At 32.2% G+C, this 144,179-nt stretch overlaps 13 protein-coding genes and 1 pseudogene across 21 annotated transcripts; 5 read left to right on the plus strand and 9 right to left on the minus strand.

Moving 5' to 3' along the window:
• Window positions 1–15,642: 15,642 nt before the first annotated feature.
• LOC100790049 (phosphatidylinositol 4-phosphate 5-kinase 1) lies at window positions 15,643–20,124 on the plus strand. Its single transcript, XM_003522540.5, has 8 exons — window positions 15,643–16,748; window positions 16,844–17,008; window positions 17,489–17,654; window positions 17,967–18,077; window positions 18,221–18,411; window positions 18,529–18,659; window positions 18,752–18,845; window positions 19,380–20,124. The coding sequence occupies exons 1-8, from the start codon at window positions 15,784–15,786 to the stop codon at window positions 19,663–19,665; spliced, it is 2,109 nt and encodes a 702-aa protein (XP_003522588.1). The 5' UTR covers window positions 15,643–15,783; the 3' UTR covers window positions 19,666–20,124.
• Window positions 20,125–31,894: 11,770 nt separating this feature from the next.
• LOC100500355 (30S ribosomal protein S13) lies at window positions 31,895–32,935 on the minus strand. The gene is made up of 3 exons (NM_001249858.2): window positions 32,803–32,935; window positions 32,495–32,719; window positions 31,895–32,398 (listed from the first exon to the last, which is right to left on the minus strand). Exons 1-3 carry the CDS (start codon window positions 32,902–32,904, stop codon window positions 32,237–32,239), a joined length of 489 nt encoding a protein of 162 aa, NP_001236787.1. The 5' UTR covers window positions 32,905–32,935; the 3' UTR covers window positions 31,895–32,236.
• A 3,315-nt stretch (window positions 32,936–36,250) lies between these two features.
• LOC100819473 (uncharacterized) lies at window positions 36,251–43,217 on the minus strand. Of its 5 annotated transcripts, none has more exons than XM_006578921.4 (3): window positions 43,028–43,217; window positions 41,014–41,198; window positions 36,251–37,630 (listed from the first exon to the last, which is right to left on the minus strand). In XM_006578921.4, the coding sequence occupies exons 2-3, from the start codon at window positions 41,145–41,147 to the stop codon at window positions 36,646–36,648; spliced, it is 1,119 nt and encodes a 372-aa protein (XP_006578984.1). In that variant the 5' UTR covers window positions 41,148–41,198; window positions 43,028–43,217; the 3' UTR covers window positions 36,251–36,645. The 5 variants fall into 5 exon arrangements, with proteins under 5 accessions (XP_006578984.1, XP_006578983.1, XP_040871012.1 ...); XM_006578920.4 differs by having other exon boundaries at window positions 36,251–37,636; XM_041015078.1 differs by having other exon boundaries at window positions 36,251–37,636; window positions 39,220–41,198.
• Window positions 43,218–45,494: 2,277 nt separating this feature from the next.
• LOC100819999 (mitogen-activated protein kinase kinase kinase 1) lies at window positions 45,495–53,011 on the minus strand. 2 transcript variants are annotated; one of them, XM_003523419.5, is made up of 9 exons: window positions 51,678–53,011; window positions 49,716–49,800; window positions 49,469–49,531; window positions 48,821–48,978; window positions 48,013–48,085; window positions 47,810–47,869; window positions 47,111–47,221; window positions 46,435–46,666; window positions 45,495–45,988 (listed from the first exon to the last, which is right to left on the minus strand). In XM_003523419.5, exons 1-8 carry the CDS (start codon window positions 52,613–52,615, stop codon window positions 46,454–46,456), a joined length of 1,701 nt encoding a protein of 566 aa, XP_003523467.1. In that variant the 5' UTR covers window positions 52,616–53,011; the 3' UTR covers window positions 45,495–45,988; window positions 46,435–46,453. The 2 variants fall into 2 exon arrangements, with proteins under 2 accessions (XP_003523467.1, XP_040871013.1); XM_041015079.1 differs by having other exon boundaries at window positions 45,495–45,942; window positions 51,678–52,851.
• Window positions 53,012–57,218: 4,207 nt separating this feature from the next.
• On the plus strand, window positions 57,219–62,691 carry LOC100791100 (uncharacterized). Of its 3 annotated transcripts, XM_006578925.4 has the most exons (6): window positions 57,219–57,636; window positions 57,749–58,631; window positions 58,817–59,556; window positions 59,655–59,744; window positions 60,823–61,572; window positions 61,904–62,691. In XM_006578925.4, the coding sequence occupies exons 2-6, from the start codon at window positions 58,502–58,504 to the stop codon at window positions 62,042–62,044; spliced, it is 1,851 nt and encodes a 616-aa protein (XP_006578988.1). In that variant the 5' UTR covers window positions 57,219–57,636; window positions 57,749–58,501; the 3' UTR covers window positions 62,045–62,691. The 3 variants fall into 3 exon arrangements, with proteins under 3 accessions (XP_006578988.1, XP_006578987.1, XP_003522590.1); XM_006578924.4 differs by having other exon boundaries at window positions 57,219–58,631; XM_003522542.5 differs by having other exon boundaries at window positions 57,221–58,610.
• Window positions 62,692–65,698: 3,007 nt separating this feature from the next.
• Window positions 65,699–67,525, minus strand: LOC106798606 (glucan endo-1,3-beta-glucosidase-like; annotated as a pseudogene).
• A 3,668-nt stretch (window positions 67,526–71,193) lies between these two features.
• Window positions 71,194–73,909, minus strand: LOC100820532 (transmembrane protein 50 homolog). Its single transcript, XM_003523420.5, has 4 exons — window positions 73,652–73,909; window positions 73,474–73,561; window positions 72,176–72,328; window positions 71,194–71,610 (listed from the first exon to the last, which is right to left on the minus strand). Exons 1-4 carry the CDS (start codon window positions 73,782–73,784, stop codon window positions 71,577–71,579), a joined length of 408 nt encoding a protein of 135 aa, XP_003523468.1. The 5' UTR covers window positions 73,785–73,909; the 3' UTR covers window positions 71,194–71,576.
• Window positions 73,910–79,408: 5,499 nt separating this feature from the next.
• On the plus strand, window positions 79,409–90,769 carry LOC100775631 (uncharacterized). Its single transcript, XM_014774996.3, has 19 exons — window positions 79,409–80,974; window positions 82,040–82,125; window positions 82,326–82,697; window positions 82,813–82,896; window positions 82,995–83,378; window positions 85,352–85,391; window positions 85,668–85,785; window positions 85,931–86,022; window positions 86,292–86,537; window positions 86,675–86,916; window positions 86,993–87,223; window positions 87,305–87,517; window positions 87,618–87,671; window positions 87,785–87,850; window positions 87,958–88,098; window positions 88,181–88,234; window positions 89,436–89,495; window positions 89,733–90,134; window positions 90,273–90,769. The coding sequence occupies exons 1-19, from the start codon at window positions 79,675–79,677 to the stop codon at window positions 90,438–90,440; spliced, it is 4,353 nt and encodes a 1,450-aa protein (XP_014630482.1). The 5' UTR covers window positions 79,409–79,674; the 3' UTR covers window positions 90,441–90,769.
• A 6,311-nt stretch (window positions 90,770–97,080) lies between these two features.
• LOC100776177 (uncharacterized) lies at window positions 97,081–98,590 on the minus strand. Its single transcript, XM_014774997.3, has one exon. It carries the CDS (start codon window positions 97,992–97,994, stop codon window positions 97,371–97,373), a length of 624 nt encoding a protein of 207 aa, XP_014630483.1. The 5' UTR covers window positions 97,995–98,590; the 3' UTR covers window positions 97,081–97,370.
• Window positions 98,591–103,284: 4,694 nt separating this feature from the next.
• LOC100792686 (vacuolar protein sorting-associated protein 9A) lies at window positions 103,285–107,748 on the minus strand. Its single transcript, XM_003522545.5, has 5 exons — window positions 107,528–107,748; window positions 107,278–107,425; window positions 106,001–106,171; window positions 105,297–105,476; window positions 103,285–104,285 (listed from the first exon to the last, which is right to left on the minus strand). Exons 1-5 carry the CDS (start codon window positions 107,617–107,619, stop codon window positions 103,479–103,481), a joined length of 1,398 nt encoding a protein of 465 aa, XP_003522593.1. The 5' UTR covers window positions 107,620–107,748; the 3' UTR covers window positions 103,285–103,478.
• A 2,566-nt stretch (window positions 107,749–110,314) lies between these two features.
• On the minus strand, window positions 110,315–115,729 carry LOC100776715 (beta-1,3-galactosyltransferase 7). 2 transcript variants are annotated; one of them, XM_003523421.5, is made up of 11 exons: window positions 115,320–115,729; window positions 115,069–115,168; window positions 114,908–114,960; window positions 114,587–114,795; window positions 114,377–114,440; window positions 112,280–112,352; window positions 112,063–112,183; window positions 111,850–111,937; window positions 111,633–111,758; window positions 111,160–111,269; window positions 110,315–110,860 (listed from the first exon to the last, which is right to left on the minus strand). In XM_003523421.5, exons 1-11 carry the CDS (start codon window positions 115,409–115,411, stop codon window positions 110,712–110,714), a joined length of 1,185 nt encoding a protein of 394 aa, XP_003523469.1. In that variant the 5' UTR covers window positions 115,412–115,729; the 3' UTR covers window positions 110,315–110,711. The 2 variants fall into 2 exon arrangements, with proteins under 2 accessions (XP_003523469.1, XP_006578989.1); XM_006578926.4 differs by having other exon boundaries at window positions 114,587–114,804; window positions 115,320–115,657.
• A 4,002-nt stretch (window positions 115,730–119,731) lies between these two features.
• Window positions 119,732–124,008, plus strand: LOC102662128 (auxin response factor 17). Its single transcript, XM_006578927.4, has 3 exons — window positions 119,732–120,951; window positions 121,835–122,497; window positions 123,561–124,008. The coding sequence occupies exons 1-2, from the start codon at window positions 119,869–119,871 to the stop codon at window positions 122,438–122,440; spliced, it is 1,689 nt and encodes a 562-aa protein (XP_006578990.1). The 5' UTR covers window positions 119,732–119,868; the 3' UTR covers window positions 122,441–122,497; window positions 123,561–124,008.
• A 2,452-nt stretch (window positions 124,009–126,460) lies between these two features.
• Window positions 126,461–131,601, plus strand: LOC100793208 (serine hydroxymethyltransferase 7). Its single transcript, XM_006578928.4, is given in 5 exon segments — window positions 126,461–127,116; window positions 127,119–127,519; window positions 128,324–128,726; window positions 130,467–130,559; window positions 131,065–131,601. Coding segments are annotated over 5 exon segments (1,629 nt in total). The 5' UTR covers window positions 126,461–126,608; the 3' UTR covers window positions 131,289–131,601.
• A 1,110-nt stretch (window positions 131,602–132,711) lies between these two features.
• On the minus strand, window positions 132,712–134,622 carry LOC121174813 (uncharacterized). Its single transcript, XM_041015080.1, has 2 exons — window positions 133,538–134,622; window positions 132,712–133,466 (listed from the first exon to the last, which is right to left on the minus strand). The coding sequence occupies exons 1-2, from the start codon at window positions 133,883–133,885 to the stop codon at window positions 132,846–132,848; spliced, it is 969 nt and encodes a 322-aa protein (XP_040871014.1). The 5' UTR covers window positions 133,886–134,622; the 3' UTR covers window positions 132,712–132,845.
• Between the last annotated feature and the right edge of the window lie 9,557 nt (window positions 134,623–144,179).

A 144,179-nucleotide genomic window follows, 5' to 3' on the forward strand; every position in this document is an offset into this window, starting at 1 on the left:
AGGATTACTGTCACATTAATGTAAAAGTAATAATAAATAATAAGCAACAAATAACATGAGAAAAAGAGACAAATATAATATATGATTATCAAAAAAGTATTTATACTTCAAGAGTGAGATAACTAACACTAAATAAATACTAATTAATAAGATGGAAAATTTCCTATAAATATCAATAAGATACAAGTTTTCTGATAATTAAATCCCAACTAAATTAAAGTCAAGTAATATCCTATAAACATTAAATATGTGTGTGTGTGGATGGTTCAGGTGGGAACTAAAATTTAAGCATTGCAGTAAGTCCTAGAAACCTTTACCGATAGTATATATGATAGTATCACATTACTGATCGTTAAGGCAAGGACCCTTTGTTGATCTATTTCGTGTGCATCGGTGAGTGGGTGTCAAGTTGGCCCCAAATCATAAATTGTCCAAGCAATTGTAATAATTTGATGTACGTACCTAAATTTTGGCAGAATGTGGTAAGTACAACACTTCATGGGCTCACATTATTGATGTTATTTTTGGTAAATGTCATGAGAATAACAGTTCAACTTCTTTGGTCCAAAGTTATAGCCTGATTTTTTCCCCCGGTCATTAACTTGTTTTTTAGGCCATAAGTCCTTAGCTTGAACTTGTAATTACGTACACAACACGAGTGTAATAATGGGGCCATGAATATGCGCATGTAGGCCCAATTACAAGACCTTATGGTTACTGGTTTGATGAGTTTTCGCCACCCAAACCTTCCTTCCAAATGAAAGCAAGGAACAAACAAGTTAAAATTTCCCTTCTAGCAACAATCTACATTCCTATTTATATTTAACTTTGTTTTGGGGAGTGCTTTTTACTCTTAACATTTGATTAGGACAATTTACTCCAAGATATATTTAATATCCAATTTTTCTTTTGGGCTCTCTAAAATTAGGAAGATGTTGTTGACTAGTTGGGTAGAGAAGGTTTGGTTCCTGCATGTTATTTTTTCGGTTTCTTCTTTGACATGCTTATTGAAATTAATCAATCAAATTACCCCAAAAAAATTGGTGTTATTTTGGTTGCCGGTTCATTCACAATGTTGCAAGGATGCATTGCTTCATTAATTGAACCTTTAAGGAATAAATCACACATAAACTAGAATTAATGTCTTATTTTCTATCTTAAACAACAAAACTTACGAAAGGAGTGCAAAAAAATAGTAAAAGAAGAACACTGTAAGAAACGAACAATATATGAATTTAATTGTACTAGTCTACGGTCAATACACACACACACACACACATATATATATATATATATCATATATACGCGGACAAGGACGCAATAATAAATAAATGTTTCTTCACACAGAACACGATGTTGAATATGAAGAGATTTCTCCGAGTTTACGCGTCAGACAAGGAACTGTAGGAAGCTGGTGAATTTTGTTGCGCTAGCGCGTGTCCTGTGTTTCTTCTTGTTTTATGAGTTGACACCCTTTTTGGTAGGGAACATGGGTCTTGTCGGGTTGTGAGAAAAGCTCTATGATAGGTGCTGTTGTTTTCAGTTCAGCCTCTTCAATGCTGATGGTGATTGCAGCAGCATGGAACGAACTGGACCTTTGAATACGAAAATTCAAAACCTCTTTCACACATATCCCCTCCTCCACCATTCGCGGACTTCACGCCTTAAAATAACAAGTCGGTGTTTCTACAAAGCAAAGCATTATATATTTAGAGCATGATCACCACGAGCGTGGATCAATTTGTGTGATGTTACAACTTCATTAGTGTTCTCAAAGTTGAGTCTTGTATAAGTACTGAACCCTCCAACCGACTCAGTCCTACTACATTCACCTATTATTTATACCATGTTTGGTAAGTTGTAAACAGTCCAACCAACTCACACACGCCCACTTAAGATCATTTGACCAAATAAATCAGTCGACTCAGAATATAAAATTGGTCATAATCAAACAGTTAAACCTTTGATATTAAGTTTGAAATTAATTAACCTTTAGTCCAATGACACACTATAAATAAATAAGGGTAACTTCTTTTTTGTCATTCTAGGTTTCCACACAATCTATCATTTTGTTGACAGCTTTAGAATTTTGTTCACACATATTCTTGAGTAGAAAGTTTTGTTACTATACTAATTTTACATAACTTGAATACGCATGCATGAAAGCTAGATATAGTTTAAAACAAAAAATGAAGACCCAAAAACAGTTAAATGCTACACATGCAGCCTTTTTAATCGTAACTGTATTTCTATAAATAGGAATACTGTTAAATTATACGCAAGCAAATATAGACCACGGGAGATATTATTCATGCATGTGCGACGTTCTTCTAGTCAACACAAAACCACCTATGACCAATGACCAAGTATCAAAAGATTCAAAACTATAGAGTGATTTTACGAAACACTTGAGGTAGATAATTAACTTTTAATTAATTAATTAATTAAAAGACAGCTGCAATTCACAAGGTTAACAAAAGTTAACTAACCTAATTAACTTTTTGCGTATGACTTGAGTTTGAATGTGTATTTATCGTCCATTCAGCATACAAGTCGACAAAAACAAATGTTAAATTCTATATCATCTAAAATTTTCAAGTGTGAAATGTCTGTCAACCACATTACTTACTTCAAAGTCTTCAACTAATTATTAATTAATCGACGAAAATTCAAAGAAGCGGCGAGTAAGATATGACATTATTTTAAAATCTACTCTTGACTGACTTGAGTGAAGCTTTTTAATGTTCATTTTCAGATACGCCACGATAGCACCGATAAACAAATCCTAATCGATGAATTAATAATAAAGAATTAATTTTGTTGTCATAACTTTGAATATGAGGAGCTGATAAAAAAAAACTTAATATGAGGAAACTCATAACTCATAAGTCCAATCAAAGAAATGGAAACTCGTCAATCGACCCCGCCATCTTTTATTCGGAGTTTTCTTTTTGCTTACATATCTTCAATCCCAGTATAAAAAATTCTTTAGATATATAAATCACAGTAATTTCAATTAAAAATCTAAATATAAGCTTCTTTTGAACGGTAAAACAAATTAATACTTTGTTTGGATTGCTATATACCAGATTCAGAATTGTTTTTCAAAACGATTAAAAAAAACATTTTAACTGAAAACTATATATTACAAAATAAGGTTAATAACTGACTCAAACAATTTTCTGTTATATATTTCATTGGTGAATTAATGGAAAAATTATCTAACGATATCTTATCCAGTATATATACATGTTTTTCTTCAAAATATTACAGCAACTACGTTTTAAGTAAAACGAATTTGATTTTTTTTTGTTAAATTAGAATAATCGTCCGCCAACTAATAATAATGATTTTTTTTTCATTTTAAAAATAAAATCAACAAATTCTTAATATCATTTGTGGGGTGTAGGTAACTCAATGATAACGAAGGAAATATTATAAAATGTTTAGTAGTATTCTACAGGATTCAGGATTCAGTATCCAGAACACGTGCATTGAAGCTTAGGCGTATCCAAGTGTAAACGCACTGTGATATAGGATTACCCGATAACCTTATTGGTTTGTACCATGGATTACATCAAATTGCCATTGTTTTTACTTTTTATACATATCATTTATTTACTTTCTGTGTTTCGTTATAATTAATCAAATTGATTGACATGTGAGTGAAGGTGACGGGGCTAAAAAGTGAAGTGAAGTGTGGTGATGGACTGGTGATTAAACATGTTGATCATCAGAAACAGAACAATTTTGCAGCCTCTGCATCCTTTATCATAATTTCTCTTGAGTTTTGAACATCACTGATCCCTTCAGTCTTCATAGTTTATAAGCATGCGCCTGCATGCTGTGATTGCTTTTTTGACCATACAGATCATGCCATGCCTTCACGCCATCGGGGATCCAATTTCAGATGCCTCTTGCATCAGCATCTTTTCATATTAATTAATTTTTATCATAAGATTTTAACAGGAAAACTGGAAATTAAAGGTCCAGCTTAAGCTTTGGTTTGATTGAAATCAAATAAAATAAAATTGTGAGTCTCACGTTTTTCTCTTTCTAATTTAATTTAAATATATTTTTTATTATTTTTCTTCTTTCCAACCGAACAATCCCCACTATGTATTATTTTTGTAAGTTTTGCTAATTTTACTTTTTGTATGTGATGTCATCCGAACCCTAGTAGTTGAATTACGTAAAGCAGTATTTTCTATTTAGTTATTACGTCAGCAGTAATCAGTATGCTCTATGCGCCGTCTCCCTGCTATGATGGGTCTATCAGAGGCACGTAGGCGCAGCTATTAGCAGTTTTTTACTGCATTATTCCTGAATTTCTATGCTACCTTGTATAAGTTGAGAAAGTATGTCACTTTCGCGTAAGCAATTTGTGTCAATAATGCCTCTCCTACATTTCAATCTGAATCATTTTTTTGTATTAGGGTTTTCTTAATATATACGTACTTATCTTCTTTTTCAAGTTCAAGTGCGTTATTAAATTATAATTAAAAATATCTTAAAATATATTAAAAATATAGTTTTTTTTATCATATTTATATTAAAAAAATAACAGTGTATATATTAATATATGTTTGTGAGATTTATTAAAGTATATATTTTTATATTTTAGTATGATTGTTTTAACAAATTATAACTAAATTATATCTTCAAAAACATCAATAATTTTACTTACTAATACATTTATATTAAAAAAATAAGAGTATGTATGTTAACAATTTTTTTTGCATTATAGCAAGATGTGTTTTTTTTAATTATATGTATTAAGAATAGATTTGTTTTAAAATATATCCTAAGTTTAGTGTTGCATTTTTAATATCTTAAAATTAAGTATTTTTTTAGTCATTTAAATTTTAAGTTATTTTGCTTTAGTTTCTGACATTCATAAAATATTCTTTTGTATAGAGTGAATCAAACATAAAATATAAGATTCATAATTTATGATAAGTTTTTACAGTAAAAATTTAATTTTCTATTTCTATTTTAAAACAATTTTTTGAATTAAAATAATTTTGAAAGTGGTTAATGAGTTTTTAATATTTTTACTGATTTTATTTTGACAATTATTAACTACAAGAAATTCATACTTTAAAATATAAAATATAAAATCAAATTTTAGTGATTCAAAGTTGTCTAAAATTGTGAATCTTTTATTTTCTATTTGACTCACATGGTGCAGAAGACCTAAAAAGAAAATTTGGTAAATTTTCAAGGACTAAAAAATAACTCAAATTTAAAGGATTAAAAACATATTTAAATTTATTTTTAATTATATGATTTAACTGTACATATATAACACTAAAGACCTGCAGGGAAAAAAAACATCAAAATTAAGAGTGTAAGTTGAGACACTATTAATATTATAAAAATTTAGAAATTTTTATAAAGATGATTTTGAAATAATTATTATAAATTAAATCCAAAAATTATATCAAACATGATAAATTATTATTAGATGAACTTATAAGAATCCTTTAAATAATATTGTGTTAGTGTGTTTTAATTAAATTAACTAAATTCTTAAAATTAATATTGGGAAGGATTTTGACCCATTTTGTGGATGTTTTAGGTAATAAAGACGATCCCAATAAACAACAATAATTTTTTGAGAAGTTAAATCTGCAAGCAACTGCACAAATATTTTGACCATCATGTAAGTGAGTATAAAAGGTGAATAATGTGACTTAGACGTGTATCTATATGCATAAAATGCCTTATTTCTTTTATTTAATGGAAGTAAAAAAAAATATTATAAAAATCTTCTCTTTGTTTTCACTTTCCTTCTTCTCATCTATTAGAAGCTAAAGATGCGTGTTTCATTTCTATAAAATCTTGTAATCGTACGTTGGGATTGGAATTGGAATTGCCAAGCTTTAGCAGTGACAGAGAATATTCACCTCGTGCCTTCTTGCTGCAACACTTATTAACGCATGTTAATATATTGTATTAAACTTTACAGGTTTCATTGCATATACATATATAAACTTGTGAGAGGCATGACTTTCCAGAGAGTTTTGAGTTGTCAAACCAGATATGGTCCTGCTTATTTTGTTACTGAGCGATATAATAATATTGGCTGTCATGCATACATGCACTGCGATTATCAATATTGAAACTTGAAGCCAATCTTAATAATTTGATATTCCCCCATGGTTCAAACATCAAATTGCATGTGTGGGTATAGGTAAGAGAAACAAAACTAGTTTGAAATGCGTACAAACAAAATTTAATTAGAAATGTTCACTCACGTACTCTACTATCAAAATAGTAATTGCAGAATCTAAGGTACAGTTCTACGACAAGATATAACTTATGACTTGGGTACAACTTATAAATACACCACACTCTCCGGTACCAAGTACAAACTATTGGAATCTCTGAAGAGTCGGTAGTGTATATTAACCTTATAGCCTCAGGCTCAAACAGATTTTCAAAATGCAAATTACAACTTTATTCTCTATAAACCAATTTTTGTGTTCTACATTAGATTATGGTCAGTGTATATAAAATACAAATTCCTGAATTTTTATGCTACCTTGTTATTGGTTAACAGTATTAGAATATGGTTGATCCTTGTGTTCTACATTAGAACTTTGTTCTCTAAGAAACCAAATTTTCACCACTTTGATTTTGACCAAAACTAGATAAATTAATTGGCTGTTTTGAAACAGTAGCGTAAACATTGCTAATTAATTTTTGTTTGTTTGCATTTCAAACTTTGCTGCGTGAACATTGCTTATTAGATCCACTCACCAGCAGAGTTATGCAGCAATCAACCAAGAAGTTCTTTTGTTATCTATTTTAAAAATAATTTTTAGTTTCTTAAAATTAAAAAACTCTGATTGATTTTGTGTCTCTTCTCCGAGTTTAAAAACCAATAATTGTACCAAAATCTCCAAAATTTGTGAGAATATGATAGAATTTCTCTTCCTTTTCGAAAATTGTTTTGATCTTAAATATGAAACCATCAACTTTTTGTCATTGTTTTCAATTTCTTCCATCTGTTATCAATCATTTTCAAAAATTTCCTTGGGAATTTCGTTCTTCAACATTCCTGCTACAACAAACTCAAAAATCAAACAAAAAAAGCTACATAAAACATCAGAAAGCCACGTTTAATTTGGAACATTGTTCTTCCACTTTCTCCCTGAAAGCTTTGAATTTGATTTCTCTATTTTTATTTAATACTTAACAAATGGAAATAGGGACTTTAAGCATTTTTGGAAGAAAACATACTCAAATTTTACTTGCTTTCGTTTAGTCTTATTAGAATTAATTGAGTTGTTCTAGAACCCGCTGTTGGTGAGCATCTTTGATCTTTTAATGATTTTCTTTAAGTTTTATTTATTTATTATGAAACCAACTATTGATTCAAGGACTTTTGTTTCTGAATAGATTTCATCAGCATACAAAAAACCATGTAATTTCATTGAGTATTTTGAGAGATCAAATTGTCAACAGAGAGTTAACTACAGTTATTTTGTTACTTTCCATTTAAATATAGTTTCAACGGTTTTCTGCATATAAAACTAGTTTTCTTTTCAATGAGAACTAGTGAGTTCACTTTCCAGTCTCTCGTAATATAGTTACTCTGCAAATAGGTTGAATTAAGTTTTATAAGTCCTATTTTTAAATCTAGGGTCTGAATTTCATCTAACTTGGTATAAATTTTTTAAGACAACATGACTTGACGACTCACATAAAAGCTTAGCTACATTTGAAAATATTTTTTTAAAAGGGATACACTCTAACCTGTAAACAGTGCTGTCTGATTAAAAATCAGCCATATAAAGACGTAAGAAGTAGTGCATATATACAGTAATATGACCAAAAAAAAAAAGTCCCTGAGACCACTTTGCCTGTCAAAAAATATATAATATTTAACAATTGAACATCTACTTGTACCAACTTAAGTAATTGCATTATATAATATCAATTATAAATATTTAAAGACATGCTCTTCAGGGAACATTAAATATATCGATGCTTAGTTGGATCTGAAATTAAAGGGAGAAACGGTGGTTTAAAAATGTGGATTAGAATTCACCAAATTAATTTGACATTATACATTAATTTAAAAGACTCATTATTTATATGCTTTAAAAATTAACATTATTATTTTTACATTTATATGCCATTAATCAACCCTTATTTAAAAAAAAAATTACATACTTTTAACCAAAACCTATGTTACGAGTACATTTTAACCATCTAAACATACTCAACACTACAGAACGCACTTATGCATGCAGACGATCAAAACTTAAGTCTAAGTGGATATGTACGTTATTTATTTAATAAGAATCTCTTAAGTTTGAATGCCATAATATAACCCGCGAAGTTGTTATCCAGAGGACCAGTTCATTATTGATCGAAATATATACATTATTTTAGAAGAAAAGTATATAAAATTGAAGTCAGAAGGACACTTGGCTATTCCAGTATAGATTGGAATTGGAGGATTATAGAATATGAATGAAATAAAATACATTGCTATGACCAATGAGTGAGAAAGAAAAGAATAACGGCAGAGGAGGGACACGTGGGAAGAGGAATCGGCGGTTGCAGATTGAAGCATTGCACGTCTGCGTGTCTGTGTTGGAAAGCGACGAAGAAGAAAAACCGACAATGACGTTAATGTCAGCAAAGACAACTAAAATGCCAGCTTCAGTGGGTCCTTCATACCCCTTCCCGTTTGATCCAAAACCCTTCACTCACCTTCTGTTTTTCGAGGATAAATACCCTCAGAATATGAGGTGCTCACACATCTATTTTAAATTTTGTTATTAAATGTGTAGAAAAAATCAAATAATTATTTAATAGTTAAATTTATAAGACCATTAAGTAAATATTTAATAATCAATTTAACATTAAATTAAAAATTATTTTTTTATTAAATTATCTATAAGATCAAACTCTCATATTTTTTAATATTATGAACTAATTTTAAATTTTTTTAATTATTTAAGGATTAATTGTCACTATCTCATACTTTCATAAATTTAAAGATTAATTTTTAGTTATGTAACCACTAATTATTAATAAAAAAAAATAACATGTATTTTTAGTCTCTTAAATTTACAACAAGTTTATTTTCAGTCTCCTATATTTAAAATTGATCCCTTTTATAATTTTAAAAAAAAAACTTATTTTAATTACTCTATCCTAAAAATTGTTAAAGATTTTGCTTATGTGATTAATGAATTACAGGTGGATTATATCATAACCTACTTTAATTCCTTTCAAAATATTCATTTTTTTATAGTTTTTAGGTATATGTCATTTTTCTCTAAGAAAAGATATATAAAATTTGGGTACGGTGATTAAAATAATTTTTTCAAATTATAAAAATTAAAAGATAAATTGTAAATTTCAAAGAAAAAATTTATCCCGAATTTCGTAAGTAAGAAAATATTTAAGTCTAATATCATTATTAATATTATCAATTCATATATATAATTTGTATGACAAAGATTTATAGTTATGTAATATTATAATTAACATTTGTTAAGAATTTTACAAGGTGAGCTATACAATAAGCATGTGTTTGGTTTAAAGGAACAAAGAGGCGTGGAAGTGAAAAAAGATGAAATATTTAGGAGGTATTTAGTAGGGAAAAAGTTTTCATATCTGAAAATCATAATTCTTGAAAATCATAAATTTAAATGTATTTCCTATAAATGAATAAAATATGTTTTTTGACCATTAAAAATATTTAGATAACTTTTTTAAAATTAAAGAGTTACATGGTATTTTTAATGTAAAAAAAAATTAATTTAGAAAAGTAAGATTTTTCACCACCTTGTAAAAAAGTTTTCATGGAAAACTATTTTTTTTGTAAAACTTATTTTTAAAAATGAAAACTAAACATGAGAAACTAAGGGGGTGTTTAGTTTGACTGTTTTCTGTTTTCATTTTTAGTGAAAACAGAAAATGGTGATGAAATTGTGTTTGGTTGAATTTTTGAAAACATTTTCAATGAAAATGAAAATAAGAAACAACCAGAAAATGAAAACAATAAAATTTTATTTTCAGTGTTTTCAGTTCAAAACAGAAACCTCATTTTGAGTAGAATGAAAATGCGATGACAATAAATATAATTTTAAGTAAATCTAAGAATTCAAGAAAGACAAGAAGTTAGTATATCATAAATTATTTTCAGTGAGTCAAACCAAACATATTTTTAGAATTCTAATATTTTGAAAATGAAAACAATTTTCAGAAAATAAAAAATGAAAATGCAAATCAAATATACCCTAACATTTTCAACTTAAGATTCTTGAGGAATTAAAAGTTTACCCCTATCAAATGTACTCTTAAATTAAAGAGAATAGAGGTATGAGATCCACACTAATTTTTTAAACTTTCATCTCAAATTCACCCAAAGGGATTTAAACCAAATACTACTTAAATTAATTTTATTTAATAAAGTATCAATTTTTTTTTATAATTTTATAAAAAATTATAAATTTGATATGCTTAATAAAAACTTTTAATTTGATTATTAAATCAATAAAATTTAATATTTAAAAAGAGTTATTAAAAAGGAATAAATTTACTAGAATTTACTCTTGAAATAATTTAATCTTAAGTGCATATAGATAGATACACACACCAAGATCAAGCATTCTGGGTAGAACACAGATATTTAACCACGAAACCCATTTTACAATTTTAAGGTTCCTTTCTACAAAAGCTTTGATAGCCACAATTAAGGCTCAATAGAAAGATCAGTTAGGTGGCCAATAAAGCCATGAAAGACAATTAACCATGTACACCACTATCATCTCTATGCTCAGGTGAGTGACATAAATGTACCAATCAGGCAATCTCTGTAAAAATGAGTTATAATAATTATCAGTTTTGCGCTTAAAGTAGACGTTAAGTGAGGAAAGGTATAGATATTAGTCAAAGCCGCTGCATGGATATACAATTATACATAATGCTGATCTAATTAAGAAATAAATTAAAAAACATTTATACATATAAAAGTCAGGCACTGAATGTCTTACTCCAAAAGAGGGGAAGCACTGCGGCTAGCTGACAAAGCCAATGCACCAAGTCCAAACTCACATCCAAACATTTTTATTTGTGATAAAAATCAATTTTCTAATACTTATTATTCCACATTACAATAAATTCACATTTACTTAAAAAATTAATTCTACAAAATCACGTTATTTAAAAATCAATTTGATAAACGCATGTCCAAACCCACTATATTTAACAATCCACAGTGGCTAATCAATTTGTTCCCCAATCGGTTAATTGGTTGTAAGATTAGTGAATAGTATTTTCAAAGATTGCTTTGTGTTTTTGGAAATTAATTAATTGACCAAACACCAATAAAATTCACAGAGTTTAATGTCAATTGACTAATTTAAAAAATATTAATTAATTCTCATTAACATTGATGAATCTTACAGGTATTTGACTAATCGCAAAACAAACTAAACCAATCATTGAGAATTATTAGATACAATGTATGGTTGTGATTTGAAAAAAAAAAAACTAATTAGAGAGTTGGTTAGAGAGGAATTGGATGCCTAATAATATCCATTTAACATATATGACTGTTAAGATACACTCTTCTAATCTAGGACCTGATCAATAAGTAATTTTTTTGGGTACATGCTGCAGTAACTATAAAATACTTAATACCAAAGAAAAATAATAAGTATTAAATAAAAAATAAAAAATATAATTCATTTCCATGTTTCATAATTTTACTTGTTATTTTTTATTCTTTTAACATTTTTAATCGGAACATGATTTTTTTATTTATAAAAGAACAAGAATTTTATTAAGAGAATGCAAGACGAATTCCAATCTGTAATACACGGTTTCCAAGTCTCTAGCTCTTCATACTATAGATAATATACTAAAACTTCATGTATTATAGTGGGTTTTTTTTTATAGGATGTATTATAATGGGTTAATACACTATTAAGAATTAAAAGGAAAATCTCCCTAATTTGAAAATAACCAAGATCAAGACAAAACCTTAATGATTTCTGTTACCCTAACTAATTATATTCAACTGCTATGTGATCTTGAAGTAGTTTCCTATTATTATTTTTGGATATTTATTGTAAAAAATATTCTAACGTGTGTTCCATAATTGTTATTACTATAAGTGCTCGAATTTAACACGTACGTGTTCATCATGATTATCGTAAATTCACATGAGTAATTTTTTTCTCTTTTAATTCCTTGCACTTGATAAGCCAAATGTAACTTACGAAGTTCGTCCCTTTCCATTCAACGAACAGACAATTTTCATACATAGATAGATTATTTGTAAATGTTAATTGTTAATCACCTTAAAATAAGTGCATGCCATAGGATTTGATATGATTTATCGATTATTTTCTTAGTTAATCGATCCAACTAATATGTAATGATGAATCTTTAATCAGAATTAGTTTTAAATCATCAATGCGTACACTCAACACACATCAATAATGATTGGAAAGATTATAACTCAGATGATTATCAGAATTCACATGATCAAGCTCACTCAACAAGAATGATGTATATATATATATATATATATATATATATATATATATATATATATATATATATATATATATATATATACACAGCCGATATGTATATATGTTAAACAACAACAATATTTATAAATTCCTCATATCAAGGAAGCTGCGTGGCGTCTTAGTTATGGATCCATAAGATGTAGTAGGTTTCTAATTATGGAGAAATCCTTAGAGAATTAACATTGGTTAATTCTATCTTACTCTAGTTATAATTAATTAACTTTGGTTACCTAATTAAGCTAATGTGCCAAACTCCTATAGCCACACTTTCACCAGATTTTGGATACCTCACTAGATGATTCATCATGATTTTTATTTTTTTAATGTTGGATTTTACTATGGTTAAATTTTAGATAATATTAAGTTATTTTATTTAGTTGGTTTCCTCTTTCACTAGGTTTTATTTAATTTTATCTTTTGTCCCTTCATAATTACCATGCATTGAATATTTACAACTCGGTAAAAGTAAATCTTACTTTGGGTGCGAGAAGGAGTACGAAGAACTACTTCAAGCGTTTGCTTTGTATATAGTAAAAATCTTGCTAGTTTTTCTCAAAATCATTAAATGCCTTTGATGACTAGGAGTCCAAATTGGAGTTGGTTTCATCTTCTCCAGATAATCGTGATTCACTAGAAAATTTGCAAGAATATTGTTCAATTTGATTAAGTGGTTTAAGTTATAGAACCCTAGCTTGAAGTGACTTAGACTTAGGTTTTGTTACATAATCCTAGATTAGTGATTATATTCCTTAATTTCATACCTAATATTTTCTCGGTTATTTTATTAATTAAAATTGATATTAATTAATTTAGATTACCTAAGTTTAAGTAGCTTAGATTTTATTAGTGAAGCTAGAATTTTATTTAGCCTATTTCTTTCACAAAATTCATATTGATAAATTTCCTAAGTCTATTTGTAATTATCAAAATTTGGCCAAGGTTCTAACAATTTTATAAAGTATTGGAAAAGGCTAACGGACAATTATTTATATCTATGAAGGACTAGATTGAAATATAAAACAAATATATTTTATTTATTTTTAAAAATAAAAATATCTTTGTCACTTGAAATTTGCAATGTTACATTTTTCCTCTCCTAATAAAAGTTTGGATCTGGAAATTTGATTATTTATCTTAAACAAATCACTTTGTCCTCTAATTCTCAAATAACATCCTTTGCTATTGTCATCCTTATTTTAATAGGATTTTAATGATTTTTTTTTTTTGCATTTTAAAAAAAAAGAAGATATCTCCTTTCTCTCACTTTTTTTCTAATTTAAACAAGGAAGAGAAAGCTTTTTTATTGCTATCTTTCTTTCCTTTTATTTTCTTTCATACCAAATAACTAAAAAACATCTCATTTTTTCCTTTTATTTTACTTTCTTTTATTAACAAAAAAAATTTACTCCAACTAATAATAAATAAACGAGTGAACGTTAGTATTTTTTAGTTTTTTTTGTTAATATACACCAAATTATTACATATGTCTTAAAAAAATAAATGACATGTTATTTGATTAAATTTTTATGAATTTTTTATTTATAAAAAAACAAGAATAATTATGTTTAGTTTAAAAGTAAAGTTTTATAAAATTTAATATAATTTACTTATATTGTATAATAGTAAAGCTTTTTGCATTATCATTTTTCATATATCATATATAATTTGCTATGTAGATGTTTTGCTCATTTGAGTTTAATAAAGAAAAAAATTATAACAATGTAAATTTAAATGTAATCATATTACGAAATTCATGAAAAAAAGTTGTGAATGACATAAACTCCCCTAATACCTCTTTAGTTTAGGTGACTAAAAAAAATGTGAATTATTATAACATTTTAATATTTATCTTTGATTTTTATAGACAAATAATAACATTATTTAAAAAAACGTGACACCATGGTTGATCAATTCATAAAGCTAGATGTTATATTTGTAGATGTTCACTGCATATGATTAACCTGTAAATGATTACTTAGTAGTAGAGAAGTAATTCTTATACCTTCTAACCTATTGCATAATCACATACACAAATTCAGAGGGGAAGTCAGGAAGGTTAGGGAGTGTGTCATTATTTCTTTGAAGAATACGGCCTAACATCAATAAGCCTGCTGAAAAGAAAAACACTTGGTAGAGTAAATGTTCAAAGAATTTAATTAAAATATATGGATAATATAAATATTTTTTATATTGTATCTAATTATAGATTGTTATATAATAAAATTAAATGTTTTTCTAAAAATTATTTCAATAATTATGTCTAAGATACTTTTTATTAATTAATGGTGTAAAAATATTTACAGAAAAAATATATTAATCATTAAACTAGCTCCCTCTTATTAAATAAAAAAATATTTTTTTACTTTATTAATAACTAAAATAAATATTTAAGTTTATCTTAAATTTTGATAATATTTATTTTTCATATTTTTATTCTCTTTATTATATCTCATTTCACTTAAGGGTAGTTTATGTTATTTACATATATTTTTTCCCTCTCCTACTAAATAATCATCTCTCATTCTTTTTTTTTTTTTTCTTCTTCTCACTTTCTCTACTCTGTGTATAGGTGATAAAATGAGCTACCCGTCTTAGTCCCATACAAGTTGTGAAATATAATGGGTCATGCAAAAAAAATTCAAATTTAATTCGAGTTTTAAAAATAAAACTCAAATCCTATAAAAATTCAATCTTTATGAGTATGAGATTTTAGAATTTAGCCTGCTGCATTGAACCATGATTAAATTAGATTTAAAAAATTTGTATTTAATCTGGACTAAAAAATTAAAAAATAAGTCTTATATTTCATTGTGATAGTTTCTACCCATCTTACCATTACATTTATGTATATTTGGTAAACCGAGAGAATGCAGCATCAAACTATACAATAAAAATAATAAAATAATTTATGTGGATGAATTTTTCTAAGAAGTTTTGGAATAATTAATGCTATATATAAAAAAAAGAAAAGAGAGAAACAAGAGAAATCACAAGGGTATATTCGTCCTATTGAAAAGATCGAAAGCTGAGCTGGCTGGTTTACTACATAACAGTTAGCAACGTTCCCTAGGTAAAGCCGCCTAATTAATTACATCCCTTCGTCTTGGTTCAAAAAATATATTATTAGGAGATGAAGACATAAGACATAGGCAGCAAGGAAGGCTTCAGTCGCCGGAAATGCGTGAATGATTAGGCAACACAGCAGCAGAAAATGCGCCAAGCACTCCTGCTACGTGACGACACAGAAAGAGACACCTACGGTTGGAGCCGCAGAGTTAGCCCCAGCATTGAAGTAGCAGAGTTGGCCAACGGTGACGTGTACATGGGAAGCTTCTCCGGGAACGCGCCTAGTGGATCGGGGAAGTACCTGTGGAGAGACGGGTGCATGTACGAGGGAGACTGGAAGAAAGGGAAGGCCTGTGGGAAAGGCAAATTCTCCTGGCCTTCGGGCGCCACCTACCAGGGACAATTTAAATCGGGTCGCATGGACGGCTTTGGAACCTTCACCGGATCCGACGGTGACACCTACCGCGGCTCTTGGAGCTCCGACCGGAAGCACGGCTACGGCCAGAAGCGTTACGCCAACGGGGACTTGTACGAGGGGTCCTGGAAGCGGAACGTGCAGGAGGGGGAGGGGCGCTACGTGTGGAAGAACGGGAACGAGTATTACGGGGAGTGGAAGAACGGCGTCATTTTCGGCCGTGGTACGCTCATTTGGGCCAACGGGAACCGTTACGATGGCCAATGGGAGAACGGCGTTCCCAAGGGGCAAGGGGTTTTCACCTGGCCCGATGGGAGCTGCTATGTTGGGTGCTGGAACAAGGACCTTAAGGTGAACCAGCTTAGTGGAACTTTTTACCCCGGGAGCGGTGATACTCTCACCGTCACAATGAGGAAGCGTTCTTCCGTTGACGGTGCTAGAGGGAGCGCTGTTAAAAGTTTTCCCAGGATTTGTATCTGGGAATCGGAGGGTGAAGCCGGGGATATAACCTGTGATATAATCGATGAGGTGTCGTTGTTGTATCGGGATTCGAGTGGAACCGGTTCAGATCGGGGAGATGTGAAGCCGTTTCGCCGGAACCCTTGTCTTTCCGGTGAGGTGAAGAGACTGGGTCAGACTATATCCAAGGGGCATAAAAATTATGATCTCATGCTTAATCTGCAATTGGGTATAAGGTAGGTTTAAATTTAATTCTTCTGGATTTGATTGTGTTAATTAGTTGTGGTTTACTGTTTTTGGATTCAGGGATTTTGGTTTGTGTTGTGTTTAGGTACTCTGTTGGGAAGGAAGCTTCCATTTCGCGAGAGCTTAAACCGAGTGATTTTGATCCGAAGGAGAAGTTCTGGACAAGGTTTCCCGCTGAAGGATCTAAGATTACGCCGCCGCATCAATCGGTGGTGTTCCGCTGGAAGGACTACTGCCCTATGGTTTTTAGGTATAGTCTTTTCCTTCTGTTTTTTTTTTTTTTTTCTAGTTTACCCTATAGACCCAATTGTTACTAGAGTGAGTGAATATTTTTAACCCTGATACTCCACTGATAATTACTTGTGCAATCTTTGGTGAATACTGCTTAGTCTGTTTGAGTTTCATTGAACAAGGTTCAAGTCTACTCGTCTCTTAGGATGCCTCAGCTGCATGCATCACTGCACTTCCACTTGACACCTATCATTAATTAGAAACGGCTTGTCTTGCCATGACCTTTTCTTGAATTCTCAAAATTTCTTTTGCTCCATCCCCACTTGAATTCTCAAAACTTATTTCGCTCCATCCCCGCTGGGGCAGAGCCCCCATCACTTTCTTGGCTGTGCTACCAGAGGCTCTGGGGAAGTCGGAATAGGAGAATACTCATCTTGGGGCAGCTTTATCTGCCTTTTTCTGCTTTGTTGTTGACTGGATTCTGTTTTTCTATTTGCAGACAATTGAGGAAGCTATTTCAGGTGGATCCTGCGGATTACATGTTAGCTATATGTGGGAATGATGCCCTTAGGGAGCTTTCCTCTCCTGGGAAAAGTGGAAGCTTCTTCTACTTGACCCAGGACGACAGATTTATGATCAAGACGGTGAAGAAATCCGAAGTCAAGGTTAGATACATGGGTCACTGTTATAGATTCTAACATTAATTTTGAAAACTTGTTTCCATGTACAATGATTCAATGAATGGACGTGTTTTTATTTTAATGAGCCCTAGTTTCTGCTCGAATGCAGTAGGTAGTTAAATTCCTTTTATCACGCACACCTAGATGACGGATTTTTTGTGTGGATAGAGGTCCACTTTGATTATAGTTTTGAAATTTATGCCAACCAGTTATTTTTTTCCCTTCAAGTTTTCTTTACTAGTTTGGCTTGGTGGTGGACATCCTTATTGATGCATAACTTTGGCAACTGATTTTCAGGTGCTTCTTCGGATGCTTCGAAGCTATTACCAACATGTTTCTAAATATGAGAATTCTCTTGTGACAAAATTCTATGGAGTACATTGTGTCAAACCAATTGGAGGCCAAAAGGTATGTCTTCAAACATAAGTTTATTGTTAATTGACATCCAGACTCCAATTGTTAAGCAATTGGTTTTAAGCACATTGTGTCTGTTTTAAGCAATTCCTCTATGTGCCTCGGTACCTGAAAATTTATTGTTAATTGAAATCCAGACTCGCTTTATTGTGATGGGCAATCTTTTCTGCTCAGAATATCCAATCCATAGACGATTTGACTTGAAGGGATCTTCACATGGCCGTACAACAGATAAGACCAAGGAGATTGATGAAAGTACCACCCTCAAGGACCTGGATCTCAACTTTGTGTTTCGTCTACAAAATAATTGGTTCCAGGATTTCATCAAGTATGGTGTTTAGTGTGTGTGTCCTATTGATTAACTTTAATAATTTAATGGCTGCTGCTTAGCAATGAAATGCATGCATATCTGTTGATTTTAATCTTCTCTTGTTATTTTGTGCAGACAAATTGAGAGGGATTGTGAGTTCTTGGAAGCTGAGGGAATTATGGATTATAGTCTTTTAGTTGGCCTTCATTTTCGTGATGATAATACATATGAAAAAATGGGATTGTCACCGTTTCTTTTGCGCACAGGTATTGATCCATATTTCCCTTTAGTGCTAATAGTACATAATGTTTATATGACAGTAACAGTGTACAAGTAATTTTGTTGTTGCCTCTCTTAGGAAAGTGGGATTCTTATCAGAGTGAAAAGTTCATGCGTGGTTATCGCTTTCTTGAAGCAGAGCTGCAGGATAGAGATCGAGTTAAATCTGGCCGGTATGTGGAAAAAGTTCAGTTACTTTATCAATATTTTTCTTTATTTTCAAGTTGATGGAATAATTGGGCTGTGTGCTAACTCCTGCATCCATAGTCTTAGACTGTCTAAGTGGGTAGGTACAAGTATTCCTTTAAATCCGTTTTAGTTCTCCATAAAGAACCTAAGAATACGAGTGCTTGTATTTTGTACACATTGCCACCCTACTGAAAAAGATAGATAAGAACCATTGTCTCTTAAAAGCCTAAAAGATTGTAGACCTGCTGAATTGACGACATTCATGATAATAATTGTAACTTTGCAAGTAGTTTGAATTATCTTTGAGTAGTTGGGAATATAGTAGCAGTTGTTTGAGGGGTGGTCCTAATCTCTTTTAAAAGAATTTAGTGTTCTTAATTTAATATTAGCCTGGTTATTATTTCCTCTGGTCCATGTTGGTTTTTCAACTTGGATGTTTTTCATACTACCTCTGCATTTTTGTCGATTCAGAATTTCTTCTATATACTCCGTCTTATACATATTTCTTCATGTTTCAGGAAATCATTGATTAGGTTAGGAGCCAATATGCCTGCGAGAGCAGAGCGCATGGCTCGGAGGAGTGATTTTGATCAATACACCCCTTGTTGCAGTGGGGAAACCTACGATGTTGTTATATATTGTGGGATTATTGACATTTTGCAAGATTACGATATCAGCAAGAAACTGGAGCATGCTTACAAGTCTTTACAGGTTGACCCTTCATCAATCTCAGCTGTTGATCCAAAGCTTTACTCAAAAAGGTTCCGGGATTTTGTGGGTAGAATATTCATTGAAGACTGGTAATAGTAAGTAGAAAAAGGTTCAAACATTAACTTGATGGGAGAGTTTTGATCTGAATGTCCAGAAAATAGCTGAAAGAAGAATCCATTGTTTGGAGTTGGAGAGCTTGTGGTTGACGGTTTGATTCACGGACCACTGTTTCTGTGGCTATGACCAAGGGAGCTCACCTGAATGCACAGGATGTTTTCGTGGCTGAATTTTGAATGTACACAGCCATGATAATGAAGGCAGGGAGATCTTTGTACATGGAGGATGATAGAAATGATCTGTCTTTTTTCTCTTTGGTTTTTTTTTCCGTGAAAGGGGGCAGGGTTTGTGGATTCTTTTTTGTGGTCACAAATAGGATATGAATATGATGTGAAAAATGATTGAGGAGACATGAAAATGTTTCTCAGAGATTGGATTCAAAATGGGTGGATAGTTTTTTGTTAATAAAAGAAAGTGTACAGTTCATTTAGAAAAGGATAGATGGTAAATTTCTCTTTTTTTTTTCTTCGGGAAGTTGGCAATTTCTTGTTTAATTTGAGATATTTTGGAGACAAGGTTGTGAAATGGAGGGCCAATGGGGCATTGGGATTTCTCCCACAGAACCCAAGTCGTCTACTTTTTCAATATAAATAAATGAGTTTTAATGTGACTCTGCACTATAGGGTGCCGAGGAACATTAAAATTGAAGGGGTCGTTGGCTAAACTTTTGCAGTGAAAGTGAAGTCATTAGGTGGGGAGTATGAAAAGCAGAGAAAGCACGAGAAAGATTCGCAAGCGTTTCTTGTTTTTTCCTCTCATTTTGTTTACTTTCTCACTTTTCACTGTTTCTAGTTTTTGTACTATTTTTCTTTTAATTTGTAAAATTTTCGATGTTGACCCCCGATTCCACAACTTATTTTTTTTGTTGTTCTGTAGAAAGATGAATTTGTTTTTAGCATATTGTCATATGTGATGGTTTTAATAAAAAAATCTGCAAAGACATAAAACATTATTTATGAAAATCTTCTAAAACACTTTTCTCTCACTCAATGGTATTTGCTAACCAGTAAGAAATTAATAACAAATTTTGTTGGAATTATGAAGATAAATTGAAAATTATGGTGAAATGTATTCATAATATTTCAATATAAGATTTTTTTTTATTTGTTAGTAACTTGGTTAAAAAAGTACTATCATTTTTTTTTGTTTTTTATAGGAACTTTTTACGAAATTTGTCTTATACATTCAATATTTTCTCTAAATTGTCTATTGTATTGTTTTATTTTGTGAAAATAACTTTCTGTGCATATATTAAGTAGAGAGGTTAAAAAAAATAAAATTGTAATAATTTTTAAAAAAACATATAAAGCATGAATATATTTAATACTATTAAGTATTAATAATTTTTAAAAAATTTCTTGCAAAGTGGTTAAAACGTAAAAGAATCTTGTATATAAGACCTAGAACTAGGAGTATTTTTGTAACACTTTTCACGGGACATTATTCGTCACGAAAAGCATTGTTGTTTGACAAAATAATTACGAGGTTATTTCTACTTGTGGCCAACATTCATTGATCGATAGAATAAACTATTATAGATTTTGAGATGAGATCGAGAGACATTTATGTCATGCTTATGCCAATGAACCATGCCATGGGAGTTGTGTAAGAGATGTGTCTGAATGAAGTTTGAAATTCGTTGCAGTGGTCAAAGTCAGTGGCAGAGGCATAAAGTTTATGCTTATTCTTGCTTTTTTTTATTCCCTCTAACTATTTCGTGTATTACGTTAATCATAAGGAAGAGAAAAGAATACAAATTTAAATACTCGGTTTGGGGATTCTAACGTATTGTAGCTCAGATGTGGCCCGTTTCAAATCTCTATATTATAGTAGTATTTATTTTACCAAAAATTTAAGCAAGTTGAGTTTCAGAGAAGACTCATCAGATTCAGATTAAAACTCACGGTTCAAGAAATACTTCTAAATATGTTTAGATATTACGCATAAAAAATGTCCTTACATAAAGAATGAAATTCCTTAAAAAAGTCTTATAGTAGTATTTACCAATTAAACAAAGCTTAATATATATATTACTGTGCTAAATATTATCACACTCATAATTGGTGATTCTCCTTTTGACCTTGTTCTCTTGTTGGGAGATTCTATTGTCCGTTTGCTGAGACAGGAAGCAATCGACCTACGTAACGTGACTGTGAGTAAGTGGGGCCCATTTCCCATTTGTTTCTCTTCCCCGGTGTCAAGTTCCAGTTCCAGAATGGCAACCTGACGATGAACTCCAAGTCCTCTTCCACGTTATTTCCTTTACAAATCGCATTCACAAACCTTCCTTCCCAAATGAAATTCTTACTTCTTTCTTATGTCAATATGAAACATGGCTAGCATGTGTTGGATTGATATGCATCATTGACCGTCCATGGCATCAAACGTGCATTAGGCTACAACATTTAGATCCGAGTAGATATCCGTACAGGTACAACTACAAACCCGGAATTGCTTTCTCCTTATAGTTTATGTAGTAAATGCATTATGCATGCCTTTGCACTTTTGCCTCAGGAGCGTTGCTTTTTCCATGTGCATTTCAACCCTCTCTGCGTTCCACCAACTCATTGCATTTATATTACTACCAAAATAAGAGATTTTAATATAACTAATCACTGCTACTAAGAGGGTTGAAGTACCTTATACTGTTAAATTAATCTGCATCAGCATCTTCTTTGGTTCACAATTAAAGAGTCACGTACTGGCCTCTAACAATGATGGGTACCTTAAGCTGTTTTAGTAGTTAAGTCCAGTAATATTATAATAGCTTGATTTCAACTTTCAATTCAACGGAATGTATTTATAAAAATTATTGTCCCTGCTCCCTAGCAATTGTATTGAAGTTAAATCCCACATCCCCAAAAGTTAATTTAAAACTTACTTGCATGTAATCAGAATTATTAGAAAAGGTTACAAACCCACATCTAAATATATTAATAACTTTACTAGTATGTTTGAAATCATTATAAGGTAAACCAAAGTCATTTATGAAATTACGATAAATGTGAGTAATATATAATTGTTTTTAAAAATCATGCTGGTATCGTGATTTTTGAAGTAACCATCATGATTTTAAAGAGTATTTAAATATGTTCTACAAGTATGTGATCTTAATTAAAATATTAGACTAAAATTTTCTAGTTTTTAAAAAATTGTATGAAATCTTGGTGGTCCAATGTCTATTAATTTTATATTTAATAATTTTAATTAGCATATAAAGGAGAGTGAAACTTGAATAAATGGTGAGACTAATAATTGTACTAAGTGTACTTCCTTTTCAAACTCTGCGAGCTAGGTCAATAATGGAGTAATTTTTTAAATTAGGGTTTGCTTCTTGGTCGATGTTAAGTGAGACATTTATTATGTAATTGAGGAGTAAACGACTGGAAGACTAACACTAACTCTAAATATTCACTCACCAAAGGTCCTTTTCATCATGTTTTTTTCTCCTAATCTCTCCCTCACTTTACGTGTGCTTTTCCTTTCACAATTTCTTGCCAACAATAACATTTGGGATTTCCATTGGCACCTTCTTGGTCACTCTCTTCGAGCCACTAGCGTCTGTAGTCGTCATCAAATAGATTTATTTAAGGTAAGGGTACACCAACTATATCTTACATCTTATAGATAGATAAAGATTACATTCACTGTTAATATTTTCAAGAAGTTTAAGATGTTTTGAGAACTGAAATTCTAAACATAAAATGTGATCACAAAGATTTCGAATACTTGTTTGCGTATTAGTTTCTCTAACTTTAGCACTTCAAATAGGCAACTACTTATTGCCTTCACCAGAAAATAACTGTTGTAACAAAATGACCTTCTTCTTCGTCTTCATCTTCTTCTGATGGTGAATGTGTCTCTTGAAGCATAAAAAAACAAAAGATTAAAGCATTTGCCGCACAAATGATCAAAACACTAGAGCATTAACATGATCATAAATTTATAAACTCAATATGTGTTACAGTGTTAGGTCATTGTCTGATAAGCACGCACAGACATTACACTACTTTTGTCTGATATGCAATAAAAACATATTTCAAATTTTAATATTTGTTTGCATTAGTAAAAAAATTGAGATACCCTATTCATTTTTTGACTTAACAATAGACGTTCAATTGAAAAATGGATTAGCAACCCAAGCCTAATCATGCAAAGTTCCTTTCTCTTTCACTCCCACTCACCTTTACTTTCAACGCAAAATTCTTGGGCTTTTCATAGAAAAGTGTTTTCTTTTGAATTTTTCTTTTCTTTCTCACTTTCTTTTGTTTTCTGTTTTCCAGTTTTTTTAAATTTACCTTTTTGAGATTCCATTAGTTCTCACAACTAAGTTTTTAGTTCGACTAGTTGCCCTCTACTTCAAACTTAAAATTCTTGCTTGTTTTCAAACAAGTTATGTTTCTAAACAATTCCAAACTTAAGCTTTAGCTTAAAAAACCACTTTCTAATTGAAGGGACTAATACGATCTTTCAGGCTCAAAGGTTGTAACTGAGGGGAAATTGTTAAAATAACAAATTGGTTAGTTACAAGCCCAAAGTGGTTAGCAAAGTAGGTGTAAGTTGTTGATCTTAAATGTTCAAAAACTTTAAATATATTAAGTTTGTTTGTTTCGTTTCTAGTCTTATAAATTTTCTTAATATATTAATTAAGAAAAATAAATATAAAGTAAATTAAAAATAATTAATATTTAAATTATTAAATATTCAATATATAAAGTTTAAGTTCTTGATCTAAATGTTCAAACAATTTAAATATATTAGACGGACCAAGAGTTAAAAAAGAGTGATATTCATAATAAAAAAAATGGGGACACAATAGAAAAAGTGATATTATTTTCTTTTTTTAATTAGTTTTCTAACTTATTGAATGAAAAATATCATATATTTTTAAAATTATAATATATTATATTTTAATTTAATACATTTTTTAAAAAAATATTAACAAATAATAAAATTAATATAAAAATAGAGTAAATTATACTAAATTCCATGTGTGTATAACTTACTACGCATAATATCCCTCCTTCTTTTCACTTTACACTAAACCACCCTATTTCCTTTTTGGTCTTGAATTATGTTCAACAATCCCCATCTACGTCAATGTTCATTTCATCATCACCTAAGGAATTTGAACTTTAGCCAACAATAGTGCTTTTAAATTTTTCTACTCTCAAACCACCCTTGTTCAGAATCTGTTTATCCTGCGAGAATAGAACCCAAACAACAAAATTTTTGCTTACAGCAGGCACAATTCCAATCCCCTCAAACGCATACACCGTCACACATATTCTTAACATAAATTGAAAGGGAAAGCATGGCCAGAGGAACAAAACGTGGGGGTGGTAGAGATGAATGTAGAAGCCAAATTTTCAGAGGACGAAGATAGCAATTATAGTTTGGGAACTTGAGTGGAGTTACACCAAGGGGTTCTGCGCGCTAATTCACAAGGGTTATTTGGGTATTTTGAAAAAATAATATCATTATTGACGCTGGTGATGGTTCAAAAGAAATCCAATCTTAGATAGAAAACATAAGTCTAATAAACGCTAAAATTAAGGGGGGACAAATATAATTGTGCTCAAAAGTATATGATTGCTCTTTAGAATATGGGTTTTCTTCTCTATGATATTAGTTAAGAAATTAAAATCATAAAAATATTTATTATGAAAATTATAAAAAAAATTATGAATAATATAATTTTACGTATTTTAATAAAATAATTTTTTTATTTCTTAAATAACATTTTTAAGATATTGATTAATATTTCTCTTAGAAAATCCTTATCTTAAAGGCACACGACCATATACGGGCATGTCATTACTCAAGGGCCTTTGGTCTTGGATACTCTCATTTTGGTGCTTCAGAAATTGAAAGTTTTGGAACTTGCACATTAACCTCTAGTACTGTACTCCTAAAAGTAAAGTAAGCTAGGTGAATCAACATTATGTCCTGCGGAAGCCAAGTGCTTTTTTTTCATTCAAATATATGCATCATTCTGTCATTCCTCACAATACCTAACGATAGCTGTGAGCATTAATTAATTTGTTCAAAGATAGTATTTATGATAGGAGAATGATTCTGTCTGTTATTCTTCTAAACATGACAAAAAAATTATGATAAAAATCTTTCACTTTAGTAATTGTTTAGTAGTATTATTTAGTCTTTCTTTCTTTGTATATATAGAGAGGAGATATAAATGGTAAAATTACTCACTTAGTAATCTTTAAGTAAACTTGCTTCATTAATTAAATAAATTTAATATAATTTATAATATATTTTGAAAATGTAAGTAATATTAATTCACTAGCTATTAGATTACATGATTATAAATGTTGGATTTATTTTATATTTTGGTGTGCAAGATCATTATAGTTAGATTAATAAAATTTAATATATACAAATTACTAAGAGTTATTGAAAGGAGTGACTCCTAAAATAACTTTATAATTTAATCCTTACAAATGTGAATCATTTACTAACGGTGTGTTTGAATTAAGGTTAAGACTTGTGGATTCATCTATACCTATAAAAGGTGACAGTTAGTTACTATGGTTAGATTAAGACTTAATTTTATTTTTTGAGTAGGCCAAGAGGCAGTAGCCACATTTAGAACAGTTTACTGCGGCTGCACCAGAGCTTAAAAAGGTGAACATCCGTAGCGTGCACAAACCAAATCTACAGTCACATTTCACTGATCCACCAAAAAGCAAATCACATTTATTGAACTTTCATCTCTTACTCTCTTATGGTGATAGTCTAATCTGTGGATCTCAATTTGTTGCCTATGCCTTATGTTTCGGCTTCAATTACTATGTGGAGGTGTGCATGCCACTGCCAGTATGAACACGTACATTAGAGCGTGACGAAAATATTTTGCAAATGACACCTAAGCTTTTATCTCAATCAAGATAAAAGCTCGTACTTTTCCACACTCCAGCCAGCATACATGTATGCATTATCCCTCAAATTTGAAAACAAGCCACAAAAGGTGTGTATGCCCCTGACCCTGACAAGCATAATCTATGGCTTTGGTCCCTATACACCTAGTCATCACTATGCATGCATGAACGTAACTCTGAAATGGTTAAATTACCTAATTGAAAAGTTTATGGATATGAAAAAGTTATTTTAGGTTTGAGGTTTCCCTGCTAAGATTACTGTCTAGAAGGATATAAGAATTAAGAGGTGAGCAGTGATCTTCAAAAGACGAATCTCCAACCCCAACATGAGGTTCCAGTAGAGGGAACAATCTCCCCCAACACGTTGTTTTATTTAATTATCTTCTTCCATTTTGATATTGGATTCACTAAAAACTAATGTGGTAGAATTGAGCCCTCCATCTTAAGTACAAAACAATTAAATAATAAAAGTCTTCATAATGTTGTCTAAGGTTTTGGGAAAAGAGGCATTATCTAGACTATTCAGAAATTTAGGCAAAACAGTTGCCAAACTCTCGGACCCATGCACTTTTCTGAAACATGTAATAATCATACACCATATTCTTCCTAGCTAGTTATATTTTTTTTTGTTTGTCTCTTTTTTTTATTCAAGGGGTCTGCTAAGACTCCTATACCACTCTAGTAATGTCATCTCATATCTTATTTTTTTTTTTCTAAACCATAAGTATTCTTCAAAGACACAATCTTATTCGAGAGAAAAAATATTATTATTGACGGTAAAATTCTTTCTCTACATATTACCTTTATCCTCCATTTGTAACATTAATAATGAACAGATAATCAAAGCTTCAATCCAGTGATAATATCAGCCTTTGGCTGATGTCAATGTGACGACTTGTATATATAGGCTCTAAAAAAATATAGGTATATGTTGACTTCGATTGGGATTTTTAATCAATTCTGACTTAAATTCAATTCCAAGACCCCAGTTAATTAAGGAATCGTTCAATGTATGTAGTGGTGGCTACCATAGGTAAACAATACAAGACAAAATGGAATAAGAGGGGAGAATGACAGCAATTGGATGGTGCATTTTTTCTGGTTTAAATCGGGTGAAAGTTAAGGCTAGTAGGACATAATATACATAGATAATGTTCAATAAACGGGATTGGTTCTGCCATTTGTTGTTGTAGGTGAAGTGGAACTCCTTTTTAAAGATTTTCTGTAATGTTCTTAGTGCCCGACCACATGGAATCTAATCAAGTAGGATCTTGTCATAGGCAAAGCTCATAAAACCCACATAATAAGAATCTATAATTTATTTTCTTATAATTCCTATTTAAGAAGTGTTATATACATCATGAGATTTAGGAAATTCCCATATATAAAAAATTCGGCCTGCTTGCTTATTGTTTTTAAAAAATAGGTATATGTTTTTTAAGATTTGTTTGTTCTCTCTAAAAACATTTTGAAAGTGTTTGTTCCTTAAGTATATTTTTGTTTTTAAGTTTGTCCGTAAGCGCTTAAAGAAAACAGAAGAAGAGGTTGAGAAAACACTTGTTTTGGAAATGATTTTAAAAATTTAATAAATTTTGAATGAAAAAATTGATTGCTGAAAAAGTGTATAATTATTTTAGAGAACAGTTTTTAAGAAGAAATAGTGAAAAGGGAATCAACAATTTTTATTTTATTTTTACATCTTGCCGGAGGTGAAACTGAAATTATGCAAAATGTGAGAAAATATGCATCTAAAGAAATTTATGGATTAAAACTAAGGCGTTGTTGTCAAAGCCTGTCCGGTCTTGAACATAATTTGTGCCTCTGATCATGGATTGGTGATCACTCCCTTAACCCTTTGGGGATCCCATATTAATGTGGGGGCTCTCTTTCGTTTAAAACGAATTGGTAGAAATTTGCCAAATGACCTCAAAACTAGATGAATGCCCCAATGCCAGGAAATCTCTACTCTTTTCCCCTTCGTTTGTTTGTTTCTTTTGTATTGGGGGGTCGGGGATTATTGATCTAAGTGAAGTACATATTTGTTTTGCATTAGTTGAGGTCCCTTTTGTGGTGATCATTATCAAACCAAGAAGAGGCCCCCTAATTAAAATGTACACCGTAAAAATAATTATATACGCACTTAAAAGTAGACAAGGAATGTCATGAGTAAGGTCTCTCAGTATGAGTACAAAGGAACCCCACTTTGGCACATAAATAGTTGTGATTTTATGTCAACATAAATAATAATCGACACATTGTCCAGGGCCTCTCGTGGGATGTTTGGTTTGTGCCCACATGTTGCTGGGTCTAATGTATTTTTCGATATGTGATTGTGCTTGATTTTAAGCTTTTGGGACATGAAAGGGATCAAATCAATATCATTTTGATACATACCGCATCACTAGATTGATACTATTACTAGATTTTAACCCTTTTCAAGGCAATTTGTTTGTGGTCCTTAGAGTGGTTGAGAACAATGAAATGAAAGTGAGTTGTCAGCTCCTTGCGACTAGACAGTTTGTTTTAACAATGACAATTCCAATTGACAAAAAAAAAAACCTAAATTTTGGTGCAAAATATAATGACAACACATAAATGAGTTCGTGGGATTGGTGCGATGTGTTGGGCATGAGCACAAATCCTGGCCCAGTAATGAAAACAGACACACTTCCACCCCAAAAAAAATGGGCACATGCACAAATATTTTTGAAAACTAATAGACGCCCAATCTTGAGCCTTTGACACGACATCAATGTAGTTGTAGTAAAAATAATTATTAGAAAGAAAAATTAGGGATAAATATGATTTTGATTATTCAATTATTGACCCATATTAATTTTAGTCCTTCAAAAATAATTTCATTGCATTTGATCCCTAAATTTTTCAAAATTCTCTTTTTAAGTTCTGTATTTAACTCGGTTTATATATATATATATATATATATATATATATATATATATATATATATATATATATAGTTTATCTCATAATTTATATTATTAAATATTTTTCAATGATACTTATTTATTTTTAATTTAACTATAAATTTTTAAAAAAATTATCAAGTGCCTGTAGAATAATTTGATAAATGAAGAATTTAACTGAAAAATTATTGTAAAATCTGTTAAAAGAATATTCAATAATGATGTTATTAAACTCAATGGATTAGATTATATATTTTTTAACGAAAATGGAGAAAAAAAGTGTACTATTTTCCTCTCTTAAAGAAGAGAGTGTAATTCATTTTCAAAAAAAAAAAAAAAAGAGAGAGGAGTGTAATTTATTATATAGTTTAACATAAAAATGAGGTGAAATGCAAAACTTGCATATTCCAAAGAGTGTAAGTTACTTAAACGATTTAAGTTAAATTAACTATACTGTATATTTTAACATAAGTGCGGAGGAGAACTTGCAAGTTGCAAACCTGAAAATAGAAGAGTATATAGTTAACTCTAATATATATTAAAAGGCGGTAAAATAGTATGATTTTTTTAGTGGCACATATAGTGTATGATTGCAATGAAATTTCTCGATTGGTCACTGAAAAGTTTACTCTCTTCTAAAAAATCTGTTGGTACGTGAGGTCGTGAGCACCCTGTTAGTGATGTCTTCATTACCAAATTTCAACTTATGCCGTTTCAAAAGAGAAATTATTTGGATTCAACAAAACTAATGCCGTTGCGGCCCATTTCGGAAGGGCAGTTTATACTTTATATTGGGCCAATCAAAGGTTTGTTTCTAGATTGAACTGCTCAGATCAAATAAAAGCTGTTTCATTTAAAAACGATGCTCACAAAACATGTAATCAATACCAAATTGATCCAATTATTATAGTAAGTGTACCATTGTTTTATTAATCTTTTTTTATTATCTGGAAAATCAATAAAATACTGTTATATTAACTACTATAATAATTGTCATAATACTTAATAACTCCGTCTTTTCTTATAAACTCAATACAACATAACTTGATAAACATTAATAATTACTTTTTATGTGTAATCATTTTATACCTTTATATATTTATCTTTGTATATACGGATAAACAAATTCATTTGTCTTTGTAGAGTAGCTCTATTTTCATCTCTTGTTCGTTTTATAGTTTGATATACAACAGTTTGTTGCGGTATATTAGTGGGGGAGATAATATTAGTTAAAGAAATATTTGAACTTTTCCTTTTAGAAGAAAAACTATTATTAAGTGTGCAAAATTTATTAAGGAAATGAAATCTCAGTCCATAGCATTAAAATAAAAAAGTAAATTACACTTATACCCCTTAAGATTTTTTCAAATTGCACATAATCTCTTGCTTTTTTAACATTTACAATAACCTCCCATGCATATTTGTTAAACAATCAAAAGAGATTAGTGTAAACTAAGGAGTGTCATTGCAATGTTTTTCAAACAAAAATAAGGAAACTGCTGTAAGGATAGAAAAAGGAGGGCATATCGTGTGCCATAAAATGTAATTTACTCTTAAAAAAAAAAGCAAGTCCAAGCTCAAAGATGAACTTGCATTTACTTTACTCTAAAGAGACCAAGGCTATGTTATGTTTGGCTTTGGGTTTGACGAGCTTCGAACTCAATTTGGAGAGTAAATTATTTTGGCTGACATGTTGATTACCCCCAAAAGTTTTGTCTGAAAACTCAGTTTTGTAGAAGTGAAACAAGAGATCAATAGACATGTGATTGATTAATAATTTAACAGCACCTTTTTTATGTTATTTGGATGTTCAACATGAAATCAACAGACATGAAAACAATTGAACAACACATATGCAATGATGCCAACAGGTATAAAATAAAAATTGCACAGATAAAGGACATCTATGCCGGACTGGTGAAAATCTAAGAAAATTAGCAGTGAACTAACAAGAAAGGCAGCAATTAGAGCGAACTCACTTAAAATAGAGTTAGCAACTTATAACTTTCCCATGGGTAGTGGCAAAGGGAAAAAAACATTACAAACATAATTCTTCTAATGTAAGAGTAAAAGACTGAAAAATTTGATGAAATTTGCCAGACTTCAAGAGACTAGAATCAAACATTTTATAATGTATATTAGTCTATCTACCACACAAAAATTAATCCTACAATGAAGCATACAAATTATTTACATTTAAACAACACATAATGCATAACCAAATAAAAGCCACGAACAAAGTAGTAAAATAAACCCAATGCAAACTAGTGTCATAGTCTCATATAGATTGAACATGTATTGCTAAACTTCGAGACATTGGACCCAGGCATTTTATATCAATCTACCAAATCAATAATCCCCAAAAAGTATCCTACAACTAAGCATACCAAGTATTTCATTTAAACAACACATACTGCATAACAATTAAAAGGCTAGGAACTAAGTAATCCATTAAACCCAACACCTTCTAGACTAAATGTGAAATTACTAATATTTCAGGCATAATAGTTCTCAAGAAGATCATGCGACGTTATCTAAGTCTGTCTGCTCAGAACTGAATTTTCAACACGACCAAGCCGTGTGAGTGATTCATACTTTCATAGGATGTCATGTATTTCCAAGTAACACTTAAACAAAAACAATTGAATTATATAGAAAACATTATTATTCTTTTCCTTACAACATTGACAATTAGAAAACAACATCACAAAAAATAGGAGCCGTTTACTTTTTCTTTTTACCGGCAATGGCAACCTTCTTACCCTTCAAGGTTCTGCAATTATTCTTGGTTCGCTGGCCTCTGCAAGGAAGCCCCTGAATATGCCTTATTCCTCTGTAGCACTGAATATCCTTCAGTCTCTTTATATTAACCGCATTGAACCGTCTCTGAAGCCCCCAACGAGATTCAATTTCAATTTCGCAGCTAGATACAATTAAACTAACAGAAAAGAAAAACAAAAAAGGTCAAAACTGTAATTTTACCAGGTCGCCTTCAATCATGTATTTGGAGACCTCGTCCCTGAGTGTGATTAGCTCCTCCTCAGTGAGTTCCTTCGTGATTTTATTATCCATTTGGATATCACAGAGAATCTGTTTCGCTCTGGTCCTTCCAACTCCATGAATGTACTGCAGCGAGTACTCGATTCGCTTGTTGTTCGGAATCTCCACACCACCAACACGAACGCACTTGATGCTTGACCCTTGAACCTGCACGCATAGCAATCAATCATACACACCTCCAATTCATGTCTTACTGTGCGAAACGTGAAACCCTAATTATGCTTCGTTACCTTTGGTTTGTTCAGAACGGGAACGGAGAGTGTGTTGGAGAGGCGAGAATTGGAGATGATAGCTAGCGAAGGTGCCACGGGCATTGCCAGCGTTTGTGCCATCTTCTTCTGTTCTTTGCTCTCTGCAAATTATCCACCGTAGCCATAGCCATAGCCTTATCTATTCCTTACACTGCTTTGAATCTAAAAGCCCATTTCTCACCCAATCAATACCCACGTTTTACATTTGGGCTTCTTTATACCTCCAGGCTCAACTTATTTAGAACTGGGAGTTGCTATTCTCACCCCACATATTATAATCTCTCTTCATTAAGTAAAAACATCCAAGACTACCTAATGGGCGAGCTCACGACCACTCATTTGGCCCCCATCAAGGAAGTGATAACACCACAGCGCAGCATATGGAAGAATGTTTAGAATAATTTCATAAAAATATGAATTAATATTTCTTAATCAACTTTAATAAAACTTTTTTTAGAAAAATTCTAACATTATCTGGAAGAATTTTTTTTAATTAATTCATCAAGCTCAATCAATTAACCTGAATCAATATTTCTAAACTACAACCCATACGTTTGAGAATCATTTGAACGAGATTAGATTAATATACTAAATTAGACTATGAAAACTTTAGTTGCTTTATTAATTTTTCTAATTCTTGTATCTACGTTTTTAGACTATGAAAACTTTAGATTAATATACGTTTGAGAATCATTATATGGATCAGGCAGTATAATATTTCTTCTAATGAGATTATCACAAGTAGGTAATCTATCAACAACTAATCTTCATATAAAGAACATGGCCTTCGGTGGAATTTTTAATTTCCACACATGCTGAAATACCTGATCTTCTTCATGAATAACACCATCATCAAATCTGGCCTGATATGCGGAGCGAACTGAGAATTCTCCTGACCCTTCCCATAGCCACAACCATTTATCTTTTGCATTAGGTTGAGGCTAGATGTTGCAGATTTTTGCTTGAAGTTGTTGTGCCAAGTTGTCCTCCCACAACAATAAGTTTCTTCTCCATTATGTAATGTGATTTCATGGATGTGCCACGTGTATGTTACACAAGTAGTTGATGTGTCATGTAAGATACTTTGTTAAAGTTAACAAAAGACTTAATAGAGACTAACTTGAATATTGAAATACATGTTCAGAAACTAACAGTTGTATTTTTTAATTCAAGGACTAAAGTGATAACATCTATTAAATTAAATTTAGGGAATAAATTAAGAGTTTAGTTTTAATTTGTATGTAAATAAGTTATTTGTCTTGTTAATGTGACTCATTAGATTTTAGTGGAGAATAATGAAGCATAATAGGATAGGTGATTTGCACGTATACAGACTTGAACACTCAAATCAAAAAATATTTTTACAGAGTAGGGGCTGAAAAGAGCTCTTTGTATAGGTTGGGTTTGCCGGGCTTTGATGCTTACCTTATTTTTTTTAAAAGGGGAAGGTTTGATAAGGGAGCTTTTAAGTAATATATGAGATGCAAATACAAAATATGAAAGAAGTGTCTTGATATTCATAAGTGAGGGTTGTCGGCCTCAAATAAAGTGTTAACTATGAATCCATAAAAACAATGATTGTATTTCAATTTGTAGTTTTATTATCAAACTATATTTTTAATTCCTCATCATAATATACCAATTTTTTTTTAAATGACTATCACTTCAAATTTCTTAATGATGTAACAAGTCACTCATTGTCAATGTTGATATTATATCATTATTGAACGTTGTTTCTTGATACAAGAGACTACAACTAATAATAGAGAAAAGATTTAAAAATGTGGGTCGGTCAACATTTAAATTAATGACTAAAAACAAAAATTTTAAAAAAAATTATAATACTCTTTTGAAGTTTTATCAAAATTTTAGCTTGCTTGTTTTTCAGTCTCATTTCTCTCTCCCATCCCATCTGATTATGTAGAGAAGCACACACACTTCTAAGAAAAAAACAATAAGCAAAAATTTATTCAAATTCTAAATTCTTGACAAAAGTTTACTCAAACACCTTACTTTTTTTACGAGTGTTCTTTTTTATTTTCATAGAAAGGTGATTCTTTGAAGAAATAATTTTAAAGACACTAAAAAAATTGTGTTTTAACGTTAAATAATCTTTTGAATGTTTGTTGCATCAGTTCAATTACAACTCAGTCACTCACATTGTATGGAGTCACGACAAATTGAAACTTGGGTGCAGTAGAAAAAAAATACAGGATTTCTACATATATTAATTTATATATATATATATATATATATATACCCTCCCCCTACCTACATTGACTTAAGACCATGTCTAAGAAGGAAGCAAAAAATTATCATTTTAGTCCTTTATGTTTTTAACAATTTTGATGTTGATCTTTAAGTTTTAAAAAGGAGCTAATTTTGTCCTTCTAATAGTTTGAAACTAAAACCAGTAATTTAGTGAAAGATAATGGCAGTTAAAAATCATCCTCTTTAATAAAAAAATTATTAAATTTAAAAAATAATTAATTTTAACAAAGTCACAATTTTTAATAGCCATCATAATAGTTTTAATTTATAAAAAAAGTTGCAGCCTCATCAAAGAACCTCAAATTAAAGAATAGATCGCATAAAATTAAAATTCAAACACCTAAATTCCAACCCCATCAAAATCATCCTAGGTAAGCACTTAAACTGAATGATCCGACCCATTGCTGCAGCGGACTTACTCTGCATTGGCGACAGCGTATGCACGATCAAAATTTTGAAATTGGAGCTTGGATACAGGATGCACAAAAAGGCAAGACAACCAATAGTTGCAAAAATAAAAAAAACTTGGATTTAAAGCTAATACCAATGCACAAATTTGAGTCAACCTTTTTTGGAAAATAATGCTCGATCAGAGTGGGGGCAAAAGTTGTATTAGTGTGGAGAAAGAGTGGTCTTTGGAGGCGTGTAAGGATTTGGAAGCAAGGGTGATGCTACTAGGTTGGGATGTGGATAGAGCAGGGTTTCTGGGGAAGAGAAGAGTGGGCTACAGGTTTGGGGAAGTTTATTTTAGGGTTTTGAGATTAAAATCTGATTTATTATTTTCAGAAATTTAACAAAAAAAAAAATAGTTAAAAACCATCACTTTATTAAATTCAATTATTTTTAAAATTTACAACACTAACGACATTAGTGTGAAACTGACGGTTTGGACAATGTTGCAACCAAAACGGAAATTTTAAAATATAAAGATAACAACCAAATAAGTTACCAAAATGATAACTACAACAATAATCTCCAGGCCGGTATTTGACAGGCTTCTAAACATCTGCTTCTGGAAAGCCGAATAACAATGGCGGGTCTAAGGGCCTGCATAATACAGGACATTCCGTATTCCTAACACTATCAAATAGTAGTATGATTTATTATTCAGTAATTCAACCTGTACATACAGAAAGTAAATCATACATTGGAAGAATAACGCAACAGTTCAAAATGAAATTATATGGGACGTCTTCTTGTTGTCCCTAAATGCCACCTGTGTTCAATTCACCACTTTGCATGACCGCATAATAACTAGTCCAACCTATGGGATCTAACAATCATAATGAACTGCATCTCCTAGACCTAGAAATCAGACGCAATGAGCACTCTAAAATTGCCTTTTGTACAGTCTATTTAATTTTTTTTATAAAAACAGGGAAAGTCACGGTGGTACCATATCAATCTATAAATGAGATGAACTGCTATAATCTGCCAAATAAATTATAAAATGCTCTGGCATAGCAACAAAACCAGCCATGCCAAGATCACTGACATACTATTTGCAGAAGAACAGCTCTTTCCCCACATTTCTGTAGTTCATATTTGAATTTACCTTCTTGCATTTGCTATCCTATGCCTCCGTCGTCTTCTAGACCTTCCTAACAATATCCTGTGGAGTCCGCGTCCAGAGACAGCCGCAGAACCTGTAGATGCAACACTCTGCAAACCAAAATGATCAACATCAAAATTATCAGCAGCACGGTCCTGATTATACCTGATGTTTGGCAAAAAGTGGCCAGTTCTCCCCAAACCAATGGACCTCACCGAGAAGAAATCATCCTCTAGATATTCCTCATCAGAATCATACTCGTCACTATAAAAAGCATGGTCATTTGGCTCCAGCACATAATCCCCAAGTACCATAGCCCCTGGTGTTGAAGATAAAATTGTGCTAATCACATCATTCCGTTCTCTTTCACACTCAAATCTCTTCCATTTTTCTTCTTTTAGTGGGTCCACTTCTCGTGGTCGTGCAAATGGATGCTTAGACCTAACATGCTTCCTAAGCTCCTTGTAATTCCCCACAAAAGAGCAATCATCTTGCATGCAACTTCTTTTCTTCGCATTCAGACACTTCCGTGCCACTTCAACCACTGTCCAACCTTTCACCTGCCGGCGACAAAGGGGGCAAAGAAGCTCAGGAACTTCAGTATCGTCTTTAGGTTCACCTGTGCTTAAATCAATATTGGAATTGTTTGCTTCTAGCTGCAAGCTTTGAACAGATGTTGCTTTCGTATATGCCTTTTTGTATTGTTCAAAACAGTTTGAATAGCGATGACTAGTGGCACACATGTATGGGCGACACCCCTTATCATAAGATGAACAAAGGAGAAGGATAGCATTGTGGGGGACCTCCATACAGACTGAGCAGGTTGCATCTTCCCAATCTTTCTTCTCCAATGCTTTAGAAGAGCTCTTCCTTACATTAACATCTTTCAGATTTTTTCTTTCACAAGACAAAAGATGTGGGCTTGGCCTGTGACCTCGAGCCTTGCTCCGCAACTTACCAACTTTAGCCATCAACAAACTGAACCTGAAACTGATCAAGGAAAGACAATCATCATAGTAGATCTTTTTAAAAAGCAGAGAAATTCTAGCATAATAAATTAAAATGATCATTCCAAACACAATAAATCAAATGTCTAGATTGACATGATATCATTTATACGACTTCGTAGTAATTTTTAACAGTTACATCAATAAAGGTCTTAAGCAACAAAGGCATGTAAAAAGATAATAGCGATTCAATCATTCTCCACAACTTTTGCAGTTACATCTAAGGCACAAATGGAAGTACTAAATCAAGATAAATAAATAATAAGTAGAAACACGATATTATGTTATCCCTGCTGACAACAATTAGCACTAATCATGTGATTCATCGCCAAACTAATAGAGGGCATAAAAGCACCGGGAAATTCTATCATAAGCTCTTCACCATATTTAAACATGCAACATAACACACAACTAAGATAAAACAGCAAACAACAAAACAACATATTACAGAAAATTGGGAAAAAGATTATAAACATGAGGCAATGAGAAATTCAGGATCCATAACTCAAAATATTAAAGGAAAAAAAAATCATCTGATAAGTACCATCACTAGCATGCAAAGATTAAGTAATAAGTACCATCATTAGAAAAGACAACAAATACAAATCAAACCAAAAGTTTGTAAAACCAATCCATCTATATTATTCCTATTACACATTAGCTGAACATCCCATGGAAATGAAACATACAATACAAAGCTAGAACAATGAGTTCACTCAATCTTTCTCATTTTGATTTGTGCATCCACGCTGCCAGACATCAGTCTTGATCTAATATATAAATTCCATCAAGGATAAACCACTGTGACTTTAATGTCCCATTGAATTTCACTCAGTTCTGTCGTTACATGCTTCTTTTCTTTTAATGTCCTGATTTTATGCATCCAAGTTTCGATTTTGTAATTGGAATACAATAAATGGATGACAATATCAAATACATAAAACAAGCACCATATTGTAGAGCACTATAATGAAAATCATATAAATGTATACAGAGAAAACTTGTGGATCCATCATCCTTTAGAAGAGGAATGATAGAAACCAAGGTAGTTAAAATCAGGATTTTACCTTAAAACGGGAACCACAAATCGAATTGTAGGATTTTACAAAATTCATAATCCATATACCATAGATCTCATGCATCATATTCATAATCCACAAAGTAGAAAGAAACTTAACAAACAAGTAGTCAAGTACAAAACAGAACATTACAATGCATCAAACTTAAGCACAAAGCAAACAAAAATACTCAAATCCTAGAATCTAGATGTCTAATCTAGCAAGCATGACAGAGGAAAACGAACCAAGAACAGCAACAACTCAGCAAACAGAGGAAGATTATAGGAGAACGGAGTAGAATCAGTTTGTACGGTGATTAGAGTTCACCAAATTAACAAAATGCACACGTGATGTTAGATGATTTCACGAGAGATAAATAATAAATTGGGCCAGTAAAAACCAAACCATGTCAGCAAAAAGTTGTGCAGGTAAAAAGTTTAAATGGGCCACCATCAAAATCAGAAAATTGATGGATTTTACCGATTTTGGGATTTAAATCAGGATTTACCTCAATAAGGATTTTACATATGACTTAAATCGCTGGATGGAGGGCGTGCCCTGACATAGCGGTAAAGTTGCACCTTGGTGACTGTTGGTCATGGGTTCAAATCCGAAAACAACCTCTTTACATATGCAAAGGTAAGGTTACATAAATGACCCTACCCCATACCTTCGTGGAGTGAGGAGCCTTCCGGCAGTGGGGCATGTTAGTTTTTTTAATCTGAGTGCGATTAAAATTGTAAAATCATTGGATTTTACAATTTTAATCCCGATTTTAACTACGATGATAGAAAATCTACTTTTTTTCATCAAAAAAGGTCATGCAGCACGTAAGGTAAATCAACAACAACAACAACAACAACAACGCCTTATCCCACTAGGTGGGGTCGGCTACATGGATCAACTTCCGCCATAATGTTCTATCAAGTACCATACTTCTATCCAAACCATTAATTTCGAGATCCTTTTTTATAACCTCTCTTATAGTCTTTTTGGGTCTTCCTCTGCCTCGAATTGTTTGTCTTCTCTCCATCTGGTCTACTCTCCTCACTACAGAGTCTACCGGTCTTCTCTCTACATGCCCAAACCACCTAAGTCTATTTTCCACCATCTTCTCTACAATAGGCGCTACTCCAACCCTCTCTCTAATAGCTTCGTTTCTAATTTTATCCTGTCGAGTCTTACCACACATCCACCGTAAGGTAAATCAGCACAAAAAAATTGTTGCATACTTTATGATACACTTCTGACTTTTCTATATCATGATTTTAAATATCCTTTACTTTCAATACTTGAGCAGTTGAGCACCAATTGATGTGTCATATTTAAATTCAGCAAGTAATAATACACTTAATGTATCTAGTGCTCATTCACATAAGATTAGAGTTTCCTTATGACCACACTACAATTTTAATGGTGGAAACTGTTCAAGATGTCCTTAACTACAGTATCAGACTATGCACACAACCAGGAAATCAATCTTAACTAGATGATAATTAATGAACCAAAAAAACTATGTGAATGGAAAAAGATATAAATGAAACATAAACTATAAATTATTTTTTTAAAAATTGCATTCATGACTATTTTCTAATGCTAGGAAAGAAAATTAATCTCCATCAGCACAAATCATGAATTGTGAAAGTTAATCCATTGTCACAAAACCCAAACTAATGGATTACCAGTTCTGATATGAGTTATGAGAAATTACCATCCGAAAAGGATAGAATGCAATTCCCTTTTGTGACAGAAATTGTGGTAGAAATAGGCCAGACCAAGTTAGGCCTGGCCTAACCTGCTTTATAATATTTTGGCCAAAGCCTGACCTATTAAATAGTTACAAAACATTTTTTAGGTTTGGCCTAACCTATTAACCTGTCTAAAGGTTCATTTCATATCAAGGCTTTAAAAAGACCGATGGTACTACCTTTAAACAGCCCAATAAGCTTATAGGTTAATGATCCTATCACTGAAAGGAACAATAAACTTACAGGCTAAAGTGCCTATCGCTAAACAAGCTAATAGACTTATAGGCTAACGGGCCTATCGCACGAAATAGTTAAAACCACAAACATATTGCATTTCATATCCATTAAAACCACCTAAAGTAAGAAGCATAATGCTATAGTTGTTAAAATATTATGCATCAAATATTATTTTTTTTTATTAAAAGTAATACTCTAATATTTATAAACAGACCAGCCCATCAAGTCTTGTAGGCTTTTCTAAAAGCCTGCAATCTTACCTATTAAACAAAAAAGCATTTTAAAAAGCCTAAGCCGAATGAATAATATTTCTGAACCTTTGGTTTTTAACCGTGCTGAATGGCGACGTGTGATCCATGTAGTCAACCTCACCTAGTGGGATAAGGCTTTGTTGTTGCTGTTGTAAAAAGCTTAGGCCTAGCCTTTTTGCTAAACAAGACATGCCAAGCATTAAATAGGTCAGGTTGTAGGCTCTTGATGGGATGCCTGGTATAGTTCAACCCTTGCACAAAAACAAACAATTATGACTTCTTTTCCTAACACCTGAGGGCCCAAGAAAAACCCAAACCGGGTGAAAGACTTCATGTCAGAACTAGTAGTTACTGTTCATAGCATTGACTCAATGGGGAATTGCAGACACATTCCAATGAATAAATGCTGACAATGATTTTAAAGGCATGAACTACATGCGGAGAAGGAAGGATTTGAAGCATTCAATAGCCTCAAAAAATGCATGGTTTTGACAACAAAATCCTAAATATGGTCTTTAAAACAAGCAAATATAAACCAGTAGAGAAGAGTCTTCTGAAACTAACAAGGTTATAACAAAAGGAAGCCATTCAATCCAAAGCATATCAAATGACAAACAATTGAAAAAGAAAAAAAAAAAGTATTCAACTCAACAAGTTTCGTTGTTGAGCTTGGTTAATTATCATAAGAATCTAACTTGCAGTCTTGAAACAACTACAACATACAAAATATCAGAAAAGCACAACTTTGATGACAAAACTTTTTTTTTATTTCCAGACATCACCAGTAATCTAAAATATAGTCAGCAGAATTTGGTATCATCAATTTATACCAGAAGTTGTGTCCTGTCATACCTAATTCCTATATAGTGAATAACATCTTAAAAAGAAGGGATGCAATAAAGTAGTTCATTTGGCGTGAAACAAACAACATCTTGATTTGGATTTTGAAGTCTCTCTTGATGGAGAGAATCATTAAAAAATATATATATACATTCTCAGTGTAGTGCTAGATGGCAAACAGTCCACAAAAAGTATGCCACATGTTCTGCATTCAAATGTCCACAGATTTTAAGATAGCATCCAAAAAGTAAATAAGAAACCAAAAAAAAAAAAGGTGAAACAGAACTACTCAACATCAACATAAACAACAAGGTCTTATAAAACGGTCCACAACCATGACTTTGGCCACAATATCAAGGTTTTTTAAGCGTCTGCAACAGCAATGTGGCCGCATTTGTTCATGATTTCACGTAATATCAAGAAAAGCAAAAAAACCACAAAACATAGACCACAATTTAAAACCTTTCTCACAGATCATAATATCTGGAATCATCATTTTAGGAGGTCAACTGATGAAAAACAAAAACACTTCCAACAGATGCACAGGCGTTGAGTAATCCACCATTTCCACAGTGAAAGGGGAAAAAAGAGCATCCATAACAACACATCAACATCATCAAGGCAACAGTATTATACCAAACATCAGTGTCTAAGAAAGAGTAAAGTCATAATATCCGTCCATTAGTCAAAACACCTTCTAGAAAGAAACAAAGCCCAGAACACACATATGCGGTAAGTGGCAAGTGGCAATTTACAGGACATAGCAATAGTTACTTCCCAAAAAGGAAATGATCCAAATTCCAAACAATTGGAATTGTTCATATTATATTTGATTCAATTGGAAGTGCAGTTTTAAGTTTTAAAAATACATCTACGCGCGGAATTCTCGATTATAACACGGAAATACACACTTCTGTCACAATTAGAAAATGCGGAGTGAGAATGAGAGACGAAGATATTAAAAAAAAAAAAGAGGATAAATATCTTGACACGCTCGCGTAATTCAAGATCGCAAATCCATTCTAATCTAAGGAGCGTGCGCAAACGGAATTAGGCAGTGAAATTCATAAATCGAGACCATAGGCACATTACTAGACGAATTTTTCCAAAAGAGAGCACGTGCAGATTTAGAAACATTGCAAAGATTGCAAAAAAAAAAAAAAAAAAGAGGAGGAGGAAAACAAGAAACGAGAGGCATCAATGGAGAGTGAGAGAAACCCTGGCGAGGAGAGAGGAATACCTGGAACTGGAATTCTGCGAGAAATGGTTGGATGAAACTGTGATAATGAAGGAAATGGGAGCAAGTGTCCGATCTTGGCGCTCACGTTCCCAAAAAAAAAGAAAAAAGAAAAAAAGGAAAATGGCTGGCAGAGGTGACGTGTTCCGGTACCGTAACACCTAACCTACGCAATGCTGCTTTTCTTTCTTTCTTCTCTTTTCTATAACCACATCCAAGCGTTACGCGGGCTCATCAGCCCCGGGAGTTGATATTCTCACTTCCCCTTTTACTATACTCACTATTATTTTTTTAAAAGTAGTAGGAATATATAAGAGTGTCCTGTGATTTTTTTCCCCACTCCTTTCATTTACCCACTCTTCTCACCACCCTCCCCCTTCCTCCAACGTCTCTCTCTTGTCCCTTCCCCTCTTCCCTAACCCTTGCACCAAAATCCCTTTAACCCTCACACCCAACTCTCCTACTCAGTATTCTTGGTAAGGTTTTTTTCATCCACAATGAAAATATGATTTCCTTGTGTTTTTTTTTTTGTTTTGTTTTGTTTTGAAAAATGATATCCCAATTGCAGAACAAAAACTCAATTCCATTGTGCAATTTCTCAAGGGACAATTTTGAGATATGACTAAAGGGTACCAACATGGATAGTGCCATTAACAAAATAACAATACCCTGATTAACAGTTGCCATACCATAACGGGCCCATTTACCTTTCCTCGAAAGCCCATTCATTTGTATCTTTTTTTAGTTTCACTATTATATTTAAAGTAAAATTTACACTATTAACTAAATGAGGGTAGTTTTAAGAAAATTATTGTAAAAATAATAAACTTATCATATATAATAATTTTTAATTAAACGACGGTATAAAAAAAATTACACTGTTAATATATTTAAATTAATTTTTTGAAAAAAAAATATGCAACCAGCAGTCGTTTCCTTTTAACGGAAAACAAAATAAAAAAAGTATAAGATCCTACGTTTCCTTTTCATGCCTTTGTTTCGTATATTTAAGCATTTTCCTTTCTTGAACATTATCTTCCTTTCCTCCCTAGTTCGGTATTTGTGCAACGTAGGAAAGAATTGACAATTATAATTATTATGTTTGTTAAACAATATTTGTCTTTTTTATCTTTGAAAATAATGCATTTTTAAAAATACTATTAACTATAGAAATTATATTTTTTTTAATACAAATTATAATGGTAAAATAACTATATTTAAAAATAGTAACATCATTATTAACTAGTTTGATCATAATGTGTGGAACCTGAGATACTCTGACTTATTACATGCTATTTCGCTAATTAATAAGTTAAATCTTTATCACAAGTATGCTATTCTTATTTAGAAGACCCAAGACCTCCTCAGACATTCATCCTTACCGCTCCATGTAAGAAGAGTACTCTTGTTAGTTTGTGTAGACCTTCTAGTAAAGAACGGTGCTTCATAGAAATCTGACTTTATATCTCTTGGGCCTCTCCCAACCTAGGAATTCTTCCCACCTTCCAAGCTGGGCTATTCCTTTCAGCACTTCCTTTTTTGCTTTTAAAACAATCATTCTAGAAGGTTAAAAAACAAGGTGGTTCGTGACCTGTTGCCACATGAAGCACCATGCGCCATTGCCAGAGCTCTTCATTGTGAGATTGGGAAGCCTTAACTCTCAAGGAAGGACTCAACAGAACCCATGGCCAGGACTCCACACGCAGAGAGGGAAGGTGGGACCACCCTCTTCCTCTCGCAATGAAGAGAATTTGTTTCCCTTACAAAAGGTCTGATTTGAGGTTGGGTAGCTCGATGAAGGTGGGGCACGATTCATGGCTAGGATTTGCTTGGGTTTTCGTCTGTTAAGATCCTTTTGGAGGTGCAGGAAGCAGAAAAGAAGGTGCAATAAATAATTATCTTTTTCTTTACTCATGTTCCCAAAAGTATCAGGAAAAATTGCTCAAAATATGTAAAAATAAATATAAAAAATTTCTATCCAAATCAAATCCTTACTATCTAAATATAAAAACACATTAATATTTGTATGGACTGTGGACATATATAATTTATATAAAAAGTGAAAGGATAATTAGTGACAAAACCCTGTTAGAAGTTATATTGAATTTTATAAATTAAAAAAAAAATACTAGTTGAACCTAAAGTGTTTGAAAATTAGCTGAGTTCAATTAAACGCTAATCCACTTAGAGTTTCTTCTCCGGTTGTGCATTTGAATCTGACAAACCTTCATTTAAAGTGGTTCAAACATATTTCCAAACACACTCAAGTAGAGTGAGACAGATAAGGAATTTCACTTGAACGAAAAATGACTCGTTTAAAGAGAGACATTCCAGTGTGTTTACTTACGGTTTTTCTTTTGCCCAAGTGTATCTATAAATTTATTAAAACCATTTACTCGTCCAATCGCATTCGACCAAAGACCAAATTTTCAGAAAGGACATACAAAAAGTGGGAAACATTACACACGAATTAGACAAAAAGAATAAAAAAGAAAACTACGAAATACAGATGTACACAAACAATGCCTTCTACTAATAATAAAAAATAAATAATATGTACAAATAGAATAGTCTCTAATTCTTGCTACTATTGCTCCCTGAGTTAAACCCTGTAGGTTTTTCGCCGGTCACCTAATTTGCGGGGATGGCAGGTAGTAACTTTTTCAGCTGAACGTTGATACTTCACCTTTGGTACAACGAACAAATCATCATAGTAATTAGATAACACGTACTGAGCATAATTCTCCAATAGGATATTGCCTAGTCGATAACTTGGTTCTCTGGAGTGCCATATGACGTGTTAGATCCAAAGCCGTGCTGAAAAACTGATATAAGTTACAGGCAAGCAAACTCTGAATGCTACAACATGAGCAAATCAACAATTTCTGCAGTAACGGACCCTAGATGAACCCCAGCAACTTCAAGAATGAACATTGGAAATGTTACATGCAATGAAAGACAGAACTGTCATCAAAGAATAAAAGAATCATGTCAGCTACTGAAATAGATAAATTCAACATACGCTAAATGGATTTGCGCAAAGGATGCAAACAATATAGTTTGTCATTTGAGAATTGCACCACACTACCACAGGTCAGAAACATTTTCTGTTTTTCTTCCTTTTCTTATTTTCAGTTATGCTTGCATGAATAGCCCCAAATAAGAATAAAACTGCACTTGAAACCTGACCAACTCTAACTAAAGGAATTCTACGTGCATCTGAAAACCAAAACTGACATGGACCTTAGACATTTTGTGTCCCACCAAAACAATGTTATGACTCGAGTTTTGAATGAAAATTCTTAAAAGGATGGGCAAGGACAGCTATGAAAACAGTTTTAAAAAATAAAAAACTCAGGTATCATGATAAACAGAGAAAAACGTGGCAAAATGAGATAGTATGCATTTACCTCCATAATGTTTCATAGTTTAACCCTTACGGCCGTGAATATGAGGAAATGAAGAACCAGAGGACTGAGAAAGTGGCCTTTGGACAAATGAATGGTTTAAAAGTTGAGCAGCAGTGGGACGATCATTTGGATTAACTTGAAGGCACTGCAGGATAAAATCTTGTGCATCTCTCGAAAGAGAGTCAGGAATAGGAGGTCGCTCACCTTTTCCAATTCTAAATAATGCCTGCATCTGTAGTTTGAAGAGATTAATTAAAACTCAACAGTAAAAACCAGCAGTAATGCAATTTTCACAGTTAGAGGTACATTAATGGCAAAATATATATAAGAATCATCAACCAACATTTCTACCCAATACAAAACATGGGACACAGAACATCAGCAAAATCCATAAGTTAATTTACAAAATAAATGGTAGAAACATTGATAATTTGGATCAAAAGTGGTAGCCTGAATTGTTTAATAATTATCAAACAGCAAAAGCAAAAAAAAATTGCGAAGGCAAACACATGAAACAGAAAAAAAAAATGGTTTGTGGAATTAAATCAGAATTTAAATTGTGAGAACTGAAGAGCCCTTGCTTGAGACAGAAAAAACAAAAACGTGTTACATGATCACCCTCACTATGAGGCACCAATGTGTAACGGGAGTTAAATAGCAATAATATGGCACGTACACATTCTAAATCACGGTACGGAAGTTGGCCTGTTAACATCTCCAGTACAGTGCATCCCAGACTCCACATATCAGCTGGAAGCCCATAACCCTTGTTCTTTCCTTTTACAACCTGCATATTCCAGATTCTTATTAAGAACCGATAACTATGCTATAACTAAATCAAAAGAAAAGGGATGTTTCTTTCTATATATGAGAAGGCAATGAATTCTTGAAACATGATATGTATAATCACGTCACCATTATCAATAATTATATCCAGCTGTTCATTACATTGATCAAGCCATATGGCAAATAAATGGGACAAAGCAAAAGAAAAAGGTAAAAATTCAACTCTCCATATTCTCTAATACCATTAACAAAATGTAGCACGAATACATGATCTAATGTTGTTATGTAAGTTTATTTTTATGGAGTTCTAATAAGTTCCTTATGTTCTAGGGTTTTAGACCAGTAGCATATTGAATGCATACAATTTTAACTGTATGACAATATAATTTCATTTAATAACTAATAAGTGTTCATTTCACAGCTAAATGAGGGCAGAAACTAATGTTACAGTCATGCATATATTAACATAACAAATTACTGTTAAGGAAATTATTTTGAAGTTTGGAACCATGTACACACTCCATTAATAAACTTGGCAGAAGAACCATTATGCAGTATTTCTGCTCAGATGTAAAGATTGAAGGCAAACCTCAGGCGCCATCCAGAATGCTGTGCCCTTCATTGATTTAACGTCATTCAATTTGGTTGCCTGAAAACAATTCATAAAGTGATATCAGAAAATGGAAATCATAAGCAATTTAACATCATTCAGACATCTATAACTGATACCAAAATATTCAAGAAATAAAAGAAATCCTAGATCGAGAAACATAAATGAAAGAGAGTGAATACCTTTGCCAATCCAAAATCTGCAAGCTTGACAGATCCACTTGCATCCACCAATATATTTGCACATTTAATATCCCTTAAATTGGAGAAATATAATTAGAACATATTTACAATGATTGCTTCATCCCAATTACATAACTGATACAGGAATGCAGAAAATAGGAAGTGAAATAAATCACAAGCTGTAACCCAAAGAAAAAACTCTTCTCATTTAATTTCCAAAACTGAAAATCCCCACATGTATGTAACCATTCAACCAGACCTTAGTAACTAGATTTTCCTTTTTAATCATTTGAATTTGAAACTCAAATTAACTCACAGCAGAAAGAAACTAATACGCCATCCACAAATACTAGACTATTAGTATTGAAAGGTAGTGGTTTAGGGCATGAAAAAAATAACAATGACGATAATTGGATATCTTTTTTTCCCCCTTGGATTCTTCGGTTCACCTCACTCCTCAACTCTCTTCTTTGGCCAAATAAGTAAAATGCATTTCAAAGTTCAAACAATGAAAATGAAGCAACATTTGTCCAAAAAAGAAAAAGAACGTGACCAAATAACAAGAAGAAAATAAAACAAATAACACAAGTTATTTACAAAGAATATATTGCATTTATGAGACAGTATGCAAAAGTGAAAGTTCCTTTGAAGCAAGGAAAGCAAGACCATAGAACTCTTGTCAGCATTGTTCTAAAAGACTGAACCATACCATATGATTCAAGACCAGGATTACCACGTAAAAGCAGAAGTCATATATACATAAAGGAAAGTGAAACAGGATTGAAAATAGAATAAAATTTAGAGTCACCTGTGAACCACATTTCGATCATGAAGATACTTCAAACCATGCAGAATCTGTCTCGTATAGGCAGATACTTGGGAATCTCGAAGAGTATACTTCTGATAGAGGCTTCTAAGGGAACCTTTCGTTACAAGCTCAAGAAAGATATACAACTTTGATTGATCCTGCATAAACATTGAGCAAAGTGTAAAGTACAAATCTCATTTTGAATAAGGAGCTAACTCTGATAGATGTAAGAGTATAGACACCCCCCCCCCCCCCCACCCCCAAGATAAAAATGAGTCATGAGACTAATATATTCCAAAATAGTACAGTACCTTATATCTGAACTTTTACGTTATTAGCTATCACAGTCATGTGGATTCTTTATCATACAATCATTAGACTAAATTTCATGGCCTATCATGACATCATGCCTTGACTCTTCACTACAAACATTCCACTTATATTGTAAACATTGTAAAAAGTGATAGGCAACTTCCAAATCTGTAATGGCAACTTCCAAATAGATTCAATAATAATAAACAAGAAAAAAAATATCAAATTGAACATAAAAGAAGAAAACAAGGCAAGACAACATAGACTCAACAACGGTGAATAACATGAAAATATTAAAATGAACATAAAGAAAAGAAAATCAGAACAAGAAAGTACCATTTCTGTGCCATAGTATTGAACAATATTGTCATGCTCAAACTGACTCAAAAGTGCTATTTCCTGTGAGAGAAGACAAAGACAAATGTGAGAAAATAAACATAATGGGAGAAACATGAAGAACAGTAACCTCTCAAATGTTCTTGAGGTATTGCACAAGATAGCATAATATTTATGTTAAAAAAAACTTCTTTTTTAGTTATCATTGAAGAATTCCATTATTAAGAAAAAGGTGCAAGTCAATCACCTGCTCCAATTGATATACACTTTGTTTTCCCTGAGTCCCTTGATCAAGCAGTGAAACTTCTTTTACAGCGAAAAAGAATCCATCACTACAGTGATTCAGAAAGTATAAGTAGCATGTTAGTATTTATTACTTGCATAACATAAAATAGATGCCAAATCATTGTAAAGCATGGCATTAAAAAAGCAGCAATTTGAAAGGAAGATGCTAAATTAGAAATAATCTTTTGAGACGTTTTTGGATTTGACAAAAATCTGGCACTAAACAACAATTACAACATCCATTACCCATGCAAAATCTAGCTCACTCACCTCATTACATTTTTCTACGGTTCTCTTTAAATAGGATTTTAAATATGTTCGCATTGTTTATTTCAACTAGAAGCAATTTGTATCAGTGCATCAATTTCACACAGTGTCCAAATGAACAACCTAATGAAGTTCAAATTCATTTCTATTCGGGATGAACAATAGAACACTTGCATAATTGAATGTCAGAAATTATCGTTATCACTTATCAGTAAAAGGCTAATAGCAAAGTTTATTAAAACCACCCAATAGCAAGACACCTTGGCAGAAAAAAACTATGAAAGGTTTAAAAGAACAGTTTTGTTAAGTATTATTGTCTTTAGGGATTTAATGGTTAAGAAATCAAAAGTAGAATATTATTTTTTTTGGAAAGTGTACTATTTAATCTTACCAATGCACCCCAACCATTTCCCTTAAAGCAATAGGGCAATCAGCAATGGTTAGCAAAACCATTAAAAGAATTTAGGAAATTTAGCAAAGAAAATCAAAACAATAGAATGCTCATGCACCCTTCAAAACAATAGTTTTTATCTCACATCAAACAGACATTGGACACAAAGACACAAACCTCACACAGAACAAAGGGTGGTTGTCATCATGCTCTTTTTCAGCAGATCGTTGACCGACCAACATTTTGAATTAAGTAGGTAGTTGTCCACACAGAAAGTTACATTTTATGGGGACTTCAAAACAAAAATCTGTAAGTTTATAAACATGGCTGACACATTAGATGTGATGGAAATAATACATTTTAGCACGTCCTCCATAAAAGGAAAGCAATGGAATTTGGAGAGTTCAGAAGCCCTTGTGCTCCTATTCTGACCAAAAAGTACAGTGTTCTAAAAGAAGAAGAAAATGAAATATTTGACAACATTTTCTCATGTACTGCAAAATATTTTTCAACCCCCCCACCCAAAAAAAAAAAAAAGGTTTTGTTTCAAAACTGACAGTTTCTAGGCCAGTTAGTTCAGCAGACATCAATCCGTCAGATTCAAGGAGCTCATTCCATAAACTATGGACAAAATTTAGGTGCTGTTACAGGGTGTACTTTTGCCTTGTTTTTCAAAATTTAATTGGAACTAAATTCCATCTAATGTAATAGATCTCCAGTAGTTTTTAAACACCTACCGACTACCACTAAAGGAAAGACATTACAGCAAAGAACCACAGTCTAAAGGGGAAAGGGAGGGGGAAGCAGCAACACCCCACAAGCTAAAATAGGCCAATTTGTGTCATTTCCTTTAATTTTGAAGGACTGATTTTCTAATGGCTGAAGGAGAGACAAAAAATTTGTGTGTAGATGTGAATTATTAATGCAAGGGTGAAATTGTGTTTAAGTACGCCCAAGTCCCAATCCCAAATAATAATATTATAAATAAAATACTAAAGGTTTGAATATGTTTGTGGTTCTTAATAAATGACTAATTTTTGTTAGTTAAGTAATGACATGTTAGAATCTCAATGATTGACATGTATTGGAAAGATCCATTCACAAGATCACATTTCATTACTTAACTAATACCAGATACTAAAAACAAAAGTTTTAATATATCAGATCCAATGCATGACATATTTATGTCAATACTAACAAAATACAATGGTAACAATGAAGTGGAAGGGAGAAAGAAGAGTGAAGATTGAAAGGCATTGCACTTACTCAGAAATTCCTTCATAAACGGAGCCAAAGGAGCCACCCCCGAGAAACTCACCCTTCTGCCAGCTTCCGGCGGTAATAATCCGTTTGATTCTCCCTTGCGGAGAAATATTATTAGACCTAGGGTCCGTGGTACTACTCGAAGAATCGTCTTCGTTCGAAGTAGAAAACGAACACGACTCCGAAAGCCCCGCCACAATCTCCGCAATCCTCGCCGCATTATCCACATTCTGTTCCTCTTCTCTCTTCGGACTCTCTTTAGTACCAACTTCCCCTTCTTCCTTCTCCGCCACTTCCCTCTCTTCATTGGAATGGTTCAACGGTAACCCTTCTCCCCCTTGAGGAGCCAAGTCCCTCAAGAGGTCCCACGAGGAACACGCGCTATCATCCACCACCTGAACCCTCGTTCCCGGCGGAGGCTTCAGCATCGGTGGCCGAATCCCCTTAATGCCATTGCTCGATTCATCTATCTCCCTGACCCTAACACTATCACTAACTCCGTGATTTTCACTCAATTCGCCTTCCTCTGCTGATTTGAACATTCTCACCTCGTTAACCTTCGATTCTTCTTCTACGTCTTCCTCGGGAATATCGAGGTTATCGAGCTTCAGTCTCGGGAGAATATCCGAAGAGGAGCGAAACTTCATGGCCTCCCACGCCGCAGCGGGAATAGCAAAGTCCTCTGGGCCGGAGAGGCCCAAACTGCGGCAAATTCGATCGAACTCGCCCTCGACGCCCTCGATTCGGAAGCTCGTGCGGTCGTAGAACTCCATGGAGCGCGTGTAGAGCGTGTCGTCGGAGGGGGAGGATACGACGTCGTATTCGGAGGAGGAGTATTTAAGAGCGTTACGGCGCTCGAGCTTGGGCTTCCTCCGCGGGTTCTTGCGATCCATGGTCTTGGTTTGTTTCCTGGGCTCAAAAATCCGAGATAGGTAATGCATCTAAATCCATCTAAAACGACGACGTCGCCGCCAATGGCTTCTAATATGGTTGTGTAATCGGTGTCAGGTGAGAGAGACGAGGGAGAAAGTAAACGGAGAGAGAAACAGGGGATTGATTTTGAACAAGTAAGAGAAACTGAACAAAGACTGCACACACGAGACTGGTAAACGTCGTTGAACTGGAAACACAAAACGCGGTGCCTGACTCGCTCGAATTTTGTCAAACATTACAATAGCAGGTTAATTAATAACATTCTTAAAATACTTATCATTTAATAAATTTATCATGTATTATTGATTTATTAATTGTGGGAAGATATAATAATTTTTCTCTTATAAGTTATCTTGGAAAGGGATTTTACTTGATGCAATTACCTCCAACAACAGGAAATCCCCAAGTGCAACAACAGTGACAAACTCAATGAGATATTGATTTCTTTTCTTTAAAAAAAAAAGTCCACCATGTTAGGTAGGCATATTTTATTATGGGCTTGACTATTGAGTTTTATAAGAGAATAACATAAGATGATAGATTGAATTGTATTTCTTAAAAAAATTCATGTTTATCGGACAAATCTTATACAAAGTTGTAGCAACATTCATGTCTCTGTGAGTGTGTGAACAATAAAACTCATAAAAAAAAGGAGCAAACTTTTCAATATATATGAATTTTTTTAAGAAATACAATTCAATCTATCAATAAAAGATAAGTCAGACCCAAAGCCATATACATGTTCGTAAATCAGAGGGTTTCTTTAACTCGTAACGAAACAAGCTTTAGAAGACAATCATGAGGAATAGTCATTAGCTAGATGCTACGTGAATTACATCGGTCTACGTTTTGGAAAAGGTTTCTAAAAAAAGAATGAACTTAACTTTTAAAAAGTATCATTGTTAATACATCAAACACCATTAATCTTGAGTCTCAATCATAATTTTAAAAATCAAATTAATAATCAACCCCATTGAAATATCATATCATTGAATCAATGGTCGAATAAGTAGATCATCAACTAAATCATATGACTCGATATTAAAGTATTATAAATAATTATATATAATTTATATAGTTGTATATGTTATAAAGATTATATTTATTTATGTTATGTCAACTAATTGTGTCTAGATTAGTGGTACAGTTTGCTTGTCCTTGGTATATATATATATATATATAAGGTTCAAATCATGTTTGTGTCATTTTTTGTTAAATTGATTAAATATGTATATATAATATAAATATTAAATTTATTAAGCATACATTAATGAAAGGCTCCAGCATAGCGATAAATTGCATTGCATGGTCGTCCTTCTTGTAGGTCGTGGGTTTGAACCATGGTGCAAGTTTTTTTTTTTCAATATCATTTGATTTAGTATATATAGTATAATTTGGTAATAATATAAAATAAACAACCTCTAGCGCATTGCTAAAGTGCGCTTGTCACTGTTTTAGTTTAGCATTGAAAGTTGTGGGTTCAAACCCAAAACATAGTCTCAACCTTACTTTGGGCATGAAAAATTTACGTTCCTGTTGTCACACTTGACCCAAAATCTCCATAGACTTTTGTAACCAAAGTACTTTTTTCTCTTGAGCATGAACCTAGTTATATTAATATTGAAGGTTATTTTCAAGACGATTAAGATCAAATATTCATGCAAGATCTAACTGTGAGTTGTTACAATGTATTTTTTTTTTAAAAAAAAATATTTCCAAACACACATTTGTTGAACACAATAGATGTCTACTTGATTTGTTTGAATCTAAACAATGCACTACCAAAAGATTATTATCAAAAGATTTGTCTGAAATTATAGTCCTTCAAGTTGGAAAAGACACATATGCCACCAGAATTACATTTTGCCCCTTGAATAGATGTTTGAGAGTATTTGAGAAAGTTTCATAAATGCACAACTTTCCGAAAAATTATGACTCGAGTTTCAATTAGCATAAGCATGGTAGGATGATGATAGGGGATAAGATAATGAGCATGGCGCTCTGTAGAAGCACCCAAAACACCATGAATGTTCCATGCAATTATTGAGAAATTCTGAAAACTACCCATAACAATAAATGCATAGGAAGATAATAAGGTGTTGCAACCCTGTGATGTCATTGGTTCAATTGAGGGGTATGGAGGCTTTAACACTTTGGTATCAAACTGTCTTATATTGATATGACTATTACCCTCAACATCATTGAGAAAAAATAATCTAAAGTAAAAAATCGGAATCATGTTGATCCCATGGTAGATTCCATTCCTTAACTGATGTTGTAAACAATTGGCATCTTGTAACTTGTAACTATAGGTAGGTCGATTTATTAAAAGGCAAACTAGACTTATTAGTAGGTAGCAAACTGTTGATTTCATTTAGTTGTGAATCAAATGAGTCACATGCCACTCGGTCACTTTCCTAATTAAAAATTATACATTTAATTAAAAATATAATTTAATTCTTAAATATGTTTATGTTATTTAATCATTATTAAACTATATATATTAATTGAATTAAAATATAATAAATAACTTAATTTATTATTTATTTAAAGTATATAAATAAATATTATTTTAAAAAATTGTGAAATAGGTTAAATCCAATAGAGACGAGATTTGGTTCCATTTTTTTATTCTTGTCATTTATAAACTCAAACCCAAATTCGTCCCTCATCTTCTTTTGTGGGGATGAGGGTAAAAATCGATAAACATGTTCTCAGTCTACCCCGTGGTTATTATCCTTATACATTTTTTAAGTATGTTTTTTGTCATTGTAAAATTGGATTGTGATAAATTTTGGCATGATATTCAAACCTACATTTTGTTGTTTGTGACATTTTTTTCCCTACAATTTGTGGCAGTGAGAATTATGGGGGTTAAAAATCATTATAAAGTATAGAAAAACCATCACAAATGACAAAAAACTATTATAAATTATAGAAAATTATCAAAATTATATATTTTTTATTACTTTTGTTCTGCGATTTGTAGCTGTTTTTGTTTGACCAAAATTTGACACATTTCAATTCTACGATGACAAAAAATGTAATAAATTTTTTGCATAAGCTAAATTCTAATATTTTAATTTTATGAGAACCAAAATTTTATGACAAATATTTGATTAGATAATATTTTATGTAACAAATATTTGTCATTAATCACAACAAAATTTAAGGAAGTGTTTGGTTTGGTTGTTTTCTGTTTTCATTTTCACTAAAAACAAAAAATGATGATGAAAATGTGTTTGGTTGGATTTCTAAAAACATTTTCAGTGAGAATGAAAATAGAAAACAATAAATTCTCATTTCCAGTGTGTTCAGTTGAGAACAGAAACCTTATTTCGAGTAAAATAAAATTACGATGACAATCAATATAATTTTAAGCAAATCTTAAAATATAAAAAGACAAAAAGTCAATATATCATAAATTTTCAATATTTTTATTTCGAAAACAAAAAATAAGAAATTAAACCAAACATGTTTTCAGAATTCTAATATTTTAAAAATAAAAACAATTTTCAAAAAATGAAAACAGAAAATAAAAATACAAATCAAACACACCATAAGATTTTCATATGTTAAATTATAATATTTTTCATTTCAGTCTATCAATTATCTTTTTTCAACATAGTTACATGTGTCATTTTTTATTTATTTATTTTTGCTTTCAATTTATTTTTTAAACTAAGTATACTAATGTTATGCATTTTAAATTTATATGTTTAATAGTATGATTTAAAAGAATGCGTAGTTTATTAATAATTTTAACTTTTCCAAAATATTTTATTCAGTAATTATGAAATTTGAAAATACTTACGAATAAAAAATTCCTTTTCTCTTGCACACATAATATTCTTGTGATACTGTAATATTCATATCATTTATAAAACGATATATATAAGGAAATAAAGATAGACCGGTGTCTCTCAGATGTGGGATTACCTGTTGATTGCGGTGTGCTTGTCTTGGTGGATTTCGCAATCTCTTTCTTGTTTTTCGGCAAACCAATTTTCAAAACATCCAAATCCAATGGAAGAATCAGAGGTGTTGTACACCGTTCGTCTTTGGTCAAGACCATTCATCAAATCATACCAATTCAAATAAAGAAAATAGCTTAATTATTAATTTCATCTCAAAATTATTTTAAATGATTTAATTTAATTTTACAAATTTTTAAGAATAAATCAATTTGATCTTAAAATCTTTACAAATTTTAATTTAACCTTTAAAATTTTAAAAGTAAATCAATTTGATGCTTAAATTTTTAATATTTTGATAATCAAATTGATTTATTTTTTCATAATTTGATAATCAAACTAAATGTTTTAAAAATTTAGATACTAAATTGATTTATTTTAAAAAATTTGATAATTAAATTGATTTTTTTAAAATTTAGGAACTAAATTGAATCATTTAAAAAAATTTCATAATCAGATTGATAATTAATGAAAAGAGAAACACAAATAAAAAAAAGTACATTTACCAAAAATAAAAATAAAAAAACAGATTGAAAGAAGATGAACATTTAGGTACAGGGTTGGAAATTTATTGGGGAGAAGGAAACGTACGAAGAAATTATACCTTAATTTGATTTAAGAGAGAGAGAGAGAGACAATAAACAATTTATTTATCGCATTAATGTTTAATATCCTTAATTTGATTTGTTATAGCATTAAGGAGAAGAGGGTGTTGTTCATACGTTTGATCCTGAGTATCCCAAACAAACTGAAATTATAGCTCCTCTCTCGCGTTCTCGTTCTCTCACACCACACCACATCGCAGTCTTCACCCGCACAAACAACAAAACCCTATTTTTTCTATTTCCACACTCTCTCTGTCTGTCTCTCTCCATCAACGCCATTCCGTTTTTCTCCAAAATCACACTCCCCTATTTGCCCCTAAACTCTTCGTCTTCCGTTTTCTCTCTGCTCCGCATTCGCACAATTGCCTATACCGCTGCTACGTTGAGGCGGTTATTGAAACGGTTGCGTCTCGGTATCCTCGTCAATCACTTGCCAATACCGCTTCTAGGGTTAGTTTCTTCCCCTCTCTTTCTTTCGCTTTCTAATTCCCCGAAAATTTCCCCTCTATCTGTAACCCTAGCTTCGGGAGGATTTTTTCCCCTCACGTGCGTGTCTTTTTAGGGCTTCTTTTCTCTCGACGCCTTTTTTCGGGGTTCCACACTGTCCTTTTTTAATTTTGGGCGTTGCTTCGATTCTTGGTCGTGAACTGTTTGATGGTTTGATTTTTAGAGTTGTACCATTGTCTCCGTAGTTGTGCTTTTGGTGCGGGGATCGATTTCTTTTCGAGATTTTTACCCTGTGTTGATGGTGCGACTCTGAATTTTTGAGGTTTTATGCGAATCCATCTTCTTCTTTTTTCTGCTTAAGATGGAGGCGTAGATAAGGTTTTCCCACGCGGCATTGTCTTTTGTTTCAAGTCACGTGGTCCCCGTGACGGTATCTGATGTTTAGGCGCTTTCATTGATTGGGGAATAGAGGAAACAGTGTCTGTTTGTGGTTCCATTTCAGTTTATTATTGTTGGAGAAGTTACCGGTATTCTGTTTTTTTGCGTCGAAAAAGGGCCAAAAAGATTGGGGGCTGTTGCTTCTGTGAAGATAACCTGCTGTTACTGAATTGCTGGAAGATACCGGTTTGTGGATTAACCTAATTTCTTGGTGGAATCGCTCCAAGTTTCACTTGGAACAGTTTTCTGTTTAGGCAAGTTATTCTTGACTAGTTTTTGGTATCTATAAGATTGAAAGAAGGATGACAGATGTGAGTTAGAGTCGGTAGTTTCGAATTTGAGTGCAACAGTATTGTTTTAGGGGAAGGACTGGTGAAGAAGGTGCACTTGCTTTTTTTTTAGTGAAGTCTGATGATGTTCAGTGTTAGTTATGGCCAAAAGTGAACCTACATTAGTCCCAGAATGGTTGAGAAGTGCTGGAAGTGTTGCTGGGGGTGGCAGTTCAGCCCACCATTTTGCAGCTCAATCTAATCACTCCGGTATTTTCACTGCCCTGAAATGTATGCGTCTTTTTAATGCCTTAGTTTAATCAATTCAGAATATTATGTTGTTTCTTTTTTGGGTGCATTAATATATTTAAGAAACACTTTTTTTTAGCTTATAAGTTTATGATAGGGTTATCTCCTTAAAATAGGGGAATAGAATCGTAATTCATAAGTTAACAATTCCTATCATTGTTGTGTAGATTCTTCTAATGTTGCCCATCACACAAGGAATAGATCATCTAAGTCCACTAATGATTTTGATAGCCCTCGTTCTGTGTTTCTGGAACGAACATTTTCTGCAAATTCTTGGAGGAGTATCAATGGTTCTGCCAAGCATGCCTATAGTAGTTTCAACAGAAGTCACCGTGATAGAGAGAAAGATAGATCAAATTTTGTAGACCACCGGGATCGTGATTGTTCTGAACCATTTTCTGACATCTTTCCTGGAAGGATAGAGAGAGACACTTTACGGCGTTCTCATTCAATGGTTTCCAGGAAACAGAATGAGATTTTGACCCCCCGAGTTGCAGTAGATACCAAATCTGGTGGCAATAGCAACCAGAAAAGCAGTAATGACTTACTTTCTGGCAGTAGTATTGGTATTAGTGTTCGGAAAGCTGTTTTTAATAAGGATTTTCCATCACTTGGAGCTGAAGAGAGGCAGGGCATTACTGAAATAGGGAGAGTTTCATCTCTTGGTTTGGGTGCTACTGCTAGTCAAACTCTACCTGTTGGCAGTTCAACTTTGATTGGTGGGGAGGGATGGACATCTGCTCTAGCTGAGGTACCAACTTTAATTGGAAGCAGTAGTACCGGATCTCTAACGTTGCAACAAACTGTTTCTCCAACTTCTGGGTCTGTACATACAAGTACATCATCTGGTCTTAACATGGCTGAAGCTTTGGCACAGACTCCATCTCGAGCTCGTTCGACTCCCCAGGTAGTTTAGTTGGTTTTCTGTCACTATCTTCATTCTTATAATTATAATGATTTTGTTTATTTTCATGACCAGTTAACAAGGCCTTAATCATTTTCCAGGTGTCTGTCAAAACCCAAAGGCTTGAGGAACTGGCTATTAAGCAGTCAAGGCAGTTGATTCCAGTAACACCATCAATGCCTAAGGCTTTGGTAAGAAAATTGCCTTTTTTAATATTTTTTTATTAGTCATATATTGCAAAATTTGGTTTGTTTTAGATATCATCAGGAATTTGATTTCTTAATTTGATGGGGTTTTTATAGTAGTAAACAGTGAGTTGAAGTTGAGAATTTTGAATTTCAAAGTTGTTATATTACAACCTGGAATGTGCCTTAGCAAGGGTGGGATTATAGAGAAGGCATTAGACTTAGAAAGAGAGAAATTTCAGCAGAAAAGTTCTTACCTAATTTTCTTGTATCATGTTTTTATCATTTCAAGAGCATCAGAATTGATCAGGAATTAGTGCATAACTACAAATTAATTGTTGTGTTGTTGTTAATCTATTATTATTACAAACTGATTTTCTGTAATGATTTTTACTTTTTTTCTATGAAATTTGTGATTTATTATGAATTCATATTTATTCTATTTATAGTTGTTTTAGATAACAAAGGAATAAGTAACAAAAATTATAGTCCAACTAATGCATTGAACTTTATGATTCTGTGCTCACTTTTAACGAAAGGCAAATAGCCTGCTTATAGGATTCAGATTCAAAAGTTTTTTTTTTTTTTAAAAAATCTTTGATTGAACAAATAGTTAATTTTAGAAGTACTATATTGTTTCTTCTGTTTTACTACATCAACATTATGTGATCACTTAAAATTGGTTTTTCTTTGGCATGCTAATTCTGGTTCCTGCACCACTGGTGGCACTGATGATGGCTTGTTGATCTGACTTTTTTAAAATTGACTGTGAAGGACAGTTTATTTGTTTTTGTGAAATGTACAAGTCTCATTGCAATCCTTCATTACTTTATAATTGACTTTCAGCTTATATTGGTCTGTGCATCTATTATGTATGTAAATCTGTGGAGGATGCTTGATTTAGATTATGTAAATTTTTCCTTTTGTTATATCAAAATTGGATAATATTTCTTAGGTTTTATTCATACACCAGAAATACTGAAAATTGCTTTATTATAGCATCATGCTTGTTTATGTCTTCTATTTGATAAATGATAGTTTCTTAATTAAATTCTTGGCAAATTTCTGATGGCTTTCTGGTCAGGTTAATAATTCTGAGAAATCAAAACCCAAGACAGCAGTCAGAAATGCTGAGATGAATATGGCCGTCAAGAACATGCCGCAACAACCCTCTGTTTTGCACATTGTTAATCATTCTGTTCGCAGTGGAAATGCCAAAGGTGATGCTCCGAAAACATCTGGAAAATTTACTGATCTCAAATCAGTGGTGTGGGAAAATGGTGTTTCCCCTACACCTAAGGATCCTTCAAGCCAAACAAATCACACTAACAGTAGAACTGGAAATAATCTTGCTGTTGCTTCAGCAGCTGCTTCTACACCTTTGAAGAAGACCAACAACATCAAATCTCCCACAGAGCGAAAGCCAACTTCTTTGGATCAGAAACTAGGGTCCACTATGGATAAGAAACATTCTATTTCTCAAGTGCAGAGCCGGAATGATTTCTTCAATCTCATTAAGAAGAAAACTCTGATGAACTCCTCAGTTCTTCCAGATTCTAGCCCGGTGGTTTCATCTCCCACAATGGGCAAATCTGGTGAAGTGAATACAGAAGCTCTTGGCTCTCCTGCAAGTCCTCAAGATCTTCGAAATGATGCTGAAGTGATTTGCCATGGTAATGCCCATGTAGAGCTTAACAAACCTGATTATGACCGGAATGATACAATTCTTGATGAGGAAGAGGCTGCATTCCTTCGTTCACTTGGCTGGGTGGAGGATTCTGGTGAGGATGAGGAAGGCCTTACAGAAGAGGAGATCAATGCCTTCTATCAGGAGGTGAGCATCTAAAAAGCATTAAAGTTAAAAGCATTGTTTTATTGAATTGATTTGTTATGAATTGAAATTTTCTGTTTTTCTTTTAAGTTGATTTAATGTATCATGTGATTTTAACCATTGTAGTTAAAAGTATTGCTTTATTGAATCAAATGGGTTCAAAAGTTCCCTTCTGTTAATCACGGCTGAATTTCTTTGTAATATGTTGTACCAAATTACATGGTTGAGTTTGGAAATTTTGAAGGAACTTGCAACTTGGTTGGGTAAATTTTATGGAATTATCAATTCATTTTGGCAAAAGGTTTGCTTATTCTTTGTTGACTTGGTTTTGTAGTGTATGAAGTTGGGCACCACCAGATTAAAGCTATGCCAGGGCATGCAGCCAAAGTTGTCCAAGTTTTCTGAATCTTATGCTACGACTAACTTGCATGGAGCTTCTGCTGAATTGAGTTCTGACTCGAGATCTGAAGCTTGATGCCCGGTTCTGTCATGGATAGATCCAAGTTTCATTTTTTTATGGCAAATGGCTAGTAACATTCTTCCCTTTTGTTTTTAAAGAAGGCTGATCACTTGGGAGTGAAAGAAGTGGGTGGGTTTTGGTCGGAACCCTGCATTTTGCAAATATTGCAATAAGTTACAGGTGTCTCAATCCCGCCTGCTTAACAGGGAATTTTTTTTTCTTATTTTCTTTTGGGTTAAAAGTTATAGGTTGGTGGTTGGGTATGGGTAGGGGTAGGCTAGGGGCTCTTTTGTCTGCAGTGGAAGGTGCTGGGCAATTGCATCTTTTGGGGTATTTTGATCCTTTTTTTCTTTCAAGAGGGTTTGATTCTACATGATAAAGTTTATGATGTTTTTGGTCAATTTTACAAAAAAAAAAGGAAATTAAAAGCTTCTAATTTTAGAGTATGTTGATATTGCTATTCTTGGTAGTGTGATCTTTCTTTCCATGCTGGGACCTGTCTCGCATATGTAGTTGAGATGAATAAGTCGAGATTAGGCAAATGCAAGCCGGCATTAAGAAAAAAACAAAAGTAGAGAATAAGTACTTGTTATATCAAAAAACAAATTTATTTTATTGAAAGCATTTCATAGTAAATTCAGTACTGTTTAATGTTATTTGTTCATTCGACCTTTTCTTTACACATTCGATATTTACGTTTGAAATTAGAGTAAAATTTATGTAGATGAATTACTTCTTAACGGTGTTAAATTTTAGAATTTAAAAATCATGTTTAAAGTTAAATTATTTGATTATGTTTAAATTTTAAATTTTAATATGCATAAAAGGAGAATGTACTAAATTAAATGCTGAATATCAAGTTGTGTAATTTAATGAAGAAGAAAACATTTTCACTCGTTAATGAAAATCTAAATTTATAATGGAAAAATACATATATAACTTGAAGTTTTTCTTTTATCATTTTTTAATCAAAAAAATGTTATTAGTTCCTACGTTTTTTTTTTAAATGTAGTCAAGGTGTTTGTGCTTTTATATTAATGAAATTGGTCTTTAGTTTGAAAACTTTGAAAAATATGTGATTTTTTTTGTTACAAGAGAAAATAAGAAAAAATACAAGAAAACAGTAGCTAACTAGTAATGTGCTCAAATTATGTGGGGACTCGTGGAGAATTACCAAACTTTCATATGACGTAGCTCCAAGTTTGACTAACAAGTTTGCACAATGATTTTCCTTTCTTAAAGTACGCTTTAATTCAGAAGTCCACTCTCTTGATAGGTAACATTTAAATTATTATCATAATGATGGTGAATAGACACATCCTCCTCTATCAGTGTAATAACTTACATAAAATCTGAGTAACAAGTTACACGGTGGTTTCGTCGTCCAAGTTTATTTCACCAAAGTACCATACTCTTCATGCGTACTACAAGCTGCTTGGAAACAAAGGTCTTCCATCTCTCGTAGTCATAAGGTTACTACAATGTACCAAAATGGGTTATGATTGGAGTGCCTCTTCACTAAATGCTACACTAATGTTTCAAGCAACCTCATTCTCCAAGTTTGATCACACATTCCTTTATCCAACCTTTGTGAAATCAAATGTCCCCTTTTATAATTTCTCTGCCAAGTGAATTTTGTACCAAGGAAATCCATATCAGAAGGTTGCAACCGCTAAAAACAAAATCAAACAAAGCAAATTCTGAAGAAAAAAAATACCCGCACAATTTTAAGATGAGAGATAATTTCATTGAAATCTCCAACTAGAACCCAGGGCTAAAAATCCTACGTCTTAGATGATCTAAATATTTCCATAGGTGACAACGCACAAAATAAGCAAGACAAACATAAATACCAGAGCAAACCTAGCTCTAGTTCTCCTCAAGGATAGTGACACAATGGTGACTTGAGGAAAGTAGTCAATTCAATGATCTAATAAAAGAAAATATCCAGATTCCTCCAGCATATCCATGCACTTCTTAAGCTCCCAATAAATTATAAACTTCCCCATCCTATCTATAAATTTTGGTTGCGGAGAACAATGTGCGTTTCATAGATAAAAATTAGTTCTGGCATATATCTTTGCATTAACTCATGTATATGTCGATGGCTTCACCTATTAGTAAACCCTATGTCGTTCAAAGATAAGATGGAGAAATCTTTACACCTAATCATTAAAGATTTCCTGGAAACAGAGCCAAAAAAACCTATGTCACTGGTGTTTCAACCACCATTTGTTTAAATGGTGCATTAGATGTTTCCACCTATACCTCAACCAAAGGATATGGAGGTTCAGAATCCCCCAACAAATTCATTTTATTGGGGCTCAAATTCTTGATATTCATAGTCATTTTGATGCCAAAGTTTTTCATGCATTCAACTTATATAGTTTTCTTTTGTGTGTGTAATACGTTTATCCATATTGCTTAGTCATGTATTGCCAAAACCCTACCATATTGAACTTTCTTTTTGCTTTTGTTGATCATGTGTTTGACTATAGAAAGGGACAAAATAATAACTTTAGGGGTATCATTAATTATCACTAATTCCATTTTTTTCTTAATCCTAATCCATTTGGTTTTTGTTGCAGCACCTTTATCATTATTCGAGAATGATTATAAGAGCCCTATTAGACGTAATTAAGGCATTGTATTTATTGCCATCCTTAATCGGTTTCTCTTTATTGCGTTCTTCGTCAATGCCTCTTTTATTCACTCTACTTTCATTTGACGTTTCCCTTCAGAAACCACCAATCAGTCACCAGCTGACAAATCAACTACGTAGCCACCAAACCAGCCTTAGGGTTTGCATGGCTAGTACTTTCGTTTTTTAGTTGACATCCTTCAGTCATAGAATTGCATGTGCTCAGTTGTCGTCACCTATTGCACCGCCATATGCTTTGCACAACTCCTCATTGTATGGCCATAGAAACCACACTTCTTGCGAAGCAAGTGCCAACATTCATAGCGTGTTTAGATAACACACAAAAAATTAATTTTACTCCATAAAATCATTGTGACACCATGAAAAAATAGAAATAACTATTTGTTGCTTTGTCTTCACCATGAAAATTTAATTAATTATTTCCCACCATGAATATAATTCAAACACACACTATACTCTACATTAAACCAACGATTTTTGGATCACACTTTTCCTACTACTACAAGATGCTTTCCACACACACTCTTGCAAACCTTCCCCTTGTTGCATCCATTGTTCTTATATCCATTTTTATGTGATTATATATAAAACATGCAAAAATATTCACAATAGATATCAATTAGTCCGATAAAACATCTAAATACTTGAAACACTAAATACATCCACCAATGAATTTAAAAGTCCAACACTAAAAACATTAATACTTTAGTTCATTAATACAAATGAATCTATAGTTATAAATAAGTCTTGGTGGGTTGTAATAAATACTAATTTTTTAATGAAAATGCATGTCAAAGGAATAATGGATCCAATTACTAAAAATTAATAGCAATGTTTTTTAATAAGCATAGGTAGTCAAATAGACTAAAGTGATTCGATAAGATCCCGTAACATGAACTAATACAAGATAATTGTGGAAAAGACCAAATTTTTTTAATATCTTTTTGAGAAATAGCTAAAGTAGCTTCTAATACTACTATTATTATACCTATAAAAGCTATTTTATTTGTTATTATGTTTAGAACAATGAAAAGAGGAAGAAATCGAGCTACAAGAAAAATTCTCACATCTACCATAATAATGTGTAACATGTATAAGGGTGAAAATATAAGAAAACCCTTCCATAGCATATGGTAGCTATAAAAGAGGGAATTGGACGAATTTAGCAACAAAAACATAAAATAAAAAATAAAGTAACAAAAAAAAAACTCATTTTTATAAATAACTTATTGATTATTTGAAACAAATATGGAAGATCACTTAATTCGCCCTTAACTTGTTTAAAAATGGATTGCACTAAGTTGAACCCATTTTAAACTCAACCCATATAATGAATAAAGTAGACCAATATCCAATAGATTAACTAAATCAATTTTATCATTTGTACTAATATCCAATAGATTAACTCAACCCCTGGCCTCCTTGAATTCCCTTTTCCTCCTATCACACGTTGTACAGAGTTTTTGTTGTAAACCTGAGCATTCAATTTGCTTGTGTAAGGCTCATAGCGCGCACTAGGTCAACCAATTTCAGACACAAAACAAAAATGAGGTTCGACAAGCCAAAAAGCAGCATGATAAGCATCAAGCATGGCATCAAACAAATTGTAGTACTTGTAACCCCCATCATCAGTGACCACAGGACTTGTTGACTTAAACAGTGCATAGTCTAGAGAAACGTGTTGGGGATCAGAGGAATATGCAAGGTAAGGGTACGAGTTAATCATCACGGGTGAACCATGTTGCAACAAAATTGTTGCAATCTGTTTGATAATGTTTGTTGTTTCATTGATGAATGTTCCAGCTGAAGGTGGATAAGAAGATGCTAAGACAATACCTTTAAGAACTGCAGATACCTATATGTCTTTGTGTATGCCGGCATTGGTAAGTGCATTGATCATGTTTTGAATACCCTTTGCAACGTAGGGTGCTACAGGCCCCGGTGTTATCTCGTCACCTATGATTATGTACCCAAAATTAACGTCCTTTATGTATGGAATGACATTGGTTTGGACCCATGTGTTGGCTGCGTTTTGGTCTTGTGCCATGGTTTGTACGTCTTCATCTTTTGTGCCAATTGCAAGCATCAAAGGTTTACCTCGAAGAGCTTCAAAAAAATAATGCCTTGGCTCAAAGATTCTGATGAATATGATATGATATATTTCTTAGAGTTTCGTTCCACAATTTTTTTTGGAGAAGAAAGGTTGTATCTAGATATCCCACGATTCACACACACACATATATATATATATATATATATATATATATATATATATATATATATATATATATATATATATATATATATATATATATATATATATATATATATATATATCACAAAATAAAAGTAAGGATAATAATTTTTTTTTAACACCAGTGTCATAATAAAGTGTGTCTTTGGTTCTAACGTTTTACAACTTTCAATGCACTCAAACAGAAACGAAAAATAATGTCTTGGTACGTGTTTGGTTTATTGTTGTAAAGTCTCTAAACTATGTTAAGTTAAATGCTATGAATTCATACTTCTCACAAAACTTATAAGAAAATGTGTGCTTGCTTCTTCAATTTAAAGTTAAGCCAAACACACATGGTAGATTGGATTCATTTAGCCATTGAGCATTTTGATCAACAAAATAAACACACTTTGTGCCGAAGAATGTGAGATACAAATAATTATAGTATCTTGTGAGAAAATATAATTTGTGCATAGACATTATTCAATATAAATTGTAATGCATAATAAATTTATTGAATTTTAAAATAATTATCTTAAAAAAATAAAAAAAAAATCATACCAATAAGATAAGTTTGTAAGCATTCATCCACAAACATTCTAACTTTATTTCCTCTTGAGGATGCAAATTTTGTTTGTTTTAAATAGGATTAATTTTGTACTATGAAACCTAATTTGAATGTATGTATAAATTAATTTATAAAATCAAGGGTATTCTATTTTTATCAAAAAAAAAGGTGCAAGCAGCGATTTTTCAAGCAAACTGGAGCGTAGTAAACTGAAATCAACACAGACATAGAATTGTGTGCAACTTACAACTGTTGAATTAGTAAAATCATTGTCATAACCAACAGTGTTCTTCCAGACTTGGAGTCCATGTTGTTGTTCACTGGCTTAGGAAAGTTTTTGAGGACAACTCTTTTGCTGTAAGTACCAAGAGGGAAATAGGAACAGAAAAAAGATAAGTGATTGATAATTGAAATGAACACTCTTATACATATCTGTAGTGATAATCTCTGGTTCACATTTATAAAAGCTTCACTTTTATAGATTGCTAGAGAATGTAAGATACTAGTATTTCTAAACAAATACCCACAAAAAAAAAAAAAAAAAGATACCTCTATAGTATAAATGAAGGGGGGGCATTTAATTAGTTCGAAAGATTGAGGTATTCGGGAAATGAAAGTATTTTTTTTAAGAAAACAAATATTCCTTATACACATGGATTTACTTTCGATTTCTTTCCTTTTTATCACACAAATGAATTTCTTTCCTCACTTTTTTCACACATTCATTTGTTTTAGAAGATTGAAAGTGGGAAAAAATTTGACAATAATTACAAATAAACAGAAACGGTCAAAATAATAATAGGTAGACAAATATACCTCATGCAGATTTATAACAAAATGGCAATTCTTTAAGAAAATGAAATAAAAGGATTTCGCTTTTGATTTTTCTTTTTTTTCTTTCACATTTTCATATGAGTGACAATTCAATTCATTTATCCATTAATTATCTAATCTACCTATTTATAAATCTAACCAGCATAAAAAAAAAAAAATCTAACCAGCTCATCTAATTATAAAAATAAAAATTAATAGATTGGTTGAGTTGAATCACCATTTGTGATTAAATTGATAATAAACCATCTAACGTATTTTGCAATTCATTCGATCAAGTAGTCCAAATTTTATTGGTTAGACACAAGTGTTTAAGATATAAGTCGTGAACTCAATGACGGTATGATGATTCGATGCAAGAATGTATATAAATATTGAACTTTATTTCATGTAAAGTATTCACTATTTTTTTCCATAACAAATCTTTAAAGTAGAATTCGACTGACTATATCTAATAGTCTCATCTTTCAAGTACGTTTGCCTGTTAAACAAAAAAAATCTTTCAACTACGTTTTCCCTTAATTGATTTAGATAATTATTTGTTTAATGATTTATGGATGTATTAATGCGTTATCTTCTACGTATTTATTATAATTGTGATTCCATATTTATTTAATCCATTATTTTACATTATTCATTTATTTCATAAGAGTTAAAGTAGGTGAAAATCTGGCATGGGTTACAAGTGGACGTAAACGGTGACAATCTGAGAATGTGTATAAATATTGAAGTTTATTGGTTAAAGACACCAGGTGTTTAAGAGATGATTCATTAACTCTTTGATGGTTCAGTAAAGAATGCGTATAATTATTGAAGTTTATTTTATAAAAAATATTTAAAAATATTCATTAAAAATTGTTAATGAACAAGTTAGACGATTTTTAGTTAAATGATTAACGGAAGTATTGAACTTTTTAAAAGCTCGAAAGTTGATTAATGGTTTATTTCCAATCCATTTATTATAATTCAATTCCAAATGTATTCAATTCATTAATTAATTAATTATTTAATAAGATTGAAAGTAAGAGAAAATCTGGCATCGATTACAACTACAAGCAACAGAAACGGTCACTATAACAAGAAAAAAAGTATCTTTAAGATTTATAACAAAATGACAAATTTGTATAAATAAATTAGAGCATTTTTAACATTGACGGATGGACGATAGGGGCGAAACTAGAACATTTTCTTTGAAGGAAATATAAAAATTTAGAAAAATATTATTTGTATAACAATTCATTCAACAAATTTTATAATTGAGAGGAGAGATAATTATGAATATGATAAATGATACGATAGAGAAAGATAGATAAAAATGTATTATTATACAAATTGTTGTATGAATAAAACAATTATAACACATTAAATTGTAATTTGAAAATCAATAATTAAATTTAATAAAAACTTAAAAGATTTATCATAATTAACCACATATCATGAAAATCAAAATAAACTAAATTTAACAAAAAATATAAGACTGCAACGTTGTAGCATATATATATATATATATATATATATATATATATATATATATATATATATATATATATATATATATATATATATATATATATATATATATATATATCATGATAGTTTGTTTTTAGTCCAATTATTATACTTTATAGATGAAATTCTAATGATAGGAAATCTTTATTATATTTAAATATCATATTTAAAGTAATTGACCTATTAAAGTTGGTCTAGTGGTGGAAAAATTTATGTATGTACAAGAACTTCTCATTGTCACCATTGTTCATTTTAAAAAAAACATAATTGACTCTCAAAATTTTGTTAAAGCAAAATTTAATTTTAACCTGAGAATAATAAGAACAATATACTTTATGCTTCAAACACTGAAATAATGATATTTAAAAAAATATATATATATTAAGAAACATTTAGAGAAAAATAAAAATAGAGACCTTAAAAGATTATTGAAAATTATGGCGGTTTACTTTTTTTGAAGGTATATCCATCTTGAGTGGAAAGAGAGGTAGAAAGAGGAGAGGGAGAAAATGTAAGATGTAATAGAAGTTGTGATGAAAAAGAAAGAAATGAAAAGAAAGGATTCTAAGAAATAAAAATACGTGTGTAATTTTTTGGAGTACATAAACTGAATGATTGACTATCACATAAGCGTAAATTAAATGAAAAAGTGAAAATTGTCTTTATACTACTTTTTGGGTAACTATATCAAGCATCAAACACAAGAAATAAAAGTAGTAATGTTATTCCCGTCGAATCAAAGAAGCTGATTTTTCCTCCTACACACCTAAAAATGACACTTGTCCACTATTTACTTCAAAATATTAAACTTTTAAAGTTGTTTCATTTTTTCCGAACTTACCCTCACCTCACCGGTGAGCGTAAACCACAATCATGTTTAATCAAAATAAATTCATTCCCTGATTCATACATAATCAACTTCCAGTCCTAAACAACAATAAGTGGTTAGTCTAAATGATATTAAATTTGATGTTGTTAAGTAAAATATTAAATTAGAGTCTTGTGATATAAAAAAATCCTATTAAAAATAACTAATCAAACCCATAGTTAATAAACCTTTTTGCATTTGCCATGTGCTGTATCCTCGCTTATTTTTCTTTTATTTATTTATTTTGCAGCACCAATAACCTTTAGATTATTTTTTTCTATTTCCAGATTTTGTAGTCTTTATAAAATAAAAAAAGCCACATGTTAGGAAAAAAAAAAACCTAAGATGTAGCTCTCTCATTTTAAAGTATAAAATTTTCTCTTAAACTTTCTTACCGTTGGACTGACTTTGCAGTTGAGAGTACAAATGAAGGACGGCATAATTGTGTCGGGAAATCACTGCCAAGAACCACCTTAGATGTTCACAGTACTTACACAAACTTTCGTATATAACCAATCTGAATCATCGAGCAAGTTTTTCTTGTCAAACATAGATGCAGTCAACAGAGTTATTCTCAGTTATAATAACCATTAAGAGTTTCCTTTCCTGTATGCTGTGAGTGCAAAATACTGAGAAAACGAGGGGGGGAATCTTCATAGAACCAATACCAAGACTGAAATTGGTAACAGGTCCTGATCAACTATATGAAACAAGAGATATGAATCTACCCAGAGGCTCAAGATTGTTAGCACAATTTACATTTACTGATTTAGATGAAGCCAGCTATTTCCCGTCACATAAAACAAACAAGATAATACATGGGTGGACATAACCTGGTATAATTTGAAGCTCCAAGTCATATCTTGGTGCACCTTATTCAGGATGAGAAGTCCAATATACCAGTCCACTGTATGCAATGAATTCAAATTAGAATATAAGTAATGAACAAGAAATAAAAAAGTGAAGAATCTATACCATTTTTAAAATTGAAATAAACTTAATTGATCCTTTTTTCAATCTTTAACAGATGGAATCAGAAGGGAGACACAATTATGCTTTCAAGTTTCAGTTTCAGAGAAGGACCTTGATAGGGAGTATTTTTAATTGCATTTTCAAGCTGTTTTTGGGGAAAAATTATTTAAAATCAGGACTCTAGAAAGTGTTATCCTAAATAGACCATTAAAATAAAAATTAGGTTCAAATTTCCAATGAAATGCTAGCTGTTTCAAAATCATTTTGAAAGAGCTTTCTAAATATCCACTTCTGTTAATTTCTTCAACATTTTCAGTTTTGAGGTTTTCAACACATAATTTATTCAATTACAAAGACAAAGTACTTTTGCATCACAACTGGAGGCAACAAGAAATTCTCAGACAGTAATAAATAACTTTGTGTGATATCATCAACTTTCAAGAGAAGCACGAGAGACGAAGAGGCATAGATGAATGATTAAATGTTCAAACACCACTTACCAGATCAAGACAAAAACACACTGCAAAACACCTGCAACTCCAGTCCAAACTGAAGGGGCGGATTTATCAAGTGAATCTTGGATCAGCAGGCCTGCTGATCCAGCTAAAGAAACAAAGGATACAACATATGCAATGAAGAGCCACAGCTTCAGTCTGTCAACAAAAGGAAGTGATTAAAATAAATTCACAAGACAGCTAAAGAGGAAGTGACTCTTATCACTTGAGGCCTTAAGCTAATGGGAAGAAAAATAATACAACTATCACAAGTCACTTTGTGTTGTTAACTTGATGCAAGGTGCAACTGTGCAACAAGCACCAATGACAAAGACATGCTTCACTTTTATCCCTTCTTGCATGTTAATATCCCTCTATCAGATAAAGTAGTGATGCCTGACACACATAACTTTATATAACATGTCTGTTTATCAGTTTCCTAGTAGAACTAGGGTTTGTTATCATTGTTGTTGTCCGTTATTTGCATGCACAGCCTAAGCTAGTAACATGATTAACATATATCTCCTCACAATTCAACACTGGCACTTCAAAATTCAAATTGAGTGTGTATTACTATTAGGAAGCACAAAACTACATTGTATTCCTATTCTCATTGATAGAAGTTTAGAGGAAGGGTGACAATGCCAAACATGCATTACCACTAAAAGCACTTAATTAGTGGTCAGTATGTTAAGAGAAAAATAGCACCTTCAAAGTACAGAGTATAGCAAATAAAAAAACAAAGAACCAGATAAACGTTCAAAGACAAATCATGCTACTACTCAATTGTTCTTTGAACTTGATAATTTGGACACATACATGCACAAACACACTCCAGACATACAAGTACATTAACATCAACATTCCTTACAAAATTATTCTAAATATTACTGGAGACCTCAGCCGACGAGTTGAGGAAACATAAATTCACTGCAAAAGTTATATAGTTCACAGAAACAGAGATAGACAATATGTTGAGCAAACCCATCATCTGGCGAATGATCACATTCCTTCGCTTCTAACTAACTTCTAATAAGTTCATGACTCATGTAAATTAATTCAAAATACTCCTCCAGTCACTAACACTCCACGATCATGTCCAACCTTAAGAAAACTTATACCTTACGGTACATTAACTTGATGAATCGTCAATCTATAATTTCTTCCCCAATATATGAGCAAGGAAGCAAACCCTACCGATGGTTGATTAATTTCAGCAATTAAGAGCTTCGAAAATCGAATGGTTGATTTGAATTTGAAATTGATTAAAGGTAGATAACAGAAAAAGGCAACTAATTAAGTACCTCCACTCGCCTTCGTCGTAGGGAGAATAATCGATGTCTTCTTTTCTAACGCAATTGAACATCAAAGCCGCAAGAGATGCGAAAATTCCTTTAATAAAAAAACACGACCAGATTAATATAAACCCTAAACCTAAAAGAGAGAGAGAGAGAGAGATGAAATGAGAAATTGAGCACTTACCGGGAAGGTAATGAAGGAAGGGAACGGTGACGGTACTGCAGACGACGGCGTCAAGCCAGATCCACCATCCGGCGCCGAAGACGGCGCCGGCGACGCCGGGGCCGAAAATTGCCCATAACTCCAGTAAGTCCATCTTGTTCCCTTCTGCTATTATGTTCTGTCACACTGTTAAGTTTATTATATGCATTGGGCATTTCACTATCGTTCGATATAAAGGGAAAAGAAGAGTATCCGTAACATTTATTTCATACACAGTTAATTTCATCAGATAAAATAAGTACGAGACTAATTGTCATGCAACCACTAACTTTACAATATTATTCATTTATAATTTATTATTAATAACAATTTTAAAATAATTATCATAAAAATAAAAAATTTGTCATTCATAATAATTTTTTATTAAATGACTATAATTTTATATTGTAATATATAATTTATTTATTTTAAAATTAAATTTTTAAATCCTTTTTTAACTAAATATCACTAAATTTTGATTCTTACATTTAACATTATTTTATATGAAAAAGATAAGCTCAACATTTTAATTATTATTATTATTATTATATATATATATATATATATATATATATATATATATATATATATATATATATTCACTCTTATATTATCATTCCAGATTCTGTCACCAATCTTATTATAATCTTATATATTGATCATCGTTAATTTTTTTATTTTGGAAATATTAATTATTTTAAAATTTAAATTTAATCTAATATAACAATTAATCTAAAAAAATATTTTTCCAGCAGTCATCTTATCTCAAAAGTCAAAACACTCTTATTTTATCTTTTTTATATGCTTAATTTTCTTAATTATTTATCTCTTTCCATCTATCATTTTTATTTTTATTTTTAAAATAAATTATTCATGATTAAGAATATTTTACCCATTGAAACATGGGGACTGCGCAGTTGCATGTGTATTTATATTTTATAGGGCGAGGTTGCAATCATATTATTTACATGTTCTCATTAATTGTAGAATTGTTGAGGTTAAAATGTCAAATAAAATGTACATACCAAGATCTCATATTGATATAGTTAATAAATTATTACACATATGATCATATTCTCAAATTTAAAAACTTGTTAGTGGTTATCAATATTATACTTTATTCACCAATTCAAAATAAAGTTTATCTAGATTTTTTCTCCATCATTACAAGGGTATGAATTATAATACAGGACTTCATTTCATATTTCGTTTCTCATGGATTTATATTTGGGTTCTTTCAATCAATTGATTTTTCCTTGTTCTTGTAAGCATTTATTTAATCATTTTATATAATTGTTTTTAAGCTTAAATATATTTAAAATCCCTAATAAATGATCAAATTTTATTTTGAGTTTTTAATAAAATTTTCATTATAATGAATCTCTTATATATTAAAAAAAAAAGTATTTTGACTCTCTTTCATCAATTAATTGATAATGTATATTGGAAAGATTTATTCTCATGTTGACACCCTTGCATTGATATGCTTAAGTGAAATGAAATACAATGCAAATTTTTAATGACTTTTTTTCAAAAATAGTTTTAATTTTTTTTAAAAAAAAAATAATTGGTAAATTTTGAAAAATCATTTTGTGATTTCAAAAGTATAAAATAGAAAACAATATTTGCCTGTTTATTATTTTTAGTTTTCACTCTAAAAATTAATAAAATTAAGAATGAGAAAGTATTTTCACAAATAGTACTAAGGTTAAATAGCTATCACATTGAAACAAACACACGTAAAGCTCCATTGCCCATCAAAAGTTCCAAGTTCTTATCCTTCTCAAGTGTTGCTCGTTTTTGTTTTTAATTCTTGTTGTTTATGTAGCCTCAAATTTATTATTTTTTTTGCTCTTCTCTTTTCTAAATTTTTTATTTTTTTTATTTGATTTTCTTTTTTAGTGGCTCTTCATATTTTCTATTTCTTAATTTTGCACATGTCTCATAGGTCTCACCCTCCTTGTAAATAAGGACTTTGTTTATTTCTTGGGAGCTTTTTCTAATCACATTTACACTCCCTCTTTATAAAGTGTTACATATAATAATGACAAGTGAAACATGTAATAATGTAACTTAATTTAAATTTTAGGAAGGTATTTTTGTATTGAAGCTTTGATAATGTTTACAGATAAGGTATTTGCAACAGTAAGAGAAATTAATTTGTTAGCCATATTATCAATTTAGTAAGTGATGTGAAAAAATGGGTAAACAAATGTTTTTTTTTCCATCCATAATAAATTGCATATTGTAACTTCATAGAGTAATTAGTATGTTCTTTATTTCTTATTTTGTCTTTTAAGATTGTTTTGCATAAATATAATAAATTTTCTTAATTTTAATGAAATAATTATAGAATTATCTATTTCATTATTTTTTTCTTTTCACTTCACAATAAATGCATGTATAAATTAATTAAAGATAAAAACTAATAAGAATATAACTAATGAAAGAGTAATTAATGTAATCTTTAATTTTATAAATAATAGATAAATAAGAATAAAAATTCTCAAAAAATCCAAAAATTAAAAAGGAACGGAGGGAAAATTTGCTAATATACATTCCTGAATCTTGAAACCCATTGAAATTCAAGTTGTATTTTATGATTTTGATATCGTGTGGATGATATGCGTTTCTTAATTTTCAATAATGTTAATATATATATATATATATATATATATATATATATATATATATATTCTTACAATGGGGAATTTGGAAAAAATATAAACTTTGCATTTATGTTAATGACTTGTATTGAAAAATGCATCGTGATTATAATAAACCTTGACGAAAAAGTAATGATCATTATTCCTTTATCCAAAACTCCTCCTTAATGCTATGTTCAATTGGTCTCTCATGCTCGTACCCTTTTGCAAGTTGAAGTTTGCAAACAAGCTTCTCATTAATTTTGATGTAGAATCTCGTGATATTTTTGTGAGTCCTATATTATTTTTAATATTTCTCTCTCTCAATTAAAGAGTATGTGTTAAAAGAAACATGTTGAAAAGTATGTCCGTGCTATTTCTCATATATAATGGGGAAATTAGAGGGTCACATAATTATGACCCTGTTAGCTATTCAATAAAAGCAAAGACGGAATATGCCATTGCAACCTTGAATGACGTGATATTCTACCCATTGTCTCTTTACTTTTAGAATAGCTGTGTATTTTGTAAACAAAAAAACTATTATATCATTTTTTTTATCTCTTGTACCATGTTCTGAGGCTAAGGAATACAATCTAACTATTTTATGAAAGCTTATTTTATTTTACGTTGGACGTATAAAAACCACTCAATGATTTTTTTTTCTTAAGTAATTGAAAGTGTGTAAAACTACTTATGTTTTAAATATAATTCTCTAGATGTCTTTGGTGTTATCATGCAATTGATCATGAAATTTAAGTATTATTTCAATATTCCGTATAATAAAGGCGTGCATTAAAAGAAACACGGGTTACACAGGTAAAACTCTAATTTTAATTAGAAAACAAAACCTAAAATACTTAAGTTGCATCTAAGTTGTGTTCTTTAACTTATGGGCATAGGACGTGATAAAAAAGTCAACGTTATTTTGCTTGTTGCTTCTATGTAAATTATGCACTTCATGAACTATGAGAACAGACTATGTATGTAACCTTAGCTCAAAGAAAATGTTCATACAAGGTTATTAAAAACTTAGGAAGGCTTTGAGATGTTCAGCAATAGAGCCACATAGATGAGAAGAGGACTCTAATATACATATCACTGGCACTTGTTGCAATTTGTTGAGAATTTCCTTTTCATTTATTGTAGTGTGTAATCCCACTTTTGGATGATTTGCTAACCTGAATGTTGTTATATTTCGTGTTTAACATTTTTCGCTAATACTAATGTTGGAATATGTATTACTTTCGTATTGGCTCACTGAGTCATACATTTAACCATACTTTATTCCATGTAACATTTGTTATGCAATATTTAACACTTGAAGGTTTAAAGTTTCGTATCATAATAAAATGACAAACTTCAATTGTTGAAGTTTACCTCACCGGTAACAACATAAATAACACTCAAATAAACATGATTTAAGTACATATTTCTAAATATATTAGAGACATGGTACTGAGATATTGTACAATTATTACATACGCCTTTTTAGTAAAAGCAAAGAAAACACAATAATGAAAAGTAGCAAGGTTCTCCATCTGTGTTCCCTTCAAATGTGAGAAAGTCTAAATGTGAGAACATAACATATGCACACATATTGGGTTAGGTTTATCATATGCATGATTCTCCATTTGTGGTCCTTCCATATGAAACATTCGCAAAACACTAAAGTGAGAGAAGTAGTTAAGAAAGCAAACGAGAAACTTGTTAAGATATACTTTTTTAAAAATGATTTTGGGGAACAATTTAACAAACATGCCAACTCTAGGGAATGGTTTAGCCTAGGAAATTTCCCCATAGATGAAGAAGGATGGATGATCAAAAGAAGTTAGGATACTATAATCCAAATTGTGTATGACTATGAGATGTTAGTAGACAAATTTAGTATAAATATGAAACGTAAAGTTATGCTACTAACATGAGACGATGTCCATCTAATAAAACATTAATAGTATGCCATAACCAAATTTAGTGTGATTGTGATATGACTAACTTTAAATATCTCCGCATTCCTCTAAATTCCAGGTTAATTTTTTCTACAATATACTATATTTCATAAAAAAATCTATTTCACAAACAATTTTTTCTCTCTCATCGTGAAAACAAATTTCAAAACATAATTACCAAATGGATATTTTTTGTAAGTTTTCTTCTCAAGATAGATTTTTTAAAATTGATTTACAAAATAGTTTAAAAAACTAAAAAACAGAATATAATCAAACAAGATTTTCACTTTCTCAATTAAATATTTTCAATTTATTTATTTTTCTTTTCTCCAGATATGTATTTCATGAACAATCCATGTAACTGTTCAAATATTATTCAAATATTTTTCTCTCTTGAGCATACAAAACTACACTCTTTTATTTTTATTTCCATCTCGAAATTGTTTTTTCATTTTTTAAATTATTAATATATAGTTAAAAAGAACTTAATATTACAATTTAAATTATTCACTGCAAATATAAAATGAGTTTTATATCTAATGTTATATAATAAATTAGAAAACATACTTAAATGAGCGGAGGCCTCATTTTTTTTATTGCTAAATCTCATTCTTTTATCTCTTAATTGGACGTTTTTAATATTATCTATCTTATTTTTCATCCGTCTCAAATCACTTTTTTTACTTGTACGTTTGATCATCTCAATTGCATTTCTTTATTATTTCAACCTTTAAATTAAAATTTTCAAATTTATTTGTAAAATAGATATAATGTAGCTAAAGTGTTATTTCAAAGATATTTATAAAAAAAATAATGAATTTAATTATACCATCACTTATATATTTAAATATTTATTTATTATAAAATTGTATTTGTATAATATATAAATTAAAATATTAGTAATTTTATTTATAAAAAAACTGATTCTTGAATCCTATGCAGTAATAAACAAAGATAAACATTTTGTTTTATGTATTAGTTTATTGTTTATATGAGTGAGTTCAGTCCAATAGCATCTGATTGACACAGTAGGTGACCGGTGAGATGCACATTTGTATTTTTGTAGAGTGAGTGAAATTGTGACCTACTATAACCTATTATAAAAATATCTACGACTATGAGAGCATAAAACGCTAGTTTCTCCCTTTTTATTGTTTTTTTTTTTTTTATTCTCACTCTTGCATTGCCCTTGGAGAGAACTGCACGAAACGAAGTCTTAAAAAACGGATCCCAATCGATAACTGAACCCTAACCCTAGAAAGCGGGGCTTATCCTCTTCCTCCCCTCTGCGTCCGTTCATTCGCTCCGAAATCGAACAATTTACGTTAGGGTTTGTCGCTTTACCTTCTCTGGTGCGCGATAGGGTTATTAGGTTACATCGTTAAACTAGGGTTTGGGTTTATATGATGGAATGCTCTGCTTCCTGTGTACGTTGTTGTTGCCGGCGATGACCGGGGACCGATGTCACCCGTGGGAGGGCATGGTGGAGGTTGGTGATGCTGCCGCCGTGGAGAGGCGGTGCGAGGCTAATTTTCCGGCTGAAATTCCTCGCAACTCTGCCGCCGTGCGTGAAATTGATTACTTGTCCCAGGCTAGGAAAGCGCTTGCGGAGCGTTCGCCTTTCGATGTTGCTGAAGAGACGTCGACTTCTGCCGCTGCGGTTACTCTCCCCGGTGGCTTGGCTAGTTTGCTGAACCGGCAGGGTGATAACCGGAGGCGTCTCAAGAAGTCTCATTCTGGCGCGAATAAGAGGAAATCGTCGAATAGGGCAAACCAGAAGAAGCCAGAGGATTCTAACATTTGGACTGAGACGGAGGAGTACTTTAGGGACTTGACCTTGGCTGATATTGACACCTTGTTTGAGGCCTCTCGCACTTCTAGTTTAGTGTCTCAGGACTGTTTCACCATCCCGTGTTTGGGAAATGCTCCTAGGCACAATGCAGTTACTAGTAATAGTGGGAATGAAATGGAGCCTGTTCCAAAATTCAATGTAGTAGTTAGTAGTGAGGATGGAGAAAAGGGTGAGGATGAAAACAAGGATGGTGAAGCGGTGGAAAGTGAGGATGAATTGTTGGTAATTGAGGCAATTGACGATGTTGCTGTTGAACAAGCTCCTCCCCAGGACGACAAGAGTCAGGACATTTCTGATTCTTCTGTTAGTCTAGAGTGGTTTTTAGGTTGTAGGAATAGGGTTTCTTTGACTTCTGAGCGCCCTACCAAGAAAAGAAGGCTTTTGGGTGTTGAAGCTGGTTTGGAGAAAGTTGTAATGACTTGTCCTTTTGATGAGGGCCAGCTGTTTTGCCATTATTGTGGCAGGGGAGACACTGGCAGGGATTCCAATAGGTTAATTGTCTGTGCTTCTTGTAAAGTGGCAGTTCACCGAAAGTGCTATGGTGTGCATGATGATATAGATGAGGCTTGGCTGTGCTCCTGGTGCAAGCAAAAGGTTGATGTTGATGTGTCGGTGAATCCTTGTGTTCTTTGCCCAATGAAGGGTGGTGCATTAAAACCAGTTAATAGCAGCGCGGAAGGTGTGGGGTCAGTCCCATTTGTGCACTTGTTTTGCTCTCTGTGGATGCCTGAGGTTTATATAGATGATTTGAAGAAGATGGAACCTGTTATGAATGTGGGAGAAATCAAGGAAACCCGGAAGAAATTAGTGTGTAGTGTTTGCAAAGCAAAGTGTGGTGCATGTGTTCGGTGTAGTCATGGTATGTTTCATTGCATCACTGTACTATGCATTTTTCATTTCTTAGGCCAGTATTGCATTGTTTTGAAACTATGGAATGTGTGTCTATTCTGTAATTGAAATATGCTAGGGAAGATTTTGAAATTACTTTTGTGTAGTTGGTATTTTTTTTCATTAATAACAATTTGTAGTGCATCTGCTCTAACAAAAAATAAGATAATGAAATTCTCTATTTAAAAAGACAAATCTTCAGCAGCTTCAAGGTTTTTTGCCAACCTGATTATACTTTGGCTTGTTATTCTGTGGCAAGAGAGAGCATTGATTGTCTTGTATTTGCTGGTGAGAAAGAGTTCAATTACTGTTCAGATTTTATTTTGAATAGATACTAGTCTCAATCACTGCTTTTGTGACAGCAAACCCATATAAAATCAACTACGTGATATATAAACCATGGGGGCCTACTAGTGTTGTTCTTGAAAGCTAGTTGACCAGGCCTTTAAAATGATTATATTAACTACTGCAGACAGGTGTTTCATAAGTTGATGTTTTGATCTATTGCAATATAGGATCTGGGATTCAGTTTTGTTAACATAGTATTCTCTGAATCTCTGAACAGGGAACATGAATTTAATGTCTATTTTTAAGTGTTGTGAATGATCCATGTTTGGGATTTTGACAAGTTTTTCATTGGTTGCTGAGGGTCGAACACAATACTCCTTCTTTTCCTAGCTTTGAGACTGGCTATGAGATCATAGGTGTGGAGAGTAGATTGCATAGTTTTTAGCTAAGTGAAAAGGGATATAGGGAGACCAAGAAGAATGTTGGAGGGAGTTATTAAGAGGAATCTTATTGTGAATAATATATTTGAGAAAGCGATCTTTAATTCAGCCCAATGGCACTGTGCTATCCTTGTAGCCCAACCTTATTTTGTGTGATGTGCTGCTGCTACTGTTTCTCAATAGTAAATATTTCAATTGATGTGCTCCTTTTGATCCTGTATTAGTTGTATTAGTTTGTATTCTTAAGTATATCACGCTCCTCAAATTCTTGTAACTTGCAAGTCATTTCTTCTGTGTGGTATTTTCAGGAAGCTGCAGAGCTTCTTTCCATCCTTTATGTGCAAGGGAAGCTAGACATAGGATGGAGGTTTGGGCTAAGTATGGTAATGATAATGTGAGTAATCTGTATTTTTCTGGGCAAAATCCTTGCTTCCCTTTCCGGGAAGAAAGTAAAAAGAAAAAAAAGTTAAACAAGATGTTGAATATCAATGTCGGAACAGTTTCTAATTTGCCAATGGTCCCTGGTTTTTTTAAGTCACAAGTGTTTCAACTGTAGTGCTACTGGAGTGATTGTTATGTGTCATGCTTTGTCAGGTTGAGTTGCGGGCTTTTTGCTTGAAACACTCAGATCTACCAGAAAACAGAAGCATCTTTCCATTGGAAGGCTCTATCGCAGTTAGGAATGATATCTCAGAAGCCAAAGGCTTTCCAGTGACATTGCCATTGAGTGGTGAACAGAACTTGAAAGATTGCAGGAATCGAGAATTAGCCTCTGATAGTAGTCCTGACAAACTGAACCATAATGATGAACCACCAGATGGAGGATTATCTGGTTGCAGGATAAGTGCTCATGATGACATGTTGGGATGTGGTGCTGTGCCCCAACAAAATGTTGGAGTGGTAGGGAGAGCCAATGAGAATATTGATGCATCTGACTCTCTCAGTTTTGCGCTTGTTTTGAAGAAGGTATTCTGCATTATAAAATATGTGTATTTGTTTTGGGTAAAACTATAATTTTGTAAACAATTGATCTTATTCTCTGCTTGTTTTAAATTTGCATTCACTCTTACAAAATTGGCAGTTGATTGATCGAGGAAAAGTTGATGTAAAAGATGTAGCATTGGAGATTGGCATTTCACCAGATACATTAACTGCAAATACCAATGTAATGCATAAAATTTGTCGTGTGCACTTTGTGGAAAATGGTTATTCTTAGCATAATATTTGTTTCTTAGTCTTATATCCCAAACTTAATCCTTGCAGGAAGCTTATATGGCCCCTGATGTCCAACACAAAATAGTCAATTGGCTAAAAGCCCATGTATATACTAATGCATTTCAGAAGGGTTTAAAAGTTAAATTCAAACCAGCCAATGCATCCAAAAATGATAGTGGAGCCACAGATGGTTCTGATACTTTACCAATGTCAGATTCGGGTTTGTTGGATCCTGTTGCTGTTAAGTCAGTTCCGCCCAGGAGAAGAACCACCAATAACATTAGAATTTTGAAGGATAATAATGTGTTATGTTCATCTGAAGGGGTTACTGGTGAGAATGGGATGCCGGTGGACATGTGCCGAGTAGGTCAGTCTGACTGTGACAATCCAACAAATTATAATGAAGCATCCATTCCCAATGCAACTGAAATGGTAATTTTATTTCTGAAATCTATTTTCCTTTGATTCTTTGAGTGATTAAATAGTATTCTAATACCTAATTCTGGATGATTGAATGTTTTAAGTGTATTACAAAGGGTCTGAAGTTTGTTTTGGGATTTGGTATTTAGATTAGATAGGCTAAATTTTACCTGATCATATAAGTTTGATACCTAATTAACGACTCAATACTATCCATGCTATGTATATTTGCCTGTTCCCATTTGTTTCTTTGTCAACCTTGAACAACATGACTAATGTTGTTTTCTTCTTTTCTTTCCTTCTGATTTTTGTTAACCCTCTCCAAGAACATTGTTATCATTTTTGCAAGGATTCTTCAAATACACGATATAGTTCATTACAATTTCATGGGGAGCAGCTTCTTTCATTTTTTTTACATTTCCTAATGGCTAGTGTTTTGAGGCTCAATTGTTGTTTACAAGCTGGTTAGTGTCAAAAAGCTACCTTAATTGTGGTCACCTTTAACCTGCTTTAGTTGCTTCCTCTTTGGGGGATGCCTTAATTTAAGCCTCATGGCTGGTGTTTATAAAGCTTGGACAGTCCTAACTTCATGAGCCGGTTTTTGGGGTTGAGTTATGCCCTAAGTCCAAATGCTGTGTTATTTTTTCTGCTGCTCTGCTTCTGTCTTGAGAAATCTCGGTGATGTTTGCACTCGTTATATAAGTTGCCAATTACATTTTAATATATTTTGTGAAATTTCATCCATCTCGGCTGTCCTTTTTCTTTCTTTCCAACATGTGTTGTCAGATAAGTTCTTTTAAATTTCTTTCCCATGTGCTATATATCAATGAGTTTTACGTTGGCTACTGATCACAACTCTCCTTTGCCCATTGGAGGAGTATTTTTTTCCCACCAACCAAAAAAAGGCCAATATCATATGTGGGTGATAGGTAAATCCCATCGTTGGTAGAATAAGTAGTTAGTTTGAGGGTTGGGGGCTGGGATAACTAGAGAAACAAGGCATGCCTATAAATAATAAAAAGGGGGGAGGGGGGGGGGGTTGAGAGGGAGGTTTTATCTTTTGATTTGAGAGGAAATTCAGATTGTTGTAGGAGAGTCCAGTTTCTAGATCCAGTTTTGATCCAGTTTCATTTTACAGTTTCTGTCAGTGGGGTCTCATTTGGAAAATGATATCCTTGAAGTAACATTCTTTGATTTTAATAGAGATTTTACTCTCCTTCATTGCATGGGTTATATATATATATATGATCATATCAACATCTGCTTTTTGTAATTATTTTTTGGGTCTAGGACTTATGCGTGAAGTGTGATGCTTAACTGGAAAAGCACTGTTGCCAAATGTCAGAGACAATATTAATATGTTCAACATTCAGTTTATAAGTTCCATAGAAGCATGCTTTTCTTCTGTGTGTGTTTGTTCCTTTTTCATGACCTGTCTACTTTCAAGAATGTCGATTTGCCTGACTAGTGACATACTCTATCTTCATGATATTGTATGGTGATTTGATTTTAAATTTGATTTATGTGGGTGTTGATGAGCTTCATGTTTCCAAATTCCAATATTTTTGTGCTTCTTTATGGTCCAATAATTTGATTTCCAATTGGATATGTGTGATGCAAGGACATGATCAGTGAATAAAAAAGAAACTATTCAATGAAGAGAAATATTATGAAATAGGCTGATAACAAAATATCCTCCTTAATAAGGCTGTGTTTGGATGTTTTGGATGAACTTGATGGAATGGAGTTTTTTTTTACCATTTGGCAGCTTATTGATAAAATAAATGGAATGGTAAAAAAATATACTTATATTCTCAATCTACTGGTCCCCCCTGATTAAATACTTTTGGCAACCAAGTTGCTCGATAAAATTTTTAGTTTGTCTTTTAATTACAAATTTGATGGCTTACCTTCTCCATCTGCTCCACAGAAACCGGAATTTGTAAAAAATATCATTTTGTTTAACCTTGTTTTATTTCATGCAGAACTTAACCAAGTCTGAGGATATTTTTCATGAAGTTCAAGGTATGGTTTCATTTTAAAACTGTCTTTTTAAGAATTCAATAGTTACTATTATATGACAATTTCTTTCGAAAATCCCTTCCCCCATCTATTCTTTCTCTTTTAAAAGAAAGAGCATGGTTTTTGTATGGTGAAAAGCATAGTTTTTAAGGATTTTGATTAAATTTGTCTGAGCTACTTCTATGAGTACTTATGGAATCTCTTATTCCTATATTGAGTTATTGTGTTTTTTTCTCTTGCTATTTAGTGTTTTTTAAAGTGTGTAGCTTCATTTTGCAGGCAATGCTTCTGGATGTGTCTCAGAAGACAAGTCTACTGCTTGTTTGCAAAATGCTTCTGTGCTTTCTGATCACTGTGTTGTCCATTCTGCTTCAGAACCACCTGATTTTGGTTTCATGTGAGCTTTTCAAAGTGGATATTTTTGTTATTTGCAGCATGTACTGCTTTCTGTCTCTTATTATGTGTTAGTGGACATCCTTTGATATGACTTACATAGGTTGGTATTCTCCGTTAAAACCAAGTTTCACTTATTTGAAATGCAGAAAGAAGGATGCAATCTCTAGTTACATTCATCCATACATCAACAAGAAATTGCTGCAGATTCGTGATGGGGTGCCCTTGGAGGACATTATATGTAAGATAGATTTGAATATTTTTAAGAGGTGTTTGGCATGGTCGTTTTAATTTCCTGAATATGTATAACCTGCTTATATAATATTTGGCTATAAGATATGTGAAAAAATCCATTCTCAGAATATGGCAAACCAATGTTGGGATGGTATTATACCTAAATATAAAATAAATAGGTTTTTATGTGTTTGGAAAATTAGAATGACCTCATAAGGGATCCTTTGTGTTTTCTTTAATGTTCTTTGGAATAGTCTAATAAATTCCTTTGAGCAGGTTCAAGTGATGAGGGAAATTCTTCTTTGGTTGAATCCTTTGGGGGTAGTGCCTGCTCAAGTACCCAAAATCAGAACTTAACTCAAGTTGATTTTTCAAAGCCTGATGAAGTAAATATGGAGCAGTTGGTTAGGGCTATAAAAATGGGACTTTTTGAATTTTCTCCACAAGATGAATTGGAGGGGGAACTTGTTTATTTTCAGCATAGATTATTGCAGAATGCAGTTGCAAAAAAGAGGCATATTGGTATTTCCTCATTCTTTCCTAAATTTTCATCGCACTTGTTTTTTAAAATTAATTTGAAGTTGGTAATATTGTTTGTCTTGTATCCCGCATTCATAACTCAGAGCAATCACTAACTGTTCTTGGTTTTGTAATCTCAGATAACTTAATCTATAGTGTTGCCAAGAGTTTGCCACATGAGATTGATAAGGCACATCAACAAAGATGGGATGAAGTTATTGTTAATCAATATCTGCGTGATCTTAGAGAGGCAAAAAAGCAAGGCAGAAAAGAAAGAAAGCACAAAGAAGCACAGGCAGTGTTGGCTGCTGCAACTGCTGCTGCAGCAGCATCTACTAGGGCTCTCCGGAAAGACAACTTAGATGAATCAATGCAACAAGAGGTAATAGATGCATTGTTTTTTTCTCTCTCTAATAATTAGCTAATTGTATTGACATCAGAATACGATCTTTTTCCAGAATTTGTTAAAATTGGATACTCTAAATGGAAGAACCGGTGCTTGTTCTCAGCCAATGCCTCGAGCCAAAGAGACACTTTCAAGAGTAGCTGTGACAAGAACTTCGTCCGAGAAATATTCAGAATTTTGCATGCCAACCTCAGATTTGTCTAAGGAGCAATGTAAATCATGTGATATTTGCAGACGATCAGAGTTTATTTTAAACCCTATCCTAGTGTGCTCTGGTTGCAAGGTTTCAGGACTCAGCCCTTGTCTCTTTTCATGTTTTTGTTTTTCTGATTTATGTTCCATTGTAATTCTTTTCATATTGCAGGTTTCGGTGCACTTGGATTGTTATCGTAGTGTGAAAGAAACAACAGGTCCGTGGTACTGTGAGTTATGTGAAGATTTGTCCTCTAGAAGCTCTGGGGCAGCTGCTATCAATTTCTGGGAGAAGTCTGTTGTAGAATGTGCTCTCTGTGGTGGTACTACTGGTGCTTTTAGAAAGTCTTCTGATGGTCAATGGGTTCATGCCTTCTGTGCTGAGGTTAATTATTCTACTTTGATTACTGTGGGATTGTTCTTTCTTCCTTTGATACCTAAGTTTGGCTAAGTGTTAACTTGCTTGTATTTGCATTATGTACCAGTGGGTTTTTGAGTCTACATTCAAAAGAGGACAAATAGATGCTGTTGAAGGAATGGTATGTACTAATTCCTTATTTTGGTTCCAACCTCCTTGCTCATGCATATCTACTTTAAAAGAAGGATTATCTTTCTTTTCTACCACCTATCTGTGTATATTATTGAATGCCAGGAAACTTTGCAAAAAGGAGTTGACATTTGTTGCATCTGCCACCACAAGCATGGTGTATGCATGAAGGTAATTTAACATAAAAAATGATTTTTCTTCTCTACCCCTTGGATCAATCAACTAGCTTTTGGATTTAACATTTCTGATTGACTAGTTAATGTTAATGGTGAATGCAGTGTTGCTACGGTCATTGTCAGACCACATTCCATCCATCCTGTGCTAGAAGAGCTGGTTTGTACATGAATGTGAGGCCTACTGGTGGCAAGGCTCAACACAAAGCTTACTGTGAAAAACATAGTTTGGAGCAGAAGGCAAAGGTTTGATTTTGTCTCTTGTAATAAAATGTGCTTTGTTTGTCTACCATAATGGTATCTTAAGTTTGTGCTCCTCATTTGTCAGGCTGAAACTCAAAAACATGGAATTGAAGAGTTAAAAAGTATCAGGCAGATTAGGGTGAGACCATTTTTTAACCCACTTTCTCATTTTTTGCATGGCTTGATAATACAATTCATTTTCTTTGGAAATTGGAATGTTTTATTTGTAGACTTCTAAGTTTGCTTAAAATATTGAGTTGTCTAAATTCTGTTTGATAATGATTTTGGGTTGGTCTTAATTTTGGATTGGTAGGTCAGCCTAAATATAATGTAATGGTGTGGTGGTGTCATTTCTTGCATCTTTTAATCTTGAGTTAAACCAAATAATGAGATTGTTGAGTTTCTCCTTGGTGAGGGAATTGAAAATTTTATGGGGTTGGAGGTATCTTTTCAAATGATTGTCGTGGGCATAGGATACGGTGGCATAGTTTTGTAACAAATGACAAGCTTGTTGAGCATGAAAGTACTTGGCATTAAAGAAATAATAGACTGGAGAACATAAAAATTTCCAGTCTAAAATTTTTAACTTTTTGATGTAGTGTCTTCTGATATATAGGTCACTCCGTGGTTCTGCAGAACTGAAATGATTAGTAACTGCCTCTATGTACCTAAATGTCTTTTTTTACACTTTAATGGTGCCTCTCCCATAAGGCTATGTTTTGATATCTAGAAGCGAATAGAATGCATTAATATTAGGCTAAAATATGTTTGTAGTCCTCAGATATATGGAAATGTTCTGTTTCCGTCCCTGCGAAATTTTTGGGCTTCACCTTCTTCTGATACGACACTGTTTTCCATTCATATTTTAAATTTTAAAATAAAAAATAATGCCACTTAGGATTGGAGATAATTGAACCTGGCTCTGAGCCAAAAAATGACACATTTATAAAATATGAGGACGAAAAGCATACATAAAATTTTGCAGGGACGGAAATCAAACATTTCCATATTTCTGATGACTACAAACATATTTTACCCTTAAAATTATCATACAATTTTTTTGATGGAACAGACTAAAGTTGTATTTTTTTGGTGTTTGAAGTCTGAACTTGTGTATCATTTATCTTTATTTAGTAAGTCCTACAAAATATTGAGAACAGTCACACTCTTATATTAATAAGTGCTTTGTGGACAATTGTGTTACCAAGATGACAGTTGTATTATATTAATTTGTGCATGAGATCACTTCTGTTTTGAAATCTCTGCTAGTTGTAAGTGACACTAGCTCTTTTTCGAACTTTATCAAATAACTTGATTCTTTCTCTATCTTTTTGAAACAGGTTGAACTAGAGAGATTACGTCTCCTTTGTGAAAGAATTGTCAAACGTGAAAAAATAAAGGTAATCTCACTGTTCTTCTAATACTCAACAAAATCAAGGCCCACAAGTGGCTTTCTTCCATTCGACACTGTATTATTGATGACATTCAATTGTGTCATTTCGACTTTCCAGAGTGATATATGGAATCTCTATATAGCATTTTCAGTTAGGTTGTAGATTCTCATGTCTTGATTTTCATACAAATTGTCCTGCATAACCATTTTGATTATTAACTTCTGGTCTTGTGGGCATCTACAGAGGGAATTGGTAATATCTTCACATGACATACTGGCCTTTAAAAGAGATCATGTTGCTAGGTCGGTGCTGGCTCGTAGCCATTTCATCCTTCCGGATGGTAGTTCAGAATCAGCTACAACGTCCCTTAAAGGGAACACAGAGGGTTACAGATCATGCAGTGAACCACTCCAAAGATCGGATGATGTTACTGTGGACAGTTCAGTTTCTGCCAAGCGCCGTGTCAGAGTCGCCATATCTATGGACACAGACCCAAAATTGGACGATGACTGCTCAACCTCTCAAAGTCGATACAACCACAAGATTCTTGATAGATCACAATTTTCTGGCAAGAAAGTTCCTCAGAGAGCCGCTGCATCACGCAATATTTCCGATGAAGGTGGATGGAGATCCAAATCTAGAAAGGTGAGTAATGGCAAAAACTTCAATGTCCAATTTTCGTTGTGTTCATTTTTCACTCTGAAATATCTAGTTTGTGGGGTGAGTGAACTGTGGATTGTGTGGGACAAGTTCTAATGTGGTCATACTTATTTGTAATTACAGCATTCGGAGACATTCGGAAAAGAGCTTGTTATGACGTCAGATGAAGCATCTATGAAGAATTCAATGCTACCTAAAGGATATGCATATGTTCCTGCTGATTGCTTGTCAAATGAGAAGCACTCTAACGAGGACGTATATGCTAGTGAACCAGTGGAGCATGATAGGTAGAGTGTTGGATCTCAGCCTGGTTCTTTATTTTTCCTTCGAGGCTGACATCCATAATATTGAATGCCATGCTATTTTTCTCGTGGGGAAGTTTTATTTGAGAATATGGCAAAATGTAAAGATAGGCTTTTTGCTCTGGCGGGGGCTAGTTTTGTTAGCATTGTACATTCCTTATGAGAGTAAACTGTACAGTGGATGAGCATTTCTTGCATTTACTTGTATTAGAAGGGTATGCATTCCGTTTTATTGACACATTTGTGGGAAGGACTAAACGGAAGCATTCCTTGTAATCATACAAGGGAAGATCGGGGAATCACCTGTTTTTCTGTAAAGTTGATGTGTACATATTTTATGGCAGTCTTAGTAATTCTGAAAGGGATCGTGCTCGATATCAGATCCACCGAGCATACAAATTATACTTAACTCCCACCTCATAAATTTGTATTTCCCCCTTTATCCTGCATTTCTATTATGATGATTCTTGCGACCTCTGAATTCCCTTATTATAATGTAGATGTAGTTAGTGATAATTGAACCTATGGCATATGTTAATGTCGATAAACCATCATCTTTTTCCCTGCAATGCCACTTCTAGTTCTGTGAACCTCCTCTACTTGTATAACTAATTATATTTTAGTTTCTTATGAGATTAAAAAGACACCCGAGTGTGAATATGAATAAACGATAACCACATAATAAAAAACATAATGAATAAACAATATACTACATAATAAAAAAACGAGTAAAATATATTAACCACTCCAAAAGGTTTTGTTAAATTACACAATTATTCATACCTTTTAACATTTAAAATAAGCTTACAGGAGTGCACGATGTAATTTTTTTAAAAATAATTAAGGTGTACAAGTAGATAAAAGTAAGGGTTGTGATTTCACAAAATTTTAAGAGTAGTTACTATAATTTACTTCAAAGAGTTATGCCAAAATTATATAATGCTCCAATAAATCAAAATAAAAAATTGGCTAAAACAACAATAATTACTAATTCAAATGAGCCTAAACTGATTTTGCAATATTCATAACACTTTGAGACAGAATAATATTTTTTTATCGGTAGGAATCGAAGATGTTATTAGGAGATTTATAATAATTTACATCTTATTCAATCAACTCAGATAATTTCCTTAACTGAGAGAGAATAATATAGATGACTGATACTCACGTAATAAAGAAATCAAGTTGAAGAACTAATATTATAGAATTGAAAATTATTAAATAATCTTGAATTATTACTTGAAATATTTTATGGGCTTAAATCAGGCCCTCCCCACAAATAATTTTTTTTTCTTCATTTTCTAACATATGTACTCTCTTAATAAGGCCTAATACTTTAGATTCCAACTCTAATTTTAGTAGAATTATATCTAATATGGACCAACAAATACTACTCATGTGATGCAAAACCATTTTTTCCTATGAAAGTCCAAAATTTTATCAATTAAATTTATAATACCAAATCCAAAATAAAACAATCTAGACACTTTTTTGGAACCATTGGATTGTGGTCACCCTTCAAATTTTGGCATTAGTGTTTTTTGTAAATACAATTAATTATCTCAATTTATCCAATAAAACCGCATGAAATAGTAAGCTTATGGTCGCTTGGAAGCAATAAAGAGAACCCCTAAATCAATTGAAGATAAAAATATGAGAATTTTGAGATCTTCGCATAAATGCAGAGATGCAAAACGAATAAACAAGTCTTCAAATGGGTTTTGTGAACCTTTCGAATTTTGTCTCGCTAAATCCTCTTTAGTGACTAAATGAATATGCATGAAATTTTAGGGGTTTGATTGCTAAAAGATGAGCAAGACAAACCCTATATGAATTAGGTATATCATTTATGTAAAATTGAGTTCTCATCCAAATATTAAAACATGATGGAAATGGCCCTTCAAGAACAACCTAATTGATTCTCTCTAATGGATGAGTGCATTTTGATAACTTCCAACTAAGTAAAAGGAAATTGAATTAATAAAACACTAAGATTAATGAAATAATTGTTACTAGAAAGCCTCAAATTCTCACAATCCAAAACAATACATCAAAATTCGAAGATCGACAACATGCTTTGTTAAATGTAAAAGCAAATACCTCAATTTATGGCGAACAATCACTTAAGTGATATAGAAGACTTGTACTAATCAAAGTCACAAACAAGAGAACAGATGGTTTTAGGTTCTCCCTCTTCCTAAACCTTTCTTGATTCCTCAATAAGGTCATAGTAACTCTTCAAATGGGAGAGAAGAAAGATAATTGTGTATCTTAATACTTTGGGGACCATAACCAAACTCCTTATTTATTGACACTGCTAGGATTTTCATTATGCCAAAGTGGGCCATCAAAGGTATCCACTCATTAAGCCCATATCAAATCCTTTTGTTGGTCTAATAGACTTAATTAGATCACATAAAATGTACCACCGTAAATATAAATAGCTAAGAGCATCTCCAATAACTGATCTTGTAAGGAGATCTTAGTGTTAAAATTTGATCTTACTAAGATTCATTATTAGAGTAGGACATTTGATCTCCATGTAGATATCTAGTTATTGTAGAAAATCTGTCAAGATTTGCATTCATTTAAAAAAAATGATTTTTTTAATCCTTCTTCACAAAATTTATTTGTATCCAATTCTTGAAAGACATAAAAAGATGGTTTAAAATCTTAAAATAAGACTTACTATTTGAGTAAAAAGTGGAGGAGATCTTGAGAGTAATGTAACACTCTAAGGTTCACCAAAAAGATAACTAAATTTTAAAATGAGATCTTTTATTGGAAATGTTATAATATAATTTTTATTTTTTTCGACAAAGGAGGGCTTAGGCATCAAAATTGAGGATACATCTTAAGTATGTTGACATTCACATCTGTTATGTACTATTTAGGACATAAGTCCATTCATCAATTATTTTGGTGATATAATAATAACTATTGATAATTGATAACTAATAATAATTTCTAATAATTGATTAATGCTAATCTATAAAATAAATTAATTAAATAATTTATTCAATATAGTTCCCGGACAAGTCGAGCCTAATTCAACTTTATATTTTTTGGAACAAAAGCTATATATTTAAGCATTAAAGTTATGTAGTCTGAAGTGATTTATTGATTACCTTACATGTATCGTTAGGTGATCCTATCATAAAGCCTTGTAAGCAGATATCCTAAATTTCTTATTAACTATTTGCTAGTTTACATTAGATTAAATTGAACTTTTTTTATACTATAACTAATATACAACTTTAGTTGTCGAGTAATTTTATTTTAAGAAAAATGTTAGTAATATTATCTTTCTAACTTTATTTATGATTGATTAAAATTTACTAGAATTCATCAATGTGAATCATACTTATAAATTATAAATAAGAAAATACAATCACTAAATGAGAAATAAAATTATTAAAATTGATAAATTCTAATAAATTTTAGCCAATCATACAGAAAGAGGATAAGAGAGAATGCACTTAACATCCCTCTTTTACTCAAATTGAATACTTCAATTTAAATTTTTTATAATCTAATATTTTGTTCTTTTAATAGTTACACTTAAAGACTCCTAAAATTCTTTTCCTTTTAATATTTCTATGAACTATACTCATTAAATTGCTTTGAACTCTTTTCTACTCTAAATTCACTAATCAAAATGTCACATTCACTAAAAATTAAAAGAATTCGAAAATTTCCTTCCTCAAAACCTTAACATCTACCTTACAAAATCTATCAAATTTTATAAAAAAAAAATTTAACCTTTAAAACCATTTTCAATCTCAAATCCATTTTAAGCCTCTAAATTATATGAGTAAGAAAACAGGATTTGAGAATTTTATAAAAAGAAAAGAGATAGAAATGTTTGGCTGTATTGAGACTAAGTTTAAGTATAAAGATGTTGAGAAATTAAGATTACATGTTAATAGAGAATTTTTTTTTTCTATTAAACTTACATTTTACTGTTGACCAATGACCAATATGGATTTCCTACGATTGTTTACAAGTTAGTTATGATTTGGCTAGTAAATACTATATGATTTGCTCCTCTCAACTTATGGCTACAAGGTTAATATCCATATAAACTATCATTTGTTTGGATCTCCATGGACCATGGCTTTGATTGCTGCAAGATGACTTTCAAATGACTTGAGTATATTTTGAGGGGTAAAAGAGAAGGGTTTCAACTCAATAAATAACTAATGAACCCATTGAGTTGTTGAATCTTTTGGTATTTGCATTCAGAGAATGATTTGTGTTTCACACTTCTTTTAAGGTATGCCTTATTTTACCCTTATGTAAAATAAGTCGTATTTGTATTTCAAAGTTATGAAATAACATATGATTTAAAAAAAGGTGTGAAATGAAAGCAAGAAGTGTCAAATTATCACAACCGTTATACATTTATGTATTTCTGTCTTCATTGTTAATTACTTCAGAAAAAACACTATTGGTTTAGTCATTGTTGTATGGCGTCCCGTTGCCGTGGCGATATATATATAAACAATTTAGAAAGAAAAAACAAGAGATTATATATTCTCGGGATTATAAGTTTAATTTTGTCAACTTAAGGTAAGTACACAGTTTCGCTGCATGCCCTCATATTTCTCTTCACTTGTTTTTAGCTGTTTCAATTGTCAACGATGACATAAACCCATAATGGGAGACATTCAACAATATTGTGATGCATTGCTACTAGAAATTGGAAGCACAAACTATGAATTCATCATTTCTTGTTTAAAGCACTTTATCTACCCCATTCCTAGAGATATACATATTCAATATTCCAATTTGAAAATTTTCGCACCAGTTAGCTGATCATATTTGTCCATTAATTATATACTATTCAATTATTCATACTATGGCCTGATGTTGTTGACTTGAACAATTCTTCAGCTTCACAAATCATTAGTTAAATATATGATCATCATCTCTTTTTTGGGGGATTTATTTATACGCATTTCGCTTTCACAGTGTGGAATGCTGACTTCGTATTCCCAACCATATATAGTTCCTTATGACAGGCCTTTAATTCAAATATTGCGTTTGGTATAGAAATTGACTGATAAGGAAAGCAAGGAGAATGAAAAATTAGTTTTTTGTTTGATGTGAAGGGAGAGAGAGAGTAAAATTAGGAGAAATGAATAATATGTGGGATCTTATAATTTCCCATCCGATGATTAAGAAGGAATAAGAAAAAGGATAAATGATAGCTCTTTCACTTTTTTCTACTATATTCCTTCTTCTTTATGCTTTTATCTTACCAAACAAAACCTAATGGGTTTGCACAAATTTTACAGAGTTTGGCATTCGCGGGAAGCATCAAATTGACCCAAGTCCAAACTAGACAAACGGCCGTCCTATCAATGGAACAGTGACCCCCACCAACTGCCCTGTATTATGTTATTGTTACGTTATGATCAATCTTTGTAGGAGTTATTTTTATGTGCACAATGCAAGTTCCTTCTTATAATTTCTTTTTCATGCATAGAGCAAAACGTTGTTATAATTTTCTTGCAAGAGGAATGCTCTTAGACCATTTCCAACTACAGTTTTTATTGGCATTAAGCGAACGGATTCAGGTCCAATTAGAAATAATGATGTAAGTATGGTTTTTAAACAATATTATTTTTTAATATAAAAATATTTTTTAACATAAAATATAAAAATATTTTTTTAATCATTCAGAACAATAAAACAAAACAAACAGCCTTCGGCCTTACATGCATGAAATATAAAAATATGAGATGATATTTAAGACTTTTTTTTTAATTTTTTTTTTAAGTAATTTCAAATCTAATTGCAGTTTCAAATCGAAAAACTGTTGTCCAGTGGAGTGCAAATTGCATGAATGACACTATAGATGACTGATAGTTTGATTTGTGAAAATTGTGGCTTGAATTGAATTTGCTCTCTATACCATGTGAACAATAGAAATATAAACAAAGTGGAAGGAAAACAAAAAAGAGCGCAAAAGGAAAATAAAGAGGTTGAACTCTATTCAACAAAAGTTAAAAAAAAAATAAAAAAATAAGAGGCAGAAGAAATATAAAGTAAAAAAAAAATACTCTTACATATAAGAGAAATAACAAAAATCTATATTATTTAACAATGATAAGTTCTAATGTGACATAATAAAATCCTCCAAAAATCAATTCAAAGCCAAAGATAAGAGATATCATTGGAGTTGTTCTTATATACCGCACTCTTTTCTATTCCTTCAAGAAAGATTGAGGTATGCTTATTTTGAAATTAAGTGAATATAAGATTGTGACGTGTGTTTAAGTTAATTTTACTGTATTTATATTATAATTTTTTTTTTGGTCATAAAAAGTTACGAGTATTTCTTAATACTATCAAAGAAACAAACACTAACACTGAAATCATTCAGAAATTCATAAATTTCATTCAGTAATATGCATTACGAATATTTCTCCTTTCTCATTACACATAAAACTCTCGTTATTACTTTTACACAAACCCATTTTTTTTTATCATTAAATACACAAGCCCATGCTTGAATTTTGATTATTTTTCCAAAATAGTTTAACCCCCACCCCCCCAGTCCTAATTAAATTTTAATCATAAATGATACTGTAAAGTGTAAACCATTTGAAACACAAAACAAATTAATTAAACGCATTAAATATTTAAAATTTTGACCGTTTGACTTTGACCAATTCACTGATGTATCCACACAAACATGACCCTGAAACTCTGCATCGCCGCCATGTGAGATGCCCTCAAGAAATCAATCAATCAAGCAACACTAGGAAACTGGAAGCCATGAGAATGAAAAAGAGAAAAGAAAACCATTTACATTGTATCTAATGTAACTAACAAAATCTGAATAAGAAATAAAATTATAAAAAAGTACAATTCTGGATCTGTTGATTTGATTGTGTTCCCATAGTAGCTATCAAACAGTTGGAGGCTGAACACAAATCCTTGGATGGTTAATCTGTTGAAGCTGCAAACTTTTGAGTGCAGGCCTATCCGTACCTGATCTTCTTTTCCAGAGACTATCCAATTCTTTTGGTTCTTCCAATTTGCACACTCTTTTGACCACAGGCAAAGGAGGATCCATTTCCTCAATGCTTTTGTTGAAAACAACATTGTTGCTAAGACACTTTTGGTTTTTGGGCATATCTGAAACTTCTTGATGCCTTGATCTGCAGCTTGAGAAGGTGGTGGTGGCTGTGGTGGTTTTTGGGGTGCTAATAATAAAGTTCTTGCCAGAGAAGAGTTTTTTGAGCTTGGAGTATTTGACAATAGGGGAGGAGGTAGTGTTTCTGTTGGTGTTGTCGGTTTTGGTTGTGAAAGTGAGTCTATGAGAGGGTGGAATGCCGCTTATTTTGTTGTTTCTCTTGACCTGACCCATACAACTGATTCTTGGGGACAAAGGGTCGTTGCCAGAAGAAGCAGAAGGGTCTCTGAATCGAGGAAGAGTCACCTCTTTGATGGAAGGCCTTGAACAAAGCATTGGAAGGAATGTGCTTTTCTGATAGTAAAACTGATGGTGGTAATGGTTTTCATTACCCATCTTAGAGGACCAATTTTATATATAAAGAGAGAGAGAGAGAGAGAGAGAGAGAGAGAGAAGATCAAAGTGAGAGAAGAAAAAATTAGGAAAATTTCAAAGCAATTGGCTTTGGCCAGGTCTTGAGAGTTTGAGCTTGTCAAATATGTGCAAGCTCATGTGTGTTTTTTTGTGACAACCCTTTTTACTGGGAGTAAAGAAATGGAAGCACAATGAGCAACGAGACAAAAGAGAATGAAAGGGATCATTGCAAAGAAGGAGCCTCATGGAAGACTGGTACAAGAAGCATCAAAGGGACAGGACCACTACTCTAGAATTGTATATTGGTGTTTTCTTTGGAATTTAGCTCAAGATCAGGTTTTGTCTCTCTGATTAAACCCTTCAATACAGATTTATGTCTTGAAGAGGCTAATGATTCCAGCTTGCAATTGCATCTCTTCTCCTCTCTCTGGTGAGATCTGAATCCTAACCTATTTGATAATGGGATGGGAGTAAGGTACACACACTGCTCTAGTGGTAGAATCATAGGTTGAGCTACCACTTGTCCCCCTCCTTTATGGTCCACTCTAGGTAATTATTACTTAATGGTTGCTTATTTTTTTGACTTGGAAAGTATTAGGATATGCATGGGTAATATGTTATTATTTTGCTGACTGAGTACTCTGAACATAATACAAACGTGGAATAATTTGGACAGTGTGAAACTTAGATAATTACAACGCTGATTTATCATCATTATTCAGTCCCTTCCACCAAAACCCGTCGAAAATTTGGAATAATTACTGGTGTTACTCTACTGCATGCCTGCAATTTGATTTATATAAGAAATTTTCAAACCCAGCATTTAATAAGGATTCTCGGTGTTTGCAAAGATTTTTTTTCTGATTTTTATAATTCAATACCTATTGATAATGTTAGTAATAGTGACAAGTATTATAAGATGAAATTTTTTTATCATACAAATTAAATAGATATAATAAATTTATAATAATTTATGTATGATATTTAATTAATAATTAAAAAGAAAAATATAAACTATTTAACGAAATAAAATTGTTTAATATATAAAATATGATAATGATTTAAAATACAATTAAAATGTATTTGCTGATTTTTAAACTTTTTTAAAATTAAAGTATTTAAATATTATATTTTAAATTGAAATATAGGTCAATGTAAAGCATTAGTTTATACAATAAAACAAACAGACATTTATTGTAGTCAAAATTTCAATACTACAGTAAATACAGTCACAAACTAAAGTCATTAAATGATGATTAAACTTGAGTTTTGAAATTAGTATTATTAAATATTAATTTTTTTTATATCTTTTATAGAATTGGACTTAGTTTCTCTAAACAAAATCTTATATTTGAACATTATAAATGAAATATATATATATATATATATATATATATATATATATATATATAATTGAGAAAGATAATTTTACTACTAGCGATCAACCAAAATTTAGTAGAAATAAAATATTATTATATTTAAACTAAAATAGTGTTATTTTAAAAAAGTATTAATTAGACTTTAAAACATCAATTGTTTGGTTGAGAAAGTAATACTAGTAAAAAATGTAAATAAATATAAACTATTGAATGGTCATTAAATTTAAAGTGCACCTGGTCGGTGAGGGGGGGTAGTAGATTAGATGAATTCTAAATTTGAGATTTGACTTTATATTACACAGTCAAACTGTGGTAATCTTGTTCGCGTGTTTTGCGGGCTGTGGTCCTACCTTCTCATCACCCCCGCTTATTTACTACCACATTTTCCATCCAATGCTTCACACAAATCAAGCTACTAAAATAATTATATTTATGTTTTTAATATCTGGAACGTTAACAAAAATTATAAAAAGTGGTGACATGGTACTATCAGCATTTTACACGTGTTCACTTTCAAGCACCACATCACCATTTTTGTTAACAAAAGTGATAGAAAGCAGTGATGTGTATCGATAATAAAACATACTATTATTTCTCAAAACTCATTTTGAAAGCTTCAATTCTTTTGAATCGCGAAGCTAATAACAATATATTGAACTTTTTTCCATATTGGTCCCATGCCAATATGGTATCATGATTATAAATCAAACTACCAAAATAAAAAATCACATTAATCTTTATCTTTGGTAACATGAATTCGCTTGTTCAATATCTTTTTAAGAAAGTGTCAAGTTATCAATTGGATTTAAGCATAAGTAGGCACACAGCCAATGGGATATGAGATGTTTCTAAGGAGGTAAGATATAACAGTACACATATAACAATGTTTTTTAGTTAAGCATTCTAATTCATTATTCATATTTGTGTTCATGAACTTCATTTGCCATTATCATGTTGCTGTAACTTTTTGTGTACGTGTTTGTTTTGATATTGATAGACATGTGAGAAGACTTTAAAAGGTAAATTTTGAAGTTAATGTCGCAACATGCTCGTTTTGCCTTCACAATATATATTATTTGCAACTAAGTACTTTCTTGAACATTATAATTTGTAAGGAGGGTTCTCCAACCATCCTTAAGTTGTTCTTTCTCTTTGAGCCCATTCATGCGCTTTTTAAAGTCACTACGAAAATGAGATACACACTTCATTAAATGGTCTAAGTGCTTGATGCCATTTTGAATCATGTGCCATGTATACATAGAGATCATGATAAGTTTAAGGTATAATCTCAATCGGCACTTTTGCCATTTATTGATGCTGATCAATAAAAATTGTTTGAGACATTTTCTACTTATATATGTGCCTAAAAGAGAGGATCCAAGTAGTCTTTCATCCAACTATGCCATCATTGTCACTATCAAACTACTTTTTTGGATTATTGTTTTAATATGAAGCATTTTTTTTAGTAAAATATGTTTATCTTTATTACTAAAATTCAAAATTGTAAAAGAAAAAATTACCGTTTCAAACAAATTTTATTTGATCAAAAAGTAAAAAACAAGTATAATAATTTTGGAGAAATAAATCTTATTTAATTAAATTTCAGTATTTTTGGTGAAAGGAATAAACACTTTGCAAAAATTAAAAAATTAAAGTTGAAACAACATCTATTATTTTCGAAATGGGTAGATTACTAATCACTCAAGAACTAATTTATCAGCTAATTCAACAACGAATTCTATTTAATACCTTGATTCAATTAATTAACTTTTCCCTAATTTTGGAACTTTCATCTTGTTTTGACTAATTTATCCATTTCTCAAACACATACAAAATCAGAATGGAACAAATTAAACTAATAGAAAGAATTAAAACGGGAAACCAATCACGTGGAGAGAAATTTGATTGGGAACGTTGGTTGAAGACTTGATGCAGCTGTTTGCGGCCGACATGCCATGAATGTCTACATGTGTGAAGCACGTGATCGCACACCTTTGATATCTTGTGGGGTTATGGTTGTATTATAAAATATAAGCAAACTTTTTTATACTAAAAAAAGTAAAGAAACTTTCAGGTTTTTGACACTAATTCCAATTATTTATTTTTGTATCTGATGAATATCTTAATTCTTAAGCGCTTTAATATTTAACTGAAAATCCTGTAAAATGTATTGACAACATTCAACGGAGTAGAGAATCATCCGTGTTATATAATTAATTTACTTGTGGTTGTGGAGAACAGACGTAACCAAGAGCTTAGAATTGTGGAAAATTGGAGGCTATTTGCAGTTGCTTTGTTTCCCATACTTTCCTATCAATGTTAGTTTGGTCATGTGATCATGTCACTTTCCTTCCTCATAATATTATTTTGCTTTGTATTATCATGGCTGAATAACTTGGAAGAGAAGCAAGGGAAATTGCTTTTGGAATCAACTTTCACTGTTCTCAATCAAAAATCATAACTACCGTGCTTTTGGAATCGAGAAATTGAAGGTGTGTTAAGAGACCAAAAACTTAGTAGATTGTGTCCCAAAATAAAGGGAAAAACGAAACGAAACTCGAAAAAATAACAAACAATTATTCATGATAGTACAATAGTAAAGTGAAACATGCATGTAACCTGCTAGTGAAAGTGAACCTACTCGTAAACACCTAAGCATAGTTATTACCAAAGATTGTCTTTAAAGAAGAGGACATATATGTCTTTGAACTGCGATCTCTCTGCCACACCACACGTACTTGGTGATTGATTATTATTCAAAAAGTCCAATTAATTTCTCGTTTACCGAAGAAATTCATTTGGCATGCTGTACGAATTAGAAGAAGTTTATTTGACCCTGAACAATATTATAGAACAGTGAAAACTCAACTATAGGTTAGGAATAGGATTATTTATTCAAGAATCGATCTCACTCACACAATTTGGCCACAACTATTAGTTAATGTGCATGTGGTATACCTTATATAATACTTGCATTATTAAAGGAATAAAACTTATTATAAGAATATAAGAGAAAGAGACAAGGTAATGGTGCTATCCAGCGTAGTCAAATGAAGCATACGCTATTCTGTTGATATGGTGGGCAAGATTTCACGTATCTCCTCCAAATTTCCAATCAAGCCCCCTTCATTTTAAACATGGAAAAGAAACTATTAACTGTATATGCTTTATGTCCTTTCACTCATATCTATTTAATTTTCTTCCTTTCTATATGGATTAGAGCTAGTCGGTGCGAGATAATGGGGGACAATATAAAATTTGTGAGTGCAGGAAGTCAAAGCCTATCAGGGGAGGGTGATCTTGGTTTCCAGCCCTGAGGCCCAATTTCCGTGATTCGTAGGCTCTTCACGTATTTTGCAGTTTACTCTTGAGGAAACGAAATATAGAACTAAGTAAAAAGGCAAATGAAATAATTTACTAAATCAACCGTCAATCCATTCCTTGCAACTGAGCCCTGGAAACTGTAGGAGACATATAATTAAAGGGCATAGGCTTGGCTATTTACCCGTTCAAGATAGTAAACTTGCAATCCTGTACATGTTAAGATCCAACATGTCCCCCATCTGGGCTGTAGGTACAAGTTTTCTTGCATATTACAGTCACTTTGGAACGGAATTAGGATTGCAACAATAAAAGACCATCATGAACAGATGGTGAAACCTCAACTTAAAGACATTAACCAAACGTCTGTGAGATAGACAGAACCACCATTTATGTTGAGTTTTCACATCCAACATTCCAACAAAACTTGCATAACGAGGTAAGGAGTATATTAATACATATCCGACCCAGCTAATATCAGTTAATCAATATTCAATGTACATGGGGTTAATCGAACAAAACCAGATTTGCATCTTCGCATTCTTTTTCCATCGCAAAAGCAAATGTAACTATTTGTGGCAGTTCTAAAATCTATTAAAGAACAATGTTACAAAGGCATAGTGGTCATGGTATAGCCATCCCTAACATAAGGAAAGAGCGTAGTTACCACACAACGGACAACATAAAAATAATTTTACAGGAAAAATAGGTGAAAAAAATGGGGTATATAGTGTGGGAGAAAACGGTTGAAGCAAGTTTCGATTAGTTAAGGGGGGGCATCACCCTCAGGAGCAACTGGCTCATCCTTGGGCAGACCAGATTCAATTTTCCTCTCCTCAAGTGAAACTTTATCTGAACTATCCTCTGTTGTATCAATAGATTCTTCTGATTTATTATTGTCATCTAGAGGTCCACCGTCTGAAGAATCTACTTCAGCATGGCCTTCAGAATTATCTTGGGAATTGGATGGTGGAAGAGATGTAGGAGAGATTCCTAACCCTTTGGAAAGAGAGACATACTTGAAAACAAGTTGTTTGTAATTATTTAGCAGGTCTTCAACATCACCTACTGTTAGGTCACCTACACTAGCAAACAAATATGGAAACTCCCCGAAAACTGCATTCAACTTGTCCTCCTTTAAAATCATACTTGCCCCTTTATTCTCCAAATCTGAGAGGGATGGAACTTTTGTGATCAATGATTCATCTGCAAAAGTCACTTTCTTGCTTTCTGATTTCACAACAGATGATGGAGTTCGTAGTGCAGGGTCGTTATGATCAATCAAAGCTTTGTGCTTAGTGGGTTCTGCTCTTGTATGATGTCCATTATTTTGATAAGGTGAACCAGGATCTTGTGTATCAGCCGAAATACCTGAAAGCATAGCACGAGCAAATTCCATGTTTCCCTCAAACTCAGCTTCATCCATTGAAATGGCTTTTGCATCGATGTTAGAGATGAATGACTCAGCAGAGAGCATGTTTGTAAAATAATATGCTGCTTCTGCAACCAATCGAGATTGATGTCTAAACCTTTGTATGTACAGTAGATTTGAGTGCAGTTGTGGAGGGTTTGCCTGCATAGTATATCATTTAGAAGATATCGTTAAACTGTAAAATGAAAAATGTATATTACATTAAAATGGAACTTAACAATAGTTTTTATGAGAATATATAGTTGTTCTTCATAATTAACATTCTTTTTTTCTAAGTTCTGGTAAGCCATGTATAAAGACAAATTCCATCTTTCTAGGATGCACTAACACCATATACAACTGTATATATAGTCTCTCACAGAGGTCTGACTTGTGTAGCTTCATCATTCTTCAGTTTTGAGCAAAAACTAAAATCAAATAAATTTGATAGCAAATTTCAGAAGAAAAGGTCATATGGCTCAGCACCATGGGCGGCTCAATGAATCATTTGCCATGATGACTAATGGGCAATATGGTCATGCCATGATAACTGGACCAGTGGATGCAAGATGATATTTCAAAAACCACATCAAATATTGGGTCTGTTCATTACAGCTTTTTCGTAAAAGAATTACTTCTTTTGTAACAAATAATAACTTTTTTTTTTGTTTTTCATGTATTTGCTTCAACTTTTCAAATAATCAGATGCTGAAAAGAATCTAAAGTTTCATTAAATCAGAAGCTATTTTGAATAGCTTATCATAAAATCAGTTGCATCTTTCTTCTAAAAGAAATGTGATTTTTATGAGTGTAAACAAATATAAACTAGCTTCTGCTTTTTAAAAATTTCTAAAATAATCACTAAATTATTCCACATCAGAATCATTTTATTTTAATCTGTAACCAACTTGCCCATTGTCTTGTGAAATAAGTCACACGTGACTTTACATAACATCAAAGAATTACAAGCTTTATTTGTACAAATACAAGTGAGAAAAACAGAGCAAAATGAAATAATAGAAAAAAGGAAAAAATAAATATAGAAGTGCACATTCACAAGTCATACCCATAATTTTAAAGAAAGTGCAGGAAGTAATAACTTCATTCTATCAAGCCAAATTATTTCTACTCGAAAATTATGCATGTATTATTTGTAATGGAACATTGGATTACCTTTATGGTTACATAAATAAGCACAGGAAGAAATTCATCAGCTCCTGGAGGATTCTCTCTGGAAGCAACCGAAGCATTAAGCAGCAAGTTGCTAATAACCCTGCAACAATTCAGAATACAGACAAGTTTATCCCTGGGTGCCTTGTACATGTTGATCTTCTGCAATTCTTTCTGTGCAAGCTGCCATCATAAGAATGATACAACATATAAGATTTATTGAAAACAGGAGTATATACAGAAAACCACGAAGAAGTCAAACTTGTAATATTTAGTAGCCAAAACATCATAAGAACAGAAGTATACAAATTAGGAAGAATTCTTCCACTGTTTCTGCCAGCAATTAACAAATTCTGTTTTTACAAATGGATATAATGACTAGTAAGAGCCCACAGATACATCAAACAGAAAAAAAAAATTTAAGAAAAATTTGGGCAATCAAGAATATTATCCATCAAACCTGGTTTATGAGCAACACCAAAGGATTTACAATTACATTAAAAACCAAACAAGAGACATGGGAAGAATTAAGAAGCATTTGTGATTGATGTTTTAGCAACAGTGGTAAACAATAGAAGAATTCATTAAACAAAAATTACACTTAGTGTCCCTTTTTAAGTGACAAAATGCTGCTAACATGAGGAAATGAGCTTAGCTGACAATTGTATACAGAGAGCTAGGTAAAATTAGTTTTGAATGCGACTCACCAACCATGATGATTCATTCTGAAATGCTGGCTTGATATCCAAATTTTCAGGTCGAATAAATTGTTGAATCAAAGCCATCTTCTCAGAAAGTTGGTCATCAAATTTTACATCATCTGGAAGTGAAGCAAATACACGAGCAAATAACTTTGTCATAACATACTTCTCAAGTCCCTGTATATGAACAAAACACAGGTAAAGCAATCAGACAAATAGGAAACACTATATCCTAACAGAATTTACCAGAAAAATACAGAACAATGTTTTCTATGAGTAACAAAGTACATAGGTGCAGGAGCTAGCATTCAATTCCCTAGTTGAAAGAATTCATGTTGTATTTCAGAAGAAACTACATGAACTATTGAAACTTATTTAACCTGTCTATAACCACCATGGTTTAATTAAACCAAAAAAGTATGAGTTTTCCTAAAATTACTTTCATAATAAAAATGGTAGGGATGGGTGTTTAGGTTGGCAGATTGAGTGACTGGAGGTCCGTTTGAATAAGCTTTGAAAAAAAAGTGTTTTCATTATAATGCTTTATTCAGAGCCTTTTTCCCTCAAAAACTACTTTTTTTAACTTCTGACTAAAACACTAGAAGAAACTTTTATGCTTTTATTGCTTTCCTCAAAACACGTATCCAATTATAATAAAAATCTTAAACAAGTTTTTCAAATCACTAAAACACTTTTTTTTTCTTTAAAAAGACACAAACAAACAGGCCTTAAGGTGAGAATTCATTAGTTCATTTCCACTAGCTTTCTGGTGCTCATGAACATCTCACTCAAATTCAATGGTTTTATGAATGAAAAATGCTAGAATCATCTCAGATTATCAGACACGATCCCAGCACTGCAATTCATAAATAAGTGCTATAATACTGCTGCTATTGGCAGGCTCGCTAGTCTTCCTTAACATTTACGTCTTCTGCCTAGTGTCTTCAATTCTAATTTTTATTTATTAAACTTTGAATCTTCATTTGTGCTTTACAGAATTCACCATTATGGAAAAACAAAAAAACCTAGAAATCGGACATGAAAGAATAAGCGGGTTGTAGAGACTGTATGGTATGAATAACCCAATAGGCCAATTCAATCATCCCAAGATCCAGTTCACGACAGAGTAAATATAATAAATCATAACAATATAAGTCAGACTAGGAAGTTCAATGTGAGGTGACAGTAGAGTTACTCAGGGAGCAATTGATTAGTTAGTGTAAAAACTGAAATATCTACATTTATGAAGAGCAACCAGTGTTATGAGTTAAGCAGAAACTGACTTCACCGGCACTTGCGAGTTCCTCTTCGGAGCAACCAGCCCAAAGTGGATGAGCACTGAAATCCGCTTCCATTTTCGCGAGGAAAGCTTGAACCGTGGCACTGTCCCTATCGGGATCAGGAGCATTGTTCGAAAACGAAACGATAAAACTGCGGAAAATCACACCTCGTTAGTTAGGGTTCCCATTCACTCCTAACGGATCGCAACTTAAAGCATATTAAGAGCTAAGAGAAAGGCGAAAACTAAAAAACCTTTTGATTGCTTTGACGAATTCAGCGGCGGAGGGTTGCCGCATGCGCTCGAGGAAGTCGTGTAAGCCCAAGAAAACGTCGGCGTTTTCCATTCTCCGCCGCCTCGTTGAAACCGGTAAGACGGAGGACGCGATCCAACACGAAGATTACTATCTCATTTTCACCCAAAATCCAAACATTTTATTCAATACTTCCTCCTCTTAATTACTACTATTATTTATTATAATGTAAGTATTCTTTGTGTATATATTATAATATAAGTATAAATTTTTTGTTATGAATTTTAGGATAATTATTATAATGATTTATGATTTTAATGATAATAACTATAATTTATATTATTATCAATGGTGCATTACTTATTTTTTTATAATATAAATAAGTTCTTTTAATAATATTAATTAAATTAACCTATAATTATAAACAAAAATATTATTTTAGTCCATTGTATTTTTGTATCATTTTGTTTTAATTTTTTGTGTTTTCAAAGTTTATTTGTGAAATGGTCCTTTGTCAATCAAATGATTTTTAAAATGAGTGTGTGGATGGATGTGCTTATTTTTTTTAAAATGAAAAAAAAATGAGGCAAAACAAATTATCAAATTGATAAAATTTAGGAAAAAAGAATAATGTTGTAATAAACAAATAACATGCATATGTGAACTTTTATTTGTTTAGAAAAATATCAGTATTATACTTTCTAATACATTCTTTTAAATACTCTTTACTATTAACTAAATTTTTGAGAAATTATAAATTGAGGTCTTATTTCTTAGTTAACAAGTCTCTGTAATTTCTAATAAATTCTAAGAAGGAAAATATATTAAAAAATAAAATGAGTATATTATTGAGGACGTTAAATCAAGGCTGAAAAAATATTATTTGCGAAGTTATTGATGATAATTTTTTTCACGGTAACCACTCACCGATAAACATATTTTATGATGAGAAGAGAGAACAGTAAATCTCGAGTTACTTTTTATAATATAAAAAACAAATTGGTATCACACATATCACATTCAAAAGTATTATATTATGGATATCAGTGGTAATGGAACTAAAAAACTTAAAGAATCAGAAACTCTTTATGTGCGAGTAGTAAAACAGAGTGTTGTGGTGGTGGTGGCGTTCTTCCCACGAGGTGGTGGCTTTCATGTACTCATGAAAATCAGACTAATGACAATGCTGCTACACATTTTGTTTTGTTTGCAGCAAGCATTGCTCTTTTATATTATTTTTTAAGATATGATAATATAAAAATGTTTAATTAAATTTTTCATATATGTAATATTGGTGGTTTTCTTATTACTATCTAATATATTTTTCTTCAACCAAGTACATGAAAAAAAATTAGTTTTATATTTATTACTTGCATTAGTCATCTTCCATCAGACGCAACGTGATCATTTAACAGAAAATAACTAACTGCAGATAGTAAAATTAAATTAAATTTTTTTTCATATAGGTATTTGATAAAAAAAAATGAATTTTTAGGTACTAATTTGAAAATGATCTATTTTTCAAGTATGAAAAACTTATTTAATATATGACATGAAAAACTTATTTAAATCATATATAATTGATGTTTTGCGGTCTATAATTAATGTACACATGTAATATGTTATATTTTCCCGGGCTCTTCCTTCAGTATCCTTTGAACCCAAAATATATATCTCACTGATTTGATCTTGTTAGATTCTATTTTAGCTTTGTCTGATATTAAATATACGTATCTTAACTTTTTAATTTCACCTTTAATACTATCTTATTAATCCAGTTCAGTTAATTAAACATGATAAATTGATAGGTAAATTATTGTAAATTTCAAATAATATTTTTTTATTCCTACCAATAAAAAGTATTTTATTAATTTAATGTATTTCTTATTTTGAATGATAAATTATTTTAAAAAATAAATAAGATAAAGTTTCTTAAGTCTATATAAAAGTAAATTACATATATGGTCATCAAGTTATTTTAATTAACTTTTAATTTTTTTTACAAGTTTACAAATATTTGATCAAATAAAAGTGTTTGAGAAATTATTTTTTCTTATTAACTTATAAGGTTTGCTTCTAAACATAACTTAAATTTACAATTACGATTTTTATTGATATTTTCAATAAAATAATAAAATTTATCATTTATCATTTTATCTGAAATTAAATTATTTATTTTGATAAAAATCCTTCTTATCATTTGTTAACTAAAAAATTATTTTTCAGATTGACTTAAATAAATTTTTCATACCTAGAAAAATAAGTTATTTTCAAATTATTACCTAAAAATTCATTTTTTTGTCAAATAACTACCTGAAAAAAATTCATTTTTATTTTATTACTTGTTGTTAATTATCTTTCGTTAAATAATGATATAATAGACACATCATTCAAGGAGTATTGATGTAGCAATGAAATGACCGTGATAATGTGACATTCCGTGTGTTATATCATCACTTGACTGGAAGACGATACAGGTACTAAAATGAAACTGAAACTTTTTTTTTTTCAGTACTTGTTGAAAAAAAAAATATATTAAGTAATAATCTAAAAACGATCTATATTTCATATACGAAAAAACTTAATTAAGTCATATAAAAAAATACGTTTGTGGAAATAGTTAAAGTTGTTTCTTTTTGTTGATGTCAATATTTATTTCATTTTATTTTTCGTTAGTGGCTTGGAGATTTAGAGATTTATGATGTTGGAAATAATTTTTAAAGCCATCCTTCTATCTAAAGCAATAATCAAACTTGAATATCTACCGCTTCTAAAGTTTGTCCTTTAATTACATCAAAATAGTAATCACACTTAACATATTAGCAGAACTATGAATACATTGTTTTTCATTACAAAGGGCATAATAATCGATCTCGACCCAACTAAGAACAAAAACGGCGTATAAAAAAAGAATTACAAAAATAGAACAGACTTTGTTACATAACACCGAGAATAGTTGTCATACCTCCCAGACTAAAAACAAAACAGAACAGACTGGAAGGTATCCTCAAATCCACATCCATGCAATTGCCAACTTCAGCTTCCACAGCTTTGAATAGTTTACGAGATCTTCCATGTTATACCTATTTGCTCAATCTCAAATCTGAAAACTGTCTTTGTCTTTGTCCCAGCTGCAATTATATCCTCTCCCAACCAGAAAAAACCATCTCCCTTTTAAAAACAATCTAAAATAAAGCACTCCAAACTGCTCCATTTCCTTCACCACACTTTGAGTGGACATATTTAATCTTCTCCACTGACTTACAGATTCCACTGCAGCTCCAATCAAATGATGCAACACATATGTTACCGGCCTGCGCCTTCCACTCACAGTCTACAAAAACATTAAACGTAAATAAGAACATGGCCAAAAGAAAAAAGGGGACTGAGAAACTTGGTTGAACTTCAGATCATCTTTAAATTTTAGTAGTGATTTCTTCAAGCTTATCAAACCAAAGCAACTTCTATCTAGAACAACTTGAAGAGCTATATTAGAAGAAATTTCAATTGTTGAAATGTATAGTAAGTCGGTCATCTAGTGACAGCATAACAAAGTCACAAATACTAGTACTAAGTTGAAGAACATATTGCAGTATCGAGTGTTTGCTGGTTACATATTTTCAGGTTATATACCTGGAGGAGTTCCACAACACATATTGCGGTCATCAATATGCTCAACTTCAAGACCAATGAACCATGCACCAAGTGAGACATCTTCATTAGCATATTTATGCAAAATCGGCCTGCAATCATAATTAGACTCCACATGAAATTTCTATATGTAAGAGAATATTCTATGAGAAACATGGACTGATCCCCGAACTGAGATTTCCTATTAGGAAAATTTTAAGTTTATGAAAAAAAAAGTTTCTTATTTTAATCAAATCTTGCAAAATGAGTATTTTGCTTTGAGTAAAATATGCAGAACTATCATTCTGCTCAAAGACAAATTTAGTTTAAGGCTTAATTCAATATTAAAAGATTTTCTTTGGCAGAAAATACAGAAAACAATTGCTCATCTGGTAATCCCTGTACAAAATACACAGTTGTGGTGCCGAGATCAGAAGATAGCCAGTTAAGTGTTGCACGAAAAATGATATACATACTGGTTGATGGAAATGTAAGTGGCCAGATCCTTTGAGATTGCATATATCTGCCCAGTTGCATGTCGGAAGTATTTGTTCCCCTCTTCTCCAAACTTCCAAAACTCAGGTTCATGGTATTTGACATCCCTAAAATACAAAGTCACAATGAGGAGCATAGAAGAGGAGTGGCCTCTTTACTAATATTTTATGCACACACATAGAAGTCTAGTGGACTTACTTTCTAGAAAGGACAGGTCCAGATTTCATACACCCAATGTAGACCCTGGGTTTTGATCGATGACGAGCAAGGGTTGTTGCCAAGACACCTAAAAAGCAACACATGTCAGAATATTTAAGCATCTTTGGGTGAGAAATGGGATAGAGGAAGGTGGTAAAGGAAGAAATGGGAAGGAAACAAGAGAGAAATCAAGGATCTTGAGATAGCATGTACCTAAATTGACATGGACATCATCATCCACCTTGACATAGAAATCAGCGTCCCACATTGAAACTGCAGTGGAAAAGAAAATCTTTGTCTTTGCAGACAGCTCATGATACCCTTCTACATGTTCCTACAAGTTAAAGTAAAATCAAATATGACACTCCTGTCAGATTATCCAATGTCTTTCTCACACATTTTTTTTATTATTAACAAAGATCTGCCTTACTAGGCGAAGGAAGTCTTTGTGCTGAGCTTCTTCTGAGTCAATAGCTCGATCTAGAATGCTGTTGGAAGTTGCACTGTGATGACAATGACAATATCACCCATGTTAATTTTGTTACCATAGCAACTCATATATACACTTCATCTTTCAGATGGGATAATATACATATTAATTAAAAAGTTTAATGGCACAGGTAATAATAGCCATCCCTCCACAAACAGTGCAGAGTTACATGGCTAAGGAGCATGTGCAGTTTAAGGGAAAGACATTAAATTACAATAGTACCCCTTTGCCTTCAGATCTTGCTAGGTTAAAATATAAAATCTCATACTTAGAGCCATATAAATAATAAAAACACAGACCTCAATCTAACAAAATTACAAATAGACAATTGATCATATGATGTTTTAACTTCTAAGATTTTGATCCCTTGCTTTTCATATTCAAGTATAAAATAGATGAAGCATGCAGTGCACAATCAAGTTACTTAGAAGACAAGAAGTAAATAAGGCATGGATATCTTAGTGCATGGACCATTGTAATTGTAATAAGCAAAACACAACCATACAAGGACATACGCAGGATTGAAAGGTTGAAGGGGGCAAAAAATACAAGAGAAATGTACTATCCAACATACTCTTTTAAACACACTCTTCATTATTAATTGAAATATATGGAAAATTACCAAATTGTGTAGATCTCACTCCTTATTTAATGAGCCTTCATTCATGATTTTGAAGTTTCCAATAGTTTTTTTATCAATAGGAGATATGTGTAAGAAGTAAGTTAGAGAGTGTGTTGTTAACACTTATAGATAAAATATTATGAAACACTTTTTAGGCTATATACTAATACATTATAGTAAAATAGATAAAAGTTTTGAATATGCCCACAATGACGGAACTTGGAAATTAATATTAGTTTTTCCATTTGGGAAAAACCCAACTTTCTAACTCAGTCTCACAAGTTAGGAAGAGTACAGACAGTTAGCGTGTATGAAAAATATCCCATAATATTAATATTTTATCTTAGAGTATCTTAGATTATCTCTTAGGATTAATTCTTATTATCTCATGATTTGTCTCCTTATTTAGTTAAGGTTATAATTAGTATAAATAAGGATAAGTGTTTTTATGTTTTATCAACATATAACACATCATAGCATATCAAGTCTATACAATCTTAATATGTTAAGTTTTCTTTTTATGAACTCTCAGTGTATAAATCTTTATTCTCTAATTTCAATTTGCGTTGGGGAGCATCACTGCTGGCCACTTCTTGTATCCAGACATGTGATCATCCTTTCCTCATCCTATATCACAATTTTCACAGAGAAAGAATACACCACACACTCCTAAGTCCATAAAGATAAACTCCTGGGAGAAGAATTAAATTGCTTCATGAAAATCATAATGCAATAAGCACCCATAGTAAACTTCATACCTCTAGCTTTAGGATGGTCAAACCATTTATAATTAACACAATATTTTAAAAAATGCTCCCTAATATTCTAATATCAATTTAACTGCTAAGTTTGAAAATGTTTATTCTTTAGGCACAATATAGGCTATAAAGGAAACGGAATAGGCAAAATGACTGAAGAAAACAAGTAATTATATATCTTAAATGAGTATTGATGCTAAGAGAGAAATTAAGCAATATGCTTTCAAACTTGAAAGGAAGGGAGAACATGAAATAGATATACTGTAAGAGTCTTTGATTAACAAAGGGCTGCAGAGAGATCCAACTGACATTAGAAGCCACTTTTGTGGTCAATCATAGTTCATTAAGGTAAGCATTCAAGTGCCACGATAATCCAGGGTAAAGAGTGGAGTAACCAATCTTTAGTTGATTAATACATGACCATTTGAAAGCCGACCATTTTTTTTATCTAGCAGTTAGATAAGTAGTATTAACATAACATAGACAATTTAGTTCTGGTAAACAAACAGGAACGATCTTTTTGTGTCGTCATATTAACTCAAATAATAACACTAGTGTTCCCCTACACTATTTTTTCAAGGTGATGCTATAATTCTGTCCTGATTCACACCAAATTTTGTCTTGATAATTTTAAGCAGTTGACCTAACTGGAATTACCTGTGACCAATCATGAATCTGATAACAATTCCCTTCTCCCGTTCCAATTGAAGAAGTTGTTCACCTGATCAAAACGCCAACACAACATTTTAGAAATCAATTAGGGCCACTATCCCCTTAAAAATAGGGATGAAAAAATTCTGGTGTATTTTTAGAAATTTCTGTGCCGTTATGGTTGACTCTTAAATTTATTTATTTCTTTCTTTTTACCTTGAGGCATCCAAGTCTCTCTAACGGAATCACGCCTCTTCCTGCTACTGAAAGCTGTGTTTATGCCAATCACTATAAAAGCCTTCTTCCTTGGAGCACCTTCCCCAGAAGTGGTGGTTGAAGCATTTGAATCCGAGATCCCACTTTCACGAGAACTCCTAGCTGCTGCTAGTTCCATCTGAAGCATCGAAACTTGTTTATCTAAAGCTCTGGCATGCCTCCCAAGAAATTAAAACAAACATCAATAATTTTTTTTAAAAAAAAAAACTTAAATTGCAAACAAATCTAGAGAAATTGAAACAGATTCTATGTGGCACTCACTGAATGGCTTCATGGGTTTTCTGCAATTCGCTCACTGCATCCTTGGGCTGCATCTGATGGAGAAAAAGCAAAGAGATTTCAAAAAACCAAAGCAAAAAATAAAAAATAAAAAATTGAAACACTTTGTGAAAAACAGAATAGGAAGATAAAGCAAACATTACCTTCTTGGTTGCACAATCCCCTGAGATCACTTGTAGCTGTTGTTGGTCCCGCTGATGCTGCGCAGTAAGCAACCCGTTTGATTCCGGTGGGTCCCACATCCTGCACCCAAAAGAAAATTCCCAGGATCGGACCACAATGTTTTAAATTCTCTCAAAATCAAAACCCATAAACCCAAGTTTCCAACTTCACAGCTCAAAAAAAAAAAAACACAATAGTTGAAGAAGTTAAGATATAGAGGAGAGAGAGAGACCTGCTTGTGACGAGCATACCAATAATGAAGGAAAAGACAGAGAAAATTGGAATCCACGTTGCAGAGATTTTGGTCGAGGTACGAGTCTTCATGTTTGTGGTGGAGGATTGGAAGATGAAGGTGTGCGTGGAAAAGTTGTCAAGACGAGGAATTGGTCTAACGAGTGCAAGAACTCGGAACTAGCAACGCAATGCAGATACGTTTATTTTTAACTTCTTAATAAATAGAAAGGTTACAAGATTTGGAATTTTACTTCTTAATAAAGGGTGACTGTTAAACCAGTTACGGTGCCGGTTATGCTCGTCTGTGTCGTGTACGGTTTGGCAAATTACTATGTTACGATGTGCGTGTCTCGTAAGAAACGGCGTCTCCTTCAATTTAGATTTGTGTGCCTTTTGGACCAAGATGAAATGTCACAGAATTAAGTGTTCGCTTTCCTGTTTATCATTTTGATTGGAGTGTTAAGAAAAACAATCATTTTCCAAACGAAACAAGGAAAAGTTATTTCTTTAAATAATTATCTACATACTCATAATTAGATGCGTTTGATTTTTATTGAAAAACAAGAATGATAACTCTTTAAAAAATGATATATGGTTCCTTAAATAAAATGATAAATGCTATCGTATATTTGAAACTTTTATTGCTCATGTATGGTCATAAATCATCTGTAACATTTTTATCTTTTTTTGCATTCAACGGCAAAAGTAGAGACTCTTATAGAGTCACCTAAGAGCAAGTGCTGCCAAATACCATTATTTGATTAAATAATACTGAGTAGTATTTCTAATAATTTATTGTAAGAATAATTGCTGGGTTTTTTTAGCTGTTCCTTCCGTTAGCAAGATGCGTTCGGACTTTATTTTTTAATTATTATTGTTCCAAATTTTAACAGTTAGTAATCATAAAAGAGTTAAATATGCATTCATTGTTACTATAAAAAATTACACCATCAACTAATAAAAAAATATTATTAATATGACTTTTAAGATAATTATTTTTAAAAATTAACAATTAATTTATCATAATGTCAAACTATCGTTAGATAATAATGTAAGAAAATTTTATATATTGAACACATATAGAAACAAAATTATTCTTCCGCATTAGTTATTCTTTATAAAACATGAAAATATAGAAATAAAATTACTGTCTCATTTTATCTGTCATTTAAACTAATGCACATATGTTAAGAAAATAATTTTACATCAAAGTACGGTGTCATACATTTAAAACATATTCAGTGATCTTATATTCCCATACCAGAGGGTACCTGATAATTGACTATTTTCCGAAAGCACGTGATAACTCTCAAACATTCAGAAATTTTATATGGGTCCCTAATAATTGACTATATACTCATACCACAGGCATTCTCATTACATATTCAAAAAGAGAGAGATGAAAGCATTGATCCTATCAGCCTGAAAGCAAACAAGCAATTTTACAAATCGGTGAATAAATCTTACAAGTAAAATCCTGCTGTGCTAACTCAAAGGCGATAATAAGAAACAACTTACAAAAGCATTTTGTTACCAACAGTGACTATGATTTGTGAATAGGGGCATTAAAATTAAAATGGGCTCAATTTATGGGTTGGGATGATTAGCTTGATACATGAATTGGTCTGGTTCTAATTTTGAGTTTGTTTTGGTTTGGACCGGTCTACATTTTTGTTGGCTCAAGTTGGGATGGGTCATGATAAATCGGGTTAATTTGAATCCTCCACCTCCCAAATTTTTTAAAATTTCAAATTATTCTTTTCATATTATATTATTTTAAAATAAGCATTTCATAACAATAACTTATAAAATAAATATTCTATAACAATAAAAAATAATTTCTTTTTCAGAATAAGTGTTATATAACAGTAAAAAATAACTTTTGAAATAAAAAAAAAATAACTTTCAAAATAAGTCTTTCATAACATTAAAAAAAAAATATCTTTTTAAAATAGATATTTTATAACAATAAAAAATAACTTTCAGCATAGACATTTCATAAAAGTAAAATTAGTTTCAAAATAAATGTTTTATAACGATAAAAGAATAGTTTGATATTTTCAAACAAAAATAGAGGATACACTATACACATGTGGGAGTGAAGGATTCAAATTTCATTGGTCCATTTTTTTTATAATTATAAAATCATAATTGGTAAATTTAATACTACAAGTGTTGTTAATATTGTCCACTTTAAGATTAATATTCTAAACTTAATACTATACAAGCATGACACTTATTCGATTGACAGTCGATCCTGTTAGTAAATAATGTTATTTGTGATTTAAAACTTCAAGTGAAAAAATGTTTTGCTCCATCGGTTTATCTAAAAACTAATCACACTGTTTCTTATCTTCTAAGTCAGATCTTATAGGGATTTTAGTGATCGAGTCTCTATAACAATACATAATGCATGTTGCAAGTGCCATCTGCACTAAAGTAATATATGCCCACAACTACGTATTAGCTGAGGACATTTTTGTGATTCAGAAAATATCTTGTAACACAAAATGTTAATTCCTCTCACATTCTCACAGTTTGTCAGTATTATTCAAACAAAATATTTCACAGTTCACACTACACTTGTTTTTGTAGTAATTAATAAATACCGGTTCGAATTTTGAAGTGCAAGAAAGAGTATATGTTTTTTTTTTTCATTGTCAAATATAGATAGAAAAAAGTATTCGGCACTTCTTTTATATTACGTTATAAAAACCTTAATGCAATTAAATCACAAATGTGTTTATACTAATACTAAAATAAATTTAAACCATCATCAATTTCACACTATAAAACATCATATAAGTATATTGAATTATAAGTATGAGATGAAATTACACCTTAGATAGAAATAAAAAGATTAAATATTATATAAATAAGGATAATAATATAAGTATATTCATTAAAATTTTGAATTAAAGTATAGTGTTAAGTTCATTTATGGTTACTCATAATCTATTGGTATAAATTTTTTGATATTTACTCTCTCTATTGCTCAATAAATTAGTATCAAGAGTGCATTATTCAACATTCAGATGAGTAAATGAAAAAGACTTAAAATAAAAATGATTGGAATAGAAATATAAAATAAAATTTCACATCAGATAAAATAAGAATAAAAAAATTAAATATCATGTAAGTGAAAATAAGACTATAAACAATAACCTTAAAACTTTGGGTTAAAGTATAATATTAAATTCATTTACATATTTTACTTATTGGTTAAATTTTCTATGTGTTACCTCCCTCCCTTCCTTATACAATATAGTGGTTTATATAAAAAATATATATCAACTTCGTGACAATTTTTTATAAGAGAAATATATTTTTCACAACTCTTGCAACAAATTATGCAGTTAAAAAAGAGGAAGAGAACAATACGAGATGTAATGAATATTGTGCAAAAAGAGAAATAGACATTGTTGTATAAAAAATTACATTTGCATGCCCGTAAAGAAAACATTATTGTTGCATGAATAAAATAACTGTTTCTTTTTTTGTCAGAAAAAACTATTTTAAAAATATACATATTAAATGAAGTAGCACAGGGAGATAAAAAAAAAACCACAACCAATAAAATCTAGTAAATGATTGTAATTTGACAAGTTAGTGGATTGAATTAATATTATTGGCTCTTAAACTAATAGACAAGTAAAGTTATATTAAAGAAAGAATTTATGATAAACCAGTACAAATAAAAATGGGAAAGACAAACTATAAATTTATAAGCTCAGACTAACACTGAGTGAAGAAGAATTTTAGAAAAACATTACCAAAACATGATACACTACTAAAATAAACTTCCTTATCATTAAATTAGTTTAATAATTTAATAAAATTAAAAAACTTTAACAAAGACACTCGTTATGAGACACGCGGAGTTCAAGTCCTGGTATATTGACACAGTGCAATTTGCAAATTGCAGGTTGACGTGTTGGCTGAGAGTGATTCAAAACATGTTCTTATTTAACAGAACCTTCACTCGTGGTTTGTTACTCTGTTTGTTAGTAGTATTATTCAAACAAAACATTTTTCTTAAAGGACAAATTGAATAAAAGAAATAAAACATTTCATATTCTTACTTTTTAAAAGTAATTATCAGTTCAAAGTACAGGCAAAAAAAAAGAATTTGGAGACCTTTCCCCTGGTTAAATTAAATTAAATATTTGGTACACACGTTATTAATAGAAATAAAGTAAATTAAATGGTCACCAACTTATGAACCGTACCATATTAAATGAAGTAATTAATGCAGGGAGAGCAACAAATTTAAACAGAGTTTTTCTAGCAGATAAAGTCGGAGAATTGGTTAAATAAAAGATTAGAGTATCTCTTAAATAATATTTTTTGACGAAAAGATTCTGTTATTGTTACGATATGAGTTCTCTCCGACCCCTATATATGACTTGAGTTGGACACAACAAACTTTCACTCACTCTCACACACTCTCATTCTCATTCCATTCCATTCCATTCCGTTGCTATGTTTCAAAACCCTAACCAAACCCTCTTAGCATTCTCTCTTGTGTAACGAATTCAATTTCCGTGATGCCTCGCCAACCTCCGCCTTCACCTCCGTCTCAGCCTGGTGTTCTCGACCCTGCACTCTGGCTTGTCTGCGCCGGAACCACCGTGGAGATCCCCACCCTCCATTCTAGGGTTTACTACTTCCCCCAGGGACACTTCGATCAAGCCTCTTCCGCTCCAAGAAACCTCTCCCCTCTCCTTCTTTCGAAACCCGCCGTTCTCTGCCGCGTCGAATCGGTTCAATTCCTCGCCGATCCTCTCACCGACGAGGTTTTCGCGAAGCTGATTCTTCACCCTGTCGCTGATTGCTTCGCTTCGGGACCTTCCGCTGTTGCTCCTGCTGCTGCTTCTGCTTCGGCTCAAACCGGTGAGAATAACGTCGTTTCTTTCTCGAAGGTTCTCACTGCTTCTGATGCTAATAACGGTGGGGGGTTTTCTGTTCCGAGGTTCTGCGCGGACTCTATCTTCCCGCCGCTGAACTTCCAGGCGGACCCGCCGGTGCAGAACCTCCTCGTCACCGACGTGCACGGTTTCGTCTGGGAGTTCCGCCACATTTACCGCGGGACGCCGCGGCGGCACCTGCTGACCACCGGCTGGAGCACGTTCGTCAACAACAAGAAGCTCGTGGCCGGTGACGTCGTCGTGTTCATGAAGAACTCCGGGGGAGGGTTGTTCGTCGGAATTCGCCGCGCCACGCGCTTCTCTATGGGGAAGGGTGGTGATAGAGGCGGAATGAGGATCAGGGTGGATGAGGAGGAGGAGGAGGAGGAGGAGGAGGAAGAGGAAGAGGAGGTGAGGGAGGTTTTCTCGAGGGACGGGAGGGGGAAGCTGTCGGCGAAGGTGGTTGCCGAGGCGGCGGAGCTGGCGGCGCGGAACATGCCGTTCGAGGTTGTTTATTATCCGAAGGAAAGGTGGTCGGAGTTTGTGGTGAAGACTGAAGCGGTTAATGAAGCAATGAAGGTCGCGTGGAGTCCCGGAATTAGAGTGAAGATCGCTGCGGAGACAGATGATTCGTCCAGGGTGTCGTGGTGTCAGGGTACGGTCTCTTCTGTCGCTCTTCACGGTAATGGCCAATGGCGCGGTTCTCTTTGGCGTATGCTTCAGGTATAATATACATATAACTCCACGTTTCTTTTGTTTGTCTGTTATGTGTATTTAAATTTGTCAATTTAGTTCAACAGCCATGTATTGTCAAATTAACTAGAAATCATCTTTGGAATGACTTTTTCAATATATGGTAATGGGTGATTGGATGACAGAGGAAAGTGCATAGGCTATTTTTCTCTATAAATTTTGCTTGATTGGATTAGTTTTAGTTTAATAATGAGTGAGTGCATAGGCTATTTTCTCTATGAATTTTGCTTGGTTGCATAAGTTTTATTTTAATGATGAGTGAGTCAGATTTAAAGTCAGATACTGGTGGTGGTGAAATAAAACTTTTGTATGAGATCACACCGAGTCGTTCTTTCTTCTTTGTTTAATTCATGAGTCATGGGTGTGGGTTAGAAGAGGTAATTTATGATTAGCAAAATTTTATCAAACCAACGCATACTATTTTTGTTTGTAATCTGTTTTCAGTTTGAGTGATATTTTTAATTTAATGTGGAAATGAAGTCTACCAAATAAAGTCTTCATCACAATCTTTATCAGAAGATCACTTAATGTGTTTTCTTTTTTGGGTTACTGTGTGTCAGTCTTGCTTATACATGCCATGTCAAATTCTCAACAAGTTTTACTGGGATGCTCTCTCTTCTTCATGCATGTCTCTATCTGTGTTTGTGTTTGCACTTTTGCTAGGGAAATTCTTAATTAGAGGATCTATTGCCTGCCCTTAATTTCTTTTGTTTGAGTCTCAGTATTATGTCTTTTGAGCCAATGTTCTTTTTATTGAAAGAAACTTTATGTCAGAAATTGTACTTCAAGAAGTTATTTTCTCTCTCAAATGACTGATACTGGCCATTTATCACTTCTGATCTTAACATCATAGGTTACATGGGATGAACCTGAAGGTTTGCAGATAGCAAAATGGGTCAGCCCTTGGCAGGTGGAACTTGTTTCAACCACACCTGCACTTCATTCAGCATTCCCCCCAATAAAAAGGATTAAAGCTGCTCATGATTCTGGGGTGTTTACTAATGGAGAGAGAGACCCCTTTCCTATGACAGGATTCACTAATTCGACAATGGGACAACTGAATCAGGCATTGTTGAGTTATGGTACTTTTCCTGCTGGCATGCAGGGAGCCAGGCATGATGCATTTTCTGCATCAAGATTTTGCAATTATCCAACTGACATGTCTCGTCTGTGTATGGGTAATTCCTTTGGGAAGAGCACATTTCCATGGCTGAAAACATTGGAAACAGAGGTAAATGTTGGCAGCTCTCAATCTGATGAATTGTCACCTGATAGTCGTGGTAGTCTCCAATCCTGTGGCACAGACCTTGTTGGCAACTCAAGAAAACTTGGGTCTGTTTCATTTCAACTATTTGGTGCAGTCATTCAGACAGAACAGCCTGTTGAAAATGGTTTGCAAGGTACCGGTTGCACTTGCACGGGAGATGAATGCCAATGTCAAAGAGCCCTCAACAGCTGAGGATTCTTACTTGTGAAAGTAGCTGTGACTATGTCATGCATATAAGTAGCTGTACAGGTATGCTTATATCTGAGTAAATTGAATTTCTTCCTAGAAACAAATCAATTATAAAATCAGCTACTGATGCTTTATTAACCAATTTTATATGGAAAAGATGGATCATGCTAGCTCAATTACATTTATTGCTCTGTTTATAATATTGTTTGAATGCATGACTTGTATTTTTTGAGGGATTGTTCTGACCAAGTGCCAGGTAGATTTGATTCCCACATAGATTTAGTCCCCCCCTCCCCCAATGTGATACATTTATAGTTTTGCTATTTCTAGTGTATTTTGATTGAGGATGGACTCTTGCAACATTCACACCTAATGTACAGAGCCAAAATCATAATTCTTGCTTTATTTGTAATACAGTAAAGTGGGAAACCATGATGTGAATTTTGTCTTTCTTACTTAAATTTATGGCATTACATCATATTTAATTTAGATGATCAGATGTTATTGCATCATGGGCCATGGCAGGCCGTTAAGTGATCTAAATTCCTAAACATATGTTCATTGTTGACCTGTTTGCTGATTGTCTGAGTTGAAAAGAAGCTTTTAATCCATGTTGAAGTTAAGATTGACTTATCTAAATCATTTATGAGAATAATGCATCTCACAGCCAAAATTATTATTCCATATGTTTAGGATTGACTTGTCTAAATCATTTTAAGATTGACTTGCCTAAATCATTTATGAGAATAATGCATCTCACAGCCATAATTATTATTCCATAAATTGATGACGAACTGACTAGGTGGACACTGAAAGTTATGCTTGTGTGAGTAGGATTATCTTTTCGAAACTAGCATAGATACAAAACAATAGATGAATGTTTGTTTTGATTATCCAGAACTTTGTTGGGGAGTATAAAAGGTGCTCCTTCTTATAGCATGAAAATTTAATGGCTAAAAAGGGGAATTTGTAATTCTTGTCCCTCCAGGGAGTGTCTTTATATTATTTGAACAGCTTGCATTGGTTAGCTTGATTTGTTTGATTTGCTGTTTGATTTAAAGGCATTTCATGCTTATGCGACTAAATTTCATGTTTTGATTAACTTTGATTGCCTTTGTTGCAGGTTTCAAACAGGCTGGAGGCTGACCACCCTTTTGACCCAGTAGTTTGTGCCGTTTTCTTTTTTGTTTCATGAAACTTGGATCTAAACCAACTCCGCAATATTTGGGCCAGACAATTTATGATATTTCTAAATGCAACTTCTTTTATTTGGTCTAGTGTATGACTGTGCCATTGTTGGTTTAATGCATATTTTGCTGTCTTAATTTTACTAAGGTTTTTTTGAATACAAGTCAGAAGTGTTTTTGGGAGCTTCTCTACTCTAAATAGAGTTTTTTTCCCGTCAAGTACTTCTAGCCTTGTATCCAAACAGGCCCTAGTATCTTATTTTTGGCATCATTTCTGCACTTTATTGCCATATTGGTTAAGAGGGAGGATGTTGCAAAGGATTTTTTTTTCTTGTGTAACTGTTTTACAAACCAAAAGGTGAAGTGCGGATAATAGTTTTCTTATGTTATTTTTTTTTGGATAAATTGTGTTTAAATTTCTTATATGTTCAGAGAATAGTTGATGACGCCAGTCAAAAAAATTATACGTGATTATCTTATCATACTTATTTGAGAACAAAGATTAAAACAAAAACAAAATAACACTAACAAATAGGTATCAAGTGTAATTCACATAAAACGCAAAGGATCCGACTAGAGGGAAGGGGGTTTGTCAGAGGTAATCAAAGGTTTTTTTTTTTTAAGGATTATTAAATGGGAAATGTCAAAATAATAAGTGAAAATTTCAGGAATTCCGTGTAATTTTTTATTTTTTTAATAATAAATAATCTTCGTGTATCTCAATTTTGAATGGAGAGCTTGATAGCAGGCATATAAGTAACTTACTGCAAGTTGTGTCTTTTGTGGTATTGCATTGATTATAACGAAATACTATGAAGTTATAGTTTTGTCTCCTCATGTAATATAAACAGGGCATTTATTAGGGATAGATTTTCGGGAGAATGAGGAGCAATCATCGTGTTGGGGTAACAAAAATGTAAATGGAATTTTATAGGCAGCATGAATTGGTTTGGTTGTTTGGTTCTGCATGCAAAATTGCGCATACGAAACGCAGAAGCTACTTGATTTTGACGCACGTGAAGTAGGGCAGGCTTGCATGCCACACACATATCGAATGCCGCGATTCGTATTTTCACATGACAAATGTATGGATGCTAACACAGTGATGGAAATTGGATGGATTCAAAAATGTGATCCAGAGATAGATATTAACAATGAAAGCACCAGAACGACAAGGACGCCTTCACAATGAAACCACAAGTACTACTTTTGGACAATGTCTCGAAAATATTTTAATTACATTATGTCGTCTAAATTTTTTTATTTTGGTACAGAAAAAACCCGACTAATTAGATTAATTAATTTAACTAACCTAACTGCTTTGTTTTCAATATTAGCAGCAACAATAAAAAATAGAAGATAAGCGCATTTATCTTCATTAAGAATCTTCTAACCTAAAAGCTTTGAGTTCTAAGCTCAATACCACTTTTATTCTAAAATGAAATGAAAATCCGAAACCTTATACTAATCTTTTATTGTCCTTTACCTAGTTTTTTTTAAAGGGTTAGCGGGTTAAAAGAGCGAGCCAAAATAGTATAGCAGGTTGAATACTCTTAAGTCTTATAGTTCCACACGCTATACAATAATAGATCCACATCTATAAAGTGGGTGTTTAGTTCCATGTTTTACCATAGTAGATTCGCGTCTAACCAAAAGCTACTATGCATAGTTTCACGTTTTTTTAGTTAATTTGACGTAAAAAACAAGATATATGTGCGTTCATAACTTTACTCCAAACACACAGAAATTTGTACTAATATCAAGAACAATATCTTAAATTTCTTTGGTGTTAACGTGTTCTAAGGAGAATCTTTTTTCACTATTGTATAATGTCAATTTTAACAAGGAAAACTTGGTCAGTGTTTTTCTTATTGGGTTTAGTTTTTAGGTGAGATATCCCAAAATGATCAATATAGTGTGTATTCTTTTATTTATTTTGTCTCACATTAATTCACATTATATATAAGTAACTAATTAAACATAAATAAATAATATGTTAAAGTTAATATTAAATTATTTGAGCATTATCAGAATTCATTCTTTGATCGAAATAATTTTTTATCAAACTTTAGTTACTGAATTACGAATTAATCAGAGTTTTTTTTTTTATGAATCAAAATATTAAAACAAAAATAATTAACATTATATAAGAATGTAAACAAAATATTTTCAAACTTGACTTAAAAGACTATATAACAAGCTACATAATTTTCGTGTGATTTTCACATTTTCACTCAACCAAATCATTTAATAACAAAGGCAAAATAATATGCACCAGAAACAAAGACAAGACCCGATTAGTAACTTTTTGAAAAACTAAAAATGATAAGGATATTTTCAGGTGGATATTAATTAAATACCAATAAATGTCTTTAAGATAGTATTAGTTAAGAAAATAAACATAAATATATTTACTAAAAAGTATATTTGATACATTTAAAATATATATCAAATAATAATAATTTTTTTATAGAATACTACTTATTTTCATTTTTTTGAAAGGCTAAATAAAATATTCTTTTAAGCACTAGTTATACATCATTTAACTAAGTGAACTTGAACATAGGCAAGTTACTGTATTAGAATTGTTCCCTAAACAGATGTGATTTGCATGGACAGCTAGGCATAATAAGATACTTTAAAGCCAATGGTTCACATTTCATTAGACAAAAAAATAAGTAGTAAATGGTTGACCACGATTTGCAACAAGAAACTCAAAGTGAACCTAGACCTGATTCCATCCAGGTGGTCGTATGACATATTCCCATAATTAGTAGACAATTAATTTAAGGTTAATGTGTGTTTTATAGCACCAACTTTCCTTTTTCCACGTTGAAGAAGATTCATACATATCTACACTCTGCTCTCTCCTTAATCATTATCTACCTTTCTTTCATTCCCCTGTTCTCTCTGTTTCTCTGTTCCCCAGTTCCCGTCAAAACGCACACTTTCCCATTTCCCATTTCCCATTTCTGGTTCAACCCATGGACTCCCAACCGGGTCTCTCTCTTGGGTTAAGCGTCCCTCTCTCTTCACCCGCGGCTCCACTCTGTGATACTACCTCTGTTCTGTGGCGTTTATTTAACAAAAGACACCCCATAAAGGAGGAAGAAGAAGAAGACGAAGACTATGGTGAAACGATTAACTTCATGGACCAGAGCGTGAAGAGGAAGATAGAGGGACACCAACAACCCTGTTTCCCTTCGAAGCGCGTGGCAGTGGATTCCTCAGTGGGGTGGTGGAACCAGCCACTGGGCGTTGCGGACCCCGAGATTTTTTATATCATGGGGAAGGAAAAACAAAGACAGTTTAAGGGAATTGAGTTAATTGCTTCGGAAAATTTCGTGTGCAGAGCAGTGATGGAAGCTTTGGGAAGCCATCTAAGCAACAAGTACTCTGAGGGAATGCCTGGTGCTAAGTACTACACTGGTAATCAATACATTGATGAGATTGAGTTTCTCTGTTGCCAGCGTGCGTTGTTGGCTTTTGATCTTCACCCCAACAATGGGGTGTTAATGTTCAACCTTATTCTTGTACTTCTGCTAATTTCGCTGTGTACACTGGGATTTTGCATCCCGGGGATAGGATTATGGGTCTTGATTCGCCTTCTGGGGGGCATTTGAGTCATGGTTATTATACTTTAGGGGGAAAGAAGGTTTCAGCTGCTTCTATTTTCTTTGAGACTTTGCCTTATAAGGTTAATCCGCAGAGTGGTTACATAGACTATGATAAGCTTGAGGAAAAAGCGCTGGATTTTAGGCCTAAGATACTTATCTGTGGTGGGAGTTCGTATCCAAGGGAATGGGACTATGCGAGGTTCAGACAGGTTGCTGATAAGTGTGGGGCAGTGTTGATGTGTGATATGGCTCATATCAGTGGTCTTGTAGCGGCTAAGGTGATTTGATTTTTCTGTCTTTTCTCTTGTTTCTGTTTGAATTATGTTATCGATTTTATGGTTGTTTATGCATCTGATTTAGTTTTCTTTGGAGTGTAGAGGCAGTTGTATTGTATGCTTTAGAACTAGTAAAGATGGAGTTGATAGAACAATTTAGGTGCCTGTACTATGAACCAACATCTTCAGACTTATTCCTGTCTTATCGTGTGTTCGAGGAAAGTGAAAATAATTTAACCTTTAGCTATAGAAAATACTAGTAATGGATTTAGGCCTTTGGATATTTTTCTCCTATAAGTGTTTATGGAGAAGCTTACCCAAACAGGGCCTTAGTACAATTTTTTTTTTACCAATAATGGGTTTGACTCTTCTATAGCGAGGGAGTGTAGTTTAGAAGATAAAGAGCAGTTGTAAGTGTTGTTTAGAAAATCAACAATTGAGATTGTGATAAAATGCATGCTAATATAATGACTATGATGCTGTTAAAATCTCGGTCGTTGGAATTTTTAATTAAACAATTGTAATCTTGCTTTATCATTTAGAGTGCATCATCCTCACTTTACAGGGAGCTAAATCCACTAGTAATGTGATCTATGGAGACAAGGATACAGATTTCTGTTTAGTTGTAGGGATTAGGAAACACCAAAAGCAAAATTAAACGATTGTAATCTTGCTTTATCATTTAGAAATGAAGGAATGCCAAAACTGTACTGTCCCCTTTATCTGTTTGGCCCTTTGCAAAAAGGTTTCGATTTTCCTTTGACTGTATAAATATGCTTTTAACTATATTAACGGTGGTTTTTACAGGAAGTAGCTAGTCCATTTGATTACTGTGATATTGTCACCTCAACCACTCACAAAAGTCTCCGAGGTCCAAGGGGAGGTATCATCTTTTATAGAAGGGGGGCAAAACCAAGGAAGCAAGGTTTCGTTCATAATCATGGAGATGATAGTAATTATGATTTCGAGGAGAAAATAAACTTTGCTTTATATCCATCGTTACAAGGAGGCCCCCACAATAATCATATTGCTGCTCTTGCCATAGCTTTAAAACAAGTTGCAACTCCAGAGTACAAAGCATACATGCAGCAGGTGAAGAGAAATGCGCAGGCATTAGCATCTGCCTTGTTGAGAAGAAATTTCAGATTGGTGACTGATGGGACCGACAATCATCTTTTGCTATGGGATCTAACAGCACTTGGCTTAATTGGTAATTTCCTCAGTCAGCCTCATTTTTTGTTTTTTGCTAATATATGTTAAAATTACAACTGGATTTGAAATGAATATGCTTTTTTTTCTTCCTGTTAATAGTAACGAGTTATTATTTGGTGTACTGGTGTCTGAAGATGGGAAATGATTCTAGTACAGAAGTGGCTTAAATTTTATGATTTTGTCCGTAACAAATTAAAATTTTATGCTCATTCTAATTTTATGCATTTCTATGCAAGTTAAGCTTAATTTCAAACTATTTTTTCTATAAAATCACAGAAGATGTAAAATCAAATGCTTTTAGTTTAATTACCTTTTATCATTCAATTGAGTAAATCACAAAAATACTATTTACTATTTAGTATTTGATTAGACAAGTAATTACATAATTTCCAAATTTTGTGAAATATATAGACAGAGAGCTTATGTAAAATATGGACCTCAACACTCGTGTTTAGAAAAAGCCATATATATACTATATAACAACAACTACCAGTCCTTGTCCCACACCAGGTAGGCTTTAATAATTACTATAAAAATAAATGGAGAAAATAACTTTGATGTAAACTTCTTTTGATTTGGCCTATTTTCATTTTGCTACCATGTGGTTTAAACATATCAGTATCACACTTCACCCCTTGAGGATTTTTTTCTAGCACATAAACCAAGTTTGATCATAGGTTCATTCAAAATTTTGAACATGAAAGACAAAGTAAAACACGCCCCACCAAGTTTTAGTGGGACAAGGCAATATCATGTTGAGCTGGACATCAAACTTCATTTGTATTTTGGATAATTTGATTGCATACTTGGTTCCTTTTGTTAGGTGTTTCCTAATCCTTAGTTGTTCTCTGACAGCAACTATGATTCAAGAGATTAGTATAAGATTTAAAAATTATGGATAAGTTAAGGCTAAGAGACTTGGGTGGATAAAAAAAGTTTAAAATCAGAAGTTTAATGATGTTCATGCATAACATATCTAAACTGGCCAAGGTTAAAATGGTTGTGTAAAAATTTTGTTCATTTAAAAATGCTATGGGGTATGCATGGTTTGCTAGATCATCTGCTTTGATAATCAGCCATCCTTGTATATTTTTTCTGGTTGGCTCTAATCAAGAGAATCTATGGGCTGTGAGCAGAAGCCCATGCATAGATTTGACCAACCCCCCCCCCCCTGACCAACCCCCCCCCCCCCCCCCCATATAGTGAATAGATGTGTAAAGTTAAGAAAATAAAGATGTTTCCACTGTTAATTTGTATTAAAGTACCCATGTAAACTTATAAGTTGCACCCTGGGAATTGAGGCCGGTGACGAGGGACTTTCCAACACTAAAATATATAAACTTGAAGTTGTCTTTATTAAATAATAAATCATGGTTAGATTTAGCATATGTTGCATGAAATTCAAGCTTGAATTTAATATGGGAAGTTTTGAAATTCCCCCACTGTAACTGTATCTGTATAAAAACAATATTTTAACATGACTTGCTATGTATGTGAGAGTATCCATTCCTAGTAAGGGGCAGAGAAAAAGAAAACAAAACAAAAAATAGATATGAAGTATTAGATGGTAAAGATGGCACTGTATATAGTTTTAATGGTTATTTGAAATTTTAAACACCATTAGGCATGTGCTGTGTGTGCTACTCATGATTTTGCACACCCCTTTTCCCTTCTCTTATAAATTATGTCCTTGAAATTGACATGAACATGCTCTCTATAATTTTGTTGTGTATTACAGACAGAAACTATGAAAAGGTCTGTGAGGCGTGTCGCATCACTCTCAATAAATGTGCCATTTATGGTTCGATTTCTCCTGGAGGAGTGAGAATTGGTGAGTACCTCTCATATAGTACGACTGAAGTATGGTATTACTATTAGACTATTAGTATAGTATTAAAGCTTCAATTTCAATCTACTTAATTTCTCCTGTTGAATATGATTGCTAGTGCAGCAAATATCTTATGTTTGCATTACCATTTAGTTTAACATTTAAGCGTCCGTGCTTGTTCCTTGTCTTGTGATTGTTTTTAAGCAGCAAGTCTTAATTATCATCAATTCATGTTAGCTCCAACTTCCACATATTTAACAAATGGTCCTCAAAAGTCCTATTTTCTAGAGAATTGATTGGTGGAAAGAAATAAATGTGTATTTATCATGCTTACAGACTACCATTTCCTTGTGCAGTTGAACATAAACGATTGTGTATTTTTTAAGTCACATTTATATTCTTGTGCACTTCAAGCCAATTGTATTCCATGTTAAATCAAATTACTGTGGAGTCTTCTCCATTATGTTTTGTTCTTGTTCTCACGTTGCTGTATTTCATTGGTATTCAGGTACTCCTGCAATGACATCTAGAGGCTGTTTAGAGGAAGATTTTGAAACCATAGCTGATTTTCTTCGTAGGGCAGCTCAGATTACCAGCATTGTGCAAAGAGAACATGGGAAATCATGCAAAGATTTCCTCAAGGGTCTTCAGAATAACAAAGATATTTCTGAGCTCAGAAATCGGGTTGAGACATTCAGTTCCCAGTTTGCAATGCCAGGCTTCGATATTTGATTTGAAAGTGTAAAACTTCTATTGCATCATTATGATGCGTCTTGGCTTACCATCATTTGAATTATTTTAGCATAGTAACCCATAGGTTTTTTCCACTTGGTCTTATACTTATCAAGTTACTAGTTTAGCTTATGTGTAAATTACGAATGAAAATGGTAGTCAAACCATCATGCGGTGGCTATACACCATACTTAGCAACACTTGGCATATTGATGACCTTGAGATTGTAGAAATTGTTCAAGCTTGATACTTTTTTCTTCAACCACAACTTTTGAAGAAACTCCAGTAATACAAATGTTACTATTTCATGTAATTTGAAGTGACCATGAAATTATTTTACAGTCTGTCATTGGATATGTTTTTCTGTGCTTGTTCCTATCATATAGGCATCTTCATGTTCAACCAAAGTTTATTGAGAAGCTGTCATTGTTTGTACATTAACCACTGTACTTTTAACCATTGCTTTAAACACAAATTCTGCCCATCTGGCATGAGGCATGCTGGATGATATCCAATATATTACTCTTGTTTTGTTTTTTTGTCTGTGTGTGCGCGCGCACTTTCAATGTTTATTTTATTGTTTGATTTTAAAGCATCATTCATGTGGAACGGTGGAACCCTTATGAGGAGGCAAAGCATGAATTTGCGGCGAGGGACAAAAAGCATGAGATACGGTTAGAAGTGAGAAAGTGACCGCTGAAATTTTTTGTGGCATAATAATTTAAACATCCCAAAACCCCAACAAAAAGGGGAAGTCGAATTTTTTTGAAACAGAACAAAATTGTGAGAGAGAAAGAGTGTTTGTTGTCAGGCAAAGGAAGAATGTGGTGAGATGAAGTTTTCATCATCTCCATTGCTTTCAAAGTGAAAACCGAATCAGACAAAAGCTTCCCAAGAGCAAAAGAAGCTGCCTTTGACGTTAAAGCAGTTCAGGAATCTCAGAGTGCTTCTTTTCTCTACAGTCCTAAGCCCTCCCTTTTCATTATTCTTTCAGGACTATAACGAATGATCAGTCATTTTCCGTGCCAACCAAAACTCCTTTCAAATTCATTCTTAATAAAGAGAATAAATAATAATCAATCACTTCCAAAGAAAACCAATTTAAAATTAACCCCCCATAGCATACACACTGTCACACTGTGTGCAGTCATAAGTTCCTTTTTAACTTTTCTTGTACACTTTTGTCCTTTTCTTCCCTGGCTGCAATTAGAGGAAGAATCGAAGTTTCTTTCTTTCCCAAAGAACTTAGTTTAACTTAGCTCTCATGCAAGAAGGTAATTTCATTTCATTCATTAATCCATTGTCAATGTTGCTTTCAAACCCAGAACCACATTCAATTCGAGAGAACCATGCTTCTGCAGGGAAGAAAAAGGCTTGGTAGTGGTAAACTGTGGAAAACCAAAAAAAGAGAGACACCAAGTGATAATAACAATAATAATAATTAAAGAAAGGGTTAATAAAAGGTACAACAACCCCATCAACTATTCTTCTACCTTGTCTTTGTTTCTATTTTTTGTAGGCAGCCAAAGACACCTATTTCATTTTGAATTGGCTGAGTCACCTATGACTGCAAAAGTCCAAAAGCCTCTTCCTCCCTTCCACAATCTCGTCAAAGAAATCATCAAGCTGAGCAACAATGTTGTCTGCCCCAGATCTGAGAACCCCAAAACACGTTCTGAGATTCTCCACTCTCTCTCTAATAGCAACCTCACTCTCCCACTCCACTCCCTGAGACCCTGACCCTCTTCTCTCTAACTCCCCTCTCAGCTCCTCCATGGCCACCTTCGACCTCCGAAACTCGTGCAGAAGCATCCCCGGCGAGCCGCCCATGTGCCCGATCTCCGCCGCCACCCGCTGCTGCAACCTGGCCGTCGACATCATGAACGCCGATCCCAGGAACAGGCACCCCTCGTACCCGCAACCGCCCAACACGAAGTCCGAGGAGTCCCCATAGCAGTACACGAGTCCGTACAGAAGTACCATGAGCAGCAACGAACTCACGTTCCTCATTGCGTACAGCACCCCTCTGAAGCCGTTGAAGCCGTTCAGCTTGGACTCGATGGACAGCCTCTCTTGGAACCGAAGCGACAAGGCCTCAATCCGCGCCTCCATCAGCGCCCTGTTCTCCTCCTCCAGCCCCACCGCCTCCCGACGGCACCCGGCAATGGCCCTTATTACCTGCTTCCAACAAAAGTCTCCAACTTTAATATTCATGTAAGAAAAGAAAAGAAAGAATGGAAATTGGTGACCTGGCGAGAGACTTGGGGGGTGATGTGGCGATGGGAGTCGAGGGAGGAGGTGATGTTGAGGGCGGCAGAGTAGTAGCTATCCATGGCCGAAATGCCGGACTTGATGAGGTGGCAGGCGTCCCAGAGTTTGGAGCTTTCGTCCATGTACTCGTCCAGCCACTTGTCGCCCACTGGGAGCTGGAGTTTCTGGACCAGGAGGGTCAATTGGGTGTGGAACGATCTTAGAACAGAGACCACTCTTTGGAGGAATTGGATTGACATGAAGTTTGTGCTCAGGAACACTCTCTCTAGATCGTCGATTCCCAGCGTCAGGAACGAGTAGAAGCCGTTCACGGACGAGGGATCCATTTATTTACTAGTCGTGGTGGAGGGGAGAGGAGAGTGATATTTAAATTGAGAGAGAGAAGAAGAGGACCCAAAAAGTGAAAAGAATGGAAGAATGGAATATCTTGGAAGCTCAGGTTTCTAAGGTTGAAAAGGATTGTTGGGAGCAATGATGGGTGTTTCCTACAGAGGGGAAACCATGATTGGTAATATGCCATTTTCATTGTTTAATGGACACAAAGCAACACACCAAGTTAAAAATCATGTATCAAATCTATATTAAAGACCTTTCCCTATTATAAATAAATAATAATAGTCTGGTCAATTTGTGTTTTCGGTCAACCTTTAATTGAACAATTTTCCAAAACCTTTAAAATTACTTTCATTTTTTGTATAATATAAAAGGGGAGAAACCGTGGAAGAGGCAGCAAGTAAGATAGATTTTGATATTTTTCATTTAAAAAAGGTTGAGATTTTGGTGGGTAGGGTGATGCAAGGTTTGACTGGGTTGTTTGTATAAACATAAGTTTTTCGTTTCATGATGCAGCTGGTCACGCTTTTGTTTTGGCTTCTTCTATCCTCAAATTCTTCCTCGAGCTACTGAAATGTGCTGGCTCTTGTTCAACTCTTTTCTATTGAAATTTGCGGTTTTGTTTTTCCTAGACTATGGTATTGTTCTGTTGGTTTTTCCCAAAAGGAGGAACTGGTGGAATGGAATGACGAGGCTGCTTCTACTTATGTGTTTCGTAATCCTCTACCATACATATAATCAATCAGTCTTTTTGAGGTCATATATATATATATATATATATATATGCTCTTTTACCTCTTTTATTATAACTACAAGTAGTATTTCATTACCTTAGGTTTTGGACAAAAAAGAATGATGCTTCCTCATACCTTCCTCTCAATCCCCTCTATCGAGTATATTTAATTTCGACCACTAACTCCAAAGTTGCATAATCCAAATCTGAAGTATTATAATTTTAATTGCATATATTGTTCAAGCCATTAGCAAACTAAATTATACTATCCATGCCATTGATTGAAAAGACCTTACTACCCATCAAGCAACAGATATATTTGTAGAAAAAAGGAAAAAGATTTTGAGCTGCATAGTTTCATCATTGCTCAGTATTGCAACTGGGTCCCATAATATGTGCATCATACTGAATGAGTTTTAATTGATTGATCGTTTCAAGTCACTAATTGAATGCCACGAAATGTTTTATTTCCTTTATTCTATTCGCAAAAGTATATGTAATGTATGTATTTCCCTCCCTTTTCCTACATATATACTAACTAGGACACTCTAATTGCTATTTATATGGATGACTTTATTTTTTTTTCGTAGATGGAAGAGAGGGGAATGGGGGACCATTACCGAACAATCTAAATTATGCATTGGGTAATGTAACATCTTATTAAATTTTGGTTGAAACGAGTGCTCGTGGGTTTTCGGAGAATGGGACATCTTAGAAGTATGTTGGTCTTCAAAGATTTCATTGGAAAGTAAATAGTGAATTGGACATAGGTAAAGAAGAGATTGCACAAGAGCATTAATACGGGCACCCGTCACAACAAAGGTAGCTTACAAAAAGATGAGGTCACAAAGGGTGCCTTTCTTTTACTTTTTTCTTTTTTTTTTCCCAAAACAACTGTTTGTGTTAGGGGTATTTTTTTTTAAAAAAATTATCAAATGAGATAAATTTTAAATAAATACCCCAAAAGAGTTAAATCCTGTAGTATTCTACAATTTCTAAGTTTAAAATTGTAAATCATGATTTTTATTTTTTTCTACTGAAATTATAAAAAAAATACAACTTGTTAATTTTTTTTAAACAATACTTTGAAGTTCTAAATTTTTTATATATATATTTTTTATAGAAGTAGTAAATTATATATGACTTTAAAGTCATAAATAATTTTATTTAAATTAGTATTTTTAATTTTATTTAATATTTTTATATTTTTGTATATTTTTTTATTTAATATTTTCTATTTTTTTCTAATGTTATGGATTTTTTCCTAATTATAGAAAATTCCAACAAGTTTGACTTTAGAGTCGTACGTATGATCATAATTTCATTTTATTAGTGTTTCATTTATAAAAAATATTTAATAAAAAATATACAAAAATAATAATTAAAACTAAAAATAAAAAAATTAATTTAAATAAAAATATATACAAATTTCAAGTCGTAATTCTATCAAAAATATATAAAAATGACTTTGAAGTTGTATTTAAAAAAAGTTAAGAAGTACAAAAGAAAAAAAAAAAGTAAGAGTCGTAACATGATTTATGATTTTAAACTCAGAAGTCATAAATTATCTTACGACTTATCTCTTTCCGATATTTATTTAAAATTTATTCTCATTTAATAATTTAGAAAAAAAATTACCCTAAATCAGTCTTTTCGCTTTATTTTTTTTCTTATTCATGTCGGAAATTATATTTCACCAGTAAGCACCTGTGTTGAAGAAAATAAGTAATCTAATTTTCTAAGTAAAAGCTATACGCTCTTATGAATTAGGAGTATTATGGTACTTAACTCGAGCTTGTTAGGGGGAGGGGGAACGAAATGCGAAGAGAAACTGAAGTAGAAAAATGTATTTGATTTTTCTTGGTTTATTATCATGGAGGGTAATATGTATATAAACTGTGTGCCTGTTTAATATTTTTTTAATAAAAATTAGTACACCTTAGTATTACTAGATAGAGTACTAATAACATGTTGGACTTACAATAAAGCTTACTCAAAAGATTATTGCATAGACCTAATAAATTATCACTTGTGAATGAATAGTTTTCTGGAGAAGGATTTCTTAACAAGTGAAATTTTAGCGGTCTAAAGAGAAATTGAAATCCGTGTTCATTTAAAAAACGAGAGTTAACTTAATTATGTATTTTTAATTATTGTGTCAACCAGCGCATTAACTTATATTTACTATTTTGATTTGGATATGATTTTGTGTAAACATTAAACAGTGAAGCTATTCTATATAGTTATTACATTTTTTCTAATTTATGCGTAAATAGTAAATATGTTATATGTGAGTTGAAGACGTCATTTCAAAAACAAATAGTTACAGTAAAACTTTTATGTTATTAATTAAATACAATGAAGTTAACGCAAGATTTTTAATTGTTTGTGTGAACTAACGTTAGCTTATATTATCTCTTTTTACTTTTATGTTATAGTCATTTATTTTTTCTCCAAACAATTGATGTTTTTGAATTTTTTACATTAAAATTAAAAATGTTTTTACATGTATGACACGAGTCATTTCCTTTTTTATCATTATACATATTTGAATATTAAGCATAAATCACCGCATATTGCTAAAACCCTCAAAGCTACTTGAGCTTTTTCATTTATGAAGATGAATTTGCCACTTGCAAATTCTCATGCGTAAGTAACGTTGTGCATTCAAATCAACAAAATCATCCCTAAGAATGTCCAAAACATGTCTGCAAGAAATCCGAATAATATCAATGTGATAATTTTGCTAAATAATGATGTCAGGATGGAGTGAGTGGACATTTAATCATAAAAAAGTGTTTTTTCATTGAAAGTAATTTTTTCTCCAAAAAAAAAACCCATCAAAATATAGTCCACTATTTTACGGGAATGCATACTTTAATTTGGTGAATCAAATTAGTTGAAGGTATGATGAAAGTATTCATCGTTTCACATTCCATTTGCATGTCGGACTCCATCGTAATGAGTGATCCAATTCTTTTCCTATGACTTAAAACGGTGGAGCAAGGAGATGCATGCAGGCCATTGCCAGAATATTAATTTGTTTAAGGAGTGTTCATCAAAGACAAAAAGATAAAGAAAAATTTAATAGTACTACATGCATAATGTATGCAACAAATTTGTTTTTTTTTATCAGAGTAGGCAACGAATTTAACTTTCAACTAACATAATTTGTATAAACTTTAATATATATAAAGATAATATTGTCAACCATATAATAAGAATACGTCTTCACTTCAGAAGCTGTTCGAGTCCTTGAACAAGAAAACAAGCTCAAGAGAAAAATCTTCTAAATAAAGACTTGATTTGGTTGCTTACACTTTAAAGGGAATCCTTTGCCAATAACATTTAACCAAAATATTAAAAAAATCAGCGTAGAAATTGTGATTCTTTTATAGTTAAGATCCTTATGATGAGGCCAAATTTATGTGAAATGGCTGATCTCAGCCTAATTGCAGTTGAGTCTTCCATTGAACTCTTTTTAATTAAATGGCTTTGTTCGAAATAGTTTTTTTTAAAAAAAAACGATTATATATATTTTTGGTTTAGTAAAAAAACGATTATATGATGTTGTTTTGACAATAAAAGAAATTAAAAAAATAGCTTTTAATAAATGCACATTTTTGCCATATAAATTAGTTTTTAAAATTATATTAAATTGGTTATTTAAAAATATAATTGATGAAAATAATTACAGTATTGTTGAAGGATCAATTTTTTTTATTTGTTAGAATTGACAGAAGATTTACAATAATTCACAGGTACTTACTCAATTAAATGAATTAGATTCGCTTGACATTGAATGAATGATCAATTTGATGTTGTTGACAATTGATAAAGGTTACTATAATGACATGTTTATTTTAAGAAACTAGATGGAATGTTTTTCATTATAAATTAAAAAAAAAACTTGATAGAAATTTATCTTTTTTTTAAAAAAAAAATACGTTTATATATTGACGGTTGGATATCCAATTTTCTTAACAAATCATTATTTCAAAATAACTAATACAAAGTACCTTAACAAGGTGCAAAATTCATTAATTCACACTGTTTTCCACGTTATAGGAATGAAATATGGGCTTTGCAACTAGTCACATTTAACCTCCCTAAAATGAAAAAGAAAACAAACTAGTGGTAGTAGTCCTACAAACAGCAAATATAAAGGCTACCATTTTGATACTAAACCAAAAATTAAAGAAGGCTCCCATTCTTGCGTGTGAAACAAAAGCAGGGATGAGAATCCAAACGTTGCTTAGTCAAAAGCAGTAGTTGTGGGCAAGGGCTTGTTTGTTCGTCTAGGGTAAAGGTTCCATTTCCTCAACGAGATAAGAGGCATGTGGGAATCAATGAAAATAAGCAAAAGTTATTGGAATTGCTTTAAATATCCCATGGTGGAAGGAATAGCCAATCAAATGTAATAAACGTTGGCGATCCTCATGTGGGTCCATTCATTGACCCAAAGTAAACACATTGGACGGATGGATTTGGGTGTCAAAATCTCTTTCATCCTCATCATGATTTTTACCTAGAAAAGTCTCTCGCTAGAAGAATATTTTCATTTGGCCCTTAATGCTCTTCTTAGATGGATACAACTGGATGGTCCACAGCTTCAAAGAATCGAAAATGATACAGAGGAATGATTGTTTACATAGTAGAAAATTCAGTGGGAAAATTTAACAAAAAGATATCATATAAGAAGATATAAAATTGATTTAGTGATTGAAAATAATTCAGAGAGATGAGAGAAATTATGAATTTAAATTTCTTTTACTCATATTTCTAACAAAACTAATAAATTATATTTATTGATAAAAACAACAAAGGGATAAGAGCATAAAATACATCCAATCATTTCAGCCACTTAGGTTGTGCTTTAACTTGGTAAGTCTAACCTTGATTTCTTGTTGTTAGAATAAAGTATGAAATGAAACCCACGTCAAATAAAAATGAAAATGCTGATAATCATATAAGTAAGAATAAGATTTATAAATCTTGAGTCAAAGTTTTAAGTTAAAATATAATATTAAATTCACTTGAATCATTACTTATTGATATAAATTTATATGATCTTTATCTCTTTCAATTTCCAATCTATCAGGTTAATTCTCAATTTAAATGGGTTTCTAGGGGACCACTTGACACTTCTTTCATTCTTCTTGGCCTTAAATTCCGACAAGAGAATTTCTACTAAAGCCCACTTTCGTTTAGGACAATTCTAAAGGGTGCAGCAAAGCAACCCTAAAATGCTTGCTAATTTGTGCTTGTGCATCACTTTCAACTATGTTGATAGGCATAGCTTAATGTGGCTGTTCATTAATGTAGCTAGAGTTTGTGGTAAATCTCTTACCAATTTTCTTTTTGGTTTTCCGTGTAAATGCATGCTTGAGGGGATATCGTTATTAATGTGACTGTGATTTCGATTTGGACTAGTGGATTAACCTATGTTTAGGATAGAAATGAATTGAGTTATAGGTTAAATTTTAAAAGATTTAAATCTAACTTGCCTTTTGAATTAAGACTTAGATCTAATTGGTTTAATTAACTTGAATTTACCTATTTAAGTATTACAAATTTTTTCAAGGTCCAATTTTACCCTTTTTTTAAAAAAAAAAATTGGTTTAACTTAAAAATCTACTTAATAGTAAGATTTATTGAATAAATTAAAAAAAGTATTTCTAAAATAAGTTAGTAGACCTAAATTTATTAGTCAGCACAAGCCATGGCTGTCTCTCAAGGCAAATTAGTTGGTCACCTATGCCTATGACACGCAATCATCTAAAATTCCTAAAATTATTTTAAGCCCTTAAAAAATTTATTGTTAAATTATTAGACCATAAATTATATTGTATTGTTTGTTGTTAATTGATTAATAAAATTATACAATTTAAAGATAGAAAAATGCTAACAATACCCGACACATTCTTCTAAACATATTTCATCTTATTGGTTAAAATTTGTTAAAAGTTATAAAATTCTATAAGTTTCACATCTCATTTAATATTTTTCTCTTCTTATTTTATAGTTTTTAATAAATTTTAATCAATAAAAAATATGTTTAAATGAGTGTCTTAATTACTAGTCATTCTCTTTATATAAATATGCATATAGATTTTGTTGTAAATCTTTTAAGAAATCTTAGCTAATTTAACAATTATAGAGATTTTATATTTGGCAGGAATTTAAAAAAAATGACTATTGAAATAAATATAAAGTCTAAATTCCATGAAAATGTAGTGTTCAACATCAAGACAAGAAGCAAAATATTCATTGGAACCGTCGAAATCTCAATTAAAATCTTGTGACACATGTTTTAATGTGCTTACATGTAAGAATATCGACACTTATTAGGAAAAAAAAATAATAGCAAGAGATTATAAGAATCGAAATTCAGTCACAAGACGTTGCAATACAAATTAAAATATTAGTAGACTCAGGAGTTATAACTTATAAGTTGGTTTAATAAAAATTAATAACTAATATTACCCATAAAAAAATTATAATAGCTTCTTATGCACTCATGCTGAAGCTTAGTCGAACAATTGTGTTCATGATTGTTAATGATTTCTGCTTCTCTTTAAACTTATTTTTCTTCAGGTCAGTCTAAAGCCAAAATTACTTGAGAGGAAAATAGATTCAACAGGCAACTGATGATAGGATAGGAGAGCTTGACACCATGAAATCATCATGCTACTCTGATTACCCTTTTTTCTTCCCATGAATTAGTACGTTGCTTGAAGAAATTAATTAAGCTGTACTTATGTATTATGACCAATCATGTATTTATATACACTCTTTCTTTACATGATTGTTAACTTTGGAGTAAAACTACATATGCAACTGAAAAATGTTGCTTTTACAAAGGTAAACAAATTAATGCGTAGATTAATTAGTATATTCTAGAACATGTAAATAAATAAAAATAAGGAATTTGTTATTATGATTAACTCTAATTTTAATTTATTTATATTAGTTACATGGACCAAAATTTCACAATAAAAAAAGGTAACATGAACCAAAATATTTTATATATTTATTATATTTTTATATAAACTGTTAGTTAAAATAATTTCTTTAGTATATTAATTTTTTAGGCAAGATGATATATAAACACTTAAATCAAAATTATTTTAGACAATATAAGACTTTACCTTTTGAAATACCCTTAAAAAAAACACAACACCTCTAAACCTACTTCATGAGATTATACTTTAGCTGGAATAGGGGTATATAGTTTATATCAGTTTAAGTTTAACATTTTATTTTATTTCTACTATTAAATTGTAGAATCAGAATAACATTTTCAACAATAGTATCTGTTTAACCGCTTTCTTTTGCACAATGGCACCAACCGGTACCTAAAAGCGGGAGCATATCTATTGGGTCATAATATACCAACTTATTCATTTTCTCTTCACAACGGTCACTTTATATTTCATTTTGCCTACCACAAAATTTTCTCAAGCTACAAGGTATTTTTTAGAACAGATATATTGTTGAATTGTTAAGGAATTTAAATTACGTTTTTATTAATTTAGCTGTAATTAAATTGTGATCAAACATGAAATAATTCAATATATTTCAATATCATATAATATTAATAATAAATTAAGATAAAATTAAGAAAGGTAAAATGTTAAATTAGAATAAAACTATCATATTATATGCCTTATAAAATAATTTTTAATAATATTAAACTAAATAATAATAATTTATAAGCGAGTCTCATATGTGAACTTTTATATTGTCTCATTGGTTGAAAATATTTTCTGATAAAATAAAAAATATAAAAAATTACAAAAGAAAAAATAAATAAATAACCCTCTTTAAACTAGTTCTTTATATCTAAGTTTATATTGATTTTGGATTACTTGGTTTTTTAAATTAATTTGATCGAACACTTAAGTAGTTTTTATCAATTTTTCAGTTGAATTGATGAGTCTGATTTTTTTTTTTTTCAATCTGTGTTATGGGACATCAGGTAGCATGATTAATTTTAGACACATGTACTTCGAATAAGATTCGAATTTCGAACTCCGAGCCAAAGTGTTCCACATGTACTTAGAACATTTATGCATATCATGACTCATTTTAATATAGCTATTAAATTACGAAATTAAATGAAAATATTTACTAGACTTATTTTTTTCAATTAATTAATCATAATTCATAAAAGGGCACTTTTGTATTTGTAGGATGAAGATGTTCCCACCACTAACATGAGCAACTTATTCCCTGCTCGGTTTGAGAAAAGGGAAAAAGTATTCTAAAGCTAAGGTAAAAGTGTAATATGTATCTAGCATTATGGGGCAAGTGGGATCCACAAACTAAACAACTGGATGATAATTATATTCTCAACCTTCTAAAGTTACAGATTTCTTTTCGCCTGGGCCACCTAATGACTTTATTATAAAAAACTTCACTTCACTTCATATTTCATTCACGAAACAGTTTAAAATTAATGAAAACAAAATAAATATTCTGCAGCCAATCATGTAGTGCAATTATTTGAAAGATCTTTTCTTCTTCAGGCCAAAATTGTTAATCGTTATAATAATTTATAAAATTTGTAAATAGTTAAGAAATTAGAAAACTTGATCTATTTCGTATTTTTATTTTGGAGTGGTAAAAAAAGAAGTGAGATATAGCGTGAAAGATATACGCTTGATGTATAATAAAAGTTACCATATACTTTATTTATTATTATTAATCACAATTTATGATGTAGTCAGAATAATTTTTTTTGGTCCAACATCTTTGTGTCTAATTACTTGAATACTTATGAAGGACACAGTGGGAGGCATATAGATTAGAGAAGATTAAAGAGAAGGATAAGTAACTGTGCGCAAACACGTCCACTATCATCTACCTCTCATGGCTTCCTAAGCATATACGTAAAAATCCATCATTTCCACACCTTTCAAGTAGCATCTAGTTTATATCTATGGGTCACTTTGTGTATGTGGGACTAGTTTTGCCTGTGTGCTTGAGAACGCGTGTGAGACACAAGAGAAGCAAAAGGGAATGGAACTCGTTAAGGGTCAACGAATTAGCATATTACTTGTTAAGAAACAAGTAAAAGGGTTTGAAATTATTATATGAGAGGAAAGGACCCAATGATCAAGTTTTTTAGTGTATACCATAGGTTAGGGTATATGATGATATAAAACCTATTGCCATGTTTGACTAACAATGATGGCCAAAGGTTATGTAAGGAGGCTTTCTTTATTTTTTTAATTTTATTTGTCAGATGATTTTTTCTTTTGGTGGTTTAGATGACATATATTTTGTATTCGAAAGAATCTTATTTGAATTGGATAAAATTATTATAAATATGATAAAATTCTCACTTCAAAATATTTAACATAATTATATATTTAAAACCATTGATTAATACTTTTTTTTTTTCAACAGGAGTAGTAGAAGTTCACCCACTTCAGGATTCCCTCCCACTATTGTTACATTTTGTCATCCCCTAAAAAGGAATGCTAGTGCAAAGGATGAAGCTTAAAACCATCAACTAGCATTTCTCTTTATGGCAATGCAAAGGAATG

Source organism: Glycine max, chromosome 4, assembly GCF_000004515.6.
Source record: "Glycine max cultivar Williams 82 chromosome 4, Glycine_max_v4.0, whole genome shotgun sequence".
NCBI lineage: Eukaryota > Viridiplantae > Streptophyta > Magnoliopsida > Fabales > Fabaceae > Glycine > Glycine max.

Bases quoted from the DNA above. Each gene is read 5' to 3' on its own strand.
- LOC102662128 (XM_006578927.4), top strand. From the start codon at position 119,869: ATGCCTCGCCAACCTCCGCCTTCACCTCCGTCTCAGCCTGGTGTTCTC. The intron at 120,952-121,834 runs GTATAATATACA...TTAACATCATAG, and splicing joins CTCTTTGGCGTATGCTTCAG to GTTACATGGGATGAACCTGA.
- LOC100775631 (XM_014774996.3), top strand. From the start codon at position 79,675: ATGCTCTGCTTCCTGTGTACGTTGTTGTTGCCGGCGATGACCGGGGAC. The intron at 85,392-85,667 runs GTATGGTTTCAT...TTCATTTTGCAG, and splicing joins TATTTTTCATGAAGTTCAAG to GCAATGCTTCTGGATGTGTC. The intron at 85,786-85,930 runs GTGAGCTTTTCA...TTTGAAATGCAG, and splicing joins CCACCTGATTTTGGTTTCAT to AAAGAAGGATGCAATCTCTA.
- LOC100792686 (XM_003522545.5), bottom strand. From the start codon at position 107,619: ATGGAAAACGCCGACGTTTTCTTGGGCTTACACGACTTCCTCGAGCGC. The intron at 107,426-107,527 runs GTTTTTTAGTTT...GATTTTCCGCAG, and splicing joins TTCGTCAAAGCAATCAAAAG to TTTTATCGTTTCGTTTTCGA. The intron at 106,172-107,277 runs GTCAGTTTCTGC...GTTCATATACAG, and splicing joins AACTCGCAAGTGCCGGTGAA to GGACTTGAGAAGTATGTTAT.
- LOC121174813 (XM_041015080.1), bottom strand. From the start codon at position 133,885: ATGGATCCCTCGTCCGTGAACGGCTTCTACTCGTTCCTGACGCTGGGA. The intron at 133,467-133,537 runs GTCACCAATTTC...TGTTGGAAGCAG, and splicing joins CCCCCCAAGTCTCTCGCCAG to GTAATAAGGGCCATTGCCGG.
- LOC100819999 (XM_003523419.5), bottom strand. From the start codon at position 52,615: ATGCATTACCTATCTCGGATTTTTGAGCCCAGGAAACAAACCAAGACC. The intron at 47,222-47,809 runs GTTTGCCTTCAA...TGGAATATGCAG, and splicing joins CATTCTGGATGGCGCCTGAG to GTTGTAAAAGGAAAGAACAA. The intron at 46,667-47,110 runs GTACGTGCCATA...TTCAAACTACAG, and splicing joins CGTACCGTGATTTAGAATGT to ATGCAGGCATTATTTAGAAT.
- LOC100776177 (XM_014774997.3), bottom strand. From the start codon at position 97,994: ATGGGTAATGAAAACCATTACCACCATCAGTTTTACTATCAGAAAAGC.
- LOC100820532 (XM_003523420.5), bottom strand. From the start codon at position 73,784: ATGGACTTACTGGAGTTATGGGCAATTTTCGGCCCCGGCGTCGCCGGC. The intron at 73,562-73,651 runs GTAAGTGCTCAA...TTTTTATTAAAG, and splicing joins CTTCCTTCATTACCTTCCCG to GAATTTTCGCATCTCTTGCG. The intron at 71,611-72,175 runs GTAAGTGGTGTT...CATTGCATACAG, and splicing joins TGTGTTTTTGTCTTGATCTG to TGGACTGGTATATTGGACTT.
- LOC100791100 (XM_006578924.4), top strand. From the start codon at position 58,502: ATGGCCAAAAGTGAACCTACATTAGTCCCAGAATGGTTGAGAAGTGCT. The intron at 59,745-60,822 runs GTAAGAAAATTG...CTTTCTGGTCAG, and splicing joins CATCAATGCCTAAGGCTTTG to GTTAATAATTCTGAGAAATC. The intron at 61,573-61,903 runs GTGAGCATCTAA...TTGGTTTTGTAG, and splicing joins TCAATGCCTTCTATCAGGAG to TGTATGAAGTTGGGCACCAC.
- LOC100500355 (NM_001249858.2), bottom strand. From the start codon at position 32,904: ATGGCACAAACGCTGGCAATGCCCGTGGCACCTTCGCTAGCTATCATC. The intron at 32,720-32,802 runs GTAACGAAGCAT...CTATGCGTGCAG, and splicing joins CCGTTCTGAACAAACCAAAG to GTTCAAGGGTCAAGCATCAA. The intron at 32,399-32,494 runs GTAAAATTACAG...TGGGGGCTTCAG, and splicing joins ACATGATTGAAGGCGACCTG to AGACGGTTCAATGCGGTTAA.
- LOC100790049 (XM_003522540.5), top strand. From the start codon at position 15,784: ATGCGCCAAGCACTCCTGCTACGTGACGACACAGAAAGAGACACCTAC. The intron at 18,078-18,220 runs GTATGTCTTCAA...ATTGAAATCCAG, and splicing joins AACCAATTGGAGGCCAAAAG to ACTCGCTTTATTGTGATGGG. The intron at 18,846-19,379 runs GTATGTGGAAAA...TTCATGTTTCAG, and splicing joins GATCGAGTTAAATCTGGCCG to GAAATCATTGATTAGGTTAG.
- LOC100776715 (XM_006578926.4), bottom strand. From the start codon at position 115,411: ATGAAGACTCGTACCTCGACCAAAATCTCTGCAACGTGGATTCCAATT. The intron at 111,270-111,632 runs GTATGTATATCA...TTATGATTGCAG, and splicing joins ACTTACATTTCCATCAACCA to GCCGATTTTGCATAAATATG. The intron at 110,861-111,159 runs GTATATAACCTG...ATGTTTTTGTAG, and splicing joins GTGTTGTGGAACTCCTCCAG to ACTGTGAGTGGAAGGCGCAG.
- LOC100819473 (XM_006578920.4), bottom strand. From the start codon at position 41,147: ATGCTTGGCATGTCTTGTTTAGCAAAAAGGCTAGGCCTAAGCTTTTTA. The intron at 37,637-41,013 runs GTTCAGAAATAT...TTCCTTGATCAG, and splicing joins AGCACGGTTAAAAACCAAAG to TTTCAGGTTCAGTTTGTTGA.